The sequence below is a fragment of the Pristiophorus japonicus genome, chromosome 13 (assembly GCF_044704955.1).
Source record: "Pristiophorus japonicus isolate sPriJap1 chromosome 13, sPriJap1.hap1, whole genome shotgun sequence".
In the NCBI taxonomy this organism is placed as follows: domain Eukaryota; kingdom Metazoa; phylum Chordata; class Chondrichthyes; family Pristiophoridae; genus Pristiophorus; species Pristiophorus japonicus.
Window position 1 is genome coordinate 75,917,546 of NC_091989.1, and position 144,179 is coordinate 76,061,724.

Genomic DNA, 144,179 nt, shown 5'->3' on the forward strand with positions numbered 1-144,179 from the left:
CCGGTGCAGGACACTATCAAGGTGAAAGGTCACATGTCCAAGACACTATCAAGGTGAAAGGTCACAGGCCCAGGAAACTATCAAGGTGAACGGTCACAGGCCCAGGACAGTATCAAGATGAAAGGTCACAGGCCCATAGCAGGACACTATCAAGGTGAAAGGTCACAGGCCCAGAACATTATCAAGATGAAAGGTCACAGGCCTGCGATACTATCAAGGGGAAAGGTCACAAGCCCACGACACTATCAAGGTGAAAGGTCACAGGTCTAGGACACTATCAAGGTGAAAGGTCACAGCCCCGAGTGCAGGACACTATCAAGATGAAAGGTCACAGGCTGCGGGTACAGACCACTATCAAGTTGCACACAGTAGCTTTAAACTTTGGAACCCGTTCCCTAAACCCGCCGGCCATCCTATCCTTCTCCCCGTATCAAAAGGCTCCTCAAAGCCCAGCTCTTCTGCCATGCCCTCAGTCGCCTCCTTTACTTGTACTCCCAACGACTGCCCAGCACTTGGTTTGGCCTTTATGAAGCTCTCTCTAAACACAAACCATGGCTAGAACTGGTCTAAAGATCATCTGAAGAAAGAAATTGCCATACAACTTAAAGTAATAAAAAATGTTTCATTATAAATGAGGCAGTTGATAAACATTGATGACTAAGAGACACAAAGAAATGTGTTCTCTGCGACCTTCGTCCTTTAAAGCCCCTCTCCAGATTCGCTGGGTGACTTCACTTAGCACTTGAAAGCTGATATGATTCTTTGTTATTGCTGAATGAGAAAGTGAAGAATGGAATATCGTCATTAGCAACCAGGGCAGAGTGTAGTGTATTGTTTAGAAACAGAACAACTATATTAATTCAAGCAACATACTTGGAGAGGAATTCGCTCTGGGAACATTAACTGCCTCCGTCCCTGACATTAACTATTTCACTTCACTAAGTCTGCTTTTAGGAATCTGAAAACTTCTCCAGCTTTCTGATGTTGGTATTGAAATTGCTCCATGTACTTGGGTGAATATAATGAGTAAAATATAATTCACAAAAGCTCGTGGATTAAAATCAAGCAACAATAAAATGTTGTAGTCGAAAGCTGTCTGCAAACCTTTTCAAAGTGAATTGAAATTAATCCTTATTTGACATTACGGTTGAATACAATTGGGATTGGATGTGAATGGACTTGTGTACTTATGAGGGAAGTTGCCAAGGAGTCGTTTACTGACAGGCAGTCTTTATAACTTTAGATGGGCGACAGTAGGAATGTGTTTGAGTGTGTGTGTGTATTGGCACATGCGGCAGAGCCTGGTCTCCAGTCGTCTTGGACCCCCTTGCCACTGGACCAAGACCTTGCTCCGTCAAGCCCGTGTGGTGGCTGGTGTGCAACGGTCACCACACATTAAAAGAATTCACGCACCGGCATCTTCCACCATTTAAAATTAGTTCATCAGTCACCTGAGTACTCATTTCTAGTGTGGAAGCAAGCCATCCTCGACCCCGAGGGACTGCCCATGATGAAGATGATGAGACAGGCGATATGGGATCAGCCACCCGTTATACACCTCGCCCAGTTTTCCTTATATTGAACTCGGTGAAAAGGAACAGTGTCAGCTGTGGTGCTGTGGCTCAGTGGGCAGCACTCTCGTCTTCTGAGTCAGAAGGTTGTGGGTTCAAGCCCCACTCCAGAGACTTGAGCACAAAAATCTAGGCTGACACTCCAGTGCAGTGCTGAGGGATGAGATGTTAAACCGAGGCCTGTCTGCCCTCTCAGGTGGACGTAAAAGATCCCATGGCACTATTTTGAAGAAGAGCATGGGAGTTATGCTTGATATCCTGGCCAATATTTATACCTCAATCAAAATCACTAAAACAGATGATCTGGTAAATGTTTGTGGGAACTTGCTGTGCACAAGTTGCTGCCGTGTTTCCCACATTACAACAGTGACTGCACTTCAAAAGTACTTCATCGGCTGTAAAGCATTTTGGAACATCCTGAGGTCACAAAAGGTGCCATATAAATGGAAAGCATTCTTTTCTTTTTAAAGTGGGTCAAATAGATAATGGTTGGCTCAATTGATACCAGTTGCTTTACATCACTGTGGAAAGTTATGACCCCTAGAGAGTGCGTGCAGAGCCACGGCAGCACTGGAACGAGCATTGACAGAAGCTGGATCGGAGAGAAGCCATGGTGTGGAGAATGAAGTGGGGGAAGGAACACACACACGGGCTGAAGTTTATGTTCCCAACTATTCCTCACACACAAACGGCGTGAAACGGAAGAAAATTGAATTTGGCAGGACCTCCACCAGCCCAGCCTCAATATGTTCCCCGGCCATTTCCACCCTCCCCACCTCCCCCGAAATGTGAGCTTGGGAGACTCATTATCTTTTTCTGACTATTAATATATTCACTGATCAGATTATTTGGACCATCTCATTCACCAATCCAGTCTAATGATTTCAGATAATATGCATTCATAAAGGAAAGGACTTGCATTTCACATCACGCCATTCACAATCCCAGGACATCCCAACATGAAGTGTAATCACTGTTGGAATGTAGGAAACATGGTGGCCAATTTTGCACACAACAAACTCCCACAAATAGTAATGTCATAAATGACTAGATGATCTGTGTTAGTGATCTTGGTTGAGGGATAAATATTGGTCAGGACATGAGGAAGAACTCCGCTGCTCTTCATAGAATCATAAAATCATGGAAATTTACAGCACAGAAGGAGGCCATTTCGGCCCATCGAGTCAGTGCCGGCCGACAAATAGCTACCCAGCCTAATCCCAATTTCTAGCTCTTGGTCCGTAGCCCTGTAGGTTACAGCACTTCAGATGCACACCAAGTACTTTTTTTAAATGTGGTGAGGGTTTCTGCCTCTACCACCCTTTCAGGCAGTGAGTTCCAGACCCCCACCACCCTCTGGGTGAAAAAATTTCCCCTCAAATTCCCTCTAAACCTTCTACAATTACTTTAAATTTATGCCCCCTGGTTGTTGAACCCTCTGCTAAGGGAAATAGGTCCTTCCAATCCACTCTATCTAGGCCCCTCATGATTTTATATACCTCAATCAGGTCTCCTCTCAGCCTCCTCTGTTCCAAAGAAAACAAACCCAGCCTGTCCAATCTTTCCTCATAGCTAAAATTCTCCAGTCCTGGCAATATCCTGGTGAAACTCCTCTGTACCCTCTCTAAGGCAATCACATCTTTCCAGTAATGTGGTGACCAGAACTGCATGCAGTACTCTAGCTGTGGCCTATCTGGTGTTTTATACAGTTTAAGCATAACCTCCCTGCTCTTGTATTTAATGCCTCGGCTAATAAAGGCAAGTATTCCGTATGCCTTCCTACCTTCAGGGATCTATGGACATGCACTCCAAGGTCTCTTTGTTCCTCTACACTTCTCAGTGTCCTATCATTTAATGTCTATTCCCTTGCCTTGTTAGCCCTCCCCTAATACGTTACCTCACACTTCTCTAGATTGAATTCCATTTGCCACTGTTCTGCTCACCTGACTAGTTGATTGATATCTTCCTGCGGTCCGCAGCTTTCTTCTTCATTTTCAACTACACAGCCGATTTTAGTATCATCTGCAAACTTATTAATCATATTCTCTACATTTAAGTCTAAATCATTGATGTATACCACAAAAAGCAAGGGACCCAGCACTGAGCCCTGTGGAACCCCACTGGAAACATCCTTCCAGTCACAAAAACACCCATCGACCATTACCCTTTGCTTCCTGCCTCTGAACCAATGTTGGATCCAACTTGCCACTTTGCCTTGGATCCCATGGGCTTTTACTTTCGTGACCAGTCTGCCATGTGGGACCTTATCAAAATCCTTGCTAAAATCCATATACACTACATCATACGCACTGCCCTCATCAACCCTCCTTGTTACCTCCTCAAAACATTCTATCAAGTTAGTCAGACACGACCTTCCCTTAACAAATCCATGCTGACTGTCCTTGAATAATCCGTACCTTTCTAAATGTAGATTTATCCTGTCCCTCAGAATTTAAAAAAAAATTTCCCACCACCGAGGTTAGGCTAACTGTGTTATATCTTTAATACTCTTATGAATGACTCCACGAGGTCTAGTATTGTACTTGAGCTGTTGTGACCTTAGTCCCATTTATTGTAACTCCAGAGTGAGGCACAAGCATGGTGGATAGCCTTTTATACTGGACCCTGCACACCTAGGCAGGTGACCCTCAGGTCTCCCATCGCAGTGCCCTCTGGTGGCACACCATATGTAACTATACAGTTAGTATACATGATCGGCATACATGACATCACTTCCCCCCAAGTCTTTAATGCAAATTGACTTGTACATTGACGGTGACCTGGGCTTTGCTCTTCCTGGTTGACCATTGGAGGGTCGCTTCTAGTTTGGGTGGGTTGGTGGTGAGATTTGTTGTCAGTGGGGGTCCCAGTGGTTTCTGGTTGTTAGTCCATGACTACTCCATTCTCCCCCCCCCCCCCCCCACACATAGATCATGCTAATGTCCCGTTACATGCGAGTTGCATTCAAGTTCATCACATGGGTTTTACATTTACATCTTGGTACATTTGTTGGGTGGATTACAGTTGCGTTTCTTTTTGTGTGGTACGTTTACATGATCAGTACAGGTATATCAGTACAGGTACACAAGGACAGTCTAGTTCCAGCACGGCCGGATGAGATCTGGGGCGTCTGGTGGCGGCGCAGTGCCCCATGCTAGTGGGTCTGTGGGCAAGGTGAGCTCATTTTGCTCGAGTTGCCGGAGCTCAGGGCTCTTGCCGTTACTCCTAGTGTCAGGCAGGCCCAAAGACAGCGATGTGTCTGTGACCTCCCTGTCCTTTTTGTTTGCACAGTGTCGCTGCTGCTCCCTGGGAAACAGTCTGAGTGAGTGAGCGTTTCGTCAAAGTGATGGTGGGGCTGCCTTGTCTTGTCTAGCAGTTCGCAGGAGACTGCTGACTCGCTTTCCTTGAGGGCACCATTGTGAGCACTCTCTACTTTGGGATCCTGGCTGGTCCAGGTCCCGTTCGGAGGAGCCGTTGCGGGTGACCCTTCGCTCCTGGGCATTGCCGTAGTGGCGAGTGGGTTTGTGGGCTGTGCCTTTTCCACCTGGGTGGTGGGCGACGGTAGCTGACTGTGAGCATAGACGCAGTTTACTGTTTCTGGCCCGTGACGGTTCATGCCATCAGGTGCCTGCAATGTTAAACCGATCTGAGGCAGGGTATCGCTCCCGGTGCCTCTGCTCTCCAGGGATCGTTTACTCTGCGGCTTGTCTACTTCTGTCAGCTGTGGGGACACTTTATGATACATCGTTCTGGTCCCGGGAACGCAGGCTACAGCATTGGGTAGCCCGCTGGACCTGTATACAACCGTTAGGTGTTCGCCCGCTACATTGGCAGATTGCAATTTGCACCCGACATCGCTCAACAACATTTTGCTCGTTACAGCTCGACTTTTACATTGAACTGCTTGAAATTGGTAACCATTCAAAAATGGCGGGTTGCTGGCCTCCTTTAAAATGGCCTTAATACTTTTACCCCAATCGTCTTCCTTGCGTGGAACCACGTGTCGTTGCTCCATTAACATAAGAACATAAGAACATAAGAATTAGGAACAGTAGTAGGCCATCTAGCCCCTCGAGCCTGCTCCGCCATTCAACAAGATCATGGCTGATCTGGCCGTGGACTCAGCTCCATTTACCCGCCCACTCCCCGTAACCCTTAATTCCCTTAACACTGCACCTTGCGGTTTGGACGGCATCTTTTCCCTGTCTATGATGTCGACTGCGCGATCTTCTTTCCCAGGGATTCTGTGACTGAAGCTGGGAAGGTGCGTTCGGGTCGTCTCGGCTGGATCATCGCCACGCAGTCGTAATGAGTGGTCTGTGCCTCGGGGGCTGCGCGGATCTGCTCTCCGGTGCCTGGTCCAACCGAAGGTGAGGGCTTGCTCTGCCTCTGAGCACGAGGGACGTCGATTGCTGGAGGGATGAAGTCTTCCCAGTTCCAATGAATCTTCCCCATCCACCTTCTTCCAAGTAGCGTTGGTCCATCACCTGAAACAATCCACAATGGTAAATTGCGCACCGTGCCATCATGGGATACACTTACATCTGCACTACCAACAACTGACATCAGCTCCTTGGTGTAGGTGCGCAGCTTTGCCTGAACCGGGACCAGCTTGGGTCGTTTAGCTTGATCGTTCCATAGCCTCTCAAAGGCTTCCTGGCTCGTTACTGACTGACTCGCCCCCGTGTCCACTTCCATGAAGACTGGAACGCCATTTATCTTGACTTCCATTATCACTAGAGGATAATCTGTGGTGCAGGTATATACTCCATACACTTCGTCCTGGGACTGAGCTGCATCTCTAGCCATCCCCTCGTAATCCGCGCTGGATTCACAGCCATCTGCTGACTGCTCTTCCACGTGGTGAGTCACAGCTATTTTGCACATTCGCTGAAGGTGGCCCTTTGTGCTGCAGCCTTTGCACACATAGTCTCTGAACCGACACTGATGAGCCCTGTGATTACCTCCGCAACGCCAGCATGGTGCTACTCGATTTACGTTTGCATCCCTCGGCGGACTTGGAGTTAAAGGACTCGGGGGCCTGTACGCTCTGCCCTGGGCTGATTCACGTTCAACAATTCTGCCTGTGAAAGGCTCATTCTATTTACAGTACTTGCTGGGTTTGAGTCCTGAGAGTGAGTCATCATCTGCTTGGAGCTGCAACTTGAGGTCATGACCACCTGGCTGATGCTGATGGCCTTCTGCAGAGGGACGGTGGTTTCAGCGGACAGTAGCCTGTGAAGAAGGGCCTCATGACCGATGCCAATTGCGAAGACGTCCCACAATGCAGCAGCGAGGGATGTGCTGAATTCACACGGCCCTGCCAGCCTCCTGAGGTCGGCAGCGTACTTCGCGATTTCCTGGCCCTCGGGGTGGTGGTGTGTATAAAATCGATGCCTGGCCGTGAGGATGCTCTCCTTTAGTTTGAGTTGGTCCCGAATTAGCACTTTCAGCTCCTCGTATGACTTGGTCGTTGTTTTCTCTGGTACAAGCAAGTCCCTGACGAGGCCGTAGACCGCGGGCCCACAACTAGTCAACAGGATAGCTCTGCGCTTATCTGCCAGTGTGGCCGGATCATTGCCTACCAGATCGTTTGCTATGAATTATTGGTCAAGCCGCTCTATAAAGGCTTCTCAATCTTCACCCCTGAGAACTTTTCTAATGCACCAGCGTTAGTCATTTTTGCGTGTAAGTTTGTAATCTCGTCGCCAGTACTCTTATGAATGACTCCATGAGGTCTAGTACTGTACTTGAGCTGTTGTGACCTTAGTCCCATTTATTGTAACTCCAGAGTAAGGCACAAGCATGGTGGGCAGCCTTTTATACTGGGCCCTGCACACCTAGGCAGGTGACCCTCAGGTCTCCCATCGCAGTGCCCTCTGGTGGCACACCTTATGTGACTATACAGTTAGTATACATGGCATCCTGGCCTTTAATTACTCAGTCTATCCCTTTCTCCCTTTTTGAACAAAGGTACAACATTAGCAGTCCTCCAGTTCTCCAGCACCCCACCTGTAGCCAGAGAGGATTGGAAAATGATGGTCAGAGCCTCTGCTATTTCCTCTATTGATTCTCTTAACAGCCTGGGATTCATTTCATCCAGGCCTGGGGATTTATCCACTTTCAAAGCTGCTAAACTTCTTAATACTTCCTCTCTCACTATGTTTATTTGATCTAAAACGTCACACTCCTCCTCCCTGATTGCGCCTGTTTTCATAAAAGAGGGCTATGTAGGCAGTACAAAGTATTCATTATATACCCACATCTTCCGCCTCCACACACTCTCTAATAGGCCCTACTCTTTCTTTAGTTATCCTTTTGCTCTTTAATATATTTATAAAACATCTTTAGGGTTTCCTTGATTTTACTTGCCAACGTTTTTTCATGCTCTCTCTTTACTTTCCAAATTCCCTTTTTAATTGCACCCCTGCACTTTCTGTACACCTCGAGTTTCTGCAGTATTGAGCCCTCGGTATCTGTCATAAGCCTCTCTTTCTTTCTTTATCCTACCCTCTATGCCCTTGACATCCAGGGTGCTCCAGATTTGTTAGTCCCACTTTTTTTCTTTAAGGGAATATACTTGCTCTGAACCCTCAGGATCTCCTCCTTGAATGCCTCCCACTGCTCTGACACTGATTAACCTTCAAGTAGCTGTTTCCAGTCCACTTTGGCTACATCACCTCTCAGCTTATCATAATTGGCTTTTCCCCAATTGAGAACTTTTATTCCTAGTCTATCCTTAGTCCTTTTCCATAACTACCCTAAATCTAACTGAATTATGATCACTAGCACCAAAATGCTCTCCCACTGATACCCCTTCCACCTGCCCAGCTTCATTCCCCAAAACCAAGTCCAGAACCGCCCCCTCCCTTGTTGGGCCTGTTACATACTGACTAAAAAAGTTCTTCTGAATGCATTTTAGGAATTCCACACCCTCTGTACCTTTCACACTAATTCTATCCCAGTTAATATTAAGGTAGTTGAAATCCCCTGTTACTGCCCTATAGTTGTTGCTCTTCTCAGAAATTTGCCTACATATTTGCTCTGCTATCTCCCTCTGACTGTTTGGGGGTCTATAGTACACTCCCAGTAGTGTAATCGACCCTTTTTTGTTCTTCAATTCAAGCCATATGGCCTAATTTGATGATCCTTCCAACATATCACCCTCAACACAGCTGTAATTGTTTATTTAATCAATCTTCTTCGAAATAGTGCCATGGGATCTTCTACATCCACCCGAAGGGGCAGACAGGGCCTCGGTTTAACATCTCATCCTCCGACAGTGCAGCACTCCCTCAGTACTGCCCCTCCAACAGTGCAGCACTCCCTCAGTACTGCCCCTCCGACAGTGCAACACTCCCTCAGTACTGCCCCTCCGACAGTGCAGCACTCCCTCAGTACTGCTCCTCTGACAGTGCAGCACTCCCTCAGTACTGCCCCTCCGACAGTGCAGCACTCCCTCAGTACTGCCCCTCCAACAGTGCAGCACTCCCTCAGTACTGCATTGAAGTGTCAGCCTAGATTTATGTGCTCAAACCCTTGCAGTGGGATCTGAACCCACAACCTTCTGACTCAGAATCATTGTGCAATCAAATCTAGTCCAGGAGATCACTCTGGCCCTGAATTCCCCGCAGTACCTACCTTCTGTAAGAGGTGATCTCCGCCCCAGCCAGAAACAGGTCCCGCTCTCGCTCAAAGGCATTCAGCGAATCAGCATCTGCCGTCCGACCGGCAGCCTGTTGCAGAGATCAGCTATTCTCTGGGAAAAGAACCAGTTCCAGACATCTAACCTCGCTCTGTCCTAACATAACTGGAGATTGTGACCCTGGTCCTCCCTCACCTATTGTTTACACCGACACAATCTCACTCCAAGTGTAACAGGGCGTTACATCCCCCTAGCTCTGACCCATTTCTCATTTAATTGCGGGGAGGGAGAATTTCTCTCACTTTCTCCAGCTGCTTTCTCTAATTCAAAACATTTACATGCCCCGCAGAAATTAAGTATAGTTTCATGTATTTTTTCACCTTATCAGATCTAGAAATATTTCTGTGCATAGATAAGCCACTTTCACCAGGTAAACTGAACCAGTTTCAGAGTTGGATAGCCACATTACTTTATTATGTAGCTATTAAGAAAGCCTGTGCTGAACTGTATATGGTGTAATGTATTTGCTTCATGGGTTCTTAGCTTAAGAATTCATTGCAACACATTGCTGTTAAGAACTAGTTGGCAATTAGCAAGCTAATTAGCAAAGGTTTAACAATCACACGACGCATTACCAGTTCATCCACCAGGCTCACAACCACCTGCCTCATCGTGGATTCCCCGAAACCAACTGGCTGGGGTTTTATTGAGTCGTGTGAATATCACGTGACTGGCTAAACCACTCCCAACTCAGTGGCTCTACAACTATTTTGGTAGAACGTTAAATCAAATGCCCCCATTTTGGCGAGGGCACTGGAACACAGAAATGAACAATTTAAACGTTAACTGTGACTTAAATTAAATTAAAATTTGGTTGTGGGGGTGATGATGCACTCCAGTCCCTCCGGCGCCCATCTCTCACTGAAAGCCGTGAGCGTACCGGTGGACACTGCGTGCTCCACCTCCAGGGACACCCTGGCTCGGATGTAACCGAGGATGGAAGAGAGGCATCAGTGGTTCTACGAACTTGTGAGCATCCTCACAGGTGCACACCTTACAGATGGGGAGCTCACCCTGTCCACGACTATACTGCACTCTCAGGCTCCTGTTGTTTTTAAGAATTCCTTACTTGTAAACAACAACAACCTGTATTTATATAGCACCTTTAATGTAGTAAAATGTCCCAATATTCTTCACAGGGGCATTAACAAACAAAATTTGACACTGAGCCACATAAGAAGATATTAGGACAGGTGACCAAAAGCTTAGACAAAGAGGTAGGTTTTAAGGAGCGTCTTACAGGAGGTAGAGAGGTGGAGAGATGTAGGATGGGATTTTCTGAGCTTAGCACCTAGACGGCTGAAGGCACGGCTGCCAATGGTGGAGCGATGTAAATTGGGAATTCTGGTGCAAGAGACCAGAATTAGAGGAGTGCAGAGTTATCGGGCAGTTGTAAGGCTGGAGGAGGTTACAGAGATAGGGAGGGGTGTAGGGACTGGAGGAGGTTACAGAGATAGGGAGGGATGTAATGGCTGGAGGAGGTTACAGAAATAGGGAGGGATGTAACGGCTGGAGGAGGTTACAGAAATAGGGAGGAGTATAGGGCTGGAGGAGATTACAGAGATAGGGAGTGGTGTAGGGCTGGAGGTGGTTACAGAGATAGGAGGGGTGCAAGGCCTGGTGGAGGTTACAGAGATAAGGAGGGGTGTAGGGGCTGGAGGAGGTTACAGAGACAGAGAGGTGTATAGGGGCTGTAGGAGGTTACAGAGATAGGGAGGGGTGTAGGGGCTGGAGGGGGTTACAGAGATAGGGAGGTGTGATGGGGCTGTAGGAGGTTACAGAGATAGGGAGGGGTGTAGGGGCTGTAGGAGGTTACAGAGATAGGGAGGGGTGTAGGGGCTGGAGGGGGTTACAAAGATAGGGAGGGCTGTAGAGGTTGGAAGGGGTTACAGAGATAAGGAGGGGTGTAGGGGCTGGAGGAAGTTACAGAGATAGGGAGAGGTGTAGGGGCTGGAGGAGGTTACAGAGATAGGGAGGGGGTAGGGGCTGGAGGAGGTTACAGAGATAGGGAGGGGTGTAGGGGCTGGAGGGGGTTACAGAGATAGGGAGGGGTGTAGGGGCTGGAGGGGGTTACAGAGATAGGGAGAGGTGTAGGGGCTGGAGGGGGTTACAGAGATAGGGAAGGGTGTAGGGGCTGGAGGGGGTTACAGAGATAGGGAGAGGTGTAGGGGCTGGAGGGGGTTACTGAGATAGGGAGGGGTGTAGGGGCTGGAGGGGGTTACAGAGATAGGGAAGGGTGTAGGGGCTGGAGCGGGTTACAGAGATAGGGAGAGGTGTAGGGGCTGGAGGGGGTTACAGAGATAGGGAAGGGTGTAGGGGCTGGAGGGGGTTACAGAGATAGGGAGGGGTGTAGGGGCTGGAGCGGGTTACAGAGATAGGGAGGGGTGTAGGGGCTGGAGGGGGTTACAGAGATAGGGAAGGGTGTAGGGGCTGGAGGGGGTTACAGAGATAGGGAGGGGTGTAGGGGCTGGAGGGGGTTACAGAGATAGGGAAGGGTGTAGGGGCTGGAGCGGGTTACAGAGATAGGGAAGGGTGTAGGGGCTGGAGCGGGTTACAGAGATAGGGAGGGGTGTAGGGGCTGGAGGGGGTTACAGAGATAGGGAAGGGTGTAGGGGCTGGAGCGGGTTACAGAGATAGGGAGGGGTGTAGGGGCTGGAGGGGGTTACAGAGATAGGGAGGGGTGTAGGGGTTGGAAGGGGTTACAGAGATAGGGAGGGGTGTAGGGGCTGGAGGGGGTTACAGAGATAGGGACATCTCTCAGCAGATATTCACTGTCCTTGGGTGTGGTGCTTGATAAATTAGATTGAACTGTGTCAATGGAGGAATCAAATGCTGTGATTTTATTTTTCTTACATCCACGGGCTAGACTTTTCATTATTGTGCAGATCGCCCAAAAATGGGGATTATTTCCAGCGAGGCAAGGTGCAGATCTGGCGTCGGCTTCAGCAGTGGACCGTCATTCTGCTGGTGAGGAGCCCCGAATCTCGCCTGTCGAGCTGCAGGTTGCCCTCTCCACTGATGACAGTGTGGAGTTTGAGGAGCCTGCAGCAACAAGCTCCATCATGTCAACTATACCCATGACATTTAGTGCTCCTGCAGCCATGTCCTCCTCCACCGTGGAGGTACCGGGCACCTCAAGTGTCTCCATGTTGGCGCAGACCCGCGGAGGTTGGTTCGACGCGGCAGGTCTGCTCCACGAGCGGCAGATCTAAGCGGGGACATGGTTCATTTGTCCAGGAGGAGTGTTGACATAGGTCAGCAGATCCTCCAGACAATGGGGGGCATATCCCACCAGCTGGCCAGCATGCCCACCACCATGACAGAGTACGTGCCACGGATGGCGGAGGCCCTGGAGGTGATAGCCAGGAACACTGGTGCCACAGGGCTGCCAGTGTTCCCGGAACGCAGCACTGCACCCTCAGGTTCCACACTCCCATTGACATCTCAACGAGAGCCAGGAGGAAGCTCTTGCTTCTGGCTCGGGACCGTCCTCTCCAGCATCCGTCCAACCAGCGGATCTGCCGACATCTTCCCCCCCAATGAAGCAGTGCCTGTGGAACTCCTCGGCCAGGTGGCTTGGAGTCGGGAGGGGGAAGGGAAGGGGTAGAAGTGGGGAGGAGCGGGGGTGAAAAGGAAAGTGAGGTGCATGGCCGAAGGAGTTGTAGTTGTGAGAGTATTGGTGTTGTTGTTGTTGCTATTGAGTAAATGTTGGGAGGTTTGGGGGAAGGGGGGGAGGGGGTACCTTGTTTTTTGCATTTGTGTTCTCTGTGGTTGAAGCCTTTTTGGAAATTTTTAACAATTTAATAAATGATATAAATGTTATACATTTGTTGTGGGGTAGCGTGGAGGTTGGGTGGGGTGTTTTTTAGAATTATAATGATGATGATTTTATACAGATGTTCGCATTAATTTTTTTTAAATTTCATATAACATTGTTGCGCATTTTCTCAGATAGCTGTACGTTGCACACTGGTGATTCCTTAACATGAAAGGGGATAATTCAATGTAACTTGAATCAACATAAAAGGTTACTGCACAAGATAAAAGTTCATGGGGTTGGGGGTAATATATTAGCATGAATAGAAGATTAGCTAACTAACAGAAAACAGAGTCGGGATAAATAGTTCATTCTCGGATTGGCAATCAGTAACTAGTGGGGTGCCGCAGGGATCAGTGCTGGGACCCCAACTATTTACACTCTATATTACGACTTGGAAGAAGGGACTGAGTGTAAAGTAGCCAAGTTTGCTGATGATACAAAGATGAGAGGAAAAGCAATGTGTGAGGAGGACACAAAAAATCTGCAAAAGGACATAGAAAGGCTAAGTGAGTGGGTAAAAATTTGACAGACAGAGTATAATGTTGGAAATCAAAGAGCAAGTTATTATTTAAATGGAGAAAGATTGCAAAGTGCTGCAGTACAGCGGGACCTGGGGTACTTGTGCATAAAACACAAAAGGATAGTATGCCAGTACAGCAAGTGATCAGGAAAGCCAATGGAATATTGGCCTTTATTGCAAAGTGAATGGAGTATAAAAGCAGGGAAGTCTTGATACAGTTGTACAGGGTATTGGTGAGGCCACACCTGGAATACTGTGTGCAGTTTTGGTTTCCATATTTACGAAGGATATACTTGCTTTGGAGGCGGTTCAGAGAAGGTTCACAAGGTTGATTCTGGAGATGAGGGGGTTGACTTATGAGGAAAGGTTGAAGAGGTTGGGCCTCTACTCATTGGAATTCAGAAGAATGAGAGGTGATCTTATTGAAACGTATAAGATTATGAGGGGGCTTGATAAGGTGGATGCAGAGAGGATGTTTCCACTGATGGGGAGACTAGAAATAGGGGACATAATCTTAGAATAAGAGGCCGCCCATTTAAAACTGAGATGAAGGGGAATTTCTTCTCTCAGAGGGCAGTTAATGGAGGCATGTGAAAAAGGAATGGCAGTAATCATGGGGGATTTTAACCTACATATCGATTGGTCAAATCAAATCGCATGGGGTAGCCTGGAGGAGGAATTCATAGAATGCATACGAGATTGTTTCTTAGAACAGTATGTTACAGAACCTACAAGGGAGCAAGCTATCTTAGATCTGGTCCTGTGTAATGAGTCAGGAATAATAAACGATCTCCGAGTAAAAGATCCTCTCGGAATGAGTGATCACAGTATGGTTAAATTTGTAATACAGATTGAGGGTGAGGAAGTAGTATCTCAAACGAGCGTATTATGCTTAAACAAAGGGGACTACAATGGGATGAGGGCAGAGTTGGCTAAAGTAGACTGGGAACACAGACTAAACAGTGGCATAATTGAGGAACAGTGGAGGACTTTTAAGGAGCTCTTTCATAGTGCTCAACAAAAATATATTCCAGTGAAAAAGAAGGGTGGCAAGAGAAGGGATAACCAGCCATGGATAACCAAGGAAATAAAGGAGAGTATCAAATTAAAAACCAATGCGTATAAGGTGGCCAAGGTTAGTGGGAAACTAGAAGATTGGAAAAATTTTAAATGACAGCAAAGAATGACTAAGAAAGCAATAAAGAAAGGAAAGATAGATTACAAAAGTAAACTTGTGCAAAACATAAAAACAGATAGTAAAAGCTTTTACCGATATATAAAACGGAAGAGAGTGACTAAAGTAAATGTTGACCCTTAGAAGATGAGAAGGGGGATTTAGTAATGGGAAATGTGGAAATGGCTGAGACCTTAAACAATTATTTTGCTTCGGTCTTCACAGTGGAAGACATAAAAACCATGCCAAAAATTGCTGGTCACGGGAATGTGGGAAGGGAGGACCTTGAGACAATCACTACCACTAGGGGGGTAGTGCTGGACAGGCTAATGGGACTCAAGTAGACAAGTCCCCTGGTCCTGATGAAATGCATCTCAGAGTATTAAAAGAGATGGCGGAAGTTATAGCAAATGCATTCGTTATTAACTACCAAAATTCTCTGGACTCTGGGGAGGTACCAGCAGATTGGAAAGCAGCTAATGTAACGCCTCTGTTTAAAAAAGGGGGCAGACAAAAGGCAGGTAACTATAGGCCAGTTAGTTTAACATCTGTAGTGGGGAAAATGCTTGAAGCTATCATTAAGGAAGAAATAGCGGGACATCTAGATAGGAATAGTGCAATCAAGCAGACGCAACATGGATTCATGAAGGGGAAATCATGTTTAACTAATTTACTGGAATTCTTTGAGGATATAACGAGCATGGTGGATAGAGGTGTACTGATGGATGTGGTGTATTTAGATTTCCAAAAGGCATTTGATAAGGTGCCACACAAAAGGTTACTGCAGAAGATAAAGGTACGCGGAGTCAGAGGAAATGTATTAGCAAAGATCGAGAATTGGCTGGCTAACAGAAAGCAGAGAGTCGGGATAAATGGGTCCTTTTCGGGTTGGAAATCGGTGGTTAGTGGTGTGCCACAGGGATCGGTGCTGGGACCACAACTGTTTACAATATACATAGATGACCTGGAAGAGGGGACAGAGTGTAGTGTAACAAAATTTGCAGATGACACAAAGATTAGTGGGAAAGCGGGTTGTGTAGAGGACACAGAGAGGCTGCAAAGAAATTTAGATAGGTTAAGCGAATGGGCTAAGGAATACAATTTGGCAGATGGAATACAATGTCGGAAAATGTGAGGTCATCCACCTTGGAAAGAAAAACAGTAAAAGGGAATATTATTTGAATGGGGAGAAATTACAACATGCTGCGGTGCAGAGGGACCTGGGGGTCCTTGTGCATGAATCCCAAAAAGTTAGTTTGCAGGTGCAGCAGGTAATCAGGAAGGCGAATGGAATGTTGGCCTTCATTGCGAGAGGGATGGAGTTCAAAAGCAGGGAGGTCCTGCTGCAACTGTACAGGGTATTGGTGAGGCCGCACCTGGAGTACTGCGTGCAGTTTTGGTCACCTTACTTAAGGAAGGATATACTAGCTTTGGAGGGGGTACAGAGACAATTCACGAGGCTGATTCCGGAGATGAGGGGGTTACCTTATGATGATAGATTGAGTAGACTGGATCTTTACTCGTTGGAGTTCAGAAGGATGAGGGGTATTCATATAGAAACATTTAAAATAATGAAAGGGATAGACAAGATAGAGACAGAGAGGTTGTTTCCACTGGTCTGGGAGGCTAGAACTAGAGGGCACAGCCTCAAAATACGGGGGAGCCAATTTAAAACCGAGTTGAGAAGGAATTTCTTCTCCCAGAGGGTTGTGAATCTGTGGAATTCTCTGCCCAAGGAAGCAGTTGAGGCTAGCTCATTGAATGTATTCAAATCACAGATAGATAGATTTTTAACCAATAAGGGAATTAAGGGTTATGGGGAGCGGGCGGGTAAGTGGAACTGAGTCCACGACCAGATCAGCCATGATCTTTTTGAATGGCGGAGCAGGCTCGAGGGGCTAGATAGCCTACTCCTGTTCCTAATTCTTATGTTCTTATGTTCTTATGTAAACCTGTGGAATTCACTGCCTCAGGTAGCTGTGGAAGCTGGGACATTGAATAAATTTAAGACAGAGATAGACAGTTCCTTAACTGATAAAGGAATAAGGACTTATGGGGAGCGGGCAGGGAAGTGGACCTGAGCCCATGATCAGATCAGCCATGATCATATTAAATGGTGGAGCAGGCTCGAGGGGCCGTATGGCCTACTCCTGCTCCTATTTCTTATGTTCTTATGTTCTTCTGTTAACTGTCACCAAGGTAATGCACACCATTCATGTATGAGCTGCAGACACAACAGTCTTGCAGCTTTGTAAATACTACCAATGTTATTTCATGCAAAGCGCTGATTTATGAGCTGCTGACGTAAGAGTCTTGCAGCTATGTAGCCATCATGGGCCCTTTCCCGCAGTCTACCGGGGGACGGGGGCATGGTTTCATCGTCAGCCTGATTGTCTGCCCCAAGCTCATCATCCACCTCCTCATCCTCCTCTTCCTCTCTCTCCTGAGGTGGACCGGTAGTCCCTTCTGGCAATTCTTGTCCCCTCCTGATAGTTAAGTTGTGCAGCATGCAGCATGCAGCATACCAGCACAAATTGAGCTACCTGTTCAGGATGGTATCGCCTCCTGAGTGGTCCAGGCATCTAACGCGCTGCTTAAGCACTCCAATGGTCTTCTCGATGATATTGCGTGTGGCTATGTGGCTCTCGTTGTATCAGTTCTCGGCTTCTGTCTGGGTGTTATGCAGGGGGGTCATCAGCCAGGTGGCGAGGCCATATCCTTTGTCACCAAGCATCCAGCATTGACCTTGTGGCTGACTGGTAAACATGTCAGATACAGCGCTCTCACGCAGGATGTGAGCATCATGGATGCTGCCCGGGAATTTTGCATTTACTGCCAATATAATTTGCTTGTGGTCGACTATGAGTTGCACATTCAGGGAGTGGAATCCCTTATGGTTCAAAAAAACCTCTGCATCCTGAAAAGGTGCCCGCATGGTGATGTGCGTACAGTCTATTGCTCCATGCACCTTGGGGAAGTTTGCTATTCTGGAGAATCCTAGAGTCCTCTCAGTCTGTGCCTTCCTGGTCATAGGGAAGCTGATAAAGTCCATCCTGCGTGCGTAAAGGGCTTCAGTCACCTGTCAAATGCAGCAATGTGTGGCATGCTGAGATATAGCGCAAATGTCGCCAGCTGAGGCCTGAAAGGAACCCGATGTGTAGAAGGAAAGTGCCGCAGTTACCTTGACCTCAATGGACCGTGCGGTCCTGATGGTGCTGGCAGGTTGCAGATCTCCCCTGATGAGCTGGCATACCTCACTGATAACCTCTTTGTGGAAGCGCAGTTTCCAAAGGCACGTGTTATCGGACAAGTTCAGGTAAGACCGCTTCGCCCTGTAAGTGCGTGGGATGCAAGATCTCGTCCTCCTTAGCAGTCTGACACGACTTTGATTGGGCACATAATACTGTTGAATATACCTTCTGCCATCTCTAGTCTGCAGTATGTGCCTGGTCATCAAGACAGGCTGAGAAATGACAGGCCCCATTCCAATAACTATCAGTATTATACCTATTGTTCACAAACATTAAATTTACCTACTAAAACACCTAAAATAAATTCAAATCGTCCACAGTATGTTAAGATGATTGTTCAGATTTTCAAATCACCTTAAAATAACTTGAGTACATCAAAACTCCCCAGAAGTTGAAGCAGCCTTTTATATGAAACAACCTCTGATTTACAAAATGGCGTCCATACCGCTGGGTTAAGGTCAGGTGAGAGCAACTTTTCTCAGCGTTTTTTTCGGCGAGCGATATTTTCGGTGATATGTGTGCGAGGTGCCGAAAGTAACGATCGGCGATATTATGGCCGTTAGTTTCGCCTATTCTGATCTTTACGGCAAAAAAAAATGGGCAGGCATTATTATTCATTCTCAGGTTAAGTAAATGCCGAAAGTAATGCTGGGCAATAAGTGAGTGATAAATGGGTGTTAGTTTCCATTTTGTTGCTAAATGGGCGATATCTGGGTGATATACCTCATCTCAGCATTAAAATGGACGTTAAGTGGGCGGTATCAATGTAACAATGGAAAGCCTAGCCCCATATCCTAGTCAAGTATGTTTGAACGAAGATCCAGTCTCTTAAGATCTTGTTGAAAATGTTGGTGTTAAAGAGCACGACGGAGTCTGCTGCTGGTCAGATTTGGCTGTTGAGAGAAGCTATGGGTCATTTACAGGGGTCGCTCACATTACTGTACATGTGACAAAGAGAATCCTGTTAATTCACAGGGTTTTTGTTTATTCGTTCTCGGGATGTGGGCGTCGCTGGCAAGGCCGGCATTTACTGCCCCTCCAGAGTTGCCCTCGAGAAGCTGGTGGGTGCAGAATTTTGCAAACTCATTTGAGCCTTTAAAAGCATGTGATAGCCTCGAAACCCATGATATTAACCAGGTGTTGCTTTTAACTTATTTTAAACTGCAGATGCTGGAAACCTGAAACAAAAATAAAATACAGGGAATGCTGGAGTGGCTCAGGTCAGGCAGGATCAGTGGAGAGATGGAGGAGTTAGACACTTTCTCAGAAGTTTAAATACTTATTTTTTAATTTAATTTAAGGGATGTGAGTGGTTATTATTGCAATATGACATATATTATGTTTATAACTTATATTATAACTTGTGTGTTTTCCTTGATGCTTTTTGGAGGTTTGAACAGTGCACTCTTTTAGTTATTGATTCCTGGGATGTGGGTGTCTCTGGCCAGGCCGCCAGTTACTGCCCGTTCCTGGAGAAGGTGGTGGTGAAAATTCATAAACTAACTAAAGAAATGACTTGTATTTCTATAGCGCCTTTCATGACCTCAGGACATCCCAAAGCACTTTACAGCCAATGAAGTACTTTTGAAGTGTAGTCACTGTTGTAATGTGGGAAACGCAGCAACCAATTTGCACACAGCAAGCTCCCACAAACAGCAACGAGATAATGACCTGTTGGTGGAGGGATAAATATTGGCCCCAAGACACCCAAGGAGAACGCCCCTGCTCGTCTTCGAAATAACACCATGGGATCTTTTATGTCCACTTGAGAGGGCAGACAGGGCATTGGTTTAACATCACATCTGAAAGACAGCACCTCCGACAGTGCAGCGCTCCCTCAGTACTGCACTGGAGTGTCAGCCTGGATTATGGGCTCAAGTCTCTAGAGTGGGACTTGAACCCACAGCCTTCCAACTCAGAGGTGAGAGGGCTACCTCATAGCCAAAGCAAACATTTAAGAGATGAATTTTACAAAGCCACTAATGTTTGAGTGCACTAGAAAGTTTCCCGCTCTTTAGATGGCTAGTACTGGGGGGTGGGGAGCGTGGCAATGATGACATCACACTGGGAGAAAGCAATAAAATTTCAATACTGTTAGTTATACAAGGCCCACGCCCAGCAACAACTGAGAGATGTGGAGATGTGGGGAAGGGTGTGGGCCATTTGAAAATGAGATGCGTGGGTGCTAAAATGCAGACATGCCTTGTCTTATTAATGATATGTGTTACACTCCCATATAATTATCATACCCCATAAGTTCTCAACATGTTTTCAATTAAACCACAACAGTCACGAGATCTTATTTGTTAATCAAGATAAAAAGGCCTGACCAATTTATCACAGAATGTGGTGACTATTTTAAATCGCAAAGGAGATTACAATTATTTCGGGCTGTGAGGTTGCCATGGGAACATTTGTGAACACATAATTTTTCTGTAACTTACTAAGTGTGTGGTAAATAGTACCAATAACTTATATTTAGATCCAAAGCCAATAGACAGAATATCTTCATAAATGGTATCTCATTGCTTACCCTGACCTCAGTAAAGTTGGCTCAGTTGAGAGGGTAAAAGCCGACACAGGCAGGTTGGGCCAAGTGGCCTATTTCCGAGTTGAAACTTCTGTGCAACTTGGAGCTGGTCACAGTCTAACTACAGCCATTCGGCCCAACCAGTCCGTGTCAGTGTTTATCCTCCCCACAATCGCATTTACCTGCCCTGTTCCCACATTCCTCCAACCCCTTTTCCTTCGTCCACCTATCCATCTAAACTTATATGTTGACATTGCTTCTTCTTCAACCACTAACGTCACCTTCACTCATACAGCCCATTCTAAAGGTGGGTCCATGAGCGAGCCTCACTATCCATTAGGGGTAAGCCATTTAGGACCGAGAGGAGGAGAAACTTCTTCACCCAGAGAGTGGTGAACCTGTGGAATTCTCTACCACAGAAAGTTGTTGAGGCCAATTCACTAAATATATTCAAAAAAGAGTTAGATGTAGCCCTGACTACTAGGGGGATCAAGAGGTATGGAGAGAAAACAGGAATGGGGTACTGAAGTTGCATGTTCAGCCATGAACTCATTGAATGGTGGTGCAGGCTCGAAGGGCTGAATGGCCTACTCCTGCACCTATTTTCTATGTTTCTATGTTTTTATTAGACTCTGACCTGGATTTGAATCCGGCCTGGGTTGATGTGGTGATAGTTTGTAAGTTTGTAAGATAGTTCCCAGCGACTTCCTAGACCAAAAACCACCCTGGAATTCCAGCACTAATTGCCAATCTCATTCGGAGAGGTGGTGAAGATAACCGGTGTGAGGTTGATAAACTCACGCCCATCCACTATGGGCCGTCCTTCTTATGCTGGAGTTAGATAATGTTTTCCCCCCAAGTAGAATCAGTGCTATGCTTCATCCAGAAGTCAGCATACACGTGTCAGTCGTGGCTCAGTGGGTAGCACTCTCACCTTGGAGTCAGAAGGCCATAGGTTCAATTCCCACTCTACAGAATGGATCATATAATCCAGGCTGACGCTCCCAGTGCAGTGCTGAAGGAGTGCTGCACTGTCGGAGATGCTGTCTTTCAGATCAGATTAGATGTTAAACCGAGGCCTTGCCTGCCCTCTCAGGAAGATGTAATAGATCCTGTGGCAATGCTTTGAAATAGAGCAGGGGAGTTCTCCCTGGTGTCCTGGAGACAATTTATCCCTCATCCTTCATCACTAAAACAGATTATCTGCTAATTTATCTCATTACTGTTTGTGCAAAAATTGGCTGCAGTATTTCCCAACAGTGACAGCAATTCAATACTTCATTAGGGTGTGAAGCACTTTGGGATCATGAAAGGTGCTATAGAAATGAATCTTTCTTTCTTGGGATTTTGCATCTTGAAAATTACACAAGCAGAAACAATAATTCCAGTACAAATGATCATTCTCATTTCCTTCTAACTAAGAGCAAGTAAATTAACATTAATCATTCAGTGGGAGTTCAAAATGCAGTTGAATGCTGGGCTGGGTGAGTTGGAGTAGTAACAGGATGCGATTGGATGGAACCAATGAATTTTCTTACGTATTTTACCACAATCCCTCCGAGAATGAAAATATTAAAATGGCAATCAATAGTGGACACTATGTTGAATTACAAGAATTAGAGCACAGAGGAAGGCCATTCAGCCTATTATGTTAGAGTTAGCCAGTGTTAGCTCTTCAATTGGAACTCTCAACTCAAATCGCATTTCTTTGCTTTTTCCCTGTATTCTGTTATATTCATCCTTTTCAAAAGTTTATCCAATTCACTTTTAAATCAAAGAACCGTGGATGCTTACAGCACAGCCTATCAAATCTGTGCCAGATTTTTCCCAGAACATTCCAAAAATAATCCCACTGTCCCAATCTCTCCCAATGCCCTGCATCTTTCTCTGCTTCAAATATTTACCCATTTTCCCCTTGAGTTGCAATGGTCTCTGCCTCAACCATTCACTGACAAAGCAGTCCCTTCTCCGTGTGTGGCACAGCTCCCAGTGAACAAGCCAGGGGCTCCCTCTCCGCACCACCCAGCCCCCTCGTGCTCCCCCTCTACCCCCTCCCTGCTCCTCCTCCCAGCTCCCCCTTCAACCCCTCCAACCCCTCCACGCTCCCCCTCCAACCCCATCCCAGCTCCACCTCCACCCCCTCCCAGCTCTCCCTCCAGCCCCTCCCTGCTCTCCCTCCACCCCCTCCCTGCTCCCCCTCCAACCCCTCCCTGCTCTCCCTCCACCCCCTCCCTGCTCCCCCTCCAACCCCTCCACGCTCCCCCTCCAATCCCTCCACGCTTTCCTTCCACCCCCTCTCTGCTCTCCCTCCACCCCCTCCCAGCTCTCCCTCCACCCCCTCCTCTCACTCCAACACCTCTGGTGTCTCCATTAACTCCTCCTTGAGTTGTACATCTCTAGTTCTTTCCCATCTGTCCCTTAATTGTTCCTCTCCATCTGTAACCTTTTATCTTCCGCTCTCCCCTGTCCATCTTGTTCTGTTTTTCCCGTCTCTCTCAATGGGAAATAAAGTCAGACAGACTGTAAATCGGCTGGCTGGTTCCATCCTTTCCGCTCCCTGACAGGCGGCAAGGTTAAAATCACCCTCTGTCTCACTCTCACTGAGTCTCTCGGTCTCACTTTTTCTCTCTTCTCACCTGCCTTTCTCCCTCTCTGCCTGTCTGTCTCTCACTCTCCCCTTTCTTCTGGCTTTCCTCAATTCTGTCCCTCTCTCCCTGCTCCGCTACAGCCCAAGTTGTATCAGCCTGGGTTTACTTCCTTGCACTGAAGCCCACCGCTGTCAGTGAGGAGCCCCGGGCCGGAATGCTGGGTGTCCGGTGATAACGGGAAACAGTCGGTCAGAGAGCCTGGGCTGTGGCGGGAGTCACTGTGCGGGGACAGCAGCAGCCTGGGCGGGAGAGAGGGCTTTTATGAAGGATTGCCAGTATCCCAGCTCGGGACATTTCCCAAAGGCTGGAACTGCAGTAAAGGGCTGGGACTGAGCAAATGGAGGCTCCGTAACCCCCTCCCCATTATCGCAGGTTATAGGCGGGCGATTCATGTGTCGGCTCCCAAACGGCGGAGACACCGGCTGTTCTCCCGGAGCCCAGGGGGGGGCTAGAGACTGGGCTCGACAGGGGGAGGAACACAGGCAGCGAGAGATACTGACACACAGATAGAGAGGGGGGTACAGAGTGTGGGGGGCAAAGAACAACAGAAGGGGCAGGGAGAGAGAGAGAGAACCGTGTTGCACAGAGAGGAGAGCAGGAGATACACAAAGGGAGAGAGAAAGATAGAAAGGGATGTATATATAGAGAGGGGAGAAGAATTTTAATTGGAAGAGACAGAAATATGTAGAGATAATTAGAGGGAGGGAAAGATATATAAAGAGAGTTTGTGAGAGGGCAGCTATAGAGAGCGCAGAGTGTGAGAGAGGGGAGTATTAGACTTACAGAGTGAGTGAAATATCCAGAGAGGGAGGGGACAGACACAGAGACAGGGAGGTACAGGGGGAGGGTACAGGGGAGGGAGGCGAGGCGGAGCGCTCCCGGAGCCCGGAGCGGATGCGGTGCGGGGCAGTGCGGATGGCCGGCAGACGGCGGGCCGGAGCGCCGGGAGCCCCGGGCTGAGGGAGCGAGAGCGGAGAGCCTGCGGACACTGGCTGTGACTGAGGGCCCGGGGCACCGAAGATGAGCCGGGTGTGGCTGGCCGCCGCCGCCGTCCTCCTGTCCCTGGGCTGTGCGCCCCGGACCGCCGGTAGGTACCGGGGGGGGTGGGGGGGGGCAGTGCCGAAGGGGAGGTGTGGGGGGGGGGGGGGAGAGGTGCCCACATGGGGCAGTGCCTGGGGGGGAGTTATGTGTGGGGGGGCAGTGCCAGGGGGGGAGGTGTGGGGTGGGCAGTGCCCGGGGGGGAGGTGTGGGGGGAGGGGGCAGTGCCAGGGGGGGAGGTGTGGGGGGGCAGTGCCAGGGGGGAGGTGTGGGGGGAGGGGGCAGTGCCCGGGGGGGAGGGGGCAGTGCCGGGGGGGAGGTGTGGGGGGGCAGTGCCCGGGGGGGGGGTGCAGTGCCCACCGGGGACAGTGCCTGGGGGGGAGTTGTGTGGGGGGGCAGTGCCAGGGGGTGGCAGTGCCCGGGGGGGAGGTGTGGGGGGAGGGGGCAGTGCCCGGGGTGGAGGTGTGGGGGGGCAGTGCCAGGGGGGAGGTGTGGGGGCAGTGCCGGGGGGGAGGTGTGGGGGGGCAGTGCCCGGGGGGGTGCAGTGCCCACCGGGGACAGTGCCTGGGGGGGGGCAGTGCCAGGGGGGGCAGTGCCCGGGGGGGAGGTGTGGAGGGAGGGGGCAGTGCCGGGAGGGAGGTGTGGGGGGCAGTGCCCGGGGGGGGGGGGTGCAGTGCCCACCGGGGACAGTGCCTGGGGGGGAGTTGTGTGGGGGGGCAGTGCCAGGGGGTGGCAGTGCCCGGGGGGGAGGGGGCAGTGCCCGGGGTGGAGGTGTGGGGGGGCAGTGCCAGGGGGGAGGTGTGGGGGCAGTGCTGGGGGGGAGGTGTGGGGGGCAGTGCCCGGGGGGGTGCAGTGCCCACCGGGGACAGTGCCTGGGGGGGGGCAGTGCCAGGGGGGGCAGTGCCCGGGGGGGAGGTGTGGAGGGAGGGAGCAGTGCCCGGGGTGGAGGTGTGGGGGGGCAGTGCCAGGGGGGAGGTGTGGGGGCAGTGCCGGGGGGGGTGCAGTGCCCACCGGGGGCAGTGCCTGGGGGGAGTTGTGTGGGGGGACAGTGCCCGGGGGGGGTGGGGGGCAGTGCCCACGGGAAGTGTGTGTGGGGGGCAGTGCCAGGAGGCGAGGTGTGGGGGTGCAGTGCTCGGGGGAGGGGGGGGTGGTCCGAGCTGGGGGCAGGAGCTGTGTCCTAGCTCAGCCCTGGCCCTGCACCAGCGGAGAGTCTGTGCACAGTCCACAGCGATCCCACACCCGGGACACCGGAGCCTCGGGGCGGAGCGGAGCGGAGCGGCCGCTGATGGAGCTCAGCCCTTGGCTCTGATCTCCGACGCTGAGCAACTGGGACTGAGAGCCGAGACTCCAAGACCCCACTGCTGCCAGCACTGACAGCTTCTGCTTTGCCTTGGAGACCGGCAAACTGACCAATCGCAGGGAGTTCAACTGGTGGAGTTCAATGTGGGCAAGTGTGAGGTCACCCACTTTGACCCTAAGAAAGTATTGTCCAACTGGTGAGAAGATAGGCACTGTGAAGGAGCTGAGAGATTTCGGGGTCCAAATATAGAAATCACTAAAAGCTAGTGGGCAGGAACAAAAAATCATTTGGAAAGCTAATGGAATGTTAGCCTTTATCTCCAGGGGTGGAAGGGATGTTACAGCTCTCCAGAGCTCTGGTGACAGCCTGTTCACAATACGTCCTTCAGTTCTGGGCACCGCAACCCAGGAAGTGTTATTGGAGGGGCAGCAGCCCAGATTCCCCAGGATGGGTTACATTCTGAGGACAGGTTGCACAGACTAGGCCTGTATTCACTTCAGTATGGAGGATGAAGGGGGGGCTCTAATTGTTTAAGATGATTAAAGGAGTTGATAGGGTAGAGAAACTATTTCCTCTGGTGAGGGAGTCCAGAACAAGGGGCCATAACCCTAAAGTTAGATGTCAGGAAGCACCACGTCGCACACAGGACGATGGGAATCTGGAACTCTCTCCCCCAAAAAGCTGTTGAGGCTATGGGTCAATTGAAAATGTCAACACTGAGATTAATTGATTTTTGTTAGGCAAGGGTATTATTGAGGGTACAGATTCATGGCAGGAGGATGGAGTTAAGATACAGAACAGCCATGATCTAATTGAATGGAGGAACGAGGGGCTGAATGGCCTCCTATCCCTTTGTTTCTATGACCAGGGCAACAAACTGACCAATCTGACGGAGAAGTGGTTGCAGGGTGCCCAAGTTTGGGAACGAAATATTCCAGGGTACATAAGAATGTAAGAAATAGGAGCAGGACTGGGCCATTTGGACCCTCGAGCCTACTCCGCCATTCAATAAGACCATGGCTGATCTGATCGTGGACTCAGCTCCACTTCCCTGCCCGTTCCCCATAACCGTGGACTCCCTTATCATTCAAAAATCTGTCTATCTCCGCCTTAAATATATTCAACAACCCAGCTTCCACAGCTCTCTGGGGCAGAGAATTCCATAGATTTACAACCCGCTGCCAAAGTGGATAACCTCACATTTTCCCACATTATATTTCATCTGCCAAATTTTTGCCCACTCACTTAGCCTGTCTATATCCCTTTACAGATTTGTTGTGTTCTCCTCACAATTTGCTTTCCCACCCATCTTTGTATCATCAGCAAACTTGACTACATTACACTCGGTTCCTTCATCCAAGTCATTAATATAGATTGTAAATGGTTGAGGATCCAGCACCAATCCCTGCGGCACTGTTTGCCAACCGGAAAATGACCCATTTATCCCAACTCTCTGTTTTCTGTTAGTTAGCCAATCCTCTATCCATGCTAATATATTACCCCCAATCCCATGAACTTTTATCTTGTGCAGTAACATCTTATCGAATGCCTTCTGGAAATCCAAAAATACCACATCCGCTGGTTCCCCCTTATCATCATCATCGGCAGTCCCTCGAATTGCTTCCACGTCAAAAAGTTCACAGGTGTTTCAATGAAGGAGCTAAAATTCCAGATCCCGAACTAAATCTTGGAGGGTGGGAGATGCCTGTGCATGGATTTTTTTAACGTGGGGTGACTGTTGCACACCAGCCACCACATGGGCTTGACAGAGCTAGGTCTTGGTCCAGTAGCAAGGATTAACCAAGACGAATGAAGACCAGCTCTGCTGCACGAACCTATTGCGCACACATATCGCAGTGTGGGCTGGTCCGTGCTGCCCCTGGGCCCTCGCCTCTCCTGGGCCCCGAACTCATGCCTCTCCTGGGCCCCGATCACGTCCTTCTTTCGACCCAACCTCGCCGCCCCTGCTGTACCTGCCCACGCTCCAATCACCGACCTGGATCTTGGTGATGACCCTCTTCACTGCCCTTGCTCTCCTGCTCCAGCACATGCTGTTCCCTGGAGTGGTATGCCACCACACTGCTCCTCCCGCTCCCCGGCCTGCTCCGATGGTGGTTTCTGCTCTGGTCCCGAGGCCCCCAGCCAGGCCGCATGCCCTGATATCCACCCAGCTCATTACATCCTCAAAGAACTCTAGCAAATTTGTCAAACGTGATTTCCTTTTCATAAAACCATGCTGACTCTGCTTGATTGAACTATGCATTTCCAAATGTCCCGCTACTGCTTCATTAATAATGGACTCCAGCATTTTCCCAACGACAGATGTTAGGCTAACTGGTCTATAGTTTCCTGCTTTTTATCTGCCTCCTTTTTTAAATACGGACGTTACATTTCCAATCCGCTGGGACCGCCCAGAATCCAGGGAATTTTGGTAGATTACAACCAATGCATCCACTATCTCTGCAGCCATTTCTCTTAAGACCCTAGGATGTAAGCCATCAGGTCCAGGGGACTTGTCCGCCATTCGTCCTATTATTTTACTTCATTGGTGATAGTGATTGTATTAAGTTCTACCCTCCCTATAGCCCCTTAGAATGTTTTTAGTGTCTTCTACCGTGAAGACCGATACAAAATATTTTAGAAAAGATAGACAAAATGGAAAAGGAGGTGGGGTATCCCTGATAATAAAGGATGAGATAAAGTCAGTAGGGAGAAAGGAACTTAGCCCAGAAAATCAGGAAGTAGAATCAGCATGGATGGAGCGTCAGAGTAACACAGGGCAGAAAACATTGTTCAGCCCCCTAACAATAATCATAGCATTGGACAGAGTATAAGTCAGGAAATTAGAGGAGTGTGTAACAAGGGAAGGTAATGCAATCATTATGGGGGACTTTAATCTCCATATAGGCTGGACAAACCAAATTGGAAAAGTAGCTTGAACGCATCCAAGTCAGTTTTCTAGAACAAAATGTCAAGGAACCAATGAGAGAACTGGCTATTTTAGATGTAGTATGTGACAGGGTAAGTTAGTAATCCTATAGGAAAGGATCCTCTGGGAAAGAGTGATCATAATATGATAGAATTTCATGTTAAGTTTGAGAGTGATGTGGTTATGTCAAAAATGAAGGTCTTAAATTTAAACCAAGCCAATTATGGAGGTATGAGGGGTGAGTTGGCTTAGGTGCCCTGAGAAATTAGATTAAAAGATATGACAGTCGATAAGCAATAGCAAACATTTAAAGAAATAATTCATAATTTTCAATGAATATACAGTCCCTTGAGGAATAAAGATTCCATTGGAAAAGTGGTACAGCCATGGCTAACTAGAGAAGTTAAGGGTAGTATTCGATTAAAAGAAGAAGCTTACAATGTTGCCAAAAAGAGTAGTGAGCCTGAGGATTGAGAGGGTTTTAAGGATCAGCAAAGGATGACCAAGAAATTTACAAGGAAAGGGAACATAGAATATGAAAGTAAACTAGCAAGAAATATAAAAACAGATTGTAACAGCTTTCACAAGTATGTAAAAAGGAAGCGATTAGGGAAAGTAAACGTGAGTCCCTTAGAGGCAGAGACAGAAGAAAATATAATGCGGAAAATGGAAATGGCAGAGATGTTAAACAAATATATTATGTCTGTCTTCACATTAGAAGACACAAAGAACATAGCAGAAATTGTGGGGAACCAAGCGTCTAATGAGCGTGAGGAACTTAAAGTAAAGAAACAGTCCTGGAGAAATTAATGGGACTAAAAACCAACAAATCCACTGGACCCGATGGCCTACATCCTAGGGCTTTAAAAGAGGTGGCTGCAGAGATAGTGGATGTATTGGTTATCTTCCAGAATTCCCTAGATTCAAGAACAGCCCCTGTAGATTGGAAGGTAGCAAATGTAACTCCGCTGTTCAATAAAAGAAGAGAAAAAAGGGGACCAAAGACCAGTTAGCCTGACAGTAGTTGGGAAAATGCTAGGATCTATTATTAAGGATGTGGTATGGTATGTTAGCCATTATTGCAAGGGGGTTGGAGTATAAGTGTAAAGAAGTCTTGCTGCCATTATATAAGGCTTTGGTGAGACCACACCTGGAGTACTGTGCACAGTTTTGGTCGCCTTACCTAAGGAAGAATATACTTGCCTTAGAGGGGTGCAACGAAGGTTCACCAGACTGATTTCTGGGATGAGAGGGTAGATTGAGGAGAGATTGAGTAGATTGGGCCTATACTCTCTGAAGTTTAGAAGAATGAGAGGTGATCTCATTGAAACATATAAAATTCTTAGGGGGCTTGACAAGGTACCAAGAGGCTGTTTCACCTGGCTGGAGAGTCTGGAACCAGGGGTCACACTCTCAGGCTAAGGGGTCAGCCATTTAGGACTGAGATGAGGAGAAAGTTCTTCACTTAGAGGGTTGTGAATTTTTGGACTGTCTATGCTGAGTCATTGGGTATAATCAAGACTGAGATCGATAGATTTTTGGTCACCAAGGAAATCAAGGGATATGGGGGTCGGGTGAGAAAGTGAAGTGATGTAAAAGTTCACTTATAATCTCATTGAATGGCGGAGCAGGCTCGAGGGGCCGGATGGCCTACTCTCATTCCTATTTCTGATGTTCTTATGAGACAGTAACAGGACCAGGGACAACAAGCTGAACTCGGAACAATGTCAGTTTGAGGAGTGACACTTGTCATGTGCAGATGTTCACACCCATCATTTGGATTGATATCTTTCACTTCGCTACATCTAAATCTGTGCCGAAAGATTACTCGATCGGAAAATAGTTTCAAAATAATTTTACATTAGAATAACATTTGTTTGAGTGTTATACTTATTGATTTTTTTTTTAGAATAGTTGTGCCTCTCTTGTTATGTCAGACTGAGTGAGAGTGGATTGAGTAGTCAGGAACTTTTGATAGCATTTTCGGGCACTGGCCTCGGATGGTGTGTTAGTTGTGTGGGATGTGCTTCTTGCTGATTCCTGTTTGTGTCCTTTTCAGGATCGGCAGACGTGGCCGGGGTGAAGCGGCACTGTGAGTCCGGAGCCTGTAACCCTCGGCTCGGCAACCTAGCAACAGCCAGAGAGCTGCTGACCAGCTCCACGTGTGGCATTAACTCCACCGAGCTCTCCTGCTCCTACTCTGGGCGGGGCTGCACGGATCTGCCCAAGTGCCAGAAGTGTAGCTCGGCCCGTGGCCACCACCATTCCCACCCACCCGCGGCGATGACCGATTCCCCATTCCGCTTCCCAAACACCTGGTGGCAGTCAGGCCAGGGGAGGCAGAGGGAGACCATCCAGCTGGACCTGGAGACACACTTCTACTTCACCCATCTCATCATGATCTTCAAGTCCCCCAGACCCGCCGCCATGGTCCTTGAACGTTCCCAAGACTTTGGTATCACTTGGAAAGCTTACAAGTATTTTGCCAGGAACTGTAGCAGCACCTTTGGGATGCCAGACGATCGGAGCTGGGTGGGGGCGATTTGTACGTCCAAATATTCAGACCCACTCCCTTGTACCCGAGGAGAGGTAAGCACGTTATCCATATTTATTGCAATGACACTGACCTAGGCTATAAATGATCAGTGGCCAAATTAGTGACTCCTTGGTGGAACATCCATCAGTGTCCTATTTAAGATAGAAATAACTTGCATTTATATAGCGCCTTTCACGTCCCCAGGACACTCCAAAGGCTTCACAATCAATGAAGTACGTTTGAAGTGTAGTCACTGTTGTAATGTAGGGAAATATGGCACTTTATTTACGCACAGCAAGCTCCCACAAACAGCAATGAGATAAATGACCACTTAAGCAGTTTTTTGATGATGTTTGTTGAGAGATAAAAATTGGCCAGAACGCCCCTGCTCTTCTTCGACTGGTGCATGGGATATTTTACATCCACTGGGAGTGTCAGCCTAGATTATGTGCTCAAGTCTGGAGTGAGACTTGAACCTACAAGCCAGACACCTAAATGCCATACAGGATACTCATATATTCCAACCAATTACTTTACCAGTGACAAGACAATAATAAGTACACCTATTATGGTGCAGGAATAGTTATTCACTGCTACATGTACTTTTGTATGTCCTTGGAAAGCAGATAAGCAATGAGCAAACCACAGGCCGGGACTGGTTTCACTTATTTCCACCACGTGTTATCTTTTGTGAAGCGATGTATCATTCTTCTCAGTCTGGGAGGATTCCTGCCTCCAATCAGTCTCTAGATCTTTAAATGCTGTAATATCAGTTTGCAGGAATAAGACCTTTCACTCTCTTTCTTCCAGTAGGATGTCACAGCAGGCAGTGTGGTATCCTCGATAGAGTAACGTGTGAGAGAGAGAAAGATTGGCATTTGTGGCTGTGCTCATTTGAACTAGTTTCTGAATCAAAATAGCAAATTGGAAAGCCAGACAAGAGAGAGAACTTGCATTTCTGTAGCGCCTCCTTCAACCTCAGGATGTCCCAAAGCACTTTACAGCCAATTAAGTACTTTTTGAAGTATAGTCACTGTTGTAATGTAGGAAATGTGACAGCCAATTGGTGCACAGCAAGCTCCCACAACAGCAATAAGATAATGACTAGATAATCTGTTTTAGTGATTTTGATTGAGGGAATTCACACACCTTTTTAAAAATAATCCCAGGGCTGCAGCACTGACAACGAAGGGTTGATGTGGTCATGATTCAGCTATCCCATTTGTTGTCTATAACGGCCAGAGACATTAAGCAATTTATTATCTCATCACTGATGGCCTATCAAAGAATCCACACTTATTACGGTAGCAAGAGATGTCTGCTGATCATAGTCCGTAGTAAAGGCAGAGCGAGCACAGGTGGCAGTAAGTACCCTGTCTGAACGTTTAAATAAACTTCGGGTAGGCTGATCCGTGTTCAGGAAACCCGAGACCCTGAGCACCCTGGTTTGTCGTGACACCGAAGTTACTGTCCATGTCAGTCCCAAGCAGTGAGATTACCTCCTTCCCCGGGAGATCACCCTGCTTCTCTCCGGAGTTCTGTTGGCCCTGGCATCGACTCTCGTGTCAATGCGACATGTCAATGCGAGGCAGAAATCGCTTTGGAGCAAAGTCGCAGTTGAGTCCGATCGCTCCGCAATCAACTATGGTCTTCAGCCCATCGAGTCCAAGGGATCATTTATTTTTACGGCTCACTTCATTATTAAAATCACACAGAACGTACGGCACAGAAACAGGCAATTCGACCCATCGAGTCCGTGCCGGGGTTTATGCTCCATTCAAGACTCCTCTCACCCCTCTCCATCTCACCCCATCAGCATAACCCTCTATTCCTTTCTCCCTCATGTTCTTATCTAACTTCCCCTTAAATGCATCGATACTATTCACCTCAACCACTCCCTGTGGCAGTGAGTTCCACATTCTCACCGCTCTCTGGGTAAAGAAGTCTCTCCTGAATCCCCCATTGGGTTTATTAGTGACTATCTCATATTTATGGCCCCTAGTTTCGGACTCCTCCACATGTGGAAACTTCTTACCTACGTTTACCCTATCCAACCCTTTCCTAATCTTACAGACCTCTATCAGCTCACCCTGCAGCCTTCGCTTTTCCAGGGGAAAGATCCCCGGCCTTTTCAACCTTTCATGATTGAAAAAAATAACCTTTCTAGATTGAAATGGAGAGTTGCTGAGTGCCCTTGAATTGTCAGCCTGTCACTCAAATCATTGGCAGAAGGTGAAAGTTTAAATCCCTGCATTAAAATCAACACCATCAACTCCCAAAGAAAGGGATGGATGGAATGACGTATCCCGAGTCAGACTCTTGGAACTCTGAGCTTTGGCCAAGTTGAATAATGAATGAGTTAACACAGCGATACCCCAGTCAATGACTGTGTCTGGCGGAGGTCAAACTCACTCCCCACTTAAACACTGTGAGCTCACCGGAGATGTAACAATGGCAGAAAAATACATGATTTCATTCTCTTCAATTCTGAGTGATATCCGTCAAGTAAAGAATAATTTACCTGACTGAGAAAGTAGCATTGAGTCAAATATAAGCACATTTACATGACATTTATAAAAACATTCCACACAAGCTTGTCTACTCATTCCTTTCCCTCCTCCCGAAGACTTCGTGGCCTCTCCCACCGACCCCATGGCTACCACTACTTCCCTAATGGTGGCCCCAGAGAGTGGCAGGAACTGGGGCGGACAGGAGGGGAATCTGGGGGGGACCGGAACATGGTACCCACCCCCAGCAGCCTTTCCTTGTGGTGCAGGAATGGGCAGTCGCCAGCGGGATTGGGGAAATCCAGATCGAGGGGGTGGGGGGGAGTTTAGGAGGGGCCAAGTGGTGGGGGGGTGGGGCCACGTGGTGGGGGAGGGGCAGCAGCAATCCGTACCGCCCACAACTTTCCCAACAGTTACTCCGCATCCCGCCCGGGATCTCGGCGGAACATCCAGCCCGTTGCGTCCTTTCTGTTCTCGTGTGGACAGGAAGCCCTGGGTTTACCCGTGATGAGGGTTTCAGTCCTTCCTGCGGCAGGATGGGGAGAATGAAGGGTTTGACGGGATAAATAGAGAGAAACTTTCCTCCGGTGGAGGTGTCCAAATCAAGGGGCACAAAATTAGAGCTTGGCCACGAAGTACGTTCACACAAAGGGTGGAGGGATCGGGAACTCTCACCCCCAACAAGCTGTTGGTGCCGGAGGTCAATGCAAATGTCAAAACTGAGATTGATAGGTTTTAGTTAGGTAAGGGTATTAACGGTTACGGAATCAAGGTGGGCCGATGGAGTTAATGTACAGATCAATATCTGTGAATGGGGGGGGGTATCTGTGAATGGGGTGGGGGGTATCTGTGAATGGGGGGGTATCTGTGAATGGGGGGGTATCTGAATGGGGGGGTATCTGTAAATGGGGGGGTATCTGTGAATGGGGTGGGTATCTGTGAATGGGGGTTATCTGCGAATGGGGGGGGTATCTGTGAATGGGGTTTGTTTCTGCGAATGGGGCAGGTGTATCTGTGAATGGGGGGGTGTATCTGTGAATGGGGGGGTGTATCTGTGAATGAGGGGGGTGTATCTGTGAATGGGGGGGTGTACCTGTGAATGGGGGGGTGTATCTGTGAATGGGGGGGGGTGTATCTGTGAATGGGGGGGGTGTATCTGTGAATGGAGGGGTGTATCTGTGAATGGGGGGGAGTGTATCTGTGAATGGGGGGGGTGTATCTGTGAATGGGGGGGTGTATCTGTGAATGGGGGGGGGTTTATCTATCTGTGAATGAGGGGGAGGGTGTATCTGTGAATGGGGGGTGTATCTGTGAATGGGGGGGGTATCTGTGAATGGGGGGGGTGTATCTGTGAATGGGGGGGGGTGTATCTGTGAATGGGGGTGGGGTGTATCTGTGAATGGGGGGTGTATCTGTGAATGGGGGGGGGGGTGTATCTGTGAATGGGGGGGTGTATCTGTGAATGGGGGGGGGTGTATCTGTGAATGGAGGGGTGTATCTGTGAATGGAGGGGGTGTATCTGTGAATGGGGGGGGGTGTATCTGTGAATGGGGGGGGTGTATCTGTGAATGAGGGGGGTGTGTATCTGTGAATGGGGGGGTGTATCTGTGAATGGGGGGGGGTATCTGTGAATGGGGGGGGTGTATCTGTGAATGGGGGGGTGTATCTGTGAATGGAGGGGGTGTATCTGTGAATGGGGGGGGGTGTATCTGTGAATGAGGGGGGTGTGTATCTGTGAATGGGGGGGGTGTATCTGTGAATGGGGGGGGTGTATCTGTGAATGGAGGGGGTGTATCTGTGAATGGGGGGGGTGTATCTGTGAATGAGGGGGGGGTGTATCTGTGAATGGGGGGGGTGTATCTGTGAATGAGGGGGGGGTGTATCTGTGAATGGGGGGGGTGTATCTGTGAATGGGGGGGGTGTATCTGTGAATGAGGGGGGTGTGTATCTGAATGGGGGGGTGTATCTGTGAATGGGGGGGGTATCTGTGAATGGGGGGGGTATCTGTGAATGGGGGGGGTATCTGTGAATGGGGGGTGTATCTGTGAATGGGGGGGTGTATCTGTGAATGGGGAGGGTATCTGTGAATGGGGGGTATCTGTGAATTGGCGGGGGTATCTGTGAATGGGGGGGTGTATCTGTGAATGGGGGGGTGTATCTGTGAATGGGGGGTGTATCTGTGAATGGGGGGGGTATCTGTGAATGGGGGGTATCTGTGAATGGGGGGGTATCTGTGAATGGGGGGTATCTGTGAATTGGGGGGGTATCTGTGAATGGGGGGTATCTGTGAATTGGGGGGGGTATCTGTGAATGGGGGGTATCTGTGAATTGGGGGGGGTATCTGTGAATGGGGTAATGGTGTATTGCTGTACTTGGGTTAGGAAGAATCGGCCTTTTAACACGATGTGTGATGGTGCAGTGCAGTGTCCATACACATGCTAACCCTGTAATATCGGGCTGTTCCTTGCAGTAATTCTGTCATCATAAAAACACATTAATCTTCAGCTTTCCGTAAGTCGCACGGAAGATTGTGAAGCTGGCTGAGATTACTGGCCAGTAGTGTACACACTGCTCTGACACACAGCACATGCCGTAATTCCACAGAAAGATCAACAGTGAATTTGCACCCACATCAAAGAATGAAAGTGCTTCAGGGTGTGGGTCACTGAGGTATTGAAGAATTTGAAAAGAATTCTGCAACATGTTAACTCACGCACTGTGCACAGAGATGATTACACTCATGTGTTTGTACCGTGTTTGACAAAATTGAAAAATACTTTATCACCGTCAGTGGCTCACCTCCTTGTTGCTGTGGAGACGAGGCTTGACAATAAGCTGCTCAATACCAAACTGATTCCTCTCGGGAAGGCCAACAAGGGCAGCGTACCCGAGTAAAGGATGGTGCGATTCTCCCTGCCCGGCGCAGCCGCACTCCCAGTGCCCGCACTCCCAGTGTCACACTCCCAGTGTCACACTCCTAGTGTCACACTCCCAGTGCCCGCACTCCCAGTGTCACACTCCCAGTGCCCGCACTCCCAGTGTCACACTCCCAGTGTCACACTCCCAGTGCCCGCACTCCCAGTGTCACACTCCCAGTGTCACACTCCCAGTGTCACACTCCCAGTGCCCACACTCCCAGTGCCCGCACTCCCAGTGTCACACTCCCAGTGCCCGCATTCCCAGTGTCACACTCCTCAGTGCCCGCACTCCCAGTGTCACACTCCCAGTGTCACACTCCCAGTGCCCGCACTCCCAGTGCCCGCACTCCCAGTGTCACACTCCCAGTGCCCGCACTCCCAGTGTCACACTCCCAGTGCCCGCACTCCCAGTGTCACACTCCCAGTGTCACACTCCCAGTGCCCGCACTCCCAGTGTCACACTCCCAGTGTCACACTCCCAGTGCCCGCACTCCCAGTGTCACACTCCCAGTGCCCGCACTCCCAGTGCCCGCACTCCCAGTGTCACACTCCCAGTGCCCGCACTCCCAGTGTCACACTCCCAGTGCCAGCACTCCCAGTGTCACATTCCCTGTGCCCGCACTCCCAGTGTCACACTCCCAGTGCCAGCCCATCAGCTGGTGGGGCCTTGAGCCCAAAAGTAAGACAGGACACAGAAGTAGAGAGTTAGACCGGAGACACCTCGGGGGCTTATAACTACATACCATGGCCACTGGAATTATGGCATGCTCCCCATCTAACTCACAGAGGCACCCCCTTCCAAGCTCACAGAGGCATCCTTTCCCCCCACCCGTTGGTGCACACACACTCCACTTCCCCAAGTTCGCACATTTCTGCTCTCCCCTACACCCCTCAGCTGGTACCTTCACATGCACAGACATCATCCGTGAACAGTAGTGGGCTATTTGACCACATGAGGCATCGCACCAGAGCCCGTACAAGACTACCCAGCAGCCATATTTTCTAACCGGGGATGTTGGATGGTGATCAGCCCACTCTGATTCTCCCCAGCCTGGCCCAGGGATACTGAGGCAAATGAATACTGACCACAACCTCGTTTATCCACCTTAGCTCCATTTCCCTTAATACCCTCAATTCACCAAAATCTGTTCCATCTCAGCATTGAAAGCTCCAATTGAGCCCCTGCATCCACAGCCTTTTGGGGGAGAGAGTTCCAGATTCCCATGGCCCTTTGTGAGAAGGAAGTGCTTTCTGACATCATTCCTGAATGATCTAGCTCTAATATTAACGTTATGTCCCATGTTCTGGATTCCCCCACCAAAGGAAATCTTCTTCTTCTTAGGCAATCCCCCGGAATCGAGGATGACTTGCTTCCACACTAAGATAAGTTCTAAGGTGACTGATGAGTTGTATGCGGGACCTACAGTCTCTGTCACAGGTGGGGCAGACGGTGGTTGGAGAGACGGATGCTTGGGTTGACGTGCACTCTTTCCGCTGTTTGTGCTTAGCTTCCGCTTGCTCCCGGCGAAGAGACTCGAGGTGTTCGGCGCCTTCCCGGATGCTTCTCCTCCATTTTTGAGTTGGTCTTGGGCCGGGGATTCCCAAGAGTCGGTGGGGATGTTACATTTTTTCAGGGAGGCTTTGAGGGCATTATTGAAGCATTTTCTCTGCCCTCCAGGGGCTCGCTTGTCATGACTGAGCTCAGAGTAGAGCGCTTGTTTCGGGAGTCTAGCATCGGGCATGTGGACAGTGTGGCCCGTCCAGCGGAGCTGATCGAGCGTGGTCAATGCTTCGATGCTGGGGATGTTGGCCTGAGAGAGAACACTGACGTTGGTGCGTCCATCCTGCCAATGGATTTGCAGGATTTTGCAGAGGCACCGTTGGTGGTGATAGTTTCTCTCTACCCTATCAAATCTCTTGATCATTTCAAACACCTTGATTAGATCACCCCTCAATATTATGTACTCGAGGGAATATATGTACTCGAGGGAATATAAGCCATGTTTATGCTACCAAGCTTCATAATTTAACCCGTTTAGCTCCTGTCTCATTCAGGCGAATCTGCACTGCATCCCTTCGAAGGCCAATATATCCTTGCCGAGGTGCGGGGCCCAAAGCTGACCGTGGTGCTCCCGACGGGGTCTGACCAAAGCTCTGTACAATGGAAATATCACAAAATGTAGCACATGTAGAGTTGCATTTATATAGCGCAGTGATTATCTGCACAAACATTTTTGAGTCCTTCTGCGCATGTGCACCGTGGACTCCGCCCCTTTCTGCGCATGTGTGCCGTGGACTCTGCCCTTTCTGCGCATGCGCGCCATGGACTCCACCCCTTTCTGCGCATGCGTGCCGTGGACTCCGCCCCTTTCTGCGCATGCGTGCCGTGGACTCCGCCCCTTTCTGCGCATGCGTGCCGTGGACTCCGCCCCTTTCTGCGCATGTGTGCCGTGGATTCCGCCCCTTTCTGCGCATGCGTGCTGGATCCGGTCGTGCATGCGCAGTGCGATATATTAGGGAGCCGGAAGTGAGGCCGAACCATGTTGTCGAGCCTGAAGCTCGAGTCTGGGGGCTTTTGGGTTATCTATCGAAAATCAAGGACTTTTTGCCGAGAATATCGCTGTGATTATCTACACAAACATTTTTGCGGCCTTCTGAGAGAGAGTGAGAGAGTGGGAGTGAGACTGGGATGGAGAGAGAGAGAGAGAGAGAGAGAGACTGGTGGAGGAGAGAGAGAGCGAGAGAGTGGGGGGGGGAGTGGGGAGGGAGAGAGAGACTAGGGGGGAGAGAGAGAGAGAGAGAGAGAGAGAGGCTGTGGACGAGGGGGGCAGAGAGAGAGAAAGGGGGTTGGAGGAAAGAGAGAGAGAGAGAGTGAGAGAAGGGGGGATCTCAGGAAGAGGATGACAGGAACTCGGTGGGGGGTGGGGGGGTTTGAAGAGCACAGTGGGGATGGGGGAAGAATGTGATCCAGGTCTAAAGGGGGAGGTTGAGAGCGAGAATGTGATCCAGATGGTAAGACGGATCACGTTCTTCCAACCCCACCCCCTTTACACCGGCACCATGTTCTCCTTCCCCTCCCCCTACACCAGGGTGAGTTCTCGGAAAGCTCAGTGTGTGTGACAAGTGACATCCTTGGAGTGGATGAAATCCAGAAGTCACGACATTATCACTATTCACTTCATATCCAATAAACCGGTTAACAATCCGTGACCCACACACGATGGACATCTATGGAAGGGGGCAGGGATGAGGGGGGGAAGGTCAGAAAATTAGTCTGGGGGGGGGAGGGTGGGAGAAGGGTAAACCTGTGAGAGTGATCCCTGTCTGTTCCAAGTGAGCTCTGTTCTGTCTGGAGTCGGCAGTCAGAATGGCTCGAATTACATTTTGCAATGTTACTGATTACGCAGGCAGGGCGGTTCTAATTACACATTCCTGAGAAACTGCTGGGTGTGCCTTATCCTCCAAGGGGACCAATCAGCAATCAGGTCATGTGATCAAGGGGATCCAATCAGAGCTTTAGGAGCTGCAAATGAATGCATCCTTTACATAGCGCCTTCCACAACTTCAGGACATCTCAAAGTGCTTTACAGCCAATGAAGTACTTTTGAAATGTAGTCACTGTTGTAATGTAGGAAACACAGCAGCCACAAGCTCCCACAAACAGCAATGTGGTCATAACCAGATAATAGTGTCATGGGATATCTTACTCCCTTAGCACTGCACTGGAGTGTCAAGCTGGAATATCGGCACCAATCTCTGCAGTGGAACTTGTACCCACAACCCTCTGCCTCAGAGGTACGAGTGCTCCCACTGAGCCACAGCTGAGGTCTATCCCACACAGTCCCTTTCAACATTGAACCTTTCCGCTCTCCTTTGGTTGAGGAGACCTGGTTTGGCAGCAACCTAACAATCTGCCGACCTGGTCAACAGGAAACCCTTTCAATCACAAGTATTGGCAAATCTCTTTTATCCAGGATTTTTTTAATTTTTAATTTTACTTCGTGGACTTTGGCATGAATTGACATAGAATCGTAGAATCTCACAGCACAGAAGGAGGCCATTGGGCCCATTGTGCCTATGCCGGCTCTGTGATAGAGCTCTCCAATCAGTCCCACTCCCCGCTCTTTCCCCATAGCCCCGCAGATTTCTTCTTTTCAAGTATTTATCAAATTCCCTTTTGAAGCTTACTATTGAATCTGTTTCCACCACCCTTTAAGGAAGCACATTCCAGATCTAACTCATCTTGTTTGGTTCTTTTGACTATTTTAAATCTTTGTCCTCTGGTTACCAACTCTTTTGCCAGTGGAAATAGTTTCTCCATCAAAACCCTTCAGAATTTTGACCAACTCTGTCAAATCTCCCCTTAAACATTCTCTGCTCTAAGGACAACAACCCCAACTTCTCCAGTCAATCCACATAACGGGAATCCCTCATCCCTGGCACCATTCTCGTAAATCTCCTCTGCACCCTCTCTGAGGTCTTGGCATCCTCCCGAAGTGTGATGCCCAGAGTTGGACACAACACTCCACAATACATGCGATTGTGTCCGATTGTACAATGTTCACACACAACAGATACTGGATGATGGCGATGAACTTTGCTGGTCAGGGTCACTGTGTGCCCGCAGAGAACAGAAATGACCAAGTCCTACGCTGGCTCATTCTCCCCTCCCCACCCCGACATATTTGATTCATCAATCTTCCATGGTCAAGACCCAATGCAGTCTTCAGGGGGAATGGGTTAGAGGGCAGGAGATAGTTGGACCCATTAAGTCCCCATTTTAAAGTCATGCATTCTGTTCTTATTTTTATATTTTTACTATTTCTGTTATAAATTCCAATGTCCACATTTGTAATGGCACAACCTATGTAAACGGGTCACGCTGCAATTATACCCTCCCACCAGCGGTGGCACCCGTTTCCATTATAAATATGGCCATAGAAATTTGTAATGGAACGTTGACAGAAAACTTGTGTATAATTTTTCGAAGTCGTTATATTTATGATACATGCTGTAGTAATCTGTACAGTGATCTAATATTCTGTCACAACTGAGGTCCAAGTTCAAATCTTGTTGTTTTCATTAGTTAAACAACAATTAACCAGCTTGAACAAGACCTATACTTAGCAGAACAGATAAACACAGAAATTACATGCCTGCAATCTAACCTCATAATCATGTCTTGATGCAAAGCTTCAATGGTGTATATCCATTGACTGGTATTGGATCACTGCCATAACTCACTCTCCGACCTCTGCCAGTAGTTTGGAACAACACACAGCATCCTTTCCTCTTTTCTCTGTGGCTGCCCTGTGTGTTCTGTGCCCGGACACTGCTTGCCCCCTGGTAACTTGCCCACATTGGCCATTCGCCTCGTGTGACCCCAGATGGAGAAAGCTGGTAGGGGTCACAGATGATGCTGCCCTCACTGAGCCTCCACACCCCCTGCACTTGGTATCTGGGATCGCCGGATAGCGAGCGGGAAATGGAAAGCGGGAAGTGGGAAGAACAAGCCCTTGGCTGATTTATTTCCTGAGAGCTGAGGGTGAATGTGACACATCAATTCATTCGGAATGGAATCTTTTTAATAATCATTCTTGGAATGTGGGCGTCACTGGCAAGGCTGACACTTATTGCCCATCCCGAGTTGCCCTTGAGAAGGTGGTGGTGAGCCACCATCTTGAACCGCTGCAGTCCGTGTGGTGAAGGTGCTCCCACAGTGCTGTTAGGGAGGGAGTTCCAGGATTTTGACCCAGCGACGATGGAGGAACGGCGATATATTTCCAAGTCAGGATGGTGTGTGACTCGGAGAGGAACTTGGAGGTGGTGGTGCTCCCATGCGCCTACTGCCCTTGTCCTTCTAGGTGGGAGACGTCGCGGGTTTGAGAGGTGCTGTCGGAGATGCCTTGGCGAGTTGTGAGTTCAAATCCTAGCATGTAGACGGTACACACTGCAGCCACTATACGTTGGTGGATGTTTAGGCCACTGAATAGGCTGGCGATCAAATGGGCTGCTCTGTCCTGGATGGTGTTGAGCTTCTTGAGTGTTGTTGGACCTTCACCCATCCCGGGAAGCGGAGAGTATTCTATCACACTCCTGACTTGAGCCCTCCTGCTTGTGTGCCTCAGTACCACTCGTGGATTGTCCGCTGTCAGCAGGGGAGTATAACAGCCCATTACATCGGTCTATCTCTTTGACGTACAGGTTGTCTGATCTACTTTGAATTTACTGCCAGTAATTGTTACCTTTAGATAAAGGATGGAGAAATATTCATTGCCTGATTTTCATTTTTACTTCGAACTGTTTCGATATGCTGTGCTGTGAGTTAATGTGCTCTCAGGACAGTGTCGGGTGCAATAAAGCTGTACATCTTGCACTATCTGGGTACCTGAGGGACCTGCGATTGGAGCTTTTATAAATATAAATAAACATTAAGTAGTTGATATGTATTGTGTTCCTAACACAGATGAGGCTGCACACAGGGAGGTTAAAGTAACAGTGACCTCAGTCTTTAATAATACACTCCAGAGTGAGGAACAGGCCTGAGGGACCGGCTTATATACAGTGCTGGGGTGCTGGGATCCCTTGGGACTTCAGGGGATGCGTTCCCTGGTGGCGGAACATGGGAGTGCATGCTTTACAGATATACAACAGTAAAAGTGAAAACTATTTACAAGGTGAGGCGGTCGGGAGACTTTCTTTCCCTGGTGGACCGCCTCGGTACAAATGTCTGTTCTGGTATGTTGGCTGTGCCCTCGCTGGGCTGGCGTGTTGTTGGCCCTGTACGGCTGCTGGGTGAGCCTGGTCTTGCTGGGCTGTTGGGTGTGATGGGTTTGATTTCCTGGTCCGGTGTGGTGTCGTTGATCCTTTGGGTGTGTGTTGTGGGCTCGAAAAAGGTGGTGTCTGCTGTGGGTTGTTCAGGGCAGTCTGTGAACTGCAGCCTCGTTTGGTCCAGGTGCTTTCTGCAAATTTGCCCATTGTCTAGTTTGACTACAAACACCCTACTCCCTTCTTTAGCTATCACCGTGCCCGCGATCCACTTGGGACCATGTCCATAGTTTAGCACATACACAGGGTCATTCAGATCAATTTCTTGTGACACAGTGGCGCGACATTTTGTTGCTGCCGCCTGCTCTCTGCCTGATCATGCAGGTTGGGGTGAGTCTGGTTTTAAGTGTCCTTTTCATGAGTAGCTCAGCCGGGGGCACCCCTGTGAGCGAGTGGGGTCTCGTGCGGTAGCTGAGCAGTACTTGGGACAGGCAGGTTTGGAATGAGCCTTCTGTAACTCGTTTAAGGCTCTGTTTGATGGTTTGTACTGCCCGCTCTGCCTGCCCATTGGAGGCTGGTTTAAACGGGGCCGAGGTGACATGTTTGATCCCATTGCGGGTCATGAATTCTTTAAATTCGGCACTGGTGAAGCATGGCTCATTGTCACTGACCAGTATGTCCGGCAGGCCATGGGTGGCAAACATGGCCCTCAGGCTTTCAATGGTGGTGGTGGCGGTGCTTCCCGACATTATTTCACATTCAATCCATTTTGAAAAACCATCCAACACCACCAGGAACATTTTACCGAGAAACGGGCCCACATAGTCGACATGGATCCTCGACCATGGTCTGGAGGGCCAGGACCACAAACTTAGTGGTGCCTCTCTGGGCGCGTTGCTCAGCTGAGCGCACACATTGCATTGCTGTACACAGGACTCTAAGTCAGAGTCGATACTGGGCCACCACATTTGGGATCTTGCTATCGCTTTCATCATTACTATACCCGGGTGTGTGCTGTGGAGATCCGAGATGAACGTCTCCCTTCCCTTTTTGGGTAGCAGTACGCGGTTACCCCACAATAGACAGTCTGCCTGAATGGACAGTGTCATGTATCTCACATTATTGTATATAACTGTATCTTAACATGCTATACATGACTGTAACTGGATATGACCTGTAACAATAAGCATATCTTACCACCAGGGGTGCACTTGCAGGAGACACTCCATACCTGTCCCACTGTGGCATATAAAGGGAGGTCTCAGGCAAGTGCAGCACTGGAGAGCTGGAATTAAAGGTCCTGAGTGACCTTGACTTCAGCATGTGTCTTGTGTAAGTCACTACATTAGAGTCAGGACGTAACAGACAGCTTGTCCTTTCGCCGCTGGAACAGCTTAATTAGCTCTTGCATTTCAACGGGGATGCTGGTCCAGCTCCCATGCAGTACACAGTTTTTTACTAGGGATAGCAGAGGATCTTGGCTGGTCCAAGTCCTAATCTGGCGGGCCGTGACAGGTGATTTATCATTTTTAAATGCTTCCATGACCATCAACAAGTTTGCAGGCTGCGCCATTTCCACCCCCGTGGTGGGCAATGGTAGTCAACTGAGAGCATCCGCACAGTTCTCGGTGCCTGGCCTGTGGCGGATAGTATAGTTATAAGCTGATAGCGCGAGTGCCCACCTTTGTATGCAGGCTGAGGCATTAGTATTTATCCCCTTGTTTTCAGCGAACAGGAATGTGAGGGGCTTATGATCGGTTTCCAGCTCAAATTTGAGGCCAAACAGGTACTGATTCATTTTCTTTACCCCGAACACACACGCTAATGCCTCTTTCTCAATCATGCTGTATGCCCTCTCGGCCTTAGACAAGCTCCTGGAGGCATAGGTGACAGGTTGCAACTTCCCTGCAACATTAGCTTGTTGTAATACACACCCGACTCTGTGCGACGATGCGTCACATGCTAGCACAAGTCTTTTACACGGGTTATACAATACAAGTGGCTTGTTTGAGCATAAAATGTTTCTGGCTTTCTCAAAAGCAATTACTTGGTTTTTTTCCCCATACCCAGTTCTTACCTTTGCGCAATAACACATGTAGGGGCTCTAAAAGGGTGCTTAACCCCGGTAGGAAGTTACCAAAATAGTTGAGGAGTCCCAGGAATGCAGGTATGACCGCAGCTCCATGATGTTCTGTGGCCTGGTCGCATTCCTGATAGCCTCTGTCTTGGTGTCTGTGGGCCGAATGCCGTCCGCCGCGATCTTTCTCCCCAAAAACTCCACTTCTGTTGTCAAGAAGACGCATTTCGACCTCTTCAGCCGCAGCCCTACGCGATCCAGTTGCTGGAGGACCTCCTCCAGGTTTTGTAGGTGCTTGGCGGTGTCCCGACCCATGACCAATATGTCGTCCTGAAAGACCACAGTGTGCGGTACCGACTTGAGTAGGCTCTCCATGTTTCTCTGGAAGATCGCTGCAGTCAACCGAATTCCAAACGGGCATCTGTTGTAGATGAACAGTCCCTTGTGCGTGTTGATGCAGGTGAGGCCCTTCGAAGACTCTTCCAGCTCCTGCGTCATGTAGGCCGAAGTCAGGTCGAGCTTGGTGAACGTCTTGCCTCCTGCCAGCGTCGCAAATAGGTCGTCTGCCTTAGGTAGCGGGTATTGGTCCTGTAGCGAGAAAGGATTAATAGTTACTTTGTAATCGCCGCAAATCCTGACCGTGCCATCACTTTTGAGGACTAGAACAATCGGGCTGGCCCACGCACTGAATTCCACTGGGGAGTTGATGCCCTCGCGTTGCAGCCTGTCCGGCTCGATTTCCACTCTCTCCCTCATCATGTGAGGTACCGCTCGCGCGTTGTGGTGAATGGGTCGTGCCTCTGGGACCAAGTGGATCCGCACCTTCACCCCGGAAAAATTTCCAATGCCTGGCTCAAAAAGGGAAGGAAATTTGTTAAGAACCTGGGTACATGAGGCCTCATCGACATGTAATAGCGCTTGGATGTCATCCCAGTTCCAGCGGATTTTGCCCAGCCAGCTCCTTCCAAGCAGTGTGGGGCCATCGCCCGGGACAATCCAGAGTGGCAGTTCATGCACCGTGCCCTCGTAGGTGACCTTGACCATGGCGCTGCCCAGGAAAGTGATAAGCTCTTTGGTGTACGTTCTCAGTTTCGTGTGGATGGGGCTCACGGTTGGTCTGAATGCCTTGTTGCACCACAGTCTCTCAAACATCTTTTTACTCATGATGGATTGGCTAGCGCCAGTGTCCAGTTCCATGGCTGCAGGTAAGCCATTCAATTTTCCGTTTATCATTATAGGTGGACATTTCGTCGAAAATGTGTGCACCCCTTATACTTCAGCATCTGCCCCCTCTCTCTGAGGCTCGAAATTGCTTTGATCCACCATGGACCGATCTTCCTCTGTCACGTGGTGGTTAGCAGGTTTTGCAGAGCTTGCAGCTCGTTTGCAAGCTCGTTGGAGGTGCCCCATTGTTCCACAGCTCTTGTAAACATACCCTTTGAAGCGGCATGAATAGGCTGAATGGAAGCCTCCACAACACCAACAAAGTGTGAATTGCCTTGCATTCATCCTTTGTTGTGGACTCTGAGTCATCTGGGTCACCTGAGGCCTGCTAGCAGTTGCAGACTCGTGGGTTCTGCCCTGTACATTTCTGCTCGCAAACACAGTTCCAGTTAATTTATAAACATTGCAAGCACTTGTGTGCTGAGAGATTTGTTTGGTGTTATCACTGGTGGACATAAACGCCTGTGCTATCGCAATGGCCTTACTGAGGGTCGGTGTCTCTACAGTCAAAAGTTTTTGTAGCATGGTCTCGTGGCCAGTGCCCAGTACAAAAAAGTCTCTGAGCATTTGCTCCAGGTAGCCATCAAACTCACATTGTCCTGCAAGTCACCTTAGCTCGGCGACGTAGCTCGCCACTTCCTGACCTTCAGATTGCTGGCACGTGTAGAACCGATACCTCGTTTACACTGCGACATCAGCTCGACAGTCAGCGTGAGGCCGTCTGCATTTTAGCACACAGCAGCTGTGAACGCTTGGACGCAATTTGCCTGACTTCTTGCTGAGAATACATTGAACCTCTCTCTGAATCCTCAGTCTGGTGATTAAAACTTGCATTTGTAATTCTCTTCCTTATCTTCAAACCTCTCCACAGCCTCGCCCCTCCCTATCTTTGCAAACTTCTCCAGCCCGACGATTCTGTTCCTCCAACTCTGGCCTCTTGTGCCGCACCCACTCTCTTCACCCCACCATTGGCAGTCGTGCCTCCAGCTGTCTGGGACCTCAACTCTGGAATTCCCTCCCTCAACCTCAACACCTCTCTCCTCCTTTAAGACGCGCCCTAAAAGCGACCTGTTTGACTAAACTTTTGGCTACCTGTACTAATATCTTCTTTGGCTCCGTGTCAGACTTGTCTGATTACGCCCCGTGTCATTTTCTTGCGTTACAGGCACTATATAAATGCAAGTTGTTATAAAACGCCATTAATGTAGAATTCATCCCACGGAGCTTTGGAGCAGAAACAGATGGCAGGCAGGCAGTGCCAGGTGACCTTGTTCTGAGCGATGGTTCTGAGGAGAGTTTTAAAGGCAGGAAGGGAGTTTTTTTTTATTCATTCACGGGATGTGGGCGTCGTTGGCAAGGCCGGCATTTACTGCCTATCTTTACTTGCCCTGGCGAAGGTGGTGGTGAGCCGCCTTCTTGAACTGCTGCAGTCCGTGTGGTGAAGGTGCTCCCACAATGCTGTTAGGGAGGGAGTTCCAGGATTGTGACCCAGCGACGATGAAGGAACGACGATATATTTCCAAGTCAGGATGGTGTGTGACTTGGAGGGGAATGTGGAGGTGATGGTGTTCCTATGTGGCTGCTGCCCTTGTCCTTCTAGGTGGTGGAGGTCGCAGGTCTGGGAGGTGCTGCCGAAGAAGCCTTGGCGAGTTGCTGCAGTGCATCTTGTAGATGGTGGTGGAGGGAGTGAATGTTTAAGGTGATGGATGGGGTGCTGATCAAGTGGGCTGCTTTGTCCTGGATGGTGTTGAGCTTCTCGAGTGTTGTTGGAGCTGCACTCATCCAGGCAAGTGGAGAGTGTTCCATCACACTCCTGACTTGTGTCTTGTAGATGGTGGGAAGGCTTTGGGGAGTCAGGAGGTGAGACACTCGTCACAGAATACCCAGCCTCTGACCTGCTCTTGTTGCCACAGTATTTATGTGGCTGGTCCAGTTAAGTTTCTGGCCAATGGTGACCCCCAGGATGTTGATGATGGGGGATTCAGTGATGGTAATGCTGTTGAATGTCAAGGGGAGGTGGTTAGACTCTCGCTTGTTGGAGTTATCTGAGGAGTTATGAATGGAACTTGTCATGTATGTAAGCACAATGTAACACCACTGTATTACTATATACTCTCAACCTAGATGCACACCTTGACCACAAGAGGTGAACTTGTGGGAGACACTCCTTACCTGATCACACAGGTATAAAAAGGGAGGTCCCACGCAGGGTCATCGTCTTTGGAGTCCTGTGAATAAAGAGTTAAGGTCACAGAGTGACCTTGTCCCCAGAATGGCCTCGTGCGGTTTCATACTGTAGAGTAAGGACTTTACAGAGCTGAACACCATGCAATCATCAGCGAACATCCCCACTTCTGACCTTATGATGGAGGGAAGGTCATTGATGAAGCAGCTGAAGATGGTTGGGCGTTGGACACTGCCCTGAGGAACTCCTGCAGCGATGTCCTGGGGCTGTGATGATTGACCTCCAATCACCACAACCATCTTCCATTGTGCTAGGTATGAATCCAGCCAGTGGAGAGTTTGCCCTGATTCCCATTGACTTCAGTTTTACTAGGGCTCCTTGATACCACACTCAGTCAAAAGCTGCCTTGATGTCAAAGGCAGTCACTCTCACTTCATCTCTGGAATTCAGCTCTTTTGTCCATGTTTGGACCAAGGATGTAATGAGATCTGGAGCCGAGTGGTTCTGTCGGAATCCAAACTGGGCATCGGTGAGCAGGTTATTGGTGAGTAAGTGTCGCTTGATAGCACTGTCGATGACACTTTCCATCACTTTGCTGATGATTGAGAGTAGACTGATGGGGCGGTAATTGGCCGGCTTGGATTTGTTCTGCTTTTTGTGGACAGGACATACCTGGGCAGTTTTCCACATTGTCGGGTAGATGCCAGTGTTGTAGCTGTACTGGAACAGCTTGGCCAGAGCTGCGGCTAGTTCTGGAGCACAAGTCTTCAGCATGACAGCCAGGATGTTGTCAGGATCCATAGCCTTTGCTGTCTCCAGTACGCTCAGCCGTTTCTTGATATCACGTGGAGTGAACCGAATTGGCTGAAGACTGGCTTCTGTGATGGTGGGGACCTCAGGAGGAGGCCGATATGGATCATCCACTCAGCACTTCAGGCTGAAGATGGTTGTAAACACTTCAGCCTTGTCTTTTGCACTCATGTGCTGGGCTCATTGAGGATGGGAATATTCATGGAGCCTCCTCCTCCCGTTAGTTGTGTAATGGTCCACCACCATTCATGACTGGATGTGGCAGGACTGCAGAGCTTTGATCTGATCGGTAACAAGACAAAGGACACTCGGGTTGGGAACTCCAGTGTGTAGTGTCAAGGCAGCTGAAGACAATGCCACTGAAGGTGGCCTCATCACCAAGAGCATGCAGAAGACAAGCACAGGCAGCGGAAGCAACGTGCGGCAAACCAGTCCCACCCTCCCTTACCCTCAACCACTGTCTGTCCCACCTGTGGCAGGGACTGTGGCTCTCGTATTGGACTGTTCAGCCACCTAAGCACTCATTCTAAGAGTGGAAGTTAGTTCGACTCCAAGGAACTGCCTATGATGATGCTGAAGGTGGAGCAGGGTTGGGGGATGTGGAATATTCAGGAGCCCAGATTCAGAGGGCAGAAGGATGTGTAAAAGGAGATTTCAGAGATAGGGTTGGTGTGAGACGGACAGGGATATATAAATCAGCATTGGGGGACAGGGAACAACTGAGAGTCAACGAGGACGGGATGGAAGGAGAGTGGGACAGCGTGTAGGCAGCGGGGTTTGATCGTGAAGGGTGGGTCTGGAGGCCAGTGAGGATGGCGCTGGAGAAGTTGGATTGATAGGTAACCAATGCAGCCATGGGGGTGAGGCAAGGGTGGAGGTGGGGGAAGGCATGGATGGGGGTCGGGGTGGGGACGGTCGGGGTGGAGGGAGGCAAGGGTGGGGGAAGGGTGGGGATGGAGGGTTCAAGGGTCGGGGTGGGGAGAGGCAAGGGGTGGGGCAGGAGAGATGCCGCAGAAGGATAAACGTGTGCCCTTGGACAGGATGTGGGTTCGAAGCTAGAACAAGAGATTGAGGTTACAGTGGGCACGGTCGGGTCGTGGTTAAGTTACCGGGCTAGTGATCCAGAGGAGGTGAGTTCAGATCCCACCACGAGAGGCTCCAGGGGGGTTTGTTTGCGAATTCTCTCAGTGGGCGGCAGTAAATAGGACAGACAGGGAAGGGCAGGAAGGAGGGGAGGGGATGGGGGGAAAGGGGAAGGGCTGTGAGGGAACGGGAGGGGAGGAGAGAGGACGAGAGAGGAGGGCATGGGGAGAAGAGGGGAGGAAATAGGGAGGAGAGGGCAGTAGACACGAGGGGAGGAGAGGGGAGAGTAGAAAATAATAAATACTTTACAAAAGCAAAGCACAGTGTCAGCTTGGCTTCTGGTAGCACTCGCCCCTCTGAGTTAGACATTCGTGGGTTTCAGCATCTGATCCAGGCCGACACTGGGGGAGTGTCGCACTGCACTGGGGCAGTGTCGCGCTGCACTGAGGGAGTGTCGCACTGCACTGGGGGAGCGCCGCACTTGGGGGAGCATCGCCCCGTACTGGGGGAGTGTCGCACTCGGGGAATGTCGCCCCGTACTGGGGGAGCGTCGCACTGGGGGAGCGCCGCACTTGGGGGTGCGTCGCCCCGTACTGGGGGAGCGTCGCACTCGGGGAGCCCCGTACTGGGGGAGTGTTGCACTGGGGGAGTGTTGCACTGGGGGCATGTCGCCCTGTACTGGAGGATGTCTCACTGGGGGATTACGGCAACCTCTGCCAGTATATCTGCCACTTTTCAGCTGGTTATATGAGTAATTGAGAAAGCCATTCACTAAGTATCGCCACACTTTAACTGATTTCCTCTGGAAAGGAGCCTCACCTTCATTCAGTGACTCCCCTCAACCACCCATTCCCACCCCCCCCCCCGGAAACGGGTCGCACAGTCTATTTTTCTTGTGTTTGGCCGTGGCCCATCTTGCGAAATTCAGCTCTTTGGCGTTTATTTTCGAGCGGGGCGGAAGTGGTGCCATGTGCGCCGCTGTCAATCATCGGCGCCGGGCTGGTGACCTCATCGCGCTGGCGTGTCACCACGTCTCACCCTCAGTTAAAGGGAAGGGCCGCTGTGAGCTCTGCAGATATTTAAGTTCGATCCACTGGGCCACCAGGGAGGGTTTCGGCCGGGCCAACCGAACCCAAGGGGCATAATTGTTAGGCTGGGAATCGGCCAACAATAAATAAGATGGCGGCCTTGGCAGTGCGCGCTCCCGTTGAATGGAGGCCGCACCGCCATTTTACACACACTGCAAACACAGTGCACCGACAGGAAAAACTGTGGGGGGCACCGCGCAGCGGCTGGAAGATTTTCTCCGGTGAATTTTGCTCCCAAGGCAGGACATTAGCGGTGAGCGCTTTGATGACGCACTAAGGAGGGTTCGGCAGCAGTGGGGCGGGAGTGGGGACCACCGGAAAACCAGCGGGGAGAATTTCGTGAGCGGCAGCCATTCGACGCCGCCACGTGACCCAGCGGTAACAGGCTTTATCGGGTGGCTGAATTTCGGCCTCCTTGTGTTCAAATCCCTCCATGGCCTCGCCCCTCCCTCTCTCTGTAATCTACTTCAGCCCCACAACCCCCCGAGATCTCCGCGTTACACCAACTCTGTGCCTCCCCACTTCTGTCTCCCGGCCATCGGTGGCCGTGCTTTCAACCGCCTGGGCCCCAAGCTCTGTAACTCCCTCCCTCAACCTCTCCGCCTCTCGACCTCTCTTTCCTCCTTTAAGACGCTCCTTAAAACCGTCCCCTTTGACTAAGCTTTTGGTCACCTGTGCTAATATCTCCTCTTGTGGCCTGGTGTCAAACGTTGTCTGGTTACACTCCAAAGAACCTTGGGCTATTGTCCTATCTTAAAGGTGCTATATAAATGCAAGTCATTGTTGAATTCAGTGTTTGGGAAATGTGGGCGTTCTCCTGGTCCCAGACTGTTCAAACTATCTGTTACTGTCTGTAATGCTTCTGTTTAATTCTAAGCCCATTACCCAATAATCTGACCTTTGACCGACGGGCTGGAGAGTGTGTGTATTCTGATTTCAGTCCCCGTGGTCTGACCTTTCTCCTCTTTACCCAGGTGATATTCCGAGCCCTGGCCCGGCCGCATTCTGTGGACGACCCGTACAGCGTTCAAGCTCAGGACCTGTTGAAAGTCACCAACCTCCGCGTGCGCCTGCTGAAACGCCAGGCCTGCCCCTGCCCGGGCCGAGGGGCCGGCCTCAAACCCCAGCGATTCGCGCACTACGCAGTCAGCGACCTCATCGCCATGGGCAGCTGCTTCTGTAACGGCCACGCCGAGCGGTGCCAGCCGGCCGAAGGCTTCAGGCCCGTGAGGGGCGGGGCTCCCGCCGCAGTACGTATGGTCATTCACCCCCGGGTCTGTGCACCGCGGGGAGGGGGATCACTGACACACCGGGGGAAGGGGAGGGGGATCACTGTCGCACCGGGGGAGGGGGATCACTGTCGTACCGGGGGAGGGGGATCACTGTCACACCGGGGGAGGGGGATCACTGTCGCACCGGGGGAGGGGGATCACTGTTGCACCGGGGAAGAGGGTGGGGGATCACTGTCGCACCAGGGGAGGGGGATCACTGTCGCACCGGGGGAGGGGGAGGGAGATCACTGTTGCATCGGGGGAGGGGGATCACTGTCGCACCGGGGGAGGGGGAGGGAGATCACTGTCGCATCAGGGGAGGGGGAGGGGGATCACTGTCACACCGGGGGAGGGGGATCACTGTCGCACCGGGGGAGGGGGAGGGGGATCACTGTCGCACCGGGTTCTCTGCACTCCGGGGGTTTAGGTGGCAGGCGATTGAGAGGGCTGTGTTTGGCGAGGTGACCAGGGTCAGGGACCTGCTCGATGGCGGAGGAGCGGGCTGGATGGCGCCAGGCGTGCTAAAACAGCGATGGGCCCTGACTCCGTTAGGTGTGTCGAGGAGGCTCAAGCACGAACTGACCCCCGTCCGGACGGAATTCCTCTTCGGCGCCAAACCCCGGAACCTCCCTCGGGAGCCGGCGCCTCACAATTTGAGCCGCCTCGGGGAAATCCCCTCCATGCCTTTCAGTTCTGCGCGGAGAGGTTTCCTGTACGGGCTGCTCCTGCACACTCTCAACCTTGCCATCCTCGTCTGCCGTCCGGACACGCCATGGCGCAACATCTTACCGTCCAGAGGAGGCGGGGGTCCCCGATGGAGTGCACGCTACACGGGAGTCCTCCCACTATTTATTGGGGACTTGGCCTGGAGGGTGGTGCACGGAGTAGTCCCGTGCAATCGGTTTTTAAGTCAGTTCACGGGCTCCCAGGCCGCCTGTAAAGTCCGTATTCCATGAGTATGTAGAGTATAGAAACATAGAAACATAGAAAATAGGTGCAGGAGCAGGCCATTCGGCCCTTCTAGCCTGCACCGCCATTCAATGCGTTCATGGCTGAACATTCAACTTCAGTACCCCATTCCTGCTTTCTCGCCATACCCCTTGATCCCCCTAGTAGTAAGGACCTCATCTAACTCCTTTTTGAATATATTTAGTGAATTGGCCTCAACAACTTTCTGTGGTAGAGAATTCCACAGGTTCACCACTCTCTGGGTGAAGAAGTTCCTCCGCATCTCGGTTCTAAATGGCTTACCCCTTATCCTTAGACTGTGACCTCTGGTTCTGGACTTCCCTAACATTGGGAACATTCTTCCTGCATCTAACCTGTCTAACCCCGTCAGAATTTTAAATGTTTCTATGAGGTCCCCTCTCATTCTTCTGAACTCCAGTGAATACAAGCCCAGTTGATCCAGTCTTTCTTGATAGGTCAGTCCCGCCATCCCGGGAATCAGTCTGGTGAACCTTCGCTGCACTCCCTCAATAGCAAGAATGTCCTTCCTCAGGTTAGGAGACCAAAACTGTACACAATACTCCAGGTGTGGCCTCACCAATGCCCTGTACAACTGTAGCAACACCTCCCTGCCCCTGTACTCAAATCCCCTTGCTATGAAGGCCAACATGCCATTTGCTTTCTTAACCGCCTGCTGCACCTGCATGCCAACCTTCAATGACTGATGTACCATGACACCCAGGTCTCTTTGCACCTCCCCTTTTCCTAATCTGTCACCATTCAGATAATAGTCTGTCTCTCTGTTTTTACCACCAAAGTGGATAACCTCACATTTATCCACATTATACTTCATCTGCCATGCATTTGCCCACTCACCTAACCTATCCAAGTCGCTCTGCAGCCTCACAGCATCCTCCTCGCAGCTCACACTGCCACCCAACTTAGTGTCATCCGCAAATTTGGAGATACTACATTTAATCCCCTCATCTAAATCATTAATGTACAGTGTAAACAGCTGGGGCCCCAGCACAGAACCTTGCGGTACCCCACTAGTCACTGCCTGCCATTCTGAAAAGTACCCATTTACTCCTACTCTTTGCTTCCTGTCTGACAACCAGTTCTCAATCCATGTCAGTACACTACCCCCAATCCCATGTGCTCTAACTTTGCACATCAATCTCTTGTGTGGGACCTTGTCGAACGCCTTCTGAAAGTCCAAATATACCACATCAACTGGTTCTCCCTTATCCACTCTACTGGAAACATCCTCAAAAAATTCCAGAAGATTTGTCAAGCATGATTTCCCTTTCACAAATCCATGCTGACTTGGACCTATCATGTCACCTCTTTCCAAATGCACTGCTATGACATCCTTAATAATTGATTCCATCATTTTACCCACTACCGATGTCAGGCTGACCGGTCTATAATTCCCTGTTTTCTCTCTCCCTCCTTTTTTAAAAAGTGGGGTTACATTGGCTACCCTCCACTCCATAGGAACTGATCCAGAGTCAATGGAATGTTGGAAAATGACTGTCAACGCATCCACTATTTCCAAGGCCACCTCCTTAAGTACTCTGGGATGCAGTCCATCAGGCCCTGGGGATTTATCGGCCTTCAATCCCATCAATTTCCCCAACACAATTTCCCGGCTAATAAGGATTTCCCTCAGTTCCTCCTCCTTACTAGACCCCCCGACCCCTTTTATAACCGGAAGGTTGTTCGTGTCCTCCTTCGTGAATACCGAACCAAAGTACTTGTTCAATTGGTCCGCCGTTTCTTTGTTCCCCGTTATGACTTCTCCTGATTCTGACTGCAGGGGACCTACGTTTGTCTTTACTAATCTTTTTCTCTTTACATATCTATAGAAACTTTTGCAATCCGTCTTAATGTTCCCTGCAAGCTTCTTCTCATACTCCATTTTCCCTGCCCTAATCAAACCCTTTGTCCTCCTCTGCTGAGTTCTAAATTTCTCCCAGTCCCCAGGTTCGCTGCTATTTCTGGCCAATTTGTATGCCACTTCCTTGGCTTTAATACTATCCCTGATTTCCCTTGATAGCCACGGTTGAGCCACCTTCCCTTTTTTATTTTTATGCCAGACAGGAATGTACAATTGTTGTAGTTCATCCATGCGGTCTCTAAATGTCTGCCATTGCCCATCCACAGTCAACCCCTTAAGTATCATTCGCCAATCCATCCCAGCCAATTCACGCCTCATACCTTCAAAGTTAGCCTTCTTTAAGTTCTGGACCATGGTCTCTGAATTAACTGTTTCATTCTCCATCCCAATGCAGAATTCCACCATATTATGGTCACTCTTCCCCAAGGGGCCTCGCACAACGAGATTGCTAATTAATCCTCTCTCATTACACAACACCCAGTCTAGTTGGTTCCTCGACATATTGGTCTAAAAAACCATCCCTTATGCACTCCAGAAAATCCTCCTCCACCGTATTGCTTCCAGTTTGGTTAGCCCAATCTATGTGAGGTTGCAACCCCTATTCCAATATTTGAAGGGGCTGCTCCTCAATTTCTGGTTGCACTTCAGTCCCACACTCCTGATCTTTGGGCACCCTGTGCGGAGGGGAGCGGGTAGGTCCGAGGGCCTCCTCGTAGGACTGCTCCTGGGCATGGCCAAGGGTGCCATCAGCCGGTCCAGGCAGCGGGCGGTCGAGGGGGTCGTTCAGCCTGACTGCCTGCCTCTCTTCCGCACGTACATCCGCGCCAGGGTATCCCTGGAGATGGAGCACGCAGTGTCCACCGGTACGCTCGCGGCCTTCCGCGAGAGGTGAGCACCGGAAGGACTGGAGTGCATCGTAATCCCCGGCAAACAAATTTTAATTTGATCCATTATTGTAAAAAGTTTAATTTGTTGGTTTTTCTGCCCTTTTAATAAGAGTGCACTTGATTTATAGGTTCAACGAAATAGTTATCGACTCCAGGGGTGGGTGTGATGGGGAAGGTGATGTCACTAGCTATTTCTAACGTGATTATCCTCCCACCCACAGCCTCTCAATAGACGCCTTTATTTATCCTGTTGCTGCATGTTTAACAAAATAATTTGCATTTTATATAAAGCGTTTCATATCCTTGTGGCTTCCCAAAGTACTTTACAGCCAATGGGTTACTGTTACACAGAATGACATAGTATTTACAGCCCATCGGGTCCGTGCCGGGGTTTATGCTCCACACCAGCCCCCTCCCACCCCTCTCCATCTCACCCCATCCCCATATCCCTCTATTCCCTTCTCCCTCGTGTGTTTATCCAGCTTCCCCTTAAATGCATCGATACTATTCACCTCAACCTCTCCCTGTGGCAGTGATCCACATTCTCACCGCTCTCTGGTTAAAGAGGTTTCTCCTGAATTCCCCATTGGGTTTATTGGTGACGGTCTGATATTTATGACCCCCCTCATTCCAGTCTCGCCCACAAGTGGAAATATCTTCTCTACTGTTACAAACCCTTTCATAATTTTGATGACCTCTATCAGGCCACCTGACAATTGTACCTTCTCCGTTCTGGAATCAACCTTATAAACTCAGTGTTGTAATATCGGCACACAGAGCAGCTAATTTGCTCGCAGCGAGGTCCCAGAGACAGGGCAATAAATGAGCTGTTGATCAGTTTGGTGATATTTGATGTAGGGAATACCTTGCTCATCTTTGGATAGTGTCACGGGATCTTTATCAGCCTCAGAGTAATAGCTCCTGTGAAAGACGGCCCCTCCGACAGTGCGGCGCTCCCTCAGTACTGCCCCTCCGACAGTGCGGCGCTCCCTCAGTACTGCCCCTCCGACAGTGCGGCGCTCCCTCAGTGCTGCCCCTCCGACAGTGCGGCGCTCCCTCAGTACTGCCCCTCCGACAGTGCGGCGCTCCCTCAGTGCTGCCCCTCCGACAGTGCGGCGCTCCCTCAGTACTGCCCCTCCGACAGTGCGGCGCTCCCTCAGTACTGCCCCTCCGACAGTGCGGCGCTCCCTCAGTACTGCCCCTCCGACAGTGCGGCACTCCCTTAGTATTACCCCTCCGACATAAGAACATAAGAACAAAAGAACATAAGAATTAGGAACAGGAGTAGGCCATCTAGCCCCTCGAGCCTGCTCCTCCATTCAACAAGATCATGGCTGATCTGGCCGTGGACTCAACTCCACTTACCCGCCCGCTCCCCGTAACCCTTAATTCCATTATTGGTTAAAAATCTATCTATCTGTGACTTGAATACATTCAATGAGCTAGCCTCAACTGCTTCCTTGGGCAGAGAATTCCACAGATTCACAACCCTCTGGGAGAAGAAATTCCTTCTCACCTCGGTTTTAAATTGGCTCCCCCGTATTTTGAGGCTGTGCCCCCTAGTTCTAGTCTCCCCAACCAGTGGAAACAACCTCTCTGCCTCTATCTCTTTCATTATTTTAAATGTTTCTATAAGATCACCCCTCATCCTTCTGAACTCCAACGAGTAAAGACCCAGTCTACTCAATCTATCATCATAAGGTAACCCCCTCATCTCCGGAATCAGCCTAGTGAATCGTCTCTGTACCCCCTCCAAAGCCAGTATATACTTCCTTAAGTAAGGTGACCAAAACTGCACGCAGTACTCCAGGTGCGGCCTCACCAATACCCTGTACAGTTGCAGCAGGACCTCCCTGCTTTTGTTCTCCATCCCTCTCGCAATGAAGGCCAACATTCCATTCGCCTTCCTGATTACCTGCTGCACCTGCAAACTAACTTTTTGGGATTCATGCACAAGGACCCCCAGGTCCCTCTGCACCTCAACCTTGGCCACCTTATACACATTGGTCTTTAATTTGATACTCTCCTTTATTTTCTTGGTTATCCACAGCTGGTTATCCCTTCTCTTACCGCCCTTCTTTTTCACTGGAATATATTTTTGTTGTGCACTATGAAAGAGCTCCTTACAAGTCCTCCACTGTTCCTCAATTGTGCCACCGTTTAGTCTGTGTTTCCAGTCTACTTTAGCCAACTCTGCCCTCAACCCACTGTAGTCCCCATTGTTTAAGCATAGTACGCTCGTTTCTGACACAACTTCCTCACCCTCAATCTGTATTACAAATTCAACCATACTGTGATCACTCATTCCGAGAGGATCTTTTACCAGGAGATTGTTTATTTTTCCTGTCTCATTACACAGGACCAGATCTAAGATAGCTTGCTCCCTTGTAGGTTCTGTAACATACTGTTCTAAGAAACAATCCCGTTTGCATTCTATGAATTCCTCCTCCAGGCTACCCCATGCGATTTGATTTGACCAATCGATATGCAGGTTAAAATCCCCCATGACTACTGCCGTTCCTTTTTCACATGCCTCCATTATTCCCTTGATTATTGCCCGCCCCACCGTGAAGTTATTATTTGGGGGCCTATAAACCAGGCCCACCAGTGACTATTTCCCCTTACTATCTCTAATCTCCACCCACAATGATTCAACATTTTGTTCATTCGAGCCAATATCGTCTCTCACAACTGCCCTGATATCATCCTTTATTAACAGAGCTACCCCACCTCCTTTCCCTTCTTGTCTATCTTTCCGAATCGTCAGATACCCCTGTATGTTTAATTCCCAGTCTTGGCCACCCTGCAACCACGTTTCTGTAATGGCCACCAAATCATACCCATTTGCAATGATTTGTGCCGTCAACTCATTTACTTTATTTCGAATGCTGCGTGCGTTTAGGTAGAGTGTTTTAATCCTAGTTTTTAAACCATGATTTTTAGTTTTGACTCCTCCTGCAGCCCCTTTACATTCAGTGGCCCTTTTTGTTTTTTGCCTTGGGTTTCTCTGCCCTCCACTTTTACTCATCTCCTTTCTGCCTTTTGCTTTTGTCTCCTTTTTGTTTCCCTCTGTCTCCCTGCATTGGTTCCCATCCCCCTGCCATATTAGTTTAACTCCTCCCCAACAGCACTAGCAAACACTCCCCCTAGGACATTGGTTCCGGTCCCGCCCAGGTGCAGACTGTCCGGTTTGTACTGGTCCCATCTCCCCCAGAACAGGTTCCAATGCCCCAGGAATTTGAATCCCTCCCTGCTGCACCACTGCTCAAGCCACGTATTCATCTGAGCTATCCTGCGATTCCTACTCTGACTAGCACTCCCTCAGTACTGTCCCTCCGACAGTGCGGCGCTCCCTCAGTACTGCCCCTCCGACAGTGCGGCACTCCCTCAGTACTGCCCCTCCGACAGTGCGGCGTTCCCTCAGTACTGCCCCTCCGACAGTGCAGCGCTCCCTCAGTACTGCCCCTCCGACAGTGCAGTGCTCCCTCAGTACTGCCCCTCCGACAGTGCAGCGCTCCCTCAGTACTGCCCCTCTGACAGTGCAGCACTCCCTCAGTACTGCCCCTCCGACAGTGCGGTGCTCCCTCAGTACTGCCCCTCCGACAGTGCAGCACTCCCTCAGTACTGCCTCTCCGACAGTGCGGCTCTCCCTTAGTACTGCCCCTCCGACAGTGCAGCACTCCCTCAGTACTGCCTCTCCGACAGTGCAGCGCTCCCTCAGTACTGTACTGGGAGTGTGGGCCTGGATTCCAGTGAATATTGTACTCCCACACACGGTCGCTCTATGTACATGTAAATATCGCACTGAGAAAACCCAGGCTTATTTCACTGAAAGATATTGCCCCAAGGTGCTCAGTAACAAATCTCAGCTTGCAGAAAATATTAATTCAAGTCTCACCTTTCAGTCGTTGTGTTTTGGTTCATTTGTCAATTGATCCTGTTTGGAAAATCCTGCCCTCCTCACCCCCACCCCCACCTTATCGCCATTCCACCCATCCTACCCCCCCCCCCACCCAACCCTGTCCCTGACCTGTTCCCCGTCCCTCACCCCACCGCCCCCCCCCCCCCCCATTCCCATCCCTACACACACCCAATCTCACCCCCACCCCCTCCTCACCCCAAGTGATATGGGGATCGGGCGGGAAAGTGGAGTTGAAGTCAAAGATCAGCCATGATCATATTGAATGGTGGAGCAGGCTAGAGGAGCCGAATGGCCAACTCCTGCTCCTATTTATTATGTTCTTATTTTAAACACTGCATGTGGAAATGGTCATGTCCCCTTATGTGACAGCACAAGCTGATCCAGGACTCAGATCCTCGCTGTGAGGGTCCACGCGGGGAGGGGTAGGGTCCCGGCGCGGGGGGTGGGTTAGGGTCCCGGCGGAGGGGGGGAGCAGTGAGGGTCCCGGTGGGGGGAGGGGGAGGGTCCTGGTGCCGGGGTGTGAGGGTCCCGACGGGGGCAGGGGGAGGGTGCCAGCGCGGGGGGAGGGGGAGGGTCCCAGCGCGGGGGGTGGGGGGAGGGGTGGGTGAGGGTCCCGGCGGAGGGTTCCGGCGGTGTGGGGGCAGGTCCAGGCGGGGTGGAGGAGGGGGAGGGTCCACACGGGGAGGGGGAGGGGGAAGGGGAAGGTCCCGGCGTGGAGGGAGAACGGGAGGACCCAGGCAGTGAGGGCAACAGCTTGGTCTAGAGCACGTTTTGTTGGCGAACACGCCCCTTGTTCCTGCCAGAGTCTTGGCACGAGTTGGCCCTGCCACAACGGCGAGTGACTCCGTCGTTCTGCGAGGGAACACCACCGAGGGCCAGCATTTGTTTGCGACTTTAAGTGGTGCGTCATTGATCCTAACCACAGTGGGTGTGACTGGGTGACCAGGTCCTTCAGTGGCTGGAAACGCTTTGGAACGTCCTGAGGTCTGGTCAACGAAGTACTTTTGAAGTGTAGTCACTGTTGTAATGTGGGAAACGCGGCAGCCAATTTGCGCACAGCAAGCTCCCACAAACAGCAATGTGATAATGACCAGATAATCTGTTTTAGTGATGTTAGTTGAGGGATATTGTCCGGGTCACTGGGAGAACTCCCCTGCCCTTCGAGTGGTGCAGGAGGTACAGGTCTCTGTATAAGTGGGCCTATTGTGACCGTTGAGCAGTATTCCACACCGACACTGAGTAACTGCATAAAGAATAAATCATGGTCATATGGGAAGTTGGGAGACAGCAGTAAGCATATATTATCTCCTTTTAATAGCATTTAGAATTATTTGGATACACTTTCCCTGTATGCTTTAAGATATTTAATTGGCTTATAGGGATTAGGCTGACTTCTCTATTATGTAAGGGATGAGATTTGTTTGCATTTCGATGGTTTAGAAGTGCCTTGTTGAACAAACGTCGCGCTCATCAAACCATTCTCTGATTCCATTGTTTAAGTGCTGCTTCAGAGAGGCCGGGAGCTGTTTGCAATGATTACAATTATATTTGGGAAGTGCAGAGGAAAATAATAATGACACCATGAAACGGAGGGATTAACGTTATACCTCCAGTCATTAGCCGAGCTGTAATTGTATCTGACTGAAGTGGAAACGTGCAGTCACAGCAATGGTTCATAACGTGGCAGTGATGGGTGAGTGGCACATGTCCGGCTCTCTGCTGAACCGCCCCTCCCCCACTGCTCGGGTCCGCGTCTGGGCCTTGCACTTAACGGGAGGTCACGGGAGGTCGTGAGCATCGGTTCCCAGAAGCAGAAAAATCGAAGGGAAATCAACCCGGGCAGCATTCACCCACCACGTTCCCCTCCACCCCCACCCCGAAACAGTTGGTTGCTTAGCAACATCAGTCTAAGAGCAGATTACAGGAAAGATCTTTCATCGCTCATGAATGAAAGAGTGCATTGTGCCTGGAAATATTGGGAATGTTGGGAATGAGTTGGTGTCTCGAGAAGCACGGAGCTTGTCACTGGGACACTGAACAAACCTAATATTCAGCGATCGAGAGCTCGTGACCCCACTGAGAGTCAGCACTGAATACAAGAAGGATTACATTAGAGGTCGGCCAGAGCAGCAACAATTCACACCCATATCAACTGGCTCCTTTCCCTCAGGCTCACTGCTGCTGCCTGGGAGTCTTTGCTCAGTGGTACCACTCACAGTCGACACGAGGTGGGGAGTTATACTGACAGCAGTGTGATCGGCTTGCTGAAGGGACCAGCCGCATGTGCTCTGTGTCAGCTGTGGCTCAGTGGGTAACACTCTCTCCTCTGAGTCAGAAGGTTGTGGGTTCAAGTCCCACTCCAGGGACTTGAGCACAAAATTCTTGGCTGACACTCCCAGTGCTGCACTGTTGGAGGGGCAGTACTGAGGGAGTGCTGCACTGTCGGAGGGGCAGTACTGAGAGAGTGCTGCACTGTTGGAGAGGCAGTACTGAGGGAGTGCTGCACTGTCGGAGGGGCAGTACTGAGGGAATGCCGTACTGTCGGAGGGGCAGTACTGAGGGAACGCCGCACTGTCGGAGGGGCAGTACTGAGGGAGCGCTGCACTGTCGGAGGGGCATACTGAGGGAGTGCTGCACTGTTGAAGTTTCCTTTAATTTGGTTGAAATGTTAAACTGAGGCCCGGACTGTCCCCTCAGATGCGCACAAAAGATCCCACAATCGGTGTTGGTGATGTTGGCTGAGTCCAATATTTATCGCCCGGCCAACATCACCATCACCGATTATGTGGTCATTTATTTCATTGCTGATTGTGGGAGCTTGCTGTGCACAAATTGGCTCCCACGTTTCCTACATTGCAAAGGTGACGACACTTCAAAAGTACTTAATTAGTTATAAAGTGTTTTGATACATCCTGAGTTTGTGAAAGGTGCTTTATAAATGCAAGTTTCCTTTTTTTCCCTTACAGTAAGTCACTGGCTGACCATCTCCTTCCCTAGTTGACTGGGTTCTCTGTCCATTTCTTTGACAGGTCCATGGCAAGTGTATCTGTAAGCACAATACTGTGGGCGAGCACTGTGGGAGTTGTGCTGCTCTATACAATGACCAGCCGTGGAGGTCCGCGGATGGGCAGAGGGGAGTTGCAAACCAGTGCCGAGGTGAGTAACGAAGGGGCTGCAGGTCTCTGCATTCCAATATTTACTGGAATGGTCCCAGGGATGAGGAACTTCAGTGATGTGGAGAGACTGGTGAGGCTGGGGTTCTTCTCCTTGGAGCAGAGAAGGTTGAGGAGAGATTTAATTGAGGTGTTCACAATTGTGAGGGGCATTGATAGAGTAGATAGGAAGAAACTGTTTCTATCAGCAAGGAGGTCGGTAACCAGAGGGCACAGATTTAAGATAAAGTAGGAGGAGATGAGGAGGACTCTTTTACACAGCGAGTTAATATGATCTGGAATGCGCTGCCTGACAGGGCGGTGAAAGTAGATTCAATAATAACTTTCAAACAGGAATTGGCGGTGCTTCCATGACCATCAACAAGTCTGTGGGCTGCGCCACCATCAACAAGATTGCAGGCTGCGCCATTTCCACCCCCATGGTGGGCAATGGTAGCCGACTGAGAGCATCCGCACAGTTCTCGGTACCTGGCCTGTGGCGGATGGTATAGTTATATGCTGATAGCGTGAGTGCCCACCTTTGTATGTGGGCTAAGGCATTAGTATTTATCCCCTTGTTTTCAACGAACAGGGATGTGAGGGGCTTGTGATCGGTTTCCAGCTCAAATTTGAGGCCAAATAGGTACTGATGCAGTTTCTTTACCCCGAACACACACGCTAATGCCTCTTTCTCAATCATGCTGTAGGCACTCTCGGCGTTAGACAAGCTCCTGGAAGCATAGGCGTCAGGTTGCAACTTCCCCGCAATGTTAGCTTGTTGTAATACACACCCGACTCTGTGCGACGATGCGTCACATGCTAGCACAAGTCTTTTACACGGGTTATACAATACAAGCAGCTTGTTGGAACATAAAATGTTTCTGGCTTTCTCAAAAGCAATTACTTGTTTTTTTCCCCATACCCAGTTCTCACCTTTGCACAATAACACATGTAGGGGCTCTAAAACGGTGCTTAACCCCAGTAGGAAGTTACCAAAATAGTTGAGGAGTCCCAGGAACGACCGCAGCTCCGTGACGTTCTGTGGCCTGGTCGCGTTCCTGATAGCCTCTGTCTTGCTGTCTGTGGGCCGAATACCGTCGGCCGCGCTCTTTCTCCCCAAAAACTCCACTTCTGTTGCCATGAAGACGCATTTCGACCTCTTCAGCCACAGCCCTACGCGATCCAGTCGCTGGAGGATCTCCTCCAAGTTTTGTAGGTGCTCAGCGGTGTCCCGACCCGTGACCAATATGTCGTCCTGAAAGACCACCGTGTGTGGTACCGACTTGAGTAGGCTCTCCATGTTTCTCTGGAAGATCGCTGCAGCTGACCGAATTCCAAACGGGCATCTGTTGTAGATGAACAGTCCCTTGTGCGCTTTGATGCAGGTAAGGCCCTTCGAAGACTCCTCCAGCTCCTGCGTCATGTAGGCCAAAGTCGGGTCGAGCTTGGTGAACGTCTTGCCTCCTGCCAGCGTCGCAAATAGGTCGTCTGCCTTAGGTAGCGCGTATTCGTCCTGTAGCGAGAAACGATTAATAATCGCTGCAAATCCTAACCGTGCCATCACTTTTGAGTACTGGAACAATCAGGCTGGCCCACTCGCTGAATTCCACTGGGGAGATGATGCCCTCGTGTTGCAGCCTGTCCGGCTCGATTTCCACTCTCTCCCTCATCATGTGAGGTACCGCTCGCGCGTTGTGGTGAATGGGTCGTGCCTCTGGGACCAAGTGGATCCGCACCTTCACCCTGGAAAAATTTCCAATGCCTGGCTCAAAAAGGGAAGGAAATTTGTTAAGAACCTGGGTACATGAGGCCTCATCGACATGTAATAGCGCTTGGATGTCATCCCAGTTCCAGGGGATTTTGCCCAGCCAGCTCCTTCCAAGCAGTGTGGGGCCATCGCCCGGGACAATCCAGAGTGGCAGTTCGTGCACCGTGCCCTCGTAGGTGACCTTGACCATGGCGCTGCCCAGGAAAGTGATAAGCTCTTTGGTACACGTTCTCAGTTTCGTGTGGATGGGGCTCAGGGCTGGTCTGAATGCCTTGTTGCACCACAGTCACTCAAACATCTTTTTACTCATGATTGGGCTAGCGCCAGTTTCCAGTTCCATGGCTACGGGTAAGCCATTCGATTTTACGTTTAGCATTATAGGTGGACGTTTCGTCGGAAATCTGGGCACCCGTGTACTTCAGCATCTGCCTCCTCTCTCTGAGGCTCGAAATTGCTTTGATCCACCATGGGCTGATCTTCCTCTGCCATGTGGTGGTTAGCAGGTTTTGCAGAGCTTGCCACTCGTTTGCAAGCTCATTGGAGGTGCTCCATTGTTCCACAGCTCTTGCAAACATACCCTTTGAAGCGGCATGAATAGGCTGAAGGGAAGCCTCCACAACACCAACAAGGTGTGAATTGCCTTGCATTCATCCTTTGTTCGGGACTCTCAGTCATCTGGGTCACCTGAGGCCTGCTGGCAGTTGCAGACTTGTGGGTTCTGCCCTGTACATTTCTGCTCACAAACACAGTTCCAGTTAATTTATTAACATTGCTAGCACTTGTGTGCTGAGAGATTTGTTTGGTGTTATCACTGCTGGATATAAACGCCTGTGCTATTGCAATGGCTTTACTGAGGGTCGGTGTCTCTACAGTCAAAAGTTTTCGTAGGATGGTCTCGTGGCCAATGCCCAGTATTGCTCCAGGAAGCCATCAAAATCACATTGTCCTGCAAGTCGCCTTAGCTCGTAGCTCGCCACTTCCTGACCTTCAGATTGCTGGCACATGTAGAACCGATACCTCGCCATCAGCATGCTCTCCCTCGGGTTAAGATACTCCCGAACCAGTGTACACAGCTCCTCATACAACTTATCTGTGGGTTTCACCGGAGCCAGAAGATTCTTCATGAGGCTGTAGGTCGGTGCCCCGAAGACTGTGAGGAGGACCGCTCTCCTTTTTGCAGCGCTTCCTTCTCCGTCCAGCTCGTTGGCTACAATGTACTGGTCTAACCGTTCAACTTAGGCATCCCAGTCCTCACCCTCCGAGAACTTCTCCAGGATGCCCACAGTTTGCTGCATCTTTGCGTTGGATTCGTATACTCGTCGCCAGTTATTGTATTCCTAACACAGATGAGGCTGCACACAGGGAGGTTAAAGTAACAATGACCTCAGTCTTTAATAAGACACTCCAGAGTGAGGAACAGGCCTTAGCGGCCGGCTTATATACAGTGCTCCCAAGGGATGCTGGGATCCCTTGGGACTTCAGGGGATGAGCTCTCTGGTGGCGGAACATGGGACTGCATGCTGTACAGATACACACCACAAACAATTGATCATTTAGTTCTTCTAATGAGGTTGTTCTATCAAATTTTCACTCTGTCTTGCTGGTTTGAAAGGATTTTAACTCCCTCCTCTTTCCCCTTGCGACAGAATGCGAGTGCAACGACCACGCTGACAGCTGCCACTTTGACCTCGGCATGTGGTTGGCATCGGGTAATCGGAGTGGCGGTGTGTGCGACAACTGCAAGCACAACACAGAGGGGCAGCACTGCCAACAGTGCCAACCAGGCTTCTACAGGAACCTCGGGGTTCCGCTCTCTGCCCCACACGCCTGCCTGGGTAAGAGCATTTCTGCTGTCATTTTTGGTACAAATGTAGCAGGAAATCCTCAATTGCTTCCTATTTTCTACGATTGTGTCTTTGAGAATCCAGGTATTGCATCAGCGGGGATATTTGTCCAGCTAATCCCCTTACCTTTTTCTACAACTTAATACCTGAGAAGATGGAGGCTGATTCTGGGGGAATATTTGAATAATGGTCATTATCTACTAATGAGGGTTAGAACCAGAAACCTTGATGGGTTTCAGGGGGAACGAGATAGGTTCTTGGCAATAACTGGGATTACCAATGCACTATGGGAGCACTGTGGATGGGTGAGCCAAAGGGGGCAGTGGTGTAATTGGTCTTTGCCAGGAGCCCATTTTGAAATCGATGGAAACAAAAATCGTACGCAGTGTAAAAGGAATGCCAATTGGCCATCACCCATTTTAAGCATCGACTCCACGGCCTCCTCCTGCCTGGAGCTGTGACCATGTGATCACAGCTGTTCCCGTGTGGCTGGTAACTGAGAGACACACAGGAATTTCTAGAGGGAAAAGACCAAGGTCTAGTTCACCTACCACTCTGGAGTCCCACAATACAATAATGGAGTTGTTGACCAATCACAGCAACCAATCTCTATCAGTAGTCTACAACAGACCCAGACATGAGGTGAGGAAAGCCCCAGTGGGGGAGAGCTTTGGGGACCACAGGCCCAGTCACCCGTTCCTCCCGACCCTGCGACACTCCCAACACGGCATGTCTCAAACTGCTCATATACTGTGTCCCCAAAATGTTATTTTCAGAAGGAGATAAATTCCATTTCTGATGTTCCCAGAGTCTTGTAAGTGGAAATAATGTTCGCAGTTTGATTTTTGCTGTGGGATCGCATATTCTACAGGGGATTATAACACCAACAGCAAACGCACCGTCCCCCTCTGTGTAACAGCCACGTGCAAATTGTTCAAAATAATTCAATTATACCAGCAGTCAGAGCACAGGATCGTTACTCCCCATGTACAATACACTCCCCATGTACAATACACTCCCCAGGATCATTATTCCCCAGATACAGTACACTCCCCAGGATCATTACTCCCCATGTACAATACACTCCCCATGTACAATACACTCCCCAGGATCATTATTCCCCAGATACAATACACTCCCCAGCATTGTTACTCCCCTTGTACAATACACTCCCAGAATTTGATAGAGGTGTTTAATCATAGAAACAGAGAAATTTACAGCACGGAAGGAGGCCATTTTGGCCCATTGTGTCCGCGCCGGCCGACCAAGAGCTATCCAGCCTAATCCCACTTTCCAGCTCTTGGTCCGTAGCCATGTAGGTTACGGCACTTCAGGTGCACATCCAAGTACTGTTTAAATGTGGTGAGGGTTTCTGCCTCTACCACCCTTTCAGGCAGTGAGTTCCAGACCCCCACCACCCTTTGAGTGAAGAAATGTCCCCTCAAATCCCCTCTAAACCTCCCCCCAATTACTTTAAATCTATGCCCCCTAGTTGTTGACCCCTCTGCTAAGGGAAATAGATCCTTCCTATCCACTCTATCCAGGCCCCTCATAATTTTATACACATCCGCCACCCCACCCCCTCAGCCTCCTCTGTTCCAAAGAAAACAGACCCAGCATCTCCAATATTTCCTCATAGTTAAAATTCTCCAGTCCAGGCAACATCCTTATAAATCTCCTCTGTACCCTCTCCAGCGCAATCACATCTTTCCTGTAATGTGGTGACCAGAACTGCACACCTTACTCCAGCTGCAGCCTAACCAGTGTTTTATACAGTTCAAGCATAATGCCCTTGCTGTTGTATTCCTTGCCTTGACTAATAAAGGCAAGTATTCCATATGCCTTTTTAACCACCTTATCTACTTGGCCTGCTACTTCAGGGATCTGCGGACTTGCACTCCAAGGTCCCTTTGTTCCTCTACACTTTTCAGTGTCGTACCATTTAATGTGTATTCCCTTGCCTTGTTAGACCTCCCCAAATCTCAAATGCATTATCTCACACATATCTGGACTGAGGTGATACACAGGCCACGTGAACTATGAAAGTATTCTTCATGCTTGCAATAAATAAGTTATCGCTCCTGATGTATATGAAGACATCTAGCAGCAGGACAATCGCTGTGAGGAAGCCCGTGCAAAGTCCTGTGTGATTAGAACATTAAGAACAGACACCTTCCATCGTGTTGTGTGGCACTACCAACATGCTAAATGGGATAGATTCAGAACAGATCTAGCAGCTCAAAACTGGGCACCCATGAGGCATGTGGGCCATCAGCAGCAGCAGAATTGTATTCCACCACAATCTGTAACCTCATGGCCCGGCATATCCCTCACTCTACCATTACCATCAAGCCAGGGGCAGACACTGGTTCAATGAGGAGTGTAGAGGAGTATGCCAGGACCAGCACCAGGTGTACCTAAAAATGAGGTGCCAACCTGGGGAAGCTGCACCACAGGACTACATGCATGCTAAATAGCGGAAGCAGCATGTTATAGACAGGGCTAAGTGATCCCACAATCAACGGATCAGATCAAAGCTCTGCAGTCCTGTCTTATCTAGTCCTGAATGGTGGTGGACAATTGAACAACTAACAGGAGGAGGAGGTTCCATGAATATTCCCTTCCTCAAAGATGGCGGAGCCCAGCACGTGAGTGCAAAAGACAAGGCTAAAGTGTTTGCATCCATCTTCAGCCAGAAGTGCCAAGTGGATGATCCATATCGGCCTCCTCCTGAGGTCCCCACCATCACAGAAGCCAGTCCTCAGCCAATTCGATTCACTCCACGTGATATCAAGAAACGGCTGAGTGCACTGGATACAGCAAAGGCTATGGGCCCTGACAACATCCCAGCTGTCGTGCTGAAGACTTGTGCTCCAGAATTAGCCGCAGCTCTGGCCAAGCTGTTCCAGTACAGCTACAACACTGGCATCTACCCGACAATGTGGAAAACTGCCCAGGTATGTCCTGTCCACAAAAAGCAGGACAAATCCAATCCGGCCAATTACCGCCTCATCAGTCTATTCTCAATCATCAGCAAAGTGATGGATGGTGTCGTCATCACTGCTATCCAGCGACACTTACTCACCAATAACCTGCTCGCCAATGCTCAGTTTGGGTTCCGCCAGGACCACTCGGCTCCAGACCTCATTACAGCCTTGATCCAAACATGGACAAAAGAGCTGAATTCCAGAGGTGAGGTGAGAGTGACTGCCCTTGACATCAAGACAGCATTTAACCGAGTGTGGCATCAAGGAGCCCTAGTAAAACTGAAGTCAATGGGAATCAGGGAAAAACTCTCCACTGGCTGGAGTCATACCTAGCACAATGGAAGATGGTTGTGGTGATTGGAGATCAATGATCACAGCCCCAGGACATCGCTGCAGGAGTTCCTCAGGGCAGTGTCCTGGGCCCAACCATCTTCAGCTGCTTCATCAATGAGCTTCCCTCCATCATAAGGTCAGAAGTGGGGATGTTTGCTGATGATTGCACCAGTTCCATTCGCAACTCCTCAGATAATGGAGCAGTCCATGCCCACATGCAGCAAGACCTGGACAACATTCAGGCTGGGGCTGATAAATGGCAAGTAACATTCGTGCCACACAAGTGCCAGGCAATGACCATTTCCAACAAGCAAGAGTCAAACTACCTCCACTTGGCATTCAATGGCATTACCATCATCAAATCCCCCACCATCAACACCCTGGGGGTCACCATTGACCAGAAACTTAACTGGACCAGCCACATAAATACTGTGGCTACAAGAGCAGGTCAGAGGCTGGGTATTCTGTGATGAGTGTCTCACCTCCTGACTCCCCAAAGCCTTTCCACCATCTACAGGACACAAGTCAGGAGTGTGATGGAATACTCTCCACTTACCTGGATGAGTGCAGCTCCAACAACACTCAAGAAGCTCGACACGATCCAGAACAAAGCAGCCCACTTGATTGGCACCGCATCCATCACCTTAAACATTCACTCCCTCCACCACCGGCGCACCGTGGCTGCAGTGTGTACCATCTACAAGATGCACTGCAGCAACTCGTCAAGGCTTCTTCGGCAGCACCTCGCAAACCCGTGACCTCTATCACCTAGAAAGACAAGGGCAGCAGGCGCATGGGAACACCATCACCTCCAAGTCACGCACCATCCTGACTTGGAAATATATCGCCATTCCTTCATCGTCGCTGGGTCAAAATCCTGGAACTCCCTCCCTAACAGCACTGTGGGAGCACCTTCACCACACGGACTGCAGCGGTTCAAGAAGGCGGCTCACCACCACCTTCTCAAGGGACAATTAAGGATAGGCAATAAATGCCAGCCTCGCCAGCGACGCCCACATCCCAGAACGAATTTTTTAAAACTATTAGGTGGTTGAAGGTGGTCAATCAAGTGGGCTGTTTTGTCCTGAATGGTGTCGAGCTTCTTGAGTGTTGTTAGAGCTGCACTCATCCAGGCAAGTGGAGAGTATTCCATCACACTCCTGACTTGTGCCTTGTAGATGGCGGAAAGGCTTTGTATTGACCAATAATCCAGAGAGCGAGTGTTCAAATCTCACCAATGGTTGTTTGCGAATGTGAATTCAGTTATTGAAAAAAAATCTCAAAAGAAAAATCTGGTTGTCGTTAAAAACCCAACTCATTCACCAATGTCCTTCAGGGAAGGAAACCTGCCGTCCTTACCCGGTCTGGGCCTGTCTCTGACTCCAGTCCCACAACCATGTGGTTGACTCTTAACTGCCCTCTGAAGTAACCTAGCATTTCGCTGAGCTGTCCCACAAGCCAACCAGGGATGGACAAGAAATGCTGGTCTTGCCAGCGAAACCCAGGTCCTGAGAATGAATTTTAAAAAGACGTCCATTGCCAATTACTGTGAGCGAGGAGATTCCCACCCCAAACACTATCAATGTGTCACATATTTCCCACAATACGTATATAGGTTTTAATTGTTTAGTGCTGGAAATATATCTGAACTGTATAGCCAGCAGGTAACTGCCCCGCCGTCAATAATTAGCCAATATTGTTGGGAGACGCGCAGTAACCAGCAGCATGGCGATGTGAAGCCAGCGCCATGTCCTGCTCTTTGTTGTTCAATCCTGGGTGCACTGAAAGTCTTCTCTTTATTTGTTTCATTCCAGCCTGCTCGTGCCACCCCGTTGGCTCTGCCACCTTGCCCTCCCGGCCCAACACCCCCTGCGACCCTGGCACCGGTGACTGTTTGTGTAAGCCTGGCGTGGCTGGGCCCCGCTGTGACCGGTGCATGCTGGGATACTGGGGTCTGGGAGAATATGGCTGCCGACCATGTGACTGCGCGGGAAGCTGTGACCCTTATAGCGGAGACTGCATCAGCAGGTGGGTACACTGTCAGCTCTGGGAGGGCACAGTGCAGCGGAGCTCAACGGAAAGGGGAAGAGGCATCACTTTAGACGGTTCAGTTGTCGAGTATTTGCATAACTATGATATGGGTGCTGGAAGAGTGACCTAGCCCTCAGGAGGGCAAATCCCATCACAGCAAGTGGAATTGAATTCAATAATTCCGCAATCTGTGCGCTGGCACTAGAAAAAAATTATCAGCTGACGGATTGTCGTAAATACCCAACTGGTTCCCTGATGTCCTTTAGGGAAAGGAGCCTGCCGACCTTACCCAGTCTGGTCCCACACATGCCCAAGTCCCACACTATGTGCTTAACCCTTAATGCCCTCGGTAGTGACCTGGATTACCGTACAGTGCCTGCTGGTGTCTGGGTCGTCGGAGCATACGAGCAGGAGGAGGCTGTTCTGCCCCTCTAGCCCACTCCACTACTCAGTTAAATCAGGGTTGATCTGTACCTCAACTCCAGTTAGCTACCTTGGTTCCCTATCCCTCGATACCCGTACCCAATAACAATCTGTCGATCGCAGTCCTGACAATTTCAATTGATGGCCTGCAACCACAGCCTTTTGGGGAGAGAATTCCATATTTCCACCACCTTTTGTGTCGAAAAATGTTTCCTGACATCACCCTGAACGGCCTGGCTCAAATATTATTCTCCTTGTTCGGGACTCCCCCACCAGCGAAATAGTTTCTCTCTCTCAACCCTATCAACTCATATTTTATCATTTTAAGCACCTCAATTAAATCACCCCTCAATCTTCTACACTCAAGGGAATACAATGTAACCCTTTAATCCCCGGTATTATTCTGGTGAATCTGCACTGCTCCCCCCACCGAGGCCGATATATCCTTCCCGCGGAGCGGGGCGGGGCCTAGATCTCAACCCACTGCTCCCATTGGGGTCTGACTATAGCACCACACAACTGAAGCAGCCCTCCCTCCCCTTTCTATTCCAGCCCCCTTGTGATAAAGGCCAACTTTCCATTAGTCTTTTTGTCCAGTGTACTAGTTTCCTGGGGGGAGAGGGTAAACACTCCAAATTCACATCCCATAGACTCTGAAGTAGTCGAGCAAAGCATTCATTTACAATCAGAGAATCAGAGAAATTTACAGCACAGAAGGAGGCCATTTCAGCCTAATCCCACTTTCTAGCTCTTGGTCCGTAGCCCTGTAGGTTACAGCACTTTAAGTACACATCCAAGTACTTTTTAAATGTGGTGAGGGTTTCTGCCTCTACCACCCTTTCAGACAGTGAGTTCCAGACCCACACCACCCTCTGGGTGAAGAAATTTCCCCTCAAATCCCCTCTAAACCGTCTGCCAATTACTTTAAATCTATGCCCCCTGGTTGTTGACCCCTCTGCTAAGGGAAATAGGTCCTTCCTATCCACTCTATCCAGGCCCCTCATAATTTTACACACCTCAATCAGGACTTCCCTCAGCCTCCTCTGTTCCAAGGAAAACAAACCCAGCCTATCCAATCTGTCCTCATACCTAAGATTCTCCAGTCCGGGCAACATCCTCATAAATCTCCTCTGTACCCTCTCCAGTGCAATCACGTCCTTCCTGTAATGTGGTGACCAGAACTGCACGCAGTACTCTAGCTGTGGCCTAACCAGTGTTTTATACAGTTCAAGCATAACCTCCCTGCTCTTGTATTTTATGCCTCAGTTAATAAAGGCAAGTATTCCGTATGCCTTCTTAACCACCTTATCTACCTGGCCTGCTACCTTCAGGGATCTGTGGACATGCACTCCAAAGTCCCTTTGTTACTCTACACTTCTCAGTGTCCTACCATTTAATGTGTATTCCCTTGCCTTGTTATCCCTCCCCAAATGCAATACCTTACACTTTCCCGGATTGAATTCCATTTGCCACTGTTCTGCCCATCCGACCAGTTCATTGATATCTTGCTGCAGTCTATGGGGCCAAGATTGATCAAAGGCAAGTTCCACCTATTTACCGTCGAAGAGACCGCTGAGATCCTGACGGTACTTTGGGCGGAAGTTTGGTCAAAAAAGGAGGATAAAAGCGCCTGGCGGCAAAAATGGGCATTACATGCTGATTCTGGGCGGTAGAGGGTGGTAGGTGGGAATTCTGGGCGGCAAATGCAATCCTGGAGAAAGTTACTCCGAGGCTGGACCAGGGAGGGGGATCGCACAAAAAAAATGCTTAAAAAATAAACAACAAAAAAAATCACAAAACCTTCAGAGGACCCTTTAACAAATAATCGCTGCAAAAGAAGTTAAAAAAATCTCACTTACCTTTAGCGCAGATCTTCATACCGACCATCCAGGTAAGACCCGCCCCCACGTGGCAGCCTTTCTCCTGCAGGAGCGGAGGACCGCTTGGATGAATCTCGGGCGGGCGGGAGGACTTTTTTCGGCATTGCATGCCGGCACACACTCCCCAACGTTCCTTCCACACCGCTGGCGAGAGGGTTTCACCAATTTCCCACGGAGGGGAGAGCGCCAAAAAAATGGTGGCAGCCATCGGCTGGACCAACAATTTCAGCCCCTATAGCTTTCTTCTTCATTATCAACCACACGGCCAATTTTTGTATCATCTGTAAACTTCTGAATCATACCCCCAGCATTCAAGTCGAAGTCATTGATGTATACCACAAAAAGCAAGGGACCCAGTACTGAGCCCCGCGGACTCTGAATCAGACCTCCGGGTAACCAGGGAGGGCAATAAATGCCGACCTTGCCAGCGACGTCCACAGCCCGAGAACGAGTAAAATAACTCGGTGTAAATTGAACAGGTCAATGACCCCTTTAGGGTAGCAGGGAAATGTAATAAATACACATCGTAAAAGGACCTACTGCCGTTCATGGTCTGCAGGATGTGAATGTCGACTATTTCCCCTTTAGTAACTGTTAGAGGCAGTGCATGGGACCCGAGAGGGGAGGGGCTGCCCCCCACCTCTCACACCCACGGACCTGTGGACTCAAACAGAGTCACCTTGAGAGGTGCCACGTGCAGCCCAGACGCCCCCCCACCCTCAAACTGCACCCAGCAAGAGCAGAAAGTGGAGTTGGGGGTGGGGGGGAAATAGCCCCACTCACAAATTATAACGTGTGCTAATTACAATGCCCCAGCTTGTGGGCTGACGTCCAGCAAGGTACTTGTGTCTAGTGGCAGTGGAGTGGCCCCTCCCCAGCGTGTCTAGCCAGTTCTCCTGGCAGGGGGCTGGGAGTCAGACTGGCGACCTGCCCAGGCACTCAGGGACTTGGTTATGGAAAGCCCCAGGGAGACAACTGCTCATCTGTGGAAGGAATGGCCAGCCATCATGGGCCACCAGTCATTGAAGAGAATACCAATTAAGAGAAAACGGTTTTAATGTCCTTCACCCTATTGACGTGTTTTCATTGAATCCGACAGCCATGCAGATACAGGCTGGCACCACGGGTCTGCAGACACAGCACAAAACCAGGGCCATCCCTCAGCACTCACTGCACGAGAATACACCTGGAGCTGGGAGGACGAGCAAGGCTTCTCCGCTCTTCGACATTCAGGTGAGCAACTTCATTCCTCACAATTCCCATCAAATCCCGGACAAAGATTCCCGTTTCCCAGTCATTATCATGGAATCAAATGTAGGTTTGTGCTACTTGTGATCTTACATAAGAACATAAGAAATAGGAGCAGGAGTAGGCCATCTGATCATGGTCTCAACTCCACTTCCCTGCCCGCTCTCCATAATCCTTTGCTCCCTTATCGCTCAAAACTCTTGTCTATCTCCGCCTTAAATATATTCACTGACCCAGCCTCCACAGCTCTCTGGGGTAGAGAATTCCCATAGATTCACGATCCTCTGAGAGAAGATATTCCTCCTCATTTCCATTTTAAATGGGCGACCCCTTATTCTGAGTCTTTTACCTTGACTTTGGGCAAGGGGGTAAAAGAGGCGATAGTGAATCGGCAGCCCATGGGACATCTCTCCTCGGTCCTATTTCCATTGACTTTATTGGGGAGAGCTGTAAACGGGCCACTGACTCACTGTCATTCCTGTTATACAATCGCACAAAGTCAAGCTCTACCCCAAAGAGCCTAGACTTCTGTAGCTACGAATACTGTAATCAGCTCAAGAATTACTGCTCTTGTGTCTTCACAGCAGCAGATAACTTGCCCCATTAATACTCGAGAACCATGGAATCTTACAGCATAGAGGAGGCCATTGGGTCCATTGTGCCTGTGCAGGCTCTGTGACAGAGCGATCCAATCAGTCCCACTCCCCGCTCTTTCCCCACGGCCATGCAATTTTTCTATTTCAAGTATTCATCCAATTCCCTTTTGAAATTTACTGTTGAATCTGCTTCCACCGTCCATTCAGGCCGCGCGTTCCAGATCATAACAACTCGCTGCATTAAAAAACTCTCATCTCCCTGGGGTTCTTTTGCCGATTATCTTCAATCTGTGTCCCTCTGGTTACTGACCCTCCTGCCCCTGGAAACAGTCTCTCCTTATTTACTCTGTCAAACCCCTTCATAATTTTGAACACCTCTACTAAATCTCCCATAAACCTTCTCTGCTCTCAGGAGGACTAATCAGACTGTTTGTTGTGATAAGCTGCTTATGTAAGAGTAAAATCGAGGACGCGGTACTGACAGAATGATGGATGAGCTTGCGTCCCCTGACACAGACTGTGCTGGAAGGGGAAATTGGAAAAGGCAGCCACGAGTGGCGGGGTTTGAAATCTGGGCAGCTTCACAGCCTCTCCATTCAGGGAGAGTGTGTGTGGCATAAAAATAGCAAACAACAGCATCAAATAACTTTCAGCAGACACATACGGTGATATGAAAAGGTGTCCTTCGAGCCTGTCCCAAACACTCACAATGTAACTAAGCATCATGTCTCCCAGTGTTCCCTACCACCAGCAGCAGTACCACCTCCTGGGAGAGGCTAGGAAGCAGATTAAAAACCCCGAGGCAATCAGAATGTGTTTCAGGAGCTCACCCAGACTGTGAGGTGCAAACCCAATGTCCCACCCGCCTTCTGCACACCGTGATATCCGCCACCGTGAGGAGCCTATCCAGCTCCTCCGTGAACCGTTGCAGCCAGTCCGCACTGAGCTCTAACTTGTTCCAAGTGTAAATCACCCTCGGCACAAAGAGAAACCTCCAGACACATCAAATCCAGGCCTGTGCTGGTGTACTTGATACGCAGCACGGCCTCCTGCTGTCCCTACACTGTCAGGTTCACATAGTCTGTCCACACAGACACAGCCGACTGATGGTTGGTTGTGCACAGACTGGGCACCAGTGTCCGTGAGCTGGGTGTTTGAGAAATGCAGTGACTTGATGCCCGCCTGTATGCCAGTTGGAATCGCAGGCAGATTGGGCACAAACGTGAGCGCCTCACATGGACCAGGTGTCCAGCTTTGATGAAACCTGCTCCAGCTCCAGCCCCCCTCATTGGGGGCAGTTTAAACCTAATCCACCCAGCGTCAAACTGACGGGATCGGGGTGGACTCCCATTTTACACCCAGTCTGATTTTACTCTCCACTGAAGTCATTGGAGGTTAAAATGAGGCCAGTGTGTGAAACAGGCTGTATCGGGCGGGTTACAATTACCCCAGATTGTGTCAGTAGGATGTTGATTGTAATTCAAAATGACCAGAAAGTGTTCTTGGGAATAAAGTGAAGTTGTTTTGAAAGATAACATTCATGTAAGTAATATTTTTTTTTCCAGATTTGTTTAGTCTCCATCGAAACTTGCTCAGACACACACTGCATCTGACACTGTTCCCTCTGAGCTAATATTTTAACTCTTCCTTTCAGGGAAGTGTGAGTGCAGAAACCAGGTCTTGAGAAATCCCAAAGTCTTCTGCAACATGAAGTATACGTTTGGTGAGTCGCACTGTGCTGGGAGACAGTCTGGTCACTATATCGAGGTCTGACTACACAGCCGGGTGCACCAGGGGAGGGGTGTTAGTTCTGCTGCCCCCCTCCATCCATGTCAGAGGGGGCATGTCTGAGAAGTCCCGCCCTTCCCCCCACTCCAGCACACCCTTCCCAAGGCCCAGCACAACTCTCAGCAGCTGAGAGCAGGCATGGCTTCCACTGAGAGTCTTTACAGAGGAAAGAGAACTGATCCCGGACCAGGTGGATTACTTTTAAGAGATACCAGAGTGGCTCTTTCCTCAGCCTGGGGCAGGGTTTGGGGGGGGCAGGTTTTTTTTTGGGGGGGCAGGGTTTTGGGGGGGGGCAGGGTTTGGGGAGCGGGGTTTGGGGATCAGGGTTTGGGGGAAAGGGTTTGGCGAGCAGGATGTGGGGGGGCAGGGTATGGGGACAGGGTGTAGGGAGCAGGGTTTGGAGAGCAGGGTTTGGGGGGCAGGGTTTGGGGGTGGGATTTGGGGGGGCATGGTTTGGGGAGCGGAGTTTGAGGGGCAGGGGTTGGGAAGGCAGAATTTGGGGGAGGCGGGGTTTGAGGGGGCAGGATTTCGGGGTCAGGGGTTGGGGGGGTAGGGTTTGAGGGGGCAGGGTTTGGGGGTCAGGGGTTGGGGGGGTAGGGTTTGAGGGTGCAGGGTTTGGGGGGTAGGGTATGGGGTAGGGTTTGGGGGAGCAGGGTTTGGGGGGGCAGGGTTTGGGGTTGGGGGGGTAGGGTTTGGGGGGGCAGGATGGGGGCGGGGTTTGGGGGGGTAGGGTTTGGAGGGCAGGGTTTGGGGGGCAAGATGGGGGGCGGGGTTTGGGGCGGTAGGGTTTGGGGGGCAGGGTTTGGGGGGGCAGGGTTTGGGGGGAAGGGTTGGAGGTGGTAGGGTTTGCGGGGGTAGGGTTTGGGGGGCAGGGTTTAGGGGTGGTAGGATTTGGGGGGCAGGGTTTAGGGGTGGTAGGGTTTGGGGGGGTAGGGTATGGGGGTAGGGTTTGCGGGGGTAGGGTTTGGGGGGCAGGTATGGGGCAGGGGTTGGGGGGGTAGGGTTTGGGGGGGCAGGGTATGGGGGGTAGGGGTTGGGGGGGTAGGGTTTGGGGGTGGTAGGGTTTGGGGGGCAGGGTATGGGGGCAGGGGTTGTGGGGGTAGGGTTTGGGGGGGTGGGAATGGGGGCAGGGGCTGGGGGGGGCAGGGTTTGGGGTGGTTGGGTGGGCAGCCTTGTGCCGTTCACCCTGACTACAGCCGATCGGTGCAGGTGCCAAGGAAGCTCTGCCAATCCACCATGACATTGTGGGTGACCCCAGCCCCACAGTTCAGGAATGGTATCTTCGGGCTTGAGCGCACTAGGTTCCACTCCATCTCACTTCCTCTGACAGAGCAAGGCCACCGAAATATCGCCCCGCCCCCGCAATGTGCACAGACTCCGTGTCATGTTTTGCCTGAAGAAACCATTTGCCGTACATTTCCAATGTTGTAAAGAGCGATGTGACAGATACGAGCAGGATATTTGGGGTGTGGATCACAGACCCATTCGAGGAGGCCTGTGGACTAAAATGGCAGAACACTGCTCTCCACATTGGCTGATCTGGGTGTGACATTGTTGTCACTGCTAACCTTCGCTCCTGGTTTACCCCACAGACTGAGGGATGCCAATCTTAGGAGCTTTATATGAGGGCAGGAGAATAGATTTACCGGGAGGGGGCTCCTGCTCAGAGGTGTCTGCATGGAGATACCTCCGGAGCAGATTCTTCCCCCCGGAAATGAAGAACGATAATGTGAGTGTGACTGAAGCGGCAAAGCATTGAGGTAAATGCATACCTCGTACTGAAAGCCCAGCACAGCAGTCAGGGTTCAAGAATAGCAACAACTTGCATTTATATAACGCCTTTAACATCGAGAAACATTCCAAGCCGCTGCACGAGGCTGTGATCAGCGAAAAATGGAGATAATAGGAGTGGTGACAAAGAGGTGGGTTTTAAGGAGGAGTGGGCGGTGTCGAGGTTTAGGAGGGAATTCCAGAACATGGGGCCAGAGTTGGAAGAATACAGAGCTCTCAGAGGGGTGTAGGGCTGGAGGGGGTTACAGAGATAAGGAGAGGTGTAGGGCTGGAGGAGGTTACAGAGATAGCGAGGGGTGTAGGGCTAGAGGAGGTTACAGAGATAGGGAGAGGTGCAGGGGCTGGAGGAGGTTACAGAGATAGGGAGAGGTGTAGGGGCTGGAAGAGGTTACAAAGATAGGGAGGGGTGTAGGGCTGGAGGGGGTTACAGAAATAGGGAAGGATGTTGGGGCTGGAGGAGGTTACAGAGATCGGGAGGAACAAGGCCATGGAGATTTAGACATGATACGTCCTTACTATACAGTATAAATGCACACGAGGCCCATGCTTGAGAGAAGGTCAGTCTGTGACCTGTCCTTTAGTCCTAAGCACTCCAAGTGATGAAGGTGGGTGGAGCTTCCCCTTTTGTACCTGAAGGCCCAAGTTAGGAGTGTCTCCCACCTAGTGGTTATTGTTCTCACAGTGTAAAACGTAGGTCAGATTATACATGGGTTACAATGCTGGTTGAGTACATGACATCACCTCCACCCCAAAGTCTTATTGGGATCACAGGTTGAGTCTCTCTGGTGGTTTATGCTCCCTTGTAGAGCACCTGAGTTGGGGCTCCGATTGTTGGGCGCTGGCCTGAGTGTCTGCTGTTTGCAGTGCCTCAAGCCTGTCCAGACTGCCCACAGTGACTGGGCTCTCCTCCCTTTGGTTCCGGTGTTCGGTCACCTGTGGTGGAGTGAACTCTACATCGTGTTCTTCCTCTGCTTCTTCTATGGGGTTGCTGAACCTCCTTTTTGTTTGATCCACGTGTTTGCGGCAGATTTGTCCATTGGTAAATTTAACTGCCAGAATCCTATTTCCCTCTTTGGCAATCACAGTGCCTGCGAGCCATTTGGGCCCTGCAGCGTAGTTGAGGACAAAAACAGGTTCATTTATATCAATACATCGCGCCCTCGCATTCTTGTCATGGTAGTGATATTGTGACTGGCGCCTGCTCTCGACAATTTCTTTCATGGTGGGGTGTATAAGGGTTTTGAGCGTCCTTTTCATTAGTAGCTCTGCGGGTGGAACCCCTGTGAGCGAGTGTGGTCGGGATCTATAGGCCAACCGGAGGCTTGATAAGCGTCTTTGTAGGGAACCCCCTTAGATTCTGAGCATCCCCTGTTTGATTATCTGCACTGCTCGTTCTGCCTGGCCGTTTGAGGCCGGCTTGAATGGTGCCGTTCTGACATGGTTAATTCCATTGCCTGCCATGACGTCCTGGAATTCAGTGCTTGTGAAGCACGGGCCATTGTCGCTGACCAAGACGTCCGGTCGACCGTGGGCGGCGAACATTGCCCGTAGACTTTCTACCGTGGCAGAGGATGTGCTTGAATTTAAAATGTCACACTCGATCCATTTGGAGTAGGCATCTACTACAACCAAAAACATTTTTCCCATGAAAGGACCTGCGTAGTCCACATGGATGCGTGACCAAGGCTTGGCGGGCCATTGCCAGGGGCTAAGGGGGGCTTCCCTGGGCGCATTGCCCAGCTGGGCACACGTGTTGCACCTGCGAACACAAAGTTCCAGATCTGCGTCTATCCCTGGCCACCAAACGTGTGACCTGGCAATTGCCTTCATCATGACAATGCCCAGGTGCTCATTGTGGAGTTCTCTGATGAACACCTCTCTGCCCATCTGGGGCATGACTACGCGGTTTCCCCACAGTAGGCAATCGGCCTGAATCGCGAGTTCATTCCTGCGCCTGTGAAATGGTTTAAATTCCTCAGGGCATGCCCTGTACGTGGCTGCCCAGTCCCCATTCAGGACACATTTCTTGACTAGAGACAAGAGCGGGTCTCTATTTGTCCAGACTTTAATCTGACGGGCTGTCACGGGTGAGCCTTCGCTTCCGAAAGCTTCAACAGCCATGACCATCTCAGCAGCATGCTCGGTTGCGCCCTCAGTGGTGGCTAGTGGAAGCCTGCTGAGTGCATCGGCGCAGTTTTCAGTGCCCGGTCTGTGCCGAATTGTATAGTCATAGGCGGCTAACGTGAGTGCCCACATCTGTATGCGGGCCGATGCATTTGCATTTTTGGCCTTGTTGTCAGCCAAAAGGGACGTTAGGGGTTTGTGATCTGTCTCCAGCTCAAATTTCCTGCCAAATAGGTACTGGTGCATTTTCTTTACAGCATATACACATGCGAGCGCCTCCTTTTCTACCATCCCGTAACCCCTTTCTGCCTGGGACAGACTCCTGGAGTGCAACACACACCCGACACCATAGGACGATGCATCGCACGTTAACACAAGTTTCTTACATGGGTCGTATACTGTTAACAGAGTATTGGAACATAACAAATTGCGTGCTTTATTAAAAGCCCTTTCCTGGCTGTCCCCCCAGATCCATTCGCAACCATTGCGTAGGAACACGTGTAGCGGCTCTAGCAGCGTGCTCAATTTGGGAAGAAAGTTACTGTTAGATCTCTTAATTTCCAATGAAATACGAACTCCGATGGTATTTTTAACTGTTTAATCTTGGCAGAGAGCAACAAACTGCTAGCTGATTGCCAGTTCCTTTGTCTTACTGAGACACATGGTCAAAATGGCTGTATTTATGCCTAGATCAATTTACAGAAAAGAACTCGCCTTCTTTGACCTTATTGGCTCACTACCCAAGGTCCGAAAATGTCAAGTTGATGGATGACTGCACGCAATGTGGCTGAAATGCATGTAGCATCTCTGACTTGTTGTCTGTCTAAATGCAGCCTGTTTGAATTCTCTATCAATCCCCCCTTTGATTCTTTCACAAACTGAATCATAAAACATCAGGTATCACTGGTTAAACATTCTACAAAATAATTTCATACATGTTAATAGAGTTTCCTTCTAAAATTTGTTGATGTGTTTCGCCACATGTCTGGGCTAGTGGCTTCCACACAAATTTACACCAACCCGAGTTCCATCGTGGCCACAATGGAAGTCTTGTTTTAGTAGGTTAATTAACCTTATTCCAATTTAATCCAAATCAATATCTTAATTCAACCAGTAAACAACCTTTCCTTAAGCATTACATACCCCTGTTCCACGTACAGACGGTCTGCTGGGACCTGCAAGGTGTCTCGCAACAACATTTAATCAACATAAACAAACAATATAAAAGTAAAAGGTATTTACATGTAATTCCCTTGCTACCCTATTATTTCCCTTTGGTGCAGAGGGTCGGCTAGTAAGAAGTAGGCCTATGCCTAGAATACCTACAATCAATACTACAGTAAATTTATACATTTTCGCAAAAAGTAATTGTCCTTATTAGATTTCAGCTTCAGTTACGGGTGCTCGTTTAACGTGTGAAGCGTGGATCCAGGCTTTCTTTCCTTGGACTTTAACAGCTGCCTGGGTGGTCAATAACACTTGATAAGGTCCCTCCCACTTGGCACCCAAAGGTTCTTTATGCAACTTTTTCACATAGACCCAGACTCCCGGGATGATGTCGTGTCCTCCTTCGCGTGGATTACCCCAAGCTGCCGATACCTGTCGGGAAACAGAACTAATAGCATTGGTAAAGTTCTGACAGTATGATAACAAAGTGTCACTCATTAAGTGAACATCAGCTTTCCGTAAATCGATAGTTCCTGGCAGCGACATGGGTCTTCCTGTTATAATTTCAAATGGGCTTAGACCTGTAGTTCTGTTCGGGGTTGCCCTAATGCTACATAGCACTATTGGTAGTGCCTGGGTCCATGGTGTTCCTTCTTGGTGATATTTGGCAAGCCGTTGTTTCAGAGTTCGATTCATTCGTTCTACTTGTCCTGATGATTGTGGATGATAAGGACAGTGTAAATCCCAAGTAATGTTCAGTAACCTACAGACTTCTTTGCAGACAGCACCTGTGAAGTGTGTTCCCTGATCTGAGTCAATGCTACTCGGGACTCCCCATCGGGGAATGTAATCCTTACACAAGACCTTTGCAGTGTGATTGGCTGTGGCTCTTTTAGTTGGGACAACTTCTACCCATCTAGAGAATCTGTCGACCATAACAAGAATGTTAGTGTATCCTTGGCATGAAGGAAGAGATATATAATCAACCTGCAGATGCTGGAATGGTCCGACAGGGGCAGGGGGCCTCAGTTGGGGCATTATTGTGATGGGTCCAGAATTATTTTTCTGGCAGACCACACAGCGGTCTGTTACCAGCTGGGCATGTTTTTTAAATCCCCGACCCCACCAGCTTTTCTGGAACCGTGCCGTCATCTGTTGTGAGGCCAAGTGTCCCCACGAGTGGATCTGTTGGGCTAAAAAAGGCATAAGCGCTTGTGGCGTGACTGGCTTGTCGGTAACTCTATGTTCCGGTTTGAGGGCATTAAAAATGGTGGAGGGATCTGCGACCAAAGGAGCTTTTTGATCAATACACTGGTTAGCTTTCCTATAATCGACAGTCAAACGCCAAGTCTCATTAGATTTCTGTACTGGCCACACGGGGCTATTGGAGGAGCTATGTGTTTTAATAAGCACCCCTTGTTTCTCCAATTGCTGAATAACTGGTAAGATTCCCGCGATGGCAGTTGGACTGATGGGATACTGTTTAGTGCATGGAGGCTTGGTCCCGGTAAATGACGCAGGCTCCATCTGGAGTAGGCCACAATCGTTCTTATCTTTAGCCCATATCAGGTGTTCCTTCAATTCTTCTTTCTTCAAAGTTCTAATTGACCATGTCACCCGACCATCCTCGAAATGCAACGATGAATCTATTTGGATTAGAACATCCATTCCCAAAAGGGGTTGATCTACTGGGCCTATCCAGACTGGCGTGGTTAGTTCATGTGGACCCAGCCCTATAAGTACCGGTGTTGTCCTTTTAATTTCCATTTTATGGCCCCCAACTCCATAGGCTGTACGTGCCCTACCATCCAACGGCAAAAAGTCTCCATATTGTAGGGGTAAGCATGTTAATTCCACCCCTGTGTCTAAAAGACAGTCCACATCCTTATCGCCCACCCTCACAGTTATATATAGCCCATCTCCCCTCTGTTGTATTAGTGCGAGGAGCGGGGCCAGGGTGGGCTCTAATCGTTTTTTGCTATCCCAAGTAACTCCTTCTGTTGTTGTATTGTCAGTCGCTTAAATGCTTCTATGAGGTCGTTATCTTGCGACAAGCCTGGTTTGTTGGCTGAATTGTATCCCTGGCTGCGTCCTCTTCCCCAGCCATGACCTTGCTGTTTTGCCCTGCACGTCTTGGCCCAGTGACCTTCTTTCCCACAATAATGACATTTTCCGGGTAATTTTCCTAATGACTGTTTATCGGAATCCTGGGATTTCCATCCCATAGCCTGTACAGCTCGGACTTTAGCTCCCATATCCCGATCTAATTGGTTACATCGATCCACCAATGCTGCAAAGGTAGTTCCTCTACCTTCCCAGTCCGGCAACACTACCTTAAGCATTTTGGACAGTTCTGGCTTTAGACCTGCCACGAAAGCTGCTTTCAGGGGTCCAAACACTTGTTCATCCATTTCCTCATCCGTATTATTCATACCCGAATGTTCTAGCCACGTGCATCTAAACCGCTCGTCATACTCCAGGACCTCCTCTGTTCCTTTCTGTTGGCAGGCTGCAATTTTTCCCCAGTCTGTCTTAGCTGGACTGAAGGCTTGCAGCCAGTGTTTAATCGCCTCCCATCCTGCGTTTAATTCTTGCTCATTCTGCCCCAAAGCTTCATCTACCTTGTCGTGCAATTTTCTTCCGTGTTTTTGGCACCATTATGGTCAAAATTTGCACTCCATCCCAGGGATGAAGTTGATATATATTTCTTAAGCGGTCCAATTGGTCCCACGTTTATACTCCCCCTTTCTTTGGATTGGGCAATTCCTTGGACCATTTATTAATTTTCTCTGGGTCTGCCGGAGCATGAACTAAGTATTCTTCATACACCCTTCTCTTTGTTTTTTTGGCTCCGCCCTCATCCGCAGTCTCTTCTGATTTGACTACAACTCGTCTTTTTTTAAACGGGGCAAAGCGCACCCCTAATTCTTCATCATCCTCCGACACTATATTGTCGGAGGATTCAGAAACCGTATCTATTCCTCGGTCGTGTCTTCGGGTTTGCGCTTTTAATTTATCCAAACATGGGTACCCTGGGAATTGATCAATACATTTTCCTTTTCCTATTACTGTCTCTTGATCTAATGATTTTTTCCTTTCTTTAATTTCACCTTTAAGATCTTTAACTTCCGCTTCCAGCTTTTCAAGTTCAAGCTTTTTCTGTCGCAGTTGTGCACAAACAGCTTGCAATTGATCCTTTGTACTGGTCAGTTCTCGATCATGTTGGGAACGCATTATAATTTCATTCCGCTTTCGGATCTGGCCCATAACCGCTAGGGACCATCTAGTTCGCTCTTTATTTTTCATACGGGTCGGTTTTCCCCAGACCCTTTTAATCACCACATATCCTGACCGACCCATCCACCTTGAGCATGATCGGGCTCACCCAGTCACTGAATTCGACTGGCAAGATGATGCCTTTCCTCAGCAAGCAGTCCAATTCGCCTTCTATCTTTTCCCGCATCATGTACGGCACCGCTCTGGCCTTGTGGTGTACTGGTCTGGCGTCCGGGTTTATGTGAATCACTACCTTGGCCCCCATGAAAGTGCCAATGCCGGGTTGAAATAGTGAGTTAAATTTGTCCAGGATCTGTGAACATGATACTCGCTTCACAGAGGAAATTGCATTGACATCGCCCCATTTCCAGTTCATGACAGAAAGCCAACTCCTCCCCAGTAGTGCGGGACCATACCCTGGGACAATCCAGAGTGGCAACCTGTTCTCCGAATCTTTGTGGGTCACGACTACCATGGCGCTGCTTAGCACCGGAATGATCTGCTTTGTGTAAGTCCGTAGCTGTGCGTCAATCGGCAATAATTTTGGCCTCCTGGCCTTGGATGCCCACAACTTTTCAAGCTGTTTGATACCCATCAGAGGCTGGCTGGTCCCGTGTCTAGCTCCATTGATACTGGGGTGCCATTGAGGAGCACTTTCATCATTATCGGTGGCATCCTGGTGTATGAACTGTATACGTGCTCCACATGAACTCGCTGAACTTCAGCTTCCAGCGATTTCCCCCAGTGTTCATTTCTGCAGGTATTTTGCTCATCTCTGCAAACTCCGGCTGAGTGTGTGCCTCCACGCCTCCAACATGAGCTGTTGTTGGAAACAAAAGGTCCCTTGCCAGTCGATCGTCCCTGACTGCCCCTGTTATTGTCCTTGAGTGTGCCATTAACAAGTGTTGATGGCCCCATTACTGGCCGCATTGTCCCTTGCAATGGCGTGAATCGCTGTTCAGCTTGCCATTGTCTCTGTCGAACTCCCCCTCTGGGTTCGACTACATGTTGGGGCATGCCCGATTGCCCCTGTCTGCCTGGAGAACTGTGTGCTGCTTTAACAATGTTGAATCTCTGTCCCAACCATTCCTTAACACAGTACCACTTGTCTGTTCTGCTAGTGGCCATGCTCGCGTGGTTTAAATCCCAGTTTCTCATCGCCATTGATAGGTCCTTACTATACAGTATAAATGCACACGAGGCCCATACTTGAGAGAAGGTCAGTCTGTGACCTGTCCTTTATTCCTTAGCACTCCAAGTGATGAAGGTGGGTGGAGCTTCCCCTTTTATACCTGAAGGCCCAGGTTAGGAGTGTCTCCCACCTAGTGGTCAGTGTTCTCACGGTGTACAATTTAGGTCAGTTTATACATGGGTTACAGTGCTGGTTGAATACATGACAAGACACAAGGATGAGAATTTTAAATTTAATGCATTAGGAGACTACGGGGCAATGTAGATTAGCAAGGACGGGTGATGGGTGAGCGGGACTTGGCGCGGGATAGGGTATGGGCAGCTTGTGCCCTCAATCCTAAAGGCAGAAGGACAATTGCAGCTGGAAGCTCTTAACCCTTCGTTGCACGTTTGCTGGGAAAACAGAACATTGCAGAATGATTTCTTGAACTGGAATGCAAAGGAACAGATAATGTCTGTTTTATGTTCCTGGAGGAAGGCAGTGAGACTAAAACAATTCCTTGCTCAGATTGTCTCATAATTTCCAATTAATGAAACAACAAGAGTCTGAATAAGCACATCGTGATATTTGATATCCTTGAGTTCTGTGTTTAGAAATATGTCTGTCGATACTTGAATAATTTTTAGTAGTCTTACTCTGACTGACTGCTATATCCTCACAAACGTAACATTGTACATTGTTCCTTAGAGATCGATGGTGATTCATTAAAGTCGTTGCTGTATAACGTATAATCCAAGAGTAAATAGCAGCAAGCGTCATCTGTGGCTCACGTTATAACACTCTGGCCTCTGAGCCACAACATCGCGCTACATAGACTTGAGCACAAAATCCAGGCCGACGCTCCCGTGCAGTACTGAGGGAGTGCTGCACTGTCGGAGGGGCAGTACTGAGGGAGTGCTGCACTGTCGGAGGGGAAGTACTGAGGGAGTGCTGCACTGTCGGAGGGGAAGTACTGAGGGAGTGCTGCACTGTCGGAGGGGCAGTACTGAGGGAGTGCTACACTGTCGGAGGGGCAGTACTGGGGGAGTGCTGCGCTGTCGGAGGGGCAGTACTGGGGGAGTGCTGCGCTGTCGGAGGGGCAGTACTGTGGGAGCGCTGCACTGTCGGAGGGGCAGTACTGAGGGAGCGCTGCACTGTCGGAGGGGCAGTACTGAGGGAGTGCTGCACTGTCGGAGGGACTGTACTGAGGGAGTGCTGCACTGTCAGAGGGGCAGTACTGGGGGAGTGCTACACTGTCAGAGGGGCAGTACTGGGGGAGTGCTGCACTGTCGGAGGGACTGTACTGAGGGAGTGCTGCACTGTCGGAGGGGCAGTACTGGGGGAGTGCTGCACTGTTGGAGGGGCAGTACTGAGGGAGCGCCGCACTGTCGGAGGGGCAGTACTGAGGGAGTACATATCATAGGGGGGTGAGACGTTAAACTGAGGCCCCGTCTGCCTTCTCAGTTGGATGTAAAAGATCCTACAGTATTATTCAAAGAGCAGGGGAGCTCACCTGTTGCCCTAGTGGATATTTATTCCAGGTTATCTGTTTTGGTGATTGTGGGACTTTACTGTCTGCAAATTGGCTGTCACATTTGTCTACATTATAACAGTGACTACACTACAAAAGCACTTCATTGGCTGCAAAGTGCTTTGGGATGTCCCGAGGTTGTGATAGGCGCTATTTAAATGCAAGTCTTTTCTTTCTTGTACGTGGCAAGTCCATTAATATGCTCACCTTCCTTGCCTTTCTCATCATAAATAACATGAATAATGTAGAGAACAATGTTTACCCCGGAGTAATTAAGAAGAGGAATCTAATCGAATGGCTTCATAAATCAACCTCCAAACTTTGTGCTGAGGTGACAGTCCTGAAATTACTCCTGTGTGTTCATTTTACAAATAATATCGATACTTTGCAGAACTTGTTATTCTGAAGCACTCCAGATACTGTCCTGTCCATGTAATGCTGAGTGTCATTTGGTTGAATGATTGTCTATTAATTCTCTTTCATTGGCACAGTCCTGAAAGTAAAGATTCTCTCCGCTCATGACAAAGGGTCACATGCAGAGGTCAATGTGAAGGTCAAGAAGGTGTTGAAACTGACGAAGCTAAAGATTCACCGGGGAAAACGCATCCTGTACCCAGAATCCTGGACAAACAGAGGCTGTACCTGTCCGGTTCTAAACCCTGGTAAGAGGCACATTAACAACAGAACACACAGCGCAAACATGACTAGTGATTAGCCAACATACACCCAATGAAAGCATTCACCCATTGGTGCTGCACTGGCAGCAAAGGCTGAACCAGCCATTCAGGGGCCGGCTGGACTCAATTTGCATCACCCAACCCTTCTGCAATCAGTAATGAGCAGCAACCATTGGTTATATTCTCTTCGTGTTGAAAGACTCGGAGCTGTGGAAGAACAAAGGGATTTGGGTGTCCGGGTACACAAGTCACAAAGCTGGTGCACAGGTGAAAAAATATCCCGAAAAGTTAATGAAATGGTGACTTCATCTCAAGAAGGCGAGAGTACAAGAGGGAGAAGGTTATGCTTCAGTTCGACAGAGCTCCAGTCAGACTCTATTGGGAGAACTGCATGCAGTCTTTGGCACCGACCTCAAGAAGGATATATTGGACTTGGAGAAGGTGCAGTGCAGATTGACAGAATGGTAATCGGGTTTAAAGGGTGCAGTTATGAGGACAGGTCGCGTAAACTTGGCTTGTAATCCCTTGCGTTTAGAAGATTGAGGGGTGATCCAATCAAAGTATTTTAAATGATGAAGGGATTCAATAGGGTAGATAGAGAGAAAATGATGAAGGGATTGGATTGGATAGATAGAGAGAAACGATTTCCTCTGGGTGAGGGAATCAAGAACAATCTGGCCATTTAGCAGGAAATCAGGAAGCAATTTTTCACACTGAGGGTAGTGGGAATCTGGAACTCGCTCCTCAACAGTCTGTGGATACCAGGGATCAGTGGAACTTTCAAGACTGAAATCGATAAATTTTTGTTGGGTAAAGGTATCAAGGATTATGGAGCAAACACAAGTAAATGGAGTTGAGGTACAGAGCAGCCACGACCTAATTGAATGTTGGAACAGGCTCGAAGGGCTGAATGGCCTCCTCCTGTTCCTAATGTTCCAGTGAAGTTCTTCAGATAACGTGGGATTAGAAGGTGAGGGATAATTAGACCAGGGTCATTTTAGCCATACATTCTGGCCTTAGTGTCATATTTCCTATATCCACATTTCTACTGGGAACTGCCTATGTATGTGATGATGTAAACGTGTCACACTGTTATTACACCCTCCCACCAGTGGTGGCACTGCAGGAGGTTTTAATTACAACGTGACAGTTTACATAGGAAGTTTCCATATAAATGTGAGCATAAGATTTATAATGGCAAAAGTTGACAGGAAGTATGCACAGACATACAACTGTTAATATCTCTGAGCTTCTGTCGAATAGCTGGGTCTGCAGCACTTTGAAGTGACCATTAAACTGATCTAATTTGTGCATTCATCTTCTGGCTGTATTCCTGTTGCTTAGAACAAAGTTGTAGTGTCGAACCAAGGCCGACCATGGTCCAATGAGAAGAGCCCGTCAGTTATCCCCGCAGTTCACAGGGATTAAGGAAATTAAAATGTGCTTTGCCACAGTGACATTCTGCTCGGGGTGGACTATACTAACATATTCGGGATATTATTCGACAGATTCCATTTAGATCAAGGACAAAGGGCCCCAAAGCTTTAATGTTGCATTAATTACTGCCATTTGCAGTGTCAGCATGTCAGCACTGGGCTGCAGACAGACAAATGAGTTGTGTGTGTGACGATTCATTAGTCTCCATTTGCCTTGAGCTATCTGCGTCACTAATTGGAAGCTGCCTGACCTACTGACAGTCACAGACGGCAGGAGAAGCTAGGGGCATAGGGGCGAGTGTGGTGCCAGGCCCAAAATCTGAACCCTTCCCTCTGCCCCCTACACACCGAACCCATTGGGTGGGACTACACCAAACCTGGGACTTCAAACGCGGGGGAAACGGCCCAGTTTTAAGGACGTCTGACTCCCTCTTGAGTCGGGCAATTCTTCAGGTTCCTGGGACTCACAAAGGCATTCAGTTCCTTTGCATATGTTAATGAGGGGCCTGACACCTACTTTGTGACCTCACTGCCAAACCAGGCTTCCCCGGGGCAAGCGGCCACCGCCCAAGTTGTCAATTTTAAAAACGTTTACAGTGTGATGTGGAGCCAGGAGGAGCAGGAATGCCCCTTCCCCCCCACCCCCCTCCCCACTACACAGGGGCAGGAATTCCCCCCCTCCCCACTACACAGGGGCAGGAACCCCCTCCCCCCCCACTACACAGGGGCAGGAACCCCCTCCCCCCCTTACTACACAGGGGCAGGAATTCCCCCCTTCCCCACTACACAGGGGTAGGAATTCCCCCCCTCCCCACAACACAGGGGCAGGAATTCCCCCCCCTCCCCCACTACACAGGGGCAGCAATGCCCCTCCCCCCCCCACTACACAGGGGCAGGGATGCCCCTCCCCCCCTCACTACACAGGGGCAGGAATTCCCCCCCCCTCCCCCACTACACAGGGGCAGCAATGCCCCTCCCCCCCCCCACTACACAGGGGCAGGGATGCCCCCCCCCCCTCACTACACAGGGGCAGGAATTCCCCCCCCTCCCCCACTACACAGGGGCAGGAATTCCCCCCCCCGCCACTACACAGGGGCAGGAACCCCCTCCCCCCCTTACTACACAGGGGCAGGAATTCCCCCCTTCCCCACTACACAGGGGTAGGAATTCCCCCCCTCCCCACAACACAGGGGCAGGAATTCCCCCCCCTCCCCCACTACACAGGGGCAGCAATGCCCCTCCCCCCCCCACTACACAGGGGCAGGGATGCCCCTCCCCCCCTCACTACACAGGGGCAGGAATTCCCCCCCCTCCCCCACTACACAGGGGCAGCAATGCCCCTCCCCCCCCCCACTACACAGGGGCAGGGATGCCCCCCCCCCTCACTACACAGGGGCAGGAATTCCCCCCCCCTCCCCCACTACACAGGGGCAGGAATTCCCCCCTCCCCCACTACACAGGGGCAGGAATTCCCCCCCTCCCCCACTACACAGGGGCAGGAATTCCCCCCCCATCCCCCACTACACAGGGGCAGAAATTCCCCCCCCTCCCCCACTACACAGGGGCAGGAATTCCCCCCCCTCCCCCACTACACAGGGGCAGGAATTTCCCCCCCTCCCCCACTACACAGGGGCAGGAATTCCCCCCCCCCTCCCCCACTACACAGGGGCAGGAATTCCCCCCTCTCCCCCACTACACAGGGGCAGGAATTTCCCCCCTCCCCCACTACACAGGGGCAGGAATTCCCCCCCCTCCCCCACTACACAGGGGCAGCAATGCCCCTCCCCCCCCCACTACACAGGGGCAGGAATTTCCCCCCTCCCCCACTACACAGGGGCAGGAATTCCCCCCTCTCCCCCACTACACAGGGGCAGGAATTTCCCCCCTCCCCCACTACACAGGGGCAGGAATTCCCCCCCCCCCACTACACAGGGGCAGGAATTCCCTCCGCCTCCCCCACTACACAGGGGCAGCAATGCCCCTCCCCCCCCCCCACTACACAGGGGCAGGAATTTCCCCCCCCTCCCCCACTACACAGGGGCAGGAATTCCCCCCCCCTCCCCCACTACACAGGGGCAGGAATTTCCCCCCCCTCCCCCACTACACAGGGGCAGGAATTTCCCCCCCCTCCCCCACTACACAGGGGCAGGAATTCCCCCCCCCCTCCCCCACTACACAGGGGCAGGAATTCCCCCCCCTCCCCCACTACACAGGAGCAGGAATTCCCCCCCCATCCCCCACTACACAGGGGCAGGAATTCCCCCCCTCCCCCACTACACAGGGGCAGGAATTCCCCCCCTCCCCCACTACACAGGGGCAGGAATTTCCCCCCCTCCCCCACTACACAGGGGCAGGAATTCCCCCCCCCTCCCCCACTACACAGGGGCAGGAATTCCCCCCTCTCCCCCACTACACAGGGGCAGGAATTTCCCCCCTCCCCCACTACACAGGGGCAGGAATTCCCCCCCCTCCCCCACTACACAGGGGCAGGAATTCCCTCCGCCTCCCCCACTACACAGGGGCAGCAATGCCCCTCCCCCCCCCCCACTACACAGGGGCAGGAATTTCCCCCCTCCCCCACTACACAGGGGCAGGAATTCCCCCCTCTCCCCCACTACACAGGGGCAGGAATTTCCCCCCTCCCCCACTACACAGGGGCAGGAATTCCCCCCCCCCCCACTACACAGGGGCAGGAATTCCCTCCGCCTCCCCCACTACACAGGGGCAGCAATGCCCCTCCCCCCCCCCCCACTACACAGGGGCAGGAATTTCCCCCCCCTCCCCCACTACACAGGGGCAGGAATTTCCCCCCCTCCCCCACTACACAGGGGCAGGAATTCCCTCCGCCTCCCCCACTACACAGGGGCAGGAATTTCCCCCCCCTCCCCCACTACACAGGGGCAGGAATTTCCCCCCCGTCCCCCACTACACAGGGGCAGGAATTTCCCCCCCCTCCTCCACTACACAGGGGCAGGAATTCCCCCCCCCCTCCCCCACTACACAGGGGCAGGAATTTCCCCCCCTCCCCCACTACACAGGGGCAGGAATTCCCCCCCTCCCCCACTACACAGGGGCAGGAATTTCTCCCCCCCCTCACTACACAGGGGCAGGAATTCCCCCCCTCCCCCACTATACAGGGGCAGGAATTTCCCCCCCTCCCCCACTACACAGGGGCAGGAATTTCCCCCCCTCCCCCACTACACAGGGGCAGGAATTTCCCCCCCTCCCCCACTACACAGGGGCAGGAATCCCCGCCCCCCCCCCACTACACAGGGGCAGGAATTTCCCCCCTCCCCCACTACACAGGGGCAGGAATTTCCCCCCCTCCCCCACTACACAGGGGCAGGAATTTCCCCCCCTCCCCCACTACACAGGGGCAGGAATTTCCCCCCCCCCCCCCACTACACAGGGGCAGGAATCCCCGCCCCCCCCCCACTACACAGGGGCAGGAATTTCCCCCCTCCCCCACTACACAGGGGCAGGAATTTCCCCCCTCCCCCACTACACAGGGGCAGGAATTCCCCCCCCTCCCCCACTACACAGGGGCAGGAATTCCCTCCGCCTCCCCCACTACACAGGGGCAGCAATGCCCCTCCCCCCCCCCACTACACAGGGGCAGGAATTTCCCCCCTCCCCCACTACACAGGGGCAGGAATTTCCCCACCTCCCCCACTACACAGGGGCAGGAATTCCCCCCCCTCCCCCACTACACAGGGGCAGGAATTTCCCCGCCTCCCCACTACACAGGGGCAGGAATTCCCCCCCCTCCCCCATTACACAGGGGCAGGAATTTCCCCCCCTCCCCCACTACACAGGGGCAGGAATTCCCTCCGTCTCCCCCACTACACAGGGGCAGGAATTTCCCCCCCTCCCCCACTACACAGGGGCAGGAATTCCCCCCCCTCCCCCACTACACAGGGGCAGGAATTTCCCCCCCTCCCCCACTACACAGGGGCAGGAATTCCCCCCCTCCCCCACTACACAGGGGCAGGAATTCCCCCCCCCTCACTACACAGGGGCAGGAATTCCCCCCCTCCCCCACTACACAGGGGCAGGAATTTCCCCCCCTCCCCCACTACACAGGGGCAGGAATTTCCCCCCCTCCCCCACTACACAGGGGCAGGAATTTCCCCCACTACACAGGGGCAGGAATTTCCCCCCTCCCCTCACTACACAGGGGCAGGAATTTCCCCCCCCCCCCACTACACAGGGGCAGGAATTTCCCCCCTCCACTCACTACACAGGGGCAGCAATGCCCCTCCCCCCCCCACTACACAGGGGCAGGGATGCCCCTCCCCCCCTCACTACACAGGGGCAGGAATCCCCTCCCCCCCCACTACACAGGGGCAGGGATGACCCTCCCCCCCTCTCTACACAGGGGCAGCAATGCCCCTCCCCCCCCCCCCACTACACAGCACCCTGTCGGCCCATAGTTGCCCCCCCCCCACCCTTGCCCACCTCAGCACTTACCCGCGGGGCACTGCCAGCATGTCAGACAGCCAGAAATTGATCTGGAACTGGCGGAGCAGTCCCTGGACCGGAGGCACGTTGGGTGCCAGTGATTTCCCCAAAGTATTGAGGAGGCAGGAGGCCCAATCTGGGGCAAGCCTTGGGCCTCCCGACTCAGGCCCTGCCCCCACCGATGGACCATAAACAATGATCGAATGCTTGAACCCTTTATTTTGGTTTGTAACTTTGAGCTGGCACTGAACCTGACGGCTGGATTGAGCAATTGCACATGGATCGGATCAGACTCAGTTCAAGTTCCCACACGGAATCGGACTGGACCAAACACGTGGTCACACCTGGGCCAATCCCACATTGCCCATCAGATACCAAGACTCCACACTGGGCTGTAGGACGCAGAAACAGTTGAAGGACGTGGGTGTAATTTCTTCATTCGTCGTGCCCCCGCCAGCATCAATCCATTGTCCATCATCATAGGCAGTCCCTCGGAATCGAGGAAGACTTGCTTCCACTCTTAAAATTAGTCATTAGGTGGCTGAATAGTCCAATACGAGAACCACAATCCCTGTCACAGGTGGGGCAGACAGTCATTGGGGGAAGGGGTGGGTGGGACTGGTTTGCCGCACGCTCCTTCCGCTGCTTGCACTTGATTTCTGCATGCTCTCGGCGATGAGACTCGAGGTGTTCAGTGCCCTCTGGATGCACTTCCTCCACTTAGGGCGGTCTTTGGCCAGGGACTCCCAGGTGTCAGTGGGGATGTTGCACTTTATCAGGGAGGCTTTGAGGGTGTCCTTGTAACGTTTCCGCTGCCCACCTTTGGCTCGTTTGCCATGAAGGAGTTCCAAGTAGAGCACTTGCTTTGGGAGTCTCATGTCTGGCATGTAGACAATGTGGCCTGCCCAGCGAAGCTGATCAAGTGTGGTCAGTGCTTCGATGCTGGGGATGTTGGCCTGGTCGAGGAGGCTAACGTTGGTGCGTCTGTCCTCTCAGTGCCCAGTGCTGATACAACGAGCGCTGCATTGACCCGTGTCTCTCACTCTTCGCAGGAATGGAGTACCTGGTGGCAGGGCACGAGGACGTTCTCACTGGCCGGCTGATCGTCAACATGAAGAGCTTCGTGCAGGCCTGGAAGCCAGACCTAGGCCGGAGAATGGCACACATCCTGAGGGCAGAGTGCTAGTGGTGCCCAGTGGTGCCCGGCGTTTTACACCGATGTTTCCCGATGTGCCGAGCCGGTCTCCGTCCACAGGGAATCTGTCAGCCAAGGGTCGTTGGGTTCAAAGCTCGAAAACACAACGGTCACACATCGAAGCATTTGCTGAGCTGATTGCCAACCAAAGTTGGCCGTGAATTCTTTCCTTTCTAAAAGAAAATTCTTGCTTTTTTTCTGTGTAATAACGCACTTTATTAGCTAATGGGTCACGGTGAGGGAGAGATTACTAGGTAGGTGACTGAAAGGTAAATGAGATGAGGGTGAGTGGAGATGTAATAACGTTAATCCAGCTGTATCCCCTTCCTCCGCCTGCAGCCTGGACTTGGGGTCAGAGGGACTTTGCTTTGAGAGAGCTTTGTGTGCTTCCAGACAACGGGACTAAGTCCATTGGAACGTTTTGGTCTGACTGTTGGCTTCTTTCGTGCTGATATCAAGGACGGACCCCTGACCAAGGGTGACTGAAGCCAGACACTTCAGGTTGTTAAATATAACGCCACGCTTTTCTGACTCCGACCCGTGAGAGACCGTTGCCTTTGTGACCAGAAAATGTCCCGAGACAGAATGTGTTGTATGTCTTGGTTCTGATTTTGAGTCTCCATATACCACTGGACTCAGTATCTAACATTAAAGGTTTTCTGCAAATGAATGATAGTTTTAGGTAAACGTACACCCTATGCACTGGACTTAAAAGGGAAAATTGCAGTGTTACGTGATGATATGATGCGTAGACTTTCAACGGTAATGTATAGATATGCCTATGCACTTAGCAATCCTATGGATTTGCAAAAATTGACATTTTGCCTTTTGTTTTTTACTTAATTTACACAATAAAATTGGCAGAAATGTAACGTCACTGTATCCTTTCTCCTTTACTCAATAGTCTTTAGTCGAACAATGAGCCTGAAATTCCACTATTGCACCAGGCACATCCTGGGTGTAGGGGCCAGTGGGAGAGTGCAGCACATGGGGCAGATTCCGCTCCTTGGAAAGGGCCAGATTTTCTGGTGGAGGTAAATCTACCACCCGCTCCACTGCCCCCAACATAAAGGGGCTTGGCTCAGGAAATCCCCAGGCTTCCCGTCAAATGATAGGCCCAACAGAACCTGCCGAGAGGGAGGGCCGTGGGCCCAACAACGGCCTCAGAACACTGAAGGGAGCAGGAGACTGATCCTGGGGGGGTTGATTGCCTGGCTGAGATCGCTCGCCAGCTCCCTCGAGGAGCACCAGAGTCGGGGGCCTCTCCATTCCCATGAGACCCCTTCTCAGGGAATGTGCCTGGTGTGCAGTGACCTCAGAGTCACCCCAACATCCCACCAAGACCTACCCCCACATCCCACCCCAACATCCCACCAAGACCCACCCCCACATCCCACCAAGACCCACCCCAACATCCCACCCCAACATCCCACCAAGACCCACCCCAACATTTCACCCCAACATCCCACCAAGACCCACCCCCACATCCCACCCCAACATCCCACCGAGTCCCACCCCCACATCCCACCCCAACATCCCACCAAGACCCACCCCAACATCCCACCAAGACCCACCCCAACATCCCACCCCAACATCCCACCAAGACCCACCCCAACATTTCACCCCAACATCCCACCAAGTCCCACCCCCACATCCCACCCCAACATCCCACCAAGACCCACCCCAACATCCCACCAAGACCCACCCCAACATCCCACCAAGTCCCACCCCAACATCCCACCAAGACCCACCCCAACATCCCACCAAGACCCACCCCAACATTTCACCCCAACATCCCACCAAGTCCCACCCCCACATCCCACCCCAACATCCCACCAAGACCCACCCCAACATCCCACCAAGACCCACCCCAACATCCCACCAAGTCCCACCCCAACATCCCACCAAGACCCACCCCAACATCCCACCCCAACATCCCACCGAGTCCCACCCCAACATCCCACCAAGACCCACCCCCACATCCCACCGAGTCCCACCCCAACATCCCACCAAGTCCCACCCCCACATCCCACCCCAACATCCCACCAAAACCCACCCCCACATCCCACCAAGACCCACCCCCACATCCCACCCCAACATCCCACCGAGTCCCACCCCAACATCCCACCGAGTCCCACCCCCACATCCCACCCCAACATCCCACCGAGTCCCACCCCAACATCCCACCGAGTCCCACCCCAACATCCCACCAAGACCCACCCCCACATCCCACCCCAACATCCCACCAAGACCCACCCCCACATCCCACCCCAACATCCCACCGAGTCCCACCCCAACATCCCACCAAGTCCCACCCCCACATCCCACCCCAACATCCCACCAAAACCCACCCCCACATCCCACCAAGACCCACCCCCACATCCCACCCCAACATCCCACCGAGTCCCACCCCAACATCCCACCGAGTCCCACCCCCACATCCCACCCCAACATCCCACCGAGTCCCACCCCAACATCCCACCAAGTCCCACCCCCACATCCCACCCCAACATCCCACCAAAACCCACCCCCACATCCCACCAAGACCCACCCCCACATCCCACCCCAACATCCCACCGAGTCCCACCCCAACATCCCACCGAGTCCCACCCCCACATCCCACCCCAACATCCCACCGAGTCCCACCCCAACATCCCACCGAGTCCCACCCCAACATCCCACCGAGTCCCACCCCCACATCCCACCCCAACATCCCACCAAGACCCACCCCCACATCCCACCCCCACATCCCACCAAGACCCACCCCAACATCCCACCCCAACATCCCACTGAGTCCCACCCCAACATCCCACCAAGACCCACCCCCACATCCCACCCCAACATCCCACCGAGTCCCACCCCCACATCCCACCCCAACATCCCACCAAGTCCCACCCCAACATCCCACCAAGACCCACGCCAACATCCCACCCCAACATCCCACCGAGTCCCACCCCAACATCCCACCCCAACATCCCACCAAGTCCCACCCCAACATCCCACCCCAACATCCCACCGAGTCCCACCCCCACATCCCACCAAGACCCACCCCAACATCCCACCAAGACCCACCCCCACATCCCACCCCAACATCCCACCGAGTCCCACTCCAACATCCCGGTCCTCCGTCGGAGGGGGCGACACAGAGGTGTGATGCGCTTGCCCCAAGCATGCTGATGACCCCTGACCTCCACTATCCAGGGCTGGGCCAGAGTCTTTGTATCGGGTGCCACGGGGTCAGTTTCATTCCATGTGGGACGGTTGGGATTTTGGCCCGTGTTTTTAACATGACAGATTATAAGGGAAAGATTCCAAGATCTGAGTAAAACAACTCAAATATACCCTGCAGTTAGACAAATATTCAAACATTTCCGCTGTTTAGGACTAGAAGGAAAGGCTCGGTGTATCGTTACTTCAGTCTGTTCCTTCATCAAGAGTAAAAAGAAAGAATTTACATTTATATAGGACTTTTCACGACTTCAGGACATCGCGACGCGCTTCACAGCCAATGAAGTACTTTTGAAGCACTGTTGTAATGTGGGAAACATGGCAGCCAATTTGCGCACAGCAAGCTCCCACAAACAGCAATGTGATAATGACCAGGTAACTTGTTTGTTATGTTCATTGAGGGATAAATATTGGCCAGGACACCAGGGATAACTCCCCTGCTCTTTTTCAAAATAGTGGCATGGGATTTTTTATGTCCGCCTGAGGGAGAGCAGACGAGGCCTTGGTTTAATGTCTCATCCAAAAGAGGACACCTCCGACAGTGCAGCACTACAGTGTCAGCCTAGATTTATGTGCTCAAGTCTCTGGAGTGGGACCTGAACCCACAACCTTTTGACTCAGAGGCAAGAGTGCTACCCACTGAGCCACGGCTGACACTAGAGCAGAGTGAACATTCTCCATTCAGCTACTGAAACACAGGGCCTGGGTGTTGAACCTTACTGACATTTCCTGAATTCCTTCGCACTCACACTGTAAATGTACACCTCTGCTACATGTTTTCTAAAGTGGTGAATGTGCACCAATAATACTTCATGGTGCACGAGAACAATATCCTCAGAACAAGCTGCAAACACTCAGCGTGTGTGGAGAGAGAAACAGAGTTAACGTTTCAGGTTGATGACCCTTCGTCAGAACATTTTGCTGAAAGCTGAAACACTAACCGTGTCTCTTTCTCCTCAGACGTTGCCTGTCCTGCGGAGTATTCCCAACGTTTTTCATTGTTACTTTAGATTTGCAGCGTCCGCAGTATTTTGCTTTTGAGAAAAATATCCCAACATTTTGATCAAATAAAGTGAAGATATGCGGCCTTCTGAGCTATCTTCCGTGGTACTAAATCTTATCGGAATTAGAAAAGTTCCTCATAAAAGATTAGTTTATGTGTGCAATGACAGTCGAGCCCAAAGAGATGTAATGTGTCAGCTGTGGCTCAGTGGTCTCGCCTCAGGGTCCACAGGTTGTGGGTTCAAGTCCCACTCCGGAGACTTGAGCACATAATCCAGACACAGTACTGAGGGAGTGCTGTTCTGTCAGAGGTGCCGTCTTTCAGATGAGGTGTCTGCCCTCTGAGATGGACATAAAAGATCCCATGGCGCTATTCGGAGAGGAGCAGGGGAGCTCTCCCAGAGTCCTGGCCACTATTCGTCCCTCAGCCAACATCGCTAAAACAGAATAACTACTCATTAATCTCACTGTTGTTTGTGGGAGCTTGCAGTATGAAAATCAGCTGCCCTGTTTACAGCAGTGTCTACACACCAGAAGTACTTCATTGGCTGTAAAAAGCTCATTGTTTCCATTTGCAGTGATTCCCTGGGCCTTTGAGCAGATTCCTGCTGAAATGAGGGGATCAGACCAGCAGCTATGTGCAGCATCTCACACTGAACAGCCTGCTCTGTGATGTGAGGCAGGCTCGCGGGTCTTGTGCTGATATTTAGTTACTGCTCCCGCTGGGATTATCAGAGAAAGCTGAGGCCGTGTTTCTGCCACTTTTTGTGTTTTTATTTGGAAAGCCTGCAGGCAAGCACTGCACTCTCTCTGGTCACGGCAGATACCAACGGCATATTTAGGCCTCTGTCTGTAACTGCTCCGCGGAGGGGAGATGGCCGTTATCTCCGTGTGGGGAAGGGGCACACTGGCTTCAGGGTCTGTGGTGACCTGATCGAGGTGTTTAAAATTGTATAAGGATTCGATACGGTGGATACAGAGCAACTGTTTCCCCTGGTGGGAGAGTCTAGAACAAGGGGACATAACAAACTTAGAGCCCGGCCGTTCAGGGTGATGTCAGGAAGCACTTCCTCACACAAAGGGCGGCGGGAATCTGGAACTCTCTCCCCAAAACGCTGTGATTGCTGGGACCATTCACTCACGACTGCGGTCGCTATAATTTTGTTGTGTAAGGGTACCAAGTGATGTGAAGCAAAGGCGGGTGCCAGGATCTGATCGAATGGTGGTCCAGGTTCGAGGGACTGAATGGCCTCCTGATCCTGTGTGGCTGGGCTACAGGTTTAAAGGAAGGCCCATCGCTACTTTTATTGATTACTTGCAGGCAGACCTGTATCAGAACCAAGTTGGTTTATTTCGTTCTTCAATTGACAATACAGGATCAAAGTAACGGCCGTTTCATCAGAGGACAATGAGCAGGAGAAGTCTTGGAAAGCTTCAAAGGTAGCCACGACAGTGGGAAAGGTCTTTGTCACCATACGAGGTCTTGCATTGGCTGCTGACCTGATTGACATCACGTCACTGCAATGGGAACAAAATTCTGTGAGGGCCCCAGCCATGAACTTACATAAAAAGCTCATCAGGAGACTGTGTTTGAAGGACAAGTAAGAATTTGAAAAAAGCTTGATCGTTTGGGTTTCAGAAAACAATGGAAAGTATGTGAGAGCGTTCCATACAGCCCCCGCCACATACACCATCCCTGCTCCTGCCGGACAGCTGCCTGGGTCCGGACAGCCCCCGCCATATACACCATCCCTGCTCCTGCCGGACAGCTGCCTGGGTCCATACAGCCCCTGCCATATATACCATCCCTGCTCCTGCCGGACAGCTGCCTGGGTCCGGACAGCCCCCGCCACGTGTACCATCCCTGCTCCTGCCGGACAGCTGCCTGGGTCGGGCAAGTGGCGATGACCATCCGTGTTACTGACGTACCCTCCCATTATAACATACTGAGCCACAGTTCGAGCCTTTCTTTAGACAAATGAGGTAGAGGGCTTTAGTTTTGGCTGTAATTCCCTTTCAAATAAGACAGCGATGAGCAGAACATGAACCTGATCTAATCTTCAATAAGTGTGATTATTGGTAGTCATTGATCCGTTGCTTTGGAACCTCATGTCTTCTAGTAACATAACCACGACCCTCCATACCTGCCTGCACTCTCTGGTACCACTGGTCCTTGGACACTCCACCACCTTGGTCTGTAGGTGAGCACACACTTCAACACAAAAAAAAGAAAGACTTACATTTATATAGCGCCTTTCACAACCTCAGGACATCCCAAAATGCTTTACAGCCAATGAAATACTTTTGGAGTGCAGTCACTGTTGTAATGCGGGAAACGCGGCAGCCAATTTGCACACAGCAAGCTCCCACAAACAACAATGTGATAATGACCAGGTCATGTGTTTTCATGATGTTGATTGAGGGATAAATATTGTCCAGGACATCAGGAGGAACTCCCCTGATTAACTTCAAAATAGTGCCATGGAATCTTTTACACCCACCTGAGAGAGCAGACGTCTCATCCGAAAGATGGCACCTCCGACAGTGCAGCACTCCCTCAGCACTGCACTGGGAGTGACAACCCAGATAGTAGAACCCACAACCGTCTGACTCAAAGGCGAGAGCGTTACCCACTGAGCCACTTCTAACACTACCAGAGCATGTTACTGGCTCCCACAAGGAGGAAGCCCATTGGGCTCAATTTTCCCCAGTGATCTGAGCCCTTTTTTTGGCCTAAATTTTAAAAATCCAAGTTTCCCCAAAGATTGTGCACCAGTGTAACTCAGTTAATTACGATTTCTTTAGGTTTGTTTTTTTTTGTGACCTGATGTCTGTGCCAGTTTTTCACATTTATGCAAGTTTGACCAACTTACATTTTTCCTTGGACGGTGTATGTGATCACTCCCAAAAAACCTTCTGGGCACTTAAGACAAACCAGTGCACATAAAAAAATTGGCGCAGAGAGACGCCATCGTTTTTAGGTAAAGTTTTGGAGGGAGTCAAGAACACATTAAAAATGCATCATGAAGCTTAATTTTTTCAAACTTAAAACGCAGAAAATGGAAGTTTAATGCAATTCTTTAATCATGCAAGCCTTCTGCATGATGGTGCTGCAGAGGAGATGATTGATTCGATGTCATCGCATGAGGAACCTCAGAGCACGTAGGGTGATGGGCAGGAGGCCTTACCCACGTCGGGTATATCGAGACAGGACTAAGTGATGCAGACTGTGTGAGAAGGCTGCGTTTCTGCAAAGAAGTTGTAACTGAGATTTGTGAGTTAGTAAAAGCAGACCTGCAACCTAGAAGCATCAGGAGGGCTGCTTTGTCAGTTGAAGTGAAGGTTACAGCTGCACTTTCATTCTATGAACGGGATCGTTCCAGGCTACAACTGGGGATGTGTGCGCCATTTCTCAATATGCAACACATATCTGCATTCGGCAAGTGACTGCTGCACTATATGCCCAGAGGAATGACCACATAAAGTTCCCCATGACCGCCCAAGCAATCCATGACAGGGTTGTGGGCTTCTCCAGGATTGCTGGCTTCCCAAAGGTACAGGGCTGCATTGATTGTACCCACATCGCCTTACGAGCACCTTTGGAGGATTCAGTGATGTACAGGAACAGAAAAGGCTTCCACTCCGTTAATGTGCAGCTCGTGTGTGACGACATGCATTGGATCAGGTCAGTCGATGCAAGATATTCTGGGAGCACCCATGATGCGTTCATCCTACATGACGACGTTATATCTGCCATGTTCCAGCAGCAGCCAGAAGGGCAGAGCTGGCTACTGGGAGACAAAGGATACGGCCTCGCCACCTGGCTCATGACGCCCCTACGCGTAACCCGGACAAAAGCTGACCGGGAATACAACATGTCGCACATTGTGACGTGCAGTATCATAGAGAGGACCATTGGCATCTTGAAGCAGCATTTCCAATGCCTGGACCATTCCGGAGGCTACTTGCAATATTCCCCTGAGATTGTCGGTCAGTTCACTGTTGTGTGCTGCATGCTGCATAACTTAGCCATCATGAGGCAGCAGTCGCTGGTAGTAGAAGACTCACCTGAGGTGATGAGGAAGATGCAGATGAGGAGGAGGACGAGGACAAGGAAGTCATGCAACTACCTGAACCTGCATGACTGCGGAGGAGGGCGAGCCGTCATGCCCCTTTAACGATTGCTCGAGCCTTGCGCCAGCAGCTCATCCGTGAACGCTTTGCTGCCTGAAGGCTCAGCGGCAACTATTCCACATGGACCATGTTTACTGTTTGGACCTATTCTGTAATGTTGTGTTGAGTTAATGGAACAAATGATGGAAATGATTCTTCTTTACTTCAAAAAGTTGTGTTAATAATGGAACAATTTTATTCAAAAGTTTAACAAACACTTGTTTGTACTTAACTTAACTTTAATAAAAATATTCTTGATTCAAACTTTAAAGTTTTCAGTTAAGATCACTTACAAACTCTAAGATCACTTAAAATCTTTAAGATCACTTACAAAAGAAAGGCTGCACCCATCTCTCCTCCACCTTATTCTAAGACCGCCCGCTGCGCTTGGTTTTCGTGACTCCACTGAGGGGCAGGCGGTGAGGTGGAAGGCCCGGCTTGGGCCTCTTCAGAGGCTGGTCTGGGGATTGGAGTGGGAGTGGCAGTTGATTCTGTCAATGGGTGCGAGGTCTGGGCGCGTTCCCTTATTGCAGCAGCTAAGTCCAACATTCCCTCCCTCATGTGCCCTGACAGTGTCTCAATTACCTATAACATTCTCTCCCTCATGTTCGGCAACAGTGTGTCAATTACCTGCAACATTCCCTCCCTCATGTGCACCGACAGTGTATCCGCTGCCTGTGACATTCCCTCCCTGATGTTCACTGACAGCACATCAGCTGACTGAGATATTCCCTCCCTCATGTGCCCGGACAGTGTTCCCATTTCTCGTGAGAGTGTTATTACTTCTCCCGAAAATTCCGATACCTCATCACCCACCCCACTGATGGTGTCCAGGAGTGGTCGGGTAAGATCAATGCTCTCCGCACTCAATGCCATCATCTGAATCACATCTGTTAGATCCTGCACCTCAGGAGAGTGCTGTCGAGCTCTCCTTCCCCTCCTCCCCATGGGTGTGGCTCACTGCACCCCACTGGAACCCACAGCCTCGGACGGTGGGTGTGCCTCACTGCACCTCACTGGAATCCCTAGCCTCGGATTGAGGGAAATCATGGAATCTCCCAACAATACCCGGACCACTCAGGAAAGGGCCTGGCACCTCAATGGGCAGCACCTGCACCTCTTCCAGAGTGAGTACAACAGTGTGGGCTCCATCCATCGCCTCCCCCTCCCCCTCCCCCTCACCCCCAAGCTCTAAATCTGGAGGGTGGGATTGGAAGATGTTCTCCTCTTCAGGCTCATCCGTGTCTGAATCTTCTTCTGCATCGTCAGGGTTGGCCTCAAGTTCTGCAAAATATAACAGAACAGTCAAATAGTTAGCAGCAGAGGAGGGGGCAGGGTGGGTGGCATGAGTAATAAGTAGCTCACACAGGCCAGGCAGCAGGCTGATTTAAAGGACCATGATGAAAGATAGCACATTGCATCAACCGAAGCGTAGCTGACGGAGACATCCCCATGAACCGAAGCGTGGCTAGCCCGCGCTGTACTTAACATTTAGCAAAGCCAGACTGTGGAATTTGCAGGACTTATCCTCTCCCTCGAGTGTGGGCCCAGCTTGTGACGTGGTGGTTGTTTTTGTCCAGGTAGGACCCATCAAAGCAGGGACCCTCTCTTCCAAGGGTGTCAGTGGGTGCAGATTTGCCGGGCCTCCTCCTGTTCGGGTACTTGCCCTTTTGTTGTGTGCCACCTTCCTCTGCAAAGATGAAAACATAACTTTTTAGAGAGGGTGTCTTTCTGCTGGGTGGGGCATATACAGCTGGTCACATTTACAATTGTAATTCCATTGAATAAATGAAAATATTACTTACACTAACTACTTGACCAAGGTCCTGCCACTTTTTGCACTGGCCTCCAGACCTCGGGATGGTCACCATTGCACAGTAATTTCCTGCAAGTTGTTTCCAGCGTTTCTTAATTTCTTTTGGTGAAACTTTTATGTGACCTCTGCTGGTGTCCAGCTCGTGCCATCTGTTCTCAATCACAGTAACCAGTGCTTTCACTTCATCCTGTGAGAAATTCTTGGTCCTTGCGCCGCGTTGCATCTTGTATTGCAGCTCCGATTTTTCCAACGAGAATTAAAGTTTTCACACACAACTGGCTCTTTAAAAATGGCCGAATGCGGACCGGGAGCTGTCTTGAGCACGCGCACCCAGAGCAATCACGTCAAAAACTTCCTTTTTTTCCCTGCACATGCGCAGAAGGGTGGGGCGCATCGTATTTTCGGTGCAGACATTAGGCTCCACCCTAGAGGCTACAGGACAGGCTGCGCAGCAAAAAATAGAACGGGCAAACTTGCTACTTATTTTTTGGGGGTAATCGGGGACAAAAAAAACAGATGTAACTCTTGCAGTATGTCTAAACACGACACTGGGGGAAATTGAGCCCTTTGACTCACATTAACACTGTATATTTATTCAGAAACTTAATATCTGGAAGAGAGTTATCCGATCATCCAGCCGAAGGGTGAAGGAGGAATCGATGTAACAACCTGACAGAAAAGGTGTCCTTGACTTTAATTTCTCCAATTTGAAAGTATGAAAATAATGAAAACCCTTGAAAATACAGCTGTCTTAACAGATACAAATACTAAAAATAGGTTGGTATTTGTTATGTTACGGGATGTAATTCACTGTGAAACATTTTATATCTTGCAGCAAGATATCATTTCCTATGTTGTACTCGTCTTCCTATCAAAGACAATAGAGAAAAATATTAATTTTTAAATAAATTGCAAATTTGAAACAAAAGCGGTGCCTTTGTTATTGAGCATGTCAGCTAGTTAAATATCTGATCAATTCAACAGACCGAGGAAAGTTCCAGCGATCTGGAATGATCACATAGAAAGTATGAGATGTTGGATAAACAACAACAACTTTTATTTATATAGCGCCTTTAACATAGTGAAACATCCCAAGGCACTTCACAGGAGTATTATGCAATTGAATTTTACCACCGAGCCGCATAAGTAGAAATTAGCGCAAGTGACCAAAAGCTTGGTCAAAGAGGTTGGTTTTAAGGAGCGTCCTGAAGGAGGAAAGAGAGGTAGAGAGGTAGAGAGGTTTAGGGAGGGAGTTCCAGAGCTTGGGGCCTAGGCAACAGAAGGCACGGCCACCAATGGTTGAGCGATTATAAACAGGGATGCTCAGGAGGGCAGAATTAGAAGAGTGCAGACATCTCGGGGGTTGTGAGGCTGGAGGAGATTACAGAGATAGGGAGGGGCGAGGCCATGGAGGGATTTGAAAATAAGGATGAGAATTTTGAAATCAAGGTATTGCTTAACCGGAAGCCAATGTAGGTCAGCGCACACAGGGGGTGATGGGTGAGTGGGACTTGGTGCGAGTTAGGACACGGGGCAGCAAGCACAGGGGGTGATGGGTGAGTGGGACTCGGTGCGAGTTAGGACACGGGGCAGCAAGCACAGGGGGTGATGGGTGAGCGGGACTTGGTGCGAGTTAGGACACGGGGCAGCAAGCACAGGGGGTGATGGGTGAGTGGGACTCGGTGCGAGTTAGGACACGGGGCAGCAAGCACAGGAGGTGATGGGTGAGCGGGACTTGGTGCGAGTTAGGACACGGGGCAGCAAGCACAGGGGGTGATGGGTGAGCAGGACTTGGTGCGAGTTCGGACACGGGGCAGCGAGCACAGGGGCTGATGGGTGAGTGGGACTTGGTGCGAGTTAGGACACGGGGCAGCGAGCACAGGGGGTGATGGGTGAGCGGGACTTGGTGCGAGTTAAGACACAGGGCAGTGAGCACAGGGGGTGATGGGGGAGAGGGACTTTATGTGAGTCAGGACACGGGGCAGCGAGCACAGGGGTTGATGGGTGAGTGGGACTCGGTGCGAGTTAGGATATGGGGCACAGGGGGTGATAGGTGAGCGGGACTTGATGCGAGTCAGGACACGGGGCAGCGAGCACAGAGGTTGTTGGGGGAGCGGGACTTGGTGCGAGTTAAGACACGGGCAGCCGAGAAGCAAGGGTCCTATCAGGGATTTGGCCACTTGTGTATCAATTTGACGCAGCTGGATGACCCCAACCCTTAACCCTTGCAACTTCAGGGTGAAACATCTGTCCATTACCATTTGCCCAATTCATGGAATAGAATCTTACAGCATGGATTGAGGCCATTCGACCCATTGTTCCTGTGCCAGTTGTTTGAACTCTCCAATCAGCTTTACGCCCCAGCCACAGCACTGAAACGGCCTTTATCAAAGTCACAAATGACATCCTATGTGATTGTTATTGTGCTGAGCTATCCCTCCTCATCCTTCTCAATCTACTTGCCACCTTTGACACGGGTGACCACTCCATCCTCCTCCAACGCCTCTCCACCATCGGCCAGCTGAGTGGGACTGCACTCGCCTGGTTCCATTCCTACCATTCTAGTCATAGCCAGGGAATCACCTTCAACGGCTCCCACTCTTCCCACTCTCACACAGTTACCTCTGGTGTCCCCAAGGATCTCTCCTTGCCCGCTCCTATTTCTCATCTACATGCTGATGTCTCATTTTCGGTGAGATCTGCCAAAAACACAGCGACAGGTTCCAAATGTACATTGACAACAGCCAGCTCTACCTCACCATGACCTCTCTCGACCCCTCCACGGTCTCTGATTTGTCAAACTGCTTGTCCGGCACCCAGTATTGGATGAGCAGAAATTTCCTCCAATTAAATATTTGATAAAGCACCACATAATAGACTTCTTAGCAAAATTAAAACCCATGTGATTAAAGGGATAGTGGCAGTGTGGATAAAAAATCGGAGTGACTATTAGTACTGACGCTTTTCTCTTCTGCGCCTGTGTCCTCCAGAATCCGCCATCCGCCCAGAACCGGAACTGGAAGTGGGGCCCCGCATTTGACCACATTGTCCGAGCCAGCCACTGAGCCTTCGACCCAACCGGAGAGAGAGAGAGCAGCGGCAGGGAGAGAGAGACATGGTGGGGTGGGGGGAGGGGGTAAGACAGTGGGGGGAGAGACACAGGGGGGTGGGGTAGAGACACGGGGTGGGGGGGGGTGTTGGGAGAGACATGCGGGGGAGAAACACGAGGGAGAGAGAGACATGGTGGGGGGGGAGAGACACAGGGGGAGAGTCACGGGGGGGCAGAGTCACAGGGGGGGATACATGGGGGGAGAGAGAGACACGGTGAAAGAATTCACAATGCTCAAGAAACCCCCCCTGTGCTTGGGCTCATTCGAAAGGAAATTTAATTTGGGACTATCTACCGAAAAGTTTGGAACTCTAAAGTGCTTATGGAAGAAACTACAAACTTTAATAGAATTTTGGATTTTAAAAGGCAAACACAAGGCTGTGGGCGGACCTACAGAGCTAGCAAGAGACAGTCTAATTAAGTAAAGCTACCTGGGTATGAGAACTGAGTTAACCTGTCTGGAAGAATGAGTATTTGAAAATCCTTCTCCACAAGAGACATTAACATCACAAAATCACCCAGAGATAGCTCCCCATCAGCATGGGTCTGGACAACCATTTCAGCATATACATCACAAAGAGGCCCAATCCAGCCTGTATGCAAAAGACTAAGCACAAAAGGACATTGCAATTGCCAAACTAATATTTCCATCAGGAAACAGTTTTTGAACATCAACCCACCCAAGATATATCAACTTTTAACGAGCCCGACAAAATATTACAAAGAAGAACCAAGCCCACCAAAATTATACAAAGGATTTTGAACAGATTGGGCGGCAAGATTAAACACTGAAATCGGAAAACTGACCACTGTGTTCAACAGAGGTTAGAGAGGGTGGTTGCTAGATAGCTACAAGGCTGCCACTACCTCATCAAGACAAGGAAAGAAACCAACGCGACAGTTGTAAACTAACTTCTCCAGCCTCGAAGTCTTGAAGTCCTGAAGGAAGGAAGAACATCACCATCTACCATTAACTATCAAAAGGATTGGTAAGCATAAGTCCCTGCCTGCCCTGGAGTCTAACCGAGCTAGAATTAGGTATTGGGAGGTGGGAGGTATAATTTTACTGCAACCCCCTTTGAATGTGGAGTGTATGGTACTTTATTAGAGTGATTACAAGTTTGACCTTGTACCTTTCCTTGTATTGTTCTTTATTAGAGTGATTGTAAGTTTGGCCGTGAATTTTTCTTACTAGAGTAATAAGCTTGTATTACCTTGACTATAATAAAAACAAAGTTCTTTGCATCAAACCAGTGTACTTTGCACTTTTGTCACACCCTCCAAATAAATCTAGAGTACAGAACCTAAGAGAGTGGGAGCGATTCGAACCCTTCAAGTAGGTCAGAAGGGAACCTGATCCCCTCATAGAGACCATACAACCCTCCTTTACAAAATGGCGACCGCGGCAGGATTCTGGTACAAGGGGTGTGATGTGGAGAATGCTGGTTTGGGGCAAAGTATCAAGATGGAAGAGAGGATTTCCTCCTATGTGTATAAGAAGGTCAATGTAACTAAAGAATGGGTGCTTAGTCTATTGAGCGATGAGCGTCCAGCAGATGCTGCAGCCCAGTGGACAGCAAGTAAAGGTCACAAGGAAGCAGTAAAGAAGGCAATTTGGTTGGGGTCTGTCTACAGCAACAGGTCCAACTCCTAGAAAGCATGAATGAAACATTACAGGCAGAGTTATGCGAATGCGCAGAGAACTACCAGGAAAGGGTTATGTCAGAAGAAAGATTATCAGGAGAACTCCGTAAGCTAAAACAGGAAAGGATCCAAAAAATGGAAAGGTTTAAAAACAGTCAGGACTATTTTCAATGTCAGATTACCGAGGCCAAAAGTAATGAAAAGTCACTGAGGGAGGAAAGCACTCGCCTCACCCGACAAGTAAAAGAGCTCCAGGAAAGATTAAAAGATGTGCAAGCAGTGTATAAAGTAACGAGCACTAATGGGTTTGAATCGGGAGACCACGGTCCCTGCCAGCAACAAATTAAAAGTTTAAACTTGCTCTGTCCAAGGCAAAAGGCATGGTATGCCTAATAAGCCCGGATACGCCCCAGGTAAACCTGGAAGAGAAGGAGGAAACTATCCGGCCACCACCTGTGGCACCGGTGACAACACCGGTTCAGCAGCAGGAGGGGCAAATCAGTTGTGGGGCGGACAGGGATAGTGAACCACCACCACCTGTGGCACCGAGTTTCAGCTCGGCTTGGCCGCAGGGAAGAGAGGGAGGCGAGCCAGAACAGGGAGAGCCAGAACCAGGGCCAATGTGCCCGGTCCGGCAACAGAAGTTTGGCCTGCCCACCTTTAACAGGGGTCCAGAGCCCCTGGAAAGTCAGTTTGTGGTCCCCCACACTCCCCACCAGCTTAGGGCTATGATAAGCCACCTGGGAAAGCTAACCCCAAAGGGAGACCCCTCGGTTCACTTTGTGGAGGTGGAACAGGCAGGGGATATTAATCGGTGCGATGATGCAGAAATGGCAAAGATGCTTCTCCTATCTCTAGACAGCAAACTGTACCAGTCCCTCTCTACTGAGAGCAAAAGAGGACAGAAAACATTTGCTGCCATCCAGAGAGACATTTTAGAAGCTATGGGCTGCAATGACGGGAGTCCCTTCTACAGAGTAGAGAAAACGGTGCAGCTCACAGGGGAAACCCCACAGGCTTTCGTAAACTGACTGTGGCCGGTGTACAAAAGCGCCTGTAGTGGGGACATAGACTGGCTCCGAAGCCTAGTGGCTAACAGTTTACCCAGAGTAAGAACTAAGGCTGAGGCCTGGTTCGACCCCAGAGATCCCCAAGCCACAGAACAGGGAGTGCTTAGGCAGCTGACCCTAGCTTACAGAAACGGCAGAGGGACAGAAGAGCACCCACAAAAGGGAAGGGTTCATGAAATCCGACCTAACCAAGACAAGATGGAATGATGCCACGGGGGGGGTAACCCCTCAATACAAAACGTACCGGCTTTGGGTGCAGAAAGAGTGGGCACTGGAGAAGGGGTTGTAGAAATCCTTGGAAGAATAGCGCAGGAAAGAATTCTCCAGCCCCTGCCCAAAAGACCGAGACAGATAAGCCAGTCCCTCCCCACTCTTTTGAGACTTTTTTAACTGCGCTCCGAGCCATGTTAGATGGCCCTGGGAAGGTAGCCACCACCACCGGTACTGAGATCCCATCTGCCCCCTCCCAACCAAAACCGTGACTAGGACAGGCACAGCCTGTCCACCTGTGTGCCCTCGAGTATGATGCGTGGGGGAGACCAACCACACAGATGGAGGTGGAAAAGGTGAAAGGGACTTACCTGCTGGACACCGGTGCCTCAAGCACCCTTGTCTATGCAGCTAACCCCGCCACCTCACCTCTGTCTAGTGGGGTCCCCTACAGCTTGATGGGTTTCACAGGCGCTCATTCTCCGTCCCGCTCTCCATTCATTTAGGTACACTCCACACTAAGTGGACTTGTGTCCAGATGAAGTGGGAGCAGGAAGGGAGAGGGATCCTGGGGCTGACTTCATCCTAGGCCACGGGATCCTAGTGGATTTAAGGAACCACTGTCTTTGGGGGTCAGTCTGTACGGGACAGGAGAGTGAAGTGATGGTTATCCCGGGAAAACAGGGAAAAGGTGTGCACCATGAAATCAATTAGGTTACGACCTTGAATCACTGGTCAGTAACACCCCTGTAGAATATCAAGAATATGTGAGGAAAAACCTTGCAGCTTTTGCCACTCACAAACACGACTGGGAGAATAAACGGGGTCGAGGTTAGCATAGATGGAGACCCCATGACCCAACCACAGAAACAGTTCAACTTCCCCAGGGAGGCGGAGGCAGACATGGAAACAGCCTTGGGTTCGCGAGTTAAACAGGGGATATTGAGACCAATAGCTACCCATGTGAACTCTCCATTGTGGCCGGTTAAGAAACCGGACAACTCCTGGAGAGCCACGGTGGACTGTCGAGTACTCAACCGTAACATCCCCGCCTGTGCACCCACTGTTGCTGCTGTCGCCGACCTCATTGGAAGTATCCCAGCCTCCGCGACCACCTTCACGGTGCTGGATATTTCCAACGGGTTCTGGTCCATACCGTTAAGAAGGGATGATCAATACAAGTTTGCTTTTACCTTTAAAGGGCAGCAATACACTTGGAACTGTCTCCCTCAGGGCTTCCACAACAGCCCCAGTATTTTCCATCAGTGTATGCCCAACTGTTTAAGGAGTTTCAGCAGACCCCAGCAGCGAGTACAGTATGTGCTCCTGTTCACCGATGAGGGGGAGGAGTATGGCCCACTGCTGGCTGAACTGCTGCAGCTGCTGAAAGAAGAAGGGTTTAAAGTAAACCCCAAGAAGGCACAGATCGACCTGAAGGAAGTGAAATTCCTGGGACTGGCTGTGCGCACTGGGGAAAGAGCCATAGACAAAGCTAGAAGGGAAGCAGTGCAGAAGTTACCCGCTCCCAACACAGTAACAGGAGTAAGATCTTTTCTAGGGCTAACTGGGTACTGCAGAGATTTCATTGAGGATTATGCAGCCACCGCAGCCCCTCTGCTCCGACTCCTACACAAGGGAGTGGAGTGGGAATGGGACAAAGGTTGCGAGGCAGCATTTATCCGACTCAAGAAAGAACTGCAGACCGCGCCAGCTCTAGGGGCTATCGATGGGGGTAAAGAGTTTTTCCTGGAGGTAGCAGCCAGTGGGGACAGCCTGAGTGCAGTACTGCTCCAAGAGCGGCACGGCCGGCTGTGACCAGTGGCCTACTCCTCCAGGATACTCACAGACATGGAGAAGGGATACTCCAACTGTGAGCGGCACCTCCTAGCCACTCACTGGGCTGTGAAAAGATCACAGGGGGGTCCCTATCACACTCCTTACCCACCATACACCCACCCAAATGCTCCTGGACGGGAGAATCAAGGACGGGACAGTGAGCACTGCCCGCATTGCTCGCTGGACCCTGCTCCTCTCTCAAATGGACCTAAGGGTAAAGGGTCTCTGCGAGCCAAGACTCGCAGCCAATATGATTTATCCAGGGACAGCCCACCGATGTTCCGTAGAAGGGGTATGGGAAATTAACATAGGCTTTCGGGCTGGATTACACCTCACAGGCCGAGAGATCTATGTGGACGGTTCAAGCACAGTATCTGCAGGTGAACAGGCTGTGGAGTTTATGACCCCGAGGCAGGCATTGCCCTGGCGATTAAACTCCCCAGTACTATGAGCGCCCAGCACACTAAACTGTCTGCAGTGGTGTACGTAGTCACACACCCCGAAGAATTTCCTACCCCATACACGATTTGCTCGGACAGTATGTTCACTTGCAATTCGTGTATGGTCCCGCCACGGATACACATCCGCAGACGGGAGACCCCTGGCAATTAAGCTGCTACTGAAAAAGATCATGAAAGCCGTAAGGGAGGAAGGGAATATCTACATACATAAGGTGAAGGCACATTCCACCACCGAACCCCGTAGCGAGGGAAACCAGCAGGCTGACATGTTAGCCAAGCAAGGGACCTGCACGGGCAAGCTCTGGGATCTATACAACCCAGGACCCATTGCAGCAGTCAGGGGCAGGATGGGGATGGCAGGGAAGGCAGGGATAGCTTTGCCCCCGGACCTAAAAATGGTTCAGACCCAAGACCCCATCCTCAAAACTGTCCTGAACGCGCTAAAGGGGAAAGGATAGACGGCCCGTACGGCATCGCAGCAATTGCCATTAAAGAAGGCATGCTGTTCAGGGGGGAGCAATGGGTAGTACTGCAACAACACCGGAGAGAATTCCTCCAGCTGGCCCACGAGGGTCCAGGAGCAGGACACCCCGGACCTGAGACCACTTGGCAATGAGTGGAACAGGCAGGGTGGTGCCAGGACTCAGGGAAGACGTCCGCGAGTTCTGTGCTAGCTGTCTGGTGTGCGTGGCCAACAACACCGACCCCCAGAAAAGAAAGGAGTCGATGGGACATATCAGGAGGGTAGAGGGACCCTGGCAGTCGATCCAAATCGATTACATCGGGCCCCTACCCACTGCCCAGGGAGGTTACAAGTACTGCCTAGTATTGGTGGTTGTATTCACCAAATGGGTGGAAGCCTTCCCATGTTGAACAGCCACTGCCCTGGGAACAGCCAGGATCCTGGTCAGAGAAGTGTTCTCCCAATGGGGACTACCACAATTCGTGGAGTCTGACCAAGGGAGTCACTTCACCAGGCAGGTGATGCAGGAGACCCTTAAGGTACTCGGCATCAAAGGGAAATGGCATGTCGCCCACAACCCGCAGTCATCCGGGCCTGTGGAGCATTTAAACCGCACCATCAAAGAAAGGCTGTGCAAGGAGACAGGGGACTCACCCAAAGGGTGGGTAAAGGTCCTACCACTTGTCCTCATGGGGATCCGGGCCAGCCAGCCAAAGAGCACGGGGTACTCCCCGTATGAGCTCTCGACCGGCAGAGCCATGCGAACCCCCACCCATGTGTTAGCCCCGGGACTCACGGAAGGTCAGCTTAGGGAGGCGAATCGGGACAGCTTTGTCAGGAATCTGTTTGAACACCTTAAACAGATTCACTGGCAGGCTGCTAACAACATGGGAAAACAGCATCGGAGCAACCGACTGCTGCTAGAACCCCGCAAGCACCACGAGTGGGAAATAGGGGACCAGGTTATGGTGAGAAACTACGCTAGTGTAGGGGTCTTTGAGGCACTGTACATGGGACCGTACCACATTGTCGACAAGGAAAGCCCCATGGTCTATGCCATAAAATTGCCCCGCCGAACAAAGTGGTTCCACATAAATCAGTGCAAACTTTTCAACCCAGGGCAGCAGCAAAATGTAAGGGACAGCCAAAAACTGTAAACCGTACAAAAAACAGGGACCCCCAGCCAACAGCCCCCGACTGTGGAATTCCCACAGGGGACGTGGCAGAGCCACAGACTGCACCTAGCGGAGCGGTGGACTGTGTTACTGGAGGAGCTGTCCCCCGAATTATTTGGGACTCGGACACACCCCCAGCAACCGGAGACTTAAGAAGGACTCTCCACACACCACGGCCAAAGACACCGTGGTCATCAGTGCTCCAATTTGCATGGTTCAGCCCCAGGAAAGGGACCAGCCGCAAAAGGGAACCTAAGGTCAGAGACCAGCCCACGGGCAGGGACACCCAGCCGGTAGCCTCGGGAAACAAGGGATCCCCGGAAAAGATAGCGGTGGAACAGCCACTAAGTGAGAGTCCCCAGCCCATAGCCCTCGACCAGGCAGACCCTGCAGGGGAAGAAACGAACCAGGCAGCCATCCCCAAAGCAGCGGTGTGTTCTTCCGATAGTGTGGGACTCAGACCCACGTCTGGTCAGGGTACTTAGGGTTAGAGGGTGCAGACCGATCTATCAACTACCTCGCTGGACACCCAGCGGGAGAAGAAGAAAGACAGAAGGCAGAAATTAACCTGGTCACCCGGAGACGGGTGGCAGATGTACATATATAGTGCCATATGGATTTAAGTATGTTTAGTGAATAAGTTTAGAATAGTGTAAGATTTAGCTGTGTAATGATAAGTATTGTGTTCCTAACACAGATGAGACTGCACACAGGGAGGTTAAAGTAACAGTGACCTCAGCCTTTAATAAGACACTCCAGAGTGAGGAACAGGCCTTAGGGGCCGGCTTATATACAGTGCTCCCAAGGGGTGCTGGGATCCCTTGGGACTTTAGGGGATGTGCTCCCTGATGGCGGAACATGGGAGTGCATGCTTTACAGGTACACAACATCACTCTCCCCTGCAAAGTCAAAGTGAAAACTATTTACAAGGTGAGGCGGTCGGGAGACTTTCTTTCCCTGGTGGACCGCCTCGGTACAAATGTCTGTTCTGGTGTGTTGGCTGTGCCCTCGCTGTGCTGGTGTGTTGTTGGCCCTGCAGGGCTGCCGAGTGAGCCTGGCCTTGCTGGGCTGTTGGGTGTGATGGGTTCGATTCCCTGGTCCGGGGTGGTGTCGTTGATCCTTTGGGTGTGTGTTGTGGGCTCGAAAAAGGTGGTGTCTGCTGTGGGTTGTTCAGGGCAGTCTGTGAACCGCAGCCTCGTTTGGTCCAGGTGCTTTCTGCAAATTTGTCCATTGTCTAGTTTGACTACAAACACCCTACTCCCTTCTTGAGCTATCACCGTGCCCGCGATCGACTTGGGACCATGTCCATAGTTTAGCACATACACAGGGTCATTCAGATCAATTTACCGTGACACAGTGGCGCGACCATCGTTTACATTTTGTTGCTGCCGCCTGCTCTCTACCTGATCATGCAGGTTGGGGTGAACCAGCGAGAGTCTGGTTTTAAGTGTCCTTTTCATGAGTAACTCAGCCGGGGGCACCCCTGTGAGCAAGTGGGGTCTCGTGCGGTAGCTGAGCAGTACTCGGGACAGGCAGGTTTGGAGTGAGCCTTCTGTAACTCGTTTAAGGCTCTGTTTGATTGTTTGTACTGCCCGCTCTGCCTGCCCATTGGAGGCTGGTTTAAACGGGGCCGAGGTGACATGTTTGATCCCATTGCGGGTCATGAATTCTTTAAATTCGGCACTGGTGAAACATGGCCCATTGTCACTGACCAGTATGTCAGGCAGGCCGTGGGTGGCAAACATGGCCCTCAGGCTTTCAATGGTGGCGGTGACGGTGCTTCCCAACTGTGTGTGGTACCGACTTGAGTGGGCTCTCCATGTTTCTCTGGAAGATCGCTGCAGCCGACCGAATTCCAAACGGGCATCTGTTATAGATGAACAGTCCCTTGTGCGTGTTGATGCAGGTGAGGCCCTTCGAAGACTCCTCCAGCTCCTGCGTCATGTAGGCCGAAGGCAGGTCGAGCTTGGTGAATGTCTTGCCTCCTGCCAGCGTCGCAAATAGGTCGTCTGCCTTAGGCAGCGGGTATTGATCCTGTAGCGAGAAACGATTAATAGTTACTTTATAACCACCGCAAATCCTGACCGTGCCATCACTTTTGAGTACTGGAACAATCGGGCTGGCCCACTCGCTGAATTCCACTGGGGAGATGATGCCCTTGCGTTACAGCCTGTCCAGCTCGATTTCCACTCTCTCCCTCATCATGTGAGGTACCGCTCGCGCCTTGTGGTGAATGGGTCATGCCTCTGGGACCAAGTGGATCGGTACCTTCGCCCCGGAAAAGTTTCCAATGCCTGGCTCAAAAAGGGAAGAACCTGGGTACATGAGACCTCATCGACATGTGATAGTGCTCGGATGTCATCCCAGTTCCAGCAGATTTTGCCCAGTCAGCTCTTTCCAAGCAGTGTGGGGCCATCGCCCGGGACAATCCAGAGTGGCAGTTCGTGCACCGTATGTGACCTTGACCATGGCGCTGCCCAGGACAGTGATGAGCTCTTTGGTGTACGTTCTCAGTTTTGTGTGGATAGGGCTCAGCGCTGGTATAAGTGCCTTGTTGCACCACAGTCTCTCAAACATCTTTTTACTCATGATGGATTAGCTCCCACCAGTGTCCAGTTCCATGGCTACGGGTAAGCCACTCAATTTTACATTTAGCATTATAGGTGGACATTTCGTCGAAAATGTGTGCACCCCGTGTACTTCAGCATCTGCCTCCTCTCTCTGAGGCGCGAAATTGCTTTGATCCACCATGGACCGATCTTCCTCTGCCAAGTGGTGGTTAGCAGGTTTTGCAGAGCTTGCAGCTTATCTGCAAGCTCATTGGAGGTGCCCCATTGTTCCACAGCTCTTGCAAACATATCCTTTGAAGCGGCATGAATAGGCTGAATGGAAGCCTCCACAACGCCAACAAGGTGTGAATTGCCTTGCATTCATCCTTTGTTGCGGACTCAGTCATCTAGGTCACCTGAGGCCTGCTGGCAGTTGCAGACTCGTGGTTTCTGCCCTGTACATTTCTGCTCGCAAACACAGTTCCAGTTAATTTATGAACATTGCAAGCACTTGTGTGCTGAGAGATGTGTTTGGTGTTATCACTGCTGAACATAAACGCCTGAGCTATCGCAATGGGCTTACTGAGGGTCGATGTCTCTACATTCAAAAGTTTTCGTAGGATGGTCTCGTGGCCAGTGCCCAGTACAAAAAAGTCTCTGAGCATTTGCTCCAGGTAGCCATCAAACTCACATTGTCCTGCAAGTCGCCTTAGCTCGGCGACGTAGCTCGCCACTTCCTGACCTTCAGATCGCTGGTACATGTAGAACCGATACCTCGCCATCAGCACACTCTCCCTCGGGTTACGATGCTCTCGAACCAGTGTACACAGCTCCTCATACGACTTATCTGTGGGTTTCACCGGAGCCAGAAGATTCTTCATGAGGCTGTAGGTCGGTGCCCCGCAGATCGTGAGGAGACCGCTCTCCTTTTTGCAGCGCTTCCTTCTCCGTCCAGCTCGTTGGCTACAAAGTACTGGTCTAGCCATTCTACATAGACTTCTCAGTCCTCACCCTCCGAGAACTTCTCCAGGATGCCCACAGTTTGCTGCATCTTTGCGTTGTATTCTTGTCGCCAGTTATTGTGTTCCTAACACAGATGAGACTGCACACAGGGAGGTTAAAGTAACAGTGACCTCAGTCTTTATTAAGCACTCCAGAGTGAGGAACAGGCCTTAGGGGCCGGCTTATATACAGTGCTCCCAAAGGTGGCAGAACATGGGACTGCATGCTTTACAGATACACAACAATAAGTATATATGTATTAGTTAACTGGGGTAAGAAAAAGAATCTACCTGTGCATCTGTTAAAAGAAGCACAGGCCGGGGAATCCCTGGGAGTAAGAAGAATCTGCCGGTATGGCTATTAAGGAAGCACCTGTAAGATAACAAGCAGAACGACTATGAGATAAAAGTAAAAGCAGAAATCAGTCCACAAGGAACTGAATAAGACAGTCAGTCAATTAAAGACCATGAGCCCAATTTGAAACTCGGTCACCTTTGTCAAGCCAGAGAGCTTTCTCAGGGCGAGACAATCTGTTTTATGTGCCCCTACAGGAAAGAGAACAACATGAGAAGGGTCCTGTTCCTGCTCGCCCTGATAAGGATGAGCAGCGGCGACCGAGGAGACGTGGAAGAATCCCTCATTTACGGGTGTTCAGGAGAAAGAGCACCGATCGTAACTGCCGGGGGTGGCTCCGAGACGTGGAAGAACTCGCCGTTTATACCCACGAGGGAAGATGGCCAGGGTGGCTGGGATCTAACTCTACCCGCTACTCCAGCCAGGAAGGGTTTACCTACTGGGAGGCTTCACTTCCATGCCCCTGGATACGGATCATCGCTGCCCGAGTCAGTCTTACAGAGGGAAAACGTGTGTGTTTGACCTGCAAAGGAAAGATTCCCCTGGGAAGATGGTGGTGGCTCAGAAAGCTCAGCAAGGACGCATGGGACCAGGAATCTGACTGGGAAAGACCCGGTAATGATACGTACCGCACCATCACGGGGACACGGGGAGGAGTAACAGTGTTTTGGGACAAATGGTGAGAATCCGAACAAGGAATTTATATTTACATGTGGGGATCAGAGAGTATTTGTCCCGCAGGCATATCGATCGCCTTCGCCAGGCAAGATGAAGGGGAAGGGATGGGGTGGGATTCTAGCCTACACGGTGCGCGGTCCCACACTCCCCATTCCCAATTAACGCCACCGAACTAAGATCACACATTAAGAAACCCCTGCCCACAACCCCGCCAATACGCACAGTAATAGAAAGGTGTCCTACCACCACCAAGGGACCTGGGAATGGATTAGTATTGGTACCGACCAAAAAAGTGTTATATCAGGGGGTACATTATGCAGTAGCTTCAGTAATATTAAACCTTACCGAGGTACATCTACCTGCATGGTGTCCGAAGGAAACAGAGCTGCTATACCAGGCCCTACTCAGAGACATGTTCAAGAAATTTTATGAGTTAGACTTTGGAAATGTAAACAAATCAGACCTATACACCCTAAACGCTAGGGACACCATGGGCTAAGGGAGACCTAGAAGGGGAATCATAAACGACGTTTTCACTACCTACAATACAGGATCCTCTGTAATAAATAGCCTAGATGACATAGAACTGCAAACACAGATAAACAGTTTAAAGACCCAATTGAGGAAAATCCTGAAACAGGAGAATACCATAGTAAGATCAGAACTACACGAGGACCAGGTATGACTGTCCATTTAAAAGAAATAGTGGCTGAGCTGGAAAAACATGCACAGACAGTGAATGCACTTATACGGGAGGATAGAAACGCTTCTGACCAGACTGCACAAAACGAGGTGTGCGTACTATGTTTGTTGGGCAAGGGCCGCAACAACCTGGAGGATTTAAGACAAGGTGTAGTCCCCTCTTGGATCAGGAACACGGGGGGGGGGAGAGAGACACGGGGGGGAGAGAGACACGAGGGGGAGAGAGACAGGGCGGGGGGGAGAGAGACTCAGCGGGGGGGAGAGACGGGTGGGGGAGAGAGACACGGGGGTGGGAGAGAGACACGGGGGGGAGAGAGACACGAGGGGGAGAGAGACAGGGCGGGGGGAGAGAGACACAGCGGGGGGGAGAGACGGGTGGGGGAGAGAGACACGGGGGTGGGAGAGAGACACAGGGGTGGGAGAGAGACACGGGGGTGGGAGAGAGACATGGGGAGGCAAAGACACAGGAGGAGAGAGAGACATGGGGGGGGAGAGACACGGGGAGGCAGAGGCACGGGGTGGAGAGACACGGGGGGAGAGAGAGAGACGGGGATGGGGCGGAGAGAGACATGGGGGGGGAGAGACACGGGGGGGGCAGAGGCACGGGGGGAGACAGGGGGGGAGAGAGACACGGGGGGGGAGAGAGACACGGGGGTGGGGCGGAGAGAGACATGGGGGGGAGAGACACGGGGGGCAGAGGCACGGAGGGAGACACGGGGGAGAGAGAGACACGGGGGTGGGGCGGAGAGAGACATGTTGGGAGAGAGAGACAAGAGAGGGGGAGAGAGAGACATGGGGGGGAGAGAGAGAGACACAGGGGGAGAGAGACACGGGGGGAGAGAGACACGGGGGGAGAGAGACAGGGGGGAGAGAGACTCGGGGGGGAGAGAGACATGGGGGGTAGAGAGAGATACGGGGGGGCGAGACATGGGGGTGGAGAGAGACATGGGGGGGAGGGACATGGAGAGAGAGAGACACGGGAGGGAGACACATGGGGGGGGAGAGAGAGACACGGGGGAGAGAGACATGGGGGGGGAGAGACACAGGGGGGGGAGAGAGAGCGACACAGGGGAGAGAGAGACACGGGGGGAGAGAGAGAGACACAGGGGGGAGAGAGACACGGGGGGAGAGAGACACGGGTGGAGAGAGAGAGACACAGGGGGGAGAAAGACACGGGGGGGAGAGAGACACGGGGGTAGAGAGACACGGGGGAAGAGAGAGACACGGGGGGGCGAGACATGGGGGTGGAGAGAGACATGGGGGGGGAGGGACACGGAGAGAGAGAGACACGGGAGGGAGACACATGGGGGGAGAGAGAGAGACAGGGGGGAGAGAGACACGGGGGGAGAGAGACACGGGGGGAGAGAGACACGGGGGAAGAGAGAGACACAGGGGAGAGAGACACGGGTGGAGAGAGACACGGGGGGGGAGAGAGAGACACGGGGAGGGAGAGAGACACAGGGGAGAGAGACACGGGTGGAGAGAGACACGGGGGGGAGAGAGAGACATGGGGGGGAGGGACATGGAGAGAGAGAGACACGGGAGGGAGACACATGGGGGGGAGAGAGAGACCCGGGGGGGAGAGAGACATGGGGGGGGAGAGACACAGGGGGGGGAGAGAGAGCGACACAGGGGGGAGAGAGACACGGGGGGAGAGAGAGAGACACAGGGGGGAGAGAGACACGGGGGGAGAGAGACACGGGGGGAGAGAGACACGGGGGAAGAGAGAGACACAGGGGAGAGAGACACGGGTGGAGAGAGACACGGGGGGGGAGAGAGAGACACGGGGGAGAGAGACACGGGGGGAGAGAGACACGGGGGGGGAGAGAGAGAGAAACAGGGGGGAGAGAGACACGGGGGGGAGAGAGAGACACGGGGGAGAGAGACATGGGGGGAGAGAGACATAGGGCGGGAGAGAGACATGGGGGCGGAGAGAGAGAGACGGGGGGGGAGAGAGAGAGACACAGGGGGGAGAGAGACACGGGGGAGAGAGACACGGGGGAGAGAACACGGGGGGAGAGAGAGAGACACAGGGGGGAGAGAGACACGGGGGGAGAGAGAGACACGGGGGGAGAGAGAGAGACACAGGGGGGAGAGAGACACGGGGGAGAGAACACGGGGGGAGAGAGAGAGACACAGGGGGAGCGAGACACGGGGGGAGAGAGAGAGACACAGGGGAGAGAGAGACACAGGGTGGGAGAGAGACACGGGGGTGAGAGAGAGAGACACAGGGAGGAGAGAGACACGGGGAGAGAGACACGGGGGGAGAGAGAGACACGGGGGGGAGAGACACGGGGGGAGAGAGACGGGGGGGAGAGAGAGAGACACAGGGGAGAGAGAGACACAGGGCGGGAGAGAGACACGGGGGGGGAGAGAGAGAGACACGGGGGTGTGAGAGAGAGACACAGGGGGGAGAGAGACACGGGGGGAGAGAGAGAGACACGGGGGGAGAGAGACACGGGGGGAGAGAGAGAGACACAGGGGGAGAGAGACACAGGGTGGGAGAGAGACACGAGGGTGAGAGAGAGAGACACGGGGGGAGAGAGACACAGGGGGGAGAGAGAGAGACACGGGGGGAGAGAGACACAGGGCGGGAGAGAGACACGGGGGGAGAGAGAGAGACACAGGGCGGGAGAGAGACACGGGGGGGAGAGAGACATGGGGGGAGAGAAACACGGGGAGAGAGAGACACAGGGGGGAGAGAGACACGGGGGGAGAGAGAGAGACACGGGGGGAGAGAGACACGGGGGGAGAGAGACACGGGGGAAGAGAGACACAGGGGGAGAGAGACACGGGGGAAGAGAGACACAGGGGAAGAGAGACACAGGGGGGAGAGAGAGACACAGGGGGAGAGAGAGACACAGGGGGGAGAGAGACACGGGGGAAGAGAGACACAGGGGGAGAGAGACACGGGGGAGAGAGACACGGGGGGGAGAGAGAGAGACACAGGGGGGAGAGAGACACACAGGGGGAGAGAGACACGGGGGGAGAGAGACAGGGGGCGAGAGAGAGAGACACGGGGGGGAGAGAGAGGCACAGGGGGAAGAGAGAGATACAGGGGGGGAGAGAGACACGGGGGAAGAGAGACACGGGGGGAGAGAGACATGGAGGGAGAGAGACACGGGGGGGAGAGAGAGAGACACAGCGGGGAGAGACACAGGGGGAGAGAGACACGGGGGGAGAGAGACAGGGGGGGAGAGAGAGAGAGAGACACAGGGGGGAGAGAGACACGGGGGGAGAGAGACACGGGGGAAGAGAGACGGGGGGGAGAGAGAGAGAGACACGGGGGGAGAGAGACACGGGGGGAGAGAGACACGGGGGAGAGAGAGAGACACAGGGGGGAGAGAGACACGGAGGGAGGGAGACACGGGTGAGAGAGACACGGGGGAGAGAGACACAGGGCGGGAGAGAGACATGGGGGGGAGAGAGAGACACAGGGGGGAGAGAGAGACACAGGGGGGAGAGCGACACGGGGGGAGAGAGACACGGGGGGGGGAGAGAGAGACACAGGGAGGAGAGAGACACGGGGGGAGAGAGACACGGGGGGAGAGAGAGAGACACGGGGGGAGAAAGACATGGAGGGAGAGAGACACGGGGGGAGAGAGACATGGCGGGGAGAGAGAGAGACACAGGGGGGAGAGAGACACGGGGCGAGAGAGACACGGGGGGAGAGAGAGACACGGGGGGGGAGAGACACGGGGGTAGAGAGACACGGGGGGAGAGAGACTCGGGGGGGAGAGAGACATGGGGGGTAGAGAGAGACACGGGGGGGCGAGACATGGGGGTGGAGAGAGACATGGGGGGGGAGGGACACGGAGAGAGAGAGACACGGGAGGGAGACACATGGGGGGAGAGAGAGACACGGGGGGGAGAGAGACATGGGGGGGGAGATACACGGGGGGGAGAGAGAGACACGGGGGAGGGAGAGACACGGGGGGAGAGAGACACGGGGGGAGAGAGACACGGGGGGAGAGAGACACGGGGGGGAGAGAGAGACACGGGGGGGAGGGACACGGAGAGAGAGAGACACGGGAGGGAGACACATGGGGGGGAGAGAGAGACACGGGGGGGAGAGAGACATGGGGGGGGAGATACACGGGGGGGAGAGAGAGACACGGGGGAGGGAGAGACATGGGGGGAGAGAGACACGGGGGGAGAGAGACACGGGGGGAGAGAGACACGGGGGGGAGAGAGAGACACGGGGGAGGGAGAGACACGGGGGGAGAGAGACACAGGGGGAGAGAGACACGGGGGGGAGAGAGAGAGACACAGGGGGGAGAGAGACATGGGGGGAGAGAGACACGGGGGGGAGAGAGAGACACGGGGGGGGGGAGACACGGGGAGAGAGAGACACAGGGGGAGAGAGACACGGGGGGGAGAGAGAGAGACACAGGGGGGAGAGAGACATGGGGGGAGAGAGACACGGGGGGGAGAGAGAGACACGGGGGGGAGAGACACGGGGAGAGAGAGACACAGGGGGAGAGAGACACAGGGCGGGAGAGAGACATGGGGGGGAGAGAGAGAGACACGGTGGGGAGAGAGACATGGGGGGAGAGAACATGGGGGCGAGAGAGAGAGACACAGGGGGGAGAGAAACACGGGGGGAGAGAGACACGGGGGAGAGAGACACGGGGGAGAGAGACACGGGGGGAGAGAGACACGGGGGGGAGAGAGAGAGACACAGGGGGGAGAGAGACACAGGGCGGGAGAGAGACACGGGGGGAGAGAGACACGGGGGAGAGAGACACGGGGGGAGAGAGAGAGAGACACAGGGGGGAGAGAGACACAGGTGGAGAGAGACACGGGGGGAGAGAGACAGGGGGGGATAGAGAGAGACACGGGGAGGAGAGAGAGGCACAGGGGGGAGAGAGAGACACAGTGGGGGAGAGAGACACGGGGGGAGAGAGACACGGGGGGAGAGAGACATGGGGGGAGAGAGACACGGGGGGGAGAGAGAGAGACACAGGGGGGAGAGAGACACAGGTGGAGAGAGACACGGGGGGAGAGAGACAGGGGGGGAGAGAGAGAGAGACACAGGGGGGAGAGAGACACGGGGGGAGAGAGACACGGGGGGAGAGAGAGAGACACAGGGGGGAGAGAGACACGGAGGGAGGGAGACACGGGGGGAGAGAGAGAGACACAGGGGGGAGAGAAACACGGGGGGAGAGAGACACGGGGGAGAGAGACACGGGGGAGAGAGACACGGGGGGAGAGAGACACGGGGGGGAGAGAGAGAGACACAGGGGGGAGAGAGACACAGGGCGGGAGAGAGACACGGGGGGAGAGAGACACGGGGGAGAGAGACACGGGGGGAGAGAGAGAGAGACACAGGGGGGAGAGAGACACAGGTGGAGAGAGACACGGGGGGAGAGAGACAGGGGGGGATAGAGAGAGACACGGGGAGGAGAGAGAGGCACAGGGGGGAGAGAGAGACACAGTGGGGGAGAGAGACACGGGGGGAGAGAGACACGGGGGGAGAGAGACATGGGGGGAGAGAGACACGGGGGGGAGAGAGAGAGACACAGGGGGGAGAGAGACACAGGTGGAGAGAGACACGGGGGGAGAGAGACAGGGGGGGAGAGAGAGAGAGACACAGGGGGGAGAGAGACACGGGGGGAGAGAGACACGGGGGGAGAGAGAGAGACACAGGGGGGAGAGAGACACGGAGGGAGGGAGACACGGGGGGAGAGAGACACGGGGGAGAGAGACACAGGGCAGGAGAGAGACATGGGGGGGGAGAGATAGACACAGGGGGGAGAGAGAGACACAGGGGGGAGAGCGACACGGGGGGAGAGAGACACGGGGGAGAGAGACAGGGGCGGAGAGAGAGAGACACAGGGGGGAGAGAGACACTGGGGGAGAGAGACACGGGGGAGAGAGACACGGGGGGAGAGCAAGAGACACTGGGGGAGAGAGACGCGGGGGAGAGAGACACGGGGGGAGAGCAAAAGACACAGGAGGGAGAGAGACACGGGGGGAGAGAGACACGGGGGGAGAGAGACACAGGGCGGGAGAGAGACATGGGGGGGAGAGAGAGAGACACAGGGCGGGAGAGAGACACAGGGCGGGAGAGAGACATGGGGGGGAGAGAGAGAGACACAGGGCGGGAGAGAGACACGGGGGGGAGAGAGAGAGACACAGGGGGGAGAGAGACACGGGGGGGAGAGAGACTGAGGGGAGGGGGGAGATAGAAAGGGGAGATAGGGAACTCAGGGAAAACGGATCATGTTTCTCAGAAAGTCGGTGTGCAGGGACATTGTTGGAGTGGATGAAATCCAGAAGTCATGACACTGTCACTATTCACTTCATATCCAATAAACCTGTTAACACTCTGTGACCCCCTACATAATGCCCCATCTGTGGCGGCGGGGCGGGGGGGGGGGACGGGGGAAGGTCATGCACTTGCGCTGGGATAAGGGACTTCAGCTGGAACTTAGTGGCTTTTGCTGGGTTGTTCGAGATCTTCCTCCCTGGCTTCTGATGTCAGAATGGATCAAATTACAATTTGCAAAGTCAGTCAGAACTTGGGCTGGGCGGATCCATTTCCACATTCCAGAGAAACTTCAGGGTGTGGCTTATCCTCCAAGGGGACCAATCAGCAATGGGTCATGTGATAATGGAGAGCCAATCAGAGACATGGTGGCCATTTTATTAGTACAAATAGATGCATCCATAAAAAATTAGCTGAGGGACAGAAAGCAGAGAGTAGTGGTGCACGGTTGTTTTTCAGACTGGAGGGAAGTGTTCAGTGGTCCCCAGGGGTCAGTATTGGGACCACTGCTTGTTTTGATATATTAATGACCTGGACTTGGGCACACAAGGCATCATTTCAAAGTTTGCAGATGACACGAAACTTGGAAATGTAGAAAACAGTGAGGCGGATAGTAATAGAGACCAGGAGGACATTGACAGACTGGCGAAATTGGCAGACACATGCAGTTAAAATTTAACACCGAGAAATACGAAGTGATACATTCTGTTATGAAGAATGAGCAGACGCAATATAAACTAAATGGTACGACTTTAAAAAGGGTGCAGGAACAGAGACCTGGAGGTGAACGTTAAAAAAGCATAAAGGATCTTTGGCTTTATTAATAGCGGCATAGAGTACTACCCAAGGAAGTTGTGCTAAACTACTCTAAAACACAGTCGGCCTCAGCTGGAGTATTGTGTCCAATTCTGGGCACAGATTTAGGAAGGATGTCGAGGCCTTGGAGAAGGGGAGAAGAGATTTACCAGAATGGTTGCAGGGATGAGGGACTTGAGTGATGTGGAGAGATTGGAGAAGCTGGGGTTGTTCTCCTTGGAGGTTGAGAGAAGATTTGATTAAGGTGTTCAAAATTATGAACGGTCTAGACAGAGTAGATAGAGAGAAACTGTTCCCATTGGTGGAAGAGTCGAGAACCAGAGGACACAGGTATTTAAGGTGATTGGCAGAAGAACCAAAGGCGACACAAGGACAAACTGTTTTACGCAGAGAGTGATTAAGATCTGGAATGCGCTGCCTGAAAGGGTGATGGAGGGAGATTCAATCGTGGCTTTCAAAAGGGAGTTAGTTAAGTACCTGAAGGAAAAAATATTCACAGGGCTCCGGGGAAAGGGTGGGGCAGTGGGACTGGCTGAGGTGCTCTTGCACAGAGCCAGCGCGGGCTCGATGGGCCGAATGGCCTCCTTCTGTGCTGTAACCATTCTATGATTCCATGATGGGCAAAAGAAACAAAGGTGACATGAGGAAACATTTAGGCAGTGAGTTGTGATTTCGAATGCATTGCCTGAAAACGGGGTGGAAGCAGATTCAGTAATTCCCTTTCTCAAGGGATTTGGATAAATATTTGAAGAGAAAGGATTTACAGGACTACGGGGAGAGAGTAGGGGAGTGGGACTAATTGGATACCATGGGCACGATGGGCTGAATTTGCCTCCTTCTGTGCTGTAACCCCCAGGCCTTTCTGTTCCTGCACCCCCTTTGTTTATATTGCCTCTCCTTATTCTTCTTTAGTGAAAATATTTCTAGTGAAACACTGATTTATGACTCGGTCTCTCCCTGAAACAACAGTGCCCAGTATCTGTCCTCAATGTCAAAAATAAAACAGGAGTGGTGCTTCACAATTTTAAAATGAGTGCAGAAAACGATTGCATTAACGTGGCAAAATTTGCCTTTGCGTTTGCTTAAATGGACTTCACACATACTCCTGCAGACAATGGCCTCGGTATTCAGCTATGCTTATTGCCCTGTCAGCCAGCGGCACCAGGAATGTGTCAAATTACACCTCAGGACAAAAACTTTCGATAAGTGTAATGCAAACTATTGTTAATCCGTATCATTAAAAAATGAAACATTAGACAGAGCCTCAGGCTGACTAGACAACAGAGAAGGGGTAACCAGAGCTGATAAAATGCTACTTCAGGCTTTCAATCGTTTTCTTCTGGCTAAAGCACTTCCTATATAAATGTGTCATTTTTTTAACAGGTGAACCTTTTATCAGAACGTGTGAAATGAGCGACCATAAAGAAAATTGGCAGCCTCTCTGGTAGATGTGACGGCAGTGCTCGGAAGGAACCCCAAGGTTCTTTCCACATTCCTGAGACAATCTGCCATTGTATGTGTGGGGGTGAGACCACCACACAGGGCGACTGCTGTGCAGTTTGCTGCATTTGCAAAGAAAGCACATGCCTTTCTATAGCGCCTTTCACAGTCTCAGCATGTCCCAAAACACGTTACAGTCAGTGAAATATTTTTGGAGTGTAGTCACTGTTGTAATGTAGGAAACTTGTCAGCCAATTTGCGCACAGCAAACTCCCACAAACAGCAATGAAATAAATAACAACAACTTGTATTTCTATATAGCGTTTTTAACATAGTAAAACATCCCACGATGTTTCACAGGGGCGTTATAAAATAACATTTAGCACTGAGCCACATAAGGCGATATTAGGGCAGATGACCAAAAGCTTGATTAAAGAGGTACGTTTTAAGGAGCGTCTTAAAAGAGTAAAGAGAAGCAGCGAGGTTTAGGGAGGGAGTTCCAGAGCTTGGGGCCCAGGCAGCTGAAGGCACGGCCACCGATGGTTGAGCGATTATAATCAGGGATGTTCAAGAGGGCAGAATTAGAGGAGCGCAGACATCTCGGGGAGTTGTGGGGCTGGAGGAGATTATAGAGATAGGGAGGGCCGAGGCTATGGAGGGATTTGTAAACAAGGATGAGAATTTTGAAATCGAGGCGTTGCTTAACCGGGAGCCAATGTAGGTCAGCGAGCACAGGGATGATGGGTGAGCGGGGCTTGGTGCGAGTTAGGACACGTGGCAGCCGAGTTTTGGGTGAGCTCAAGTTTACATAGGGTAGAACGTGGGAGGCCAGCCAGGAGTGCGTTGGAGGTAACAAAGTCTAGAGGTAACAAAGGCATGGATGAGGGTTTCAGCAGCGGATGAGCTGAGGCAAGAGTGGAGATGGACATAGGCGGTCTTAGTTATGCTGTGGATATGTGGTCGAAAGCTCGTTTCAGGGTGAAATATGACACCAAGGTTGCAAACAGTCTGGTTCAGCCTCAGACAGAAGTTGGGGAGAGGGATGGAGTCAGTGGCTAGGGAATGGAGTTTGTGGCGGGGACCGAAAACAATGACTTTGATCTTCCCAGTATTTAATTGGAGAACATTTCTGCTCATCCAGAACTGGATGTCGGACAAGCAGTCTGACAATTTAGAGACCGTGGAGGGGTCGAGAGAAGTGGTGGTGAGGTAGAGCTGGGTGACATCAACGTACATGTGGAAACTGACGCTGTGTTTCGGATGATGTCACCAAGGGGCAACATGTAGATGAGAAATAGGAGGGGCCAAGGATTGATCCCTGGGGGACACCAGAGGTAATGGTGTAGGGGTGGGAAGAGAAGCCATTGCAGGAGATTCTCCGGCTACGATTAGATCGATAAGAATGGAACCAGGCGAGTGCAGTCCCACCCAGGTGGACGATGGTGGAGAGGCGTTGGAGGAGGATGGAGTGGTCAACCGTGTCAAAGGCTGCAGACAAGTCGAGAAGGACAAGGAGGGATAGTTTACCATGGTCACAGTCACAAAGGATGTTATTTGTGATTTTGATGAGAGCCATTTCGGTACTGTGGCAGGCGCAGAAACCGGATTGGAGGGATTCAAACATGGAATGGCGGGAAAGATGGGCACGGATTTTGGAGGGGTCAATACATTCATGGACTTTGGAGAGGAAAGGGAGGTTGGGGATGGGGCAGTAGTTTGCAAGGACGGAGGGGTCGAGGGTTGGTATTTTGAGGAGAGGGGTGATGACGGCAGATTTGAGGGAGAGGGGGACAGTACCTGAGGAGACAGAACCGTTAACAATATCGGCTAACATGGGAGACAGAAAAGGAAGTTGGGTGGTCAGCAGTTTGGTGGGAATAGGGTCAAGGGAACAGGAAGTGGGTCTCATGGACAGGATGTGCTCGGAGAGGTCATGGGGAGATCGGAGAGAAACTGGAGAAATGTGAGGTCAGGGCTAGGGCAGGGGGGACCTTAGAGGAAATTTGGTCGAGGGGAAGGAAGGGAAGAGGCAGAGGCGGCCGAACGGATGGTCTCAATCTTAGAGACAAAGAAATCCATGAGTTCCTCACATTTATTGTCGGAGGTGAGGGTGGAGACTGAGGAGAGAGGTTTAAAAGACTGTTAGCAGTGGAGAGTAGAAGCTGGGGTTTATCTTTACATTCCAGAATGATTCTGGAATAGTGACTGATTTTGGCAGACGACCCGATAATGCTTAATGTGATCCAGCCAGACCTGGCAGTGAATAGCTAAACCAGTTGTCCATTATATCCGTTCAAATCTGCATCCCTTGGACTTAAGGGAGCGAAGATGAGGGCTGTACCGGGGCAATGGCCAGGGTGAGCAAGAGTAATTTATTTAATAGGGACTCTGGCATCAAAGGTGGTGGTGAAGGTGCGATTGAGCAGATTGGTAGCTGCAGAAATGTCCTGGTGAATGGAGGGCCAAAGGCTGGACAGTTGAGAGTTCATAAGTCCAGTTGTGAGAGAGTTTTTTTCCAGGGGCGGACACAGAAGGCTTGGGGGGTGGGGTGGAAGGGGGATGTGGGTGGAGAGCGACACGAGGAAGTGGGCAGAGATGGTCTTATCTGCGATTGACACGATGGGAGTAGTGAGACCATTAGAGATGGCAAGGTCGAGGGATGGCCGTGAATATGGGTTGGGAAGTTTACATGGAGGGAGAGTTTAAGGGAGAAAAAAGATGTAGAGAGGTATAGAGGTTTAGAGAGGGAATGCCAGCTTAGCAGCTGAAGGCACGGCCACCAATGATTGAGCGATTATAATCAGGGATGCTCAGGAGGGCAGAATTAGAGGAATGCAGATATCTCAGGGGGTTGTGGGGCTGGAGGCGATTACAAAGATAGGAAGGGACGAGGCCATGGGGGGATTTGGAAACAAAGATGAGAATTTTGAGGCGTTGCTTTACCAGGAGCCAATGTAGGTCAGCGAGCACAGGGGTGATGGTGATCGGGACTTGGTGCAAGTTAGGACACAGGCAGCCGAGTTTTGGGTGACCTCTAGTTTAAAAAAGGTAAAACTAGTGAGGCAGGCTTGGAGTGCATTGAAATAGTCTAGTCTAGAGGTCATAAAGAAATCAATGAGGGTTTTGTTTTTTATATATGTAAACCTCGCCAATGTGTAAGACTTGCCACCAGGGGGCACACCTGTGGGAGACCCAAGGGTCACCTGTACACCCTGGGCAAGCAGGTATGAAAGGCAATTCACCATGCTGCTTCCTCACTCTGGAGTCACATTAAAGAAACCAAGGTCACATCAGTTTGAGCTTACAATACAGTCTTGTGGAGTTATTCTGAACATAACAAATGACAACGAGTAACGGATCACGAACTTTCTCGCGGTAATGGCTGCCATTGATATTCTTGAGAGATTTGTTGAGGGTGATGATTGGGAAGCCTTTGTTGGGTGTCTCGACCAGTACTTAATGGCCAACGAGCTGGACAAGGCTGAGACAGCGGTCAAGCGCAGGGCAATTCTCCTCGCCATATGTGGGTCTTCGATATATGGCCTCCTCAAAAATCTGCTGGCACCGGACAAACCAATGGACAAGACTTACACAGGGCTGTGTGCGCTGGTTCAGAAACACCTCAAGCCAAAGGAGAGCATCTTAATGGCCAGGTATCGCTTTTACACGCACCATCGCTCCGAGGGCCAGAACGTGGTGAGTTTTGTCGCCGACCTAAGACGTCTTGCGGGACAGTGCGAATTTGTCGGATCATTGGGGGAAATGTTGCGGGATTTTTTCGTGCTTGGAGTCGGCCACGAGGTCATTCTTTGCAAACTGTTGTCTGCTGAATCCCTAGATCTGAGCAAGGTCAGGCTTTCATATCCATGAGTGACAACGCGAAACAGATATCTTCGCAGAATCGAAGCTCACCGGCAAGTACTGTGCATAAAATAATGCTTTCAGCAGGCAGAACTGTACATGGCAGGGCCTACACGACCACAGAGGCCAGACCTAGGGTGACTTAGAGTCCGCCGTGGGCATGAATGCCTATCCATTAACACCATGTTGGCGCTGTGGAGGCAGTCATAGAGCCCATCAATGTCAATTCAAGCACTATGTGTGCAAGGGCTGTGGAACAATGGGACACCTCCAGCGAATGTGCAAACGACCTGTAACTCATTGCATGGCAGAGTCAGGAGAGGACGACCGATCCGGCGTGGATCATGCTGAACGAGCAGGAGAGGCAACTGAACCTGAGGATAAAGAGGAAGGATACGGGATACATACCTTCACCACCAAAAGCCCTCCGATAATGTTAAAAGTTAAACTTAACGGCACGCCAGTCTCCATGGAATTAGACATGGAGGCAAGTCAATCAGTTATGAGCCAGAAGGCATTCGAGAGGCTGTGGGGCGACAGAGCACAATGACCCAAGCTGATTCCGATTCAGGCAAAGCTGTGCACCTACACCAAGGAACTGATACCAGTTATTGGTAGTGCGGACATAAGAGTATCCCATGAGGGAGCGGTGCACGATTTATCACTGTGGATTGTTTCAGGTGATGGGCCAACGCTGCTTGGCAGAAGGTGGATGGGGAAGATTCGATGGAACTGGGAAGACCTCTGTGTACCTTCTCCGGTGAACGATGTCTCCCTTGCTCAAAGGCTGAGCAAAGCCCCCACCTTCAGCTGAACCAGGCATCGAAGTGCAGATCCATTTGCAGATCTCCGAGGCACAGGCCGCTCATCACGATCACGAGGAGGTAAAGATCAACCAAGCAGCAGTACAGGCGTGGTACCCACCACCCAAAGCCGACGACCTCTTCGCAACGATGGAAGAGGCTCCAGGTCGACCAAGCAGAGTGGGACTCCGGCCGAAACGTTCCGAATGCGTCTTCCCGACGCCAGAGGAAAAATCCCTGGGGAGGAAGATCACGGCAGTTGGCATCACGGGCATGGGACGAGAGTGTGTCCAAACCACGGGACGAGAGTGCATCCAGACCACGGGATGTCACCGCAACGAAACAGAGGCATGTGTTGCCCAGTAAGGAAGATGACTGGGCTTGGGGCAAAGGTAAAGGGGCGGCTGCTGTGAAGGCCAGGAACCCACTATGTTCCGATAAGTTATTTGCACTGTGTAACCCATGTGAGCGCCCATTCGTGGCAAATGATGTATTATCATATGGGGTCGGGTGTACCTTACAACAAGCCAAAGACCCGGCTATCCCGGGTGCTACGCAGTCACCGGACAGAATCACTCAGAACCGGGCCTTCCGTATCATATCAGCAGAGAATGCACCATGATCGTACGGCTCCTCCACGCAACATCAGAATAAATGATGTAGACCATGCTCAGGGCCCCAGATGGGCTGCTAGTACTGTATTAGCCAAAGAGGGGAATGGAGTGTTTGTGATGAAAATGGAGTGTTTGTTGTGAAACCATGTAATGGGCAAGCGCAGAAAGCATTTGGACCAGACCAAACTGTGAACTACAGATAACCAGGACATGGCCCCCAGCGACCCACTAACACAATCAACCTCGCCGTCAACCAGGAGGATAAACCCACCATGCCCAATTAGACCGGCCGCGCAGCCGTGCAGCAATGATCCGACCAACTACCCAAGCCAGGATTTCAACTCAGGTGATCAACCCGAGAACACAGAGCGCCAGATTGCCTCAACTTGTAAATAACTTGTACATAAGAATTTGGGGGGAGTGATGTTATGTATGTATGTAAACCTCACGAATGTGTAAGACTTGCCACCAGGGGGCACACCTATGGGAGACCTAAGGGTCACCTGTACACCCTGGCCAAGCAGGTATAAAAGGCAGTCTACCACACTGCTTCCTCACTCTGGAGTTACATTAAAGAGACCAAGGTCACAACAGTTTGAGCTTACAATATACAATCTTGTGGAGTTATTCTGAACATAACAGGTTTCAGCAGCAGATGAGCTGAGAGCAGTGCGGAATTGGGCGATGTTACGCAGGTGGAAATAGGCGGTTTTAGAGATTGTGCGGATATGTGGCCAAAGCACATTTCAGGGTCAAATATGGCACCAAGATTGCGAACGGTGTGGTTCAGCCTCAGACACAGGCTGGGGAGAAAGAAAGAAAAGAAAGACTTGCATTTATATAGCACCTTTCACAACCATCAGACGTCTCAAAGTGCTTTACAGCCAATGATGAGGGATGCAGTAGGTGGTTAGGGAACAGAATTTGTAGTGGGGTTCAAAGACAATGGCTTCGACCTTCCCAATATTTAGTTGGAGGAAATTTCTACTCATCCAGTACTGGATGTCGAACAAGCAGTCTGACAATCTAAAGACAGTGGCGGGGTCGAGAGAAGTGGTCGATGAGTTAGCACTGGGTGTCATTAGCGTAAATGATCAGATAATCTGTTTTAATGATGTTGGTTGAAGGATAAATATCGCTCAGACCAACATCTCCAGCATTGAAGCACTGACTACACTTGATCAGCTCTGCTGGGCGGGCCACATTGTCTGCATGCCTGACACAAGACTCCCAAAGCAAGCACTCTACTCGGAACTCCTTCATGGCAAACGAGCCAAAGGTGGGCAGAGGAAACGTTACAAGGACGGTATCAAAGCCTCCCTGATAAAATGCAACATCCCCACCGACACCTGGGAATCCCTGGCCAAAGACCACCCTCAGTGGAGGAAGTGCATCCGGGAGGGCGCTGAGCATCTCGAGTCTCGTTGCCGAGACCATGCAGAAACCAAATGCAGACAGCGGAAGGAGCGTGCGGCAAACTTGTCCCACCCACCCTTTCCTTCAACCACTGTCTGTCCCACCTGTGACAGAGACTGAAATTCCCATATTGGACTATTCAGTCACCTAAGAACTCACTTTTAGAGTGGAAGCAAGTCTTCCTCGATTTCGAGGGACTGCCGATGATGTGATGATCATGATGAAATATTGACCAGGACACCAAGAAAACTCTCCTTCAAACCATGCCATGGGACCTTTTACATCCATCTGAGAGGGCAGACGAGGTCTTGGTTTAATGTCTCATCTGAAAGAGCGCACCTCTGACAGGGCAGCACTCCCTCAGTACTACACTCAAGTATCAGTCTGGATTATGTGCTCAAAGTCTTTGGAGTGGGGCTTGAACCCACTGCCTTCTAACCAAGAGGCAAGATTGCTACCCACTAAGCCACAGCTGACACCGAGCCAGGATCTGTGGACTCGGTTTGTCAGGATGACACTAAAAGCAATGTGTGGCTGCCCTGTTATTGACTTACCCTGGCTCTTGGGAATACATATTTGTGATTAATTCAACCAAAGGCTGTAAACAAGTTTATTTGAATCATAACCCAGGCATGACATTTAAGCTAAAAGAATTTAGTCACAGTTTGCTCCTCTATTGCTACAATAAGCCAAGCGATGGCCTTGGTGGATTAAACCCAGACAATACAGCATTTGTGTGCTAAACAATTACATTATTGCTTTTGTTAAACTCACATTCCTGTGTTTAAACTGCCCTTTGTTGTGCAAGGAATCAAAGCTAAGGAATCTCTGTGCCTGATCTCAAATTCATCGGCTGCAATAAGAAAGTGGGGAGAATTTTGCTACAAATTTAAAGTTGTAAGTAATGTTCTAACTGAGGCGTCCCGAGTCTTTATATAAAAGTAACTGAAACCGAGAACATGTGGCCCTGGGAGATTAGCGCTTGAACCATTAACGGGTTAATGCCGACACCACAATAGCAGAGAGGAAGTTCAGAAGCAATACGCACTTGTACCCTACAGGTTAACACCTGGGTCAGACACGTGTCAGCTGTGGCTCAGTAGCTCGCTCTCTCGCCGCTGAGTCAGAAGGTCGTGGGTTCAAGTCCCACTCTAGATCCTTCAGCACACAATCTAGGCTGAGGCTGCTGTGCAGGACCCAGAAAGTACGAATCTGTCTGAGGTGCGGTCAATCAGGCGGGACATTAAACCAAGGCCCTCTCCACTCTGAGGTGGACGTCCAAGATCCCAATGTCTGTAAGGAATGATAACATCACGTGTAGGGGACTCTTGTTCATGAATCTCTCTCTGTAACTGTCTCGAGTTGAATGATTTGATTGACAGTTCGGTCAAGGTGAAGCTGGAACAAAGTTTAGAAAGTTGTAATTGATAAAGGACAAAAGGTAAACAGCTAATTAAATGAGGTAATACTCGGAAACGGGTGGATTCTTACGGAGCAGGATTGAGAAAGAGGTATAAAAGAATGTGCATTAGGAGAGATAACTCAAAACTTGGCGAGGTCTGATAAGCCTTGAACGAGAAACCTCGAGCATAAAACTGAAACTTGCTATAAGAGTGTGTTTAATTATGGTCGTAAATAGTTACATAAAAACATAAGAAATAGGAGCAGGAGTCGGCCATTTGACCCCTCGAGCCTGCTCCATCATTCAATAAGATCATGGCTGATCTGATCATGGACTCAGCTCCACTTCCCTGCCCGCTCCCCATAACCCTTTATTTCCTTATCGCTCAAAAATCTGTTTATCTCCGCCTTAAATATATTCAATGACCACAGCTCTCTGGAGCAGAGAATTCCACAGATTTACAACCCTCTGAGAGAAGAAATTTCTCCTCATCTCAGTTTTAAATGGGCGGCCCCTTATTCTGTGACTATGTCACCTAGTTTTAGTTTCCCCTGTGAGTGGAAATATCCTCTCTGCATCCACCGTGTCGAGACCCCTCATTATCTTATTAGTTTCAATAAGATCACCTCTCATTCTTCTATACTCCAAGGTGTATAGGCCCAACCTACTCAACCTTTCTCCAAGTTTGCCAATGACACTAAGCTAGGTGGCGGTGTGAGCTGTGAGGAGGATGCTAATCTGAGGAAGGACGTTCTTGCTATTGAGGGAGTGCAGCGAAGGTTCATCAGACTGATTCCCGGGATGGCAGGACTGACATATGAGGAAAGACTGGATCGGCTAGACTTATACTCACTGGAATTTAGAAGAATGAGAGGGGATCTCATAGAAACGTATAAAATTCTGACGGGACTGGACACAGGAAGAATGTTCCCGATGTTGGGGAAGTCCAGAACCAAGGGACACAGTCTTAGAATAAGGGGTAAGACATATAGGACCGAGATGAGGAGAAACTTTTTCACCCAGAGAATTGTGAACCTGTGGAATTCTCTGCCACAGAAAGTTGTTGAGTCCAGTTCGTTGGATATATTCAAGAGGGAGTTAGATGTGGCCCTTATGGCTAAAGGGATCAAGGGGTATGGAGAGAAGTCAGGGGTGGGGTACTGAGGTTGCATGATCAGCCATGATCATATTGAATGGCAGTGCAGGCTCGAAGGGCCGAATGGTCTGCTCCTGCACCTATTTTCTATGTTTCTATAAGTCAACCGCCTCATCTCCGGAATCAACCTAGTGAACCTTCTCTGAACAGCCTCCAATGCAAGTTTATCCTTCCATAAATACGGAGACTAAAACTGTACGCAGTACTCCAGGTGTGTCCTCACCAACACCCTGTACAGTTGTAACAGGACTTTGCTGCTATTATACTCTATCCCCCTTGTAATAAAGGCCAACACTCAATTTGCCTTCCTGATTACTTGCTGTACCTGCATACTAACTTTTTGTGTTTCATGCACAAGGACCCCCAGGTCACTCTGTACTGAAGCACTTTGCAATTTTTCTCCATTTAAATTATAATTTGCTTTTCTATTATTTCCGCTAAAGTGGATAACCTCACATTTTCCCACATTATACTCCATCTGCCAAATTTTTGCCCACTCACTGAGCCTGTCTATATCCCTTTGCAGATTTTTTGTGACCTCCTCACAATTTGCTTTCCCACCCATCTTTGTATCATCAGTAAACTTGGCTACATTACACTCGGTCCCTTCATCCAAGTCATTAATATAAATTGTAAATAGTTGAGGACTCAGCACCGATCCCTGCGGCACCCCACTAGTCACTGTTTGCCAACCGTAAAATGACCCATTTATCCCAACTCTGTGTTTTCTGTTAGTTAGCCAATCCTCTATCCATGCTAATATATTACCCCCAACCCCATGAGCTTTTATCTTGTGCACTAACCTCTTATGTGGCACCTTATTGAATGTCTTCTGGTAATCCAAATATACCACATCCACTGGTTCCCCCTTATCCACCCTGCTTGTTACATCCTCAAAGAACTCCAGCAAATTTGTCAAACATGATTTCCCTTTCATAAAACCATGCTGACTCTGTTTGATTGAATCATGCTTTTCCAAATGTCCCGCTACTGCTTCCTTAATAATGGACTCCTGCATTTTCTCAATGACAGATGTTAGGCTAACTGGTCCATAGTTTCCTGCTTTTTGTCCGACTCCAATCTGCTGGGACCGCCCCAGAATCCAGGGAATTTTGGCAGATTACAACCAATGCATACACTAATTCTGCAGCCATTTCTTTTAAACATAGAAATATAGAAATATAGAAAATAGGTGCAGGAGTAGGCCATTCGGCCCTTCGAGCCTGCACCACCATTCAATAAGATCATGGCTGATCATTCACCTCAGTACCACCTTCCTACTTTCTCTCCATAACCCTCGATCCCTTTAACCATAAGGGCCATATCTAACTCCCTCTTGAATACATCCAATGAACTGGCATCAACAACTCTCTGCGGTAGGGAATTCCACAGATTAACAACTCTCTTGAGTGAAGACGTTTCTCCTCATCTCAGTCCTAAATGGCTTACCCCTTATCCTTAGACTATGTCCCCTGGTTCTGAACTTCCCCAACATCGGGAACATTCTTCCTGCATCTAACCTGTCCAGTCCCGTCAGAATTTTATATGTTTCTATGAGATCTCCCCTCATCCTTCTAAACTCCAGTGATTACAGGCCCAGTCGATCCAGTCTCTCCTCATATGTCAGTCCTGCCATCCCGGGAATCAGTCTGGTGAACCTTCGCTGCACTCCCTCAATAGCAAGAACGTCCTTCCTCAGATTAGGACACCAAAACTGAACACAATATTCCAGGTGAGGCCTCACCAAGGCCCTGTACAACTGCAGCAAGACCTCCCTGCTCCTATACTCAAATCCCCTAGCTATGAAGGCCAACATACCATTCACCTTTTTCACTGCCTGCTGTACCTGCATGCCAACTTTCAATGACTGATGTACCAAGACACCCAGGTCTCGTTGCACCTCCCCTTTTCCTAATCTGCCGCCATTCAGATAATATTCTGCCTTCATGTTTTTGCCACCAAAGTGGATAATCTCACATTTATCCACATTATACTGCATCTGCCATGCATTTTCCCACTCACCTAACCAGTCCAAGTAACCCTGCAGCCTCTTAGCATCCTCCTCACAGTTCACACCGCCACCCAGCTTAGTGTCATCTGCAAACTTGGAGATATTACACTCAATTCCTTCATCTAAATCATTAATGTATATCGTAAATAGCTGGGGTCCCAGCACTGAGCCCTCCGGCACCCCATTAGTCACTGCCTGCCATTCTGAAAAGGACCCGTTTCTCCCGACTCTCTGCTTCCTGTCTTCCAACCAGTTCTCTATCCACGTCAGTACATTACCCCCAATACCATGTGCTTTAATTTTGCACATCAATCTCTTAAGACCCTAAGATGTAAGGCATCAGGTCCAGGGGACTTGTCCGCCTTTAGTCCCATTATTTTACTGAGTATTACTTCATTAGTGATAGTGATTATTAAATTCCTCCCTCCCTATAGCCCCTTGATTATCCACTATTGAAATTTTTTTAGTGTCTTCTACCATGAAGACTGGATTGGATGCAAAATTCTTATCAATGTCAATAGATGCTTTGAATCCTATTGGTTTGAAAAGTAACATAAATTTATAAACAAGAACGCCCATCCTCTAACACAGGCACCCAAGTATTCCATCACTATTTAACCAACCATGCTCACATCTCATAGAATCATAGAAATTTACAGCACAGAAGGAGGCCATTTCGTCCCATCGGCCGACCAAGAGCTATCCAGCCTAATCCCACTTTCCAGCTCTTGGTCCGTAGCCCTGTAGGTTACGGCACTTTAAGTGCAGATCCAAGTACTTTTTAAATGTGTTGAGGATTTCTGCCTCTACCACCCTTTCAGTCAATGAGTTCCAGACTATCACCACTCACTGGGGTGAAAACATTTCCCCTCAAGTCCCCTCTAAATCTCCTACCAATTACTTTAAATGTATGCCCCCCCACCCCCCATTAAGGAAAACAGGTCCTTCCTATCCACTCTATCTAAGTTCCTCATAATTTTATCCACCTCAATAACATCTCCCCTCAGCCTCCTCTATTCCAAAGAAAACAAACCCAGCCTATCCAATCTTTCCTCATAGCTAAAATTCTACAGTCCAGGCAACATCCTCGTAAATCTCCTCTGTACCCTCTCTAGTGCAATCACATCTTTCCTGTAATGTGGTGACCAGAACTGCACGCAATACTGTGGCCTAACCAGTGTTGTATACAGTTCAAGCATAACCTCCCTGCTCTTGTATTCCATGCCTCGGCTAATAAAGGCAAGTATTCCGTATGCCTTCTTAACCACCTTATCTACCTGTGTACCTTCAGGGATCTGTGGACATGCACTCTAAGGTCCATTTGTTCCTCTACACTTCTCAGTGTCCTACCATTTAATGTCTATTCCCTTGTCTTGTTAGCCCTCCCCAAATGCATCACCTCACACTTCTCTGGATTGAATTCCATTT

General features: G+C 50.7%; 1 protein-coding gene across 1 annotated transcript; it reads left to right on the plus strand.

Moving 5' to 3' along the window:
• Positions 1–24,054: 24,054 nt before the first annotated feature.
• Positions 24,055–98,366, plus strand: ntn4 (netrin 4). The gene is made up of 10 exons (XM_070897666.1): positions 24,055–24,306; positions 30,546–31,075; positions 52,657–52,932; positions 63,640–63,766; positions 67,177–67,365; positions 72,509–72,722; positions 76,128–76,261; positions 78,527–78,595; positions 90,212–90,382; positions 97,347–98,366. Exons 1-10 carry the CDS (start codon positions 24,240–24,242, stop codon positions 97,478–97,480), a joined length of 1,911 nt encoding a protein of 636 aa, XP_070753767.1. The 5' UTR covers positions 24,055–24,239; the 3' UTR covers positions 97,481–98,366.
• The last annotated feature ends 45,813 nt before the right edge of the window (positions 98,367–144,179 follow it).

Excerpts from the sequence above, each read along its gene's own strand:
- ntn4 (XM_070897666.1), top strand. The coding sequence starts at position 24,240 with ATGAGCCGGGTGTGGCTGGCCGCCGCCGCCGTCCTCCTGTCCCTGGGC. Across the intron at positions 52,933-63,639 it reads GGGGCGGGGCTCCCGCCGCA|GTCCATGGCAAGTGTATCTG; the intron begins GTACGTATGGTC and ends TTTCTTTGACAG. Across the intron at positions 72,723-76,127 it reads AGCGGAGACTGCATCAGCAG|CCATGCAGATACAGGCTGGC; the intron begins GTGGGTACACTG and ends TGAATCCGACAG.